Here is a 144,179-nt window from a genome sequence, read left to right on the forward strand (position 1 = left end):
GAAGTGGGTAGGAGTGAGGTGGGATCTGGGATGGAGGTCTAGAAGTAATCTGACTAGCTTGTTCTGGGATGTTTGGAGTCTAGATTTGAGGTTTTTGGAGGTGCTAGGGTACCAGGAGGTGCGTAATCGAAAAAGGGTTGAATGAGAGTTCCCGCCAGAATCCTCAAGGTGCTTTTGTTGACCAGAGAGGAGATTCTATAGAGAAATCTCGTTCGTTGGTTGACATTTTTTATTACCTTGGTTGCCATTTTATCACAGGAAAGATTAGCCTCTAGAATGGAACCTAGGTAGGTGACCTCATCTTTCCTGGTGATAACAATGTCACCCACTTTAATAGTGAAGTCACTGACTTTCTTAAGGTTGATGTGGGACCCAAATAGGATGGATTTCGTTTTACCCAAGTGTATGGATAGCTTGTTGTCAGCGAGCCAGGTGCAAATTCTACAGAGTTCAGCAATGAGGATTTTCTCCACCTGTGACTTGTCCTTGCCGGATACCAGCAGGGCCGAGTCATCTGCAAACAAGAACAATTCACAGTCGCATGCTGATGACATGTCGTTTATGTATATTAGGAACAGTAAAGGCCCTAATATACTGCCTTGGGGGACTCCATAGCTTACTAAGAGGGGGGGACACGGTGCCGTTCACCTGTACCACCTGTTTCCTCCCCTCCAAGTAAGATTGCATCCAGCTCGATGAGGTTTTATCTAATCCGATTGCTCTGAGCTTATCCAACAGTATAGCGTGGTTAACGATGTCAAAGGCCTTCTGAGATGTCCTTATTTACTATATCATGTTTGGCATATTTATGAAAGATATCGATCTAGAAATTACTATCAATATTATTATGTTGCAAGCAAACATTATTATAAATAAAAGATGATTTCTGAAAGTGAATCCCACATTTTTCCAATTGGATTAATGATTTCAAATTATTAATACAATCTTGGAAAATGGTTAAAAACTAAATAAATAAAATATAATAGAAACGCCATTAAATCAATGTCTTTATTGGGGGAATTTGAGTTGTGTTATATAACCCCATGTGTGTTATTTATTTATTTACTTATTTAGTTGTTTTGTATTTTTTTATATTTTATCTTTTGGTATTGTCTCTTACTTATTCTTTAACAATATTGTTAGTATAAAGATGTAGATCGCCCAACCCTGTGAATGTTTGTAATTTGCGTAGAAAGTGCCTTGATTTGTTTGTACAAACCCCTTTTCCATTTGAGTTGGGAAATTGTTTTAGATGTAAATATAAACGAAATTCAATGATTTGCAAATCCTTTTCAACCCATATTCAATTGAATGCACTACAAAGACAAGATATTTGATATTTAAACTCATAAACTTTATATTTTTTTTGCAAATAATAATTAACTTAGAATTTCATGGCTGCAACACATGCCAAAGTAGTTGGGAAAGGGCATGTTTACCACTGTGTTACATGGCCTTTCCTTTTAACAACACTAAGTAAACGTTTGGGAACTGAGGAGACACATTTTTTAAGCTTCTCAGGTGGAATTCTTTCCCATTCTTGCTTGATGTACAGCTTAAGTTGTTCAACAGTCCGGGGGTCTCCGTTGTGGTATTTTAGGCTTCATAAAGTGCCACACATTTTCAATGGGAGACCGGTCTGGACTACAGGCAGGCCAGTCTAGTACCCGCACTCTTTTACTATGAAGCCACGTTGATGTAACACATGGCTTGGCATTGTCTTGCTGAAATAAGCAGGGGCGTCCATGGTAACGTTGCTTGGATGGCAACATATGTTGCTCCAAAACCTGTATGTACCTTTCAGCATTAATGGCGCCTTCACAGATGTGTAAGTTACCCATGTCTTGGGCACTAATACACCCCCATACCATCACAGATGCTGGCTTTTCAACTTTGCGCCTATAACAATCCGGATGGTTCTTTTCCTCTTTGGTCCGGAGGACACGACGTCCACAGTTTCCAAAAACAATTTGAAATGTGTACTCGTCAGACCACAGAACACTTTTCCACTTTGTATCAGTCCATCTTAGATGAGCTCAGGCCCAGCGAAACCGACGGCATTTCTGTGTGTTGTTGATCAACGGTTTTCGCCTTGCATAGGAGAGTTTTAACTTGCACTTACAGATGTAGCAACCAACTGTAGTTACTGACAGTGGGTTTCTGAAGTGTTCCTGAGCCCATGTGGTGATATCCTTTACACACTGATGTCGCTTGTTGATGCAGTACAGCCTGAGGGATCGAAGGTCACAGGCTTAGCTGCTTACGTGCAGTGATTTCTCCAGATTCTCTGAACCCTTTGATGATATTACGGACCGTAGATGGTGAAATCCCTAAATTCCTTGCAACAGCTGGTTGAGAAAGGTTTTTCTTAAACTGTTCAACAATTTGCTCACGCATTTGTTGACAAAGTAGTGACCCTCGCCCAATCCTTGTTTGTGAATGACTGAGCATTTCATGGAATCTTCTTTTATACCCAATCATGTCACCCACCTGTTCCCAATTTGCCTGTTCACCTGTGGGATGTTCCAAATAAGTGTTTGATGAGCATTCCTCATCTTTATCAGTATTTATTGCCACCTTACCCAACTTTTTTGTCACGTGTTGCTGGCATCAAATTCTAAAGTTAATGATTATTTGCACAAAAAAAAAAAAGTTTATCAGTTTGAACATCAAATATGTTGTCTTTGTAGCATATTCAACTGAATATGGGTTGAAAATGATTTGCAAATCATTGTATTCCGTTTATATTTACATCTAACACAATTTCCCAACTCATATGGAAACGGGGTTTGTATATTGTCAATATATACTGTTTGTGTGTTCAGTTCAATGAAAAAGCATGGTTATAAAGCGGTTTAGCTCAGTTATTTAGGCTAGAATACACTCAAAAATGCATTTCCACCGACAATGTTATCATTAATTATAGTTATACAAGTTTGGATAAAGTTAATTATCTGTCGACAGAATAAATGTACAATTAACCAACATTTATTTATTTTTTAATATTCCATAGTTGTATTGCGTTTTGTTTGTTTGTCTGTTTTTATAAGGGAAATGTAAGCCAAATATACGGTGTTGGCAGCACATGAACGCATCACTCGTGCGTTCAATAAAATGTTGCCTTCCTCGACGATCGGAAATTAGGGAACCAATAGAGGATATATTTGCAACAAACACTTTATAGTTGCACATTTTACGGTAAATTGATCCAAAATATTGAAAATGTAACTATATTCACCCCAAAATGATAGTATTGTTCCACTGTGATTTTTTTGCGTGGTAAAATGTAATCCATATACACGGCGTGATTGAATTGTAGCAGCCTGGTAGCAGTCCTTGAATGCATCACAGTGTAACTCACCCTGACCGTGTTGTCCTCCATTGTTGTCAGCTCCGCGCAGGCCCGAAGCAGCGCAGCCGCTCTGAGGTAAGGACCCTACCGCGCAATCTCCAGCTATTTCAGCCCTGGCGCAGCCGCATCATGCAACCCGGCAGCGTTTGCGACTGAAAAGATGCTCTCGTCTTTGCACGTTGACAGCGAGCCGTGTTGTGAATGCTGCGTTGCTTCCATTGCATTGACGTCTTATTGCAGGACAAACTAGCTGAAAAACGACAAGATAGGCGGCAACAGGGCCGCCAAGCCTGTCCTGGCGGCAGCTTTTATTGCGTTATTATCATCATGTTTTCACGCTTACCTCCCCGGTTACGATAGCATACATTCTCTAACCGTTTAACGTGCGATTATCACAGTGCAATAACAAATGTATTACCGCGTTAAATCCGTGCATTTAATGAAACTTAACGGCTGGAACCGCCAAAAAGGTTAGCAAGTTAGCCGGTAAGCTAAAATGTAAGAAGATGGCTAGCATAATTAGCATAGCCTAGCAGTAAACAGCTAACCGGCGAGTACAGTACGTTACTGCCACCCATTGACGCGCTAAAATGCGACTAAGTTTGAGGGGGAACAAAAACTTTTAAACAAGATTTTAGATTGAGAAAGGCTTTAGTGGTTAATATAGCTAGTTGCTAAAGTAAACACCAATCTATTTATTATCCAAACAACACAACAGCTAGATAGTATATATCTGCATCATGAATCAATTTAAGTGGACCCCGACTTAAACAAGTTGAAAAACTTATTCGGGTGTTACCATTTAGTGGTCAATTGTACGGAATATGTACTTCACTGTGCAATCTACTAATAAAAGTTTCAATCAATCAATCAATCAAAAGCAGCCAGCTTAACTGTCAATGCATGCACTCACATAAATGTCCCTTTGCCTTTAGTGTAGTCCACAACGTTAACAACCATGTTGTTACATTAAAAAACAGGAAAATCTTTTATACCTTGTGTTGGTGAATATTAGTAGCATATTTTTTAATAGTCTGGGAGAAGTTGTAAACAACAATCCTTCATCGGCTTATGTCCCGGTTGTGCCTTCTCCTTCAGCTGTATTATATGTTGGCTTAGGGAACTTTTTTTCCAAAAAAAGCCAAGTCTTAAATTAAATAGTATATATAACATACAAATGTTTGAGCAAAAAATACCTCAATAGCGCAAAATATGTACAAAAATTAATATTCAATCCAATTCAAATCCTTTGCCGTTTTGCCCCCAAAGTCCTTCATTGTCCTATGAGTCAATTATATTTGAACAAAACACACCAATATTCTCATCACACTAGTATAAATCCAATACAGATAAAACCCAAGTATTGATATTTGGATCCATCCACCTGTAAATAGAAACATCTCAATAGCTGCAACGTACATTCCAGCTGTAAAAAGCCTACTTGTGATTGACATGTGTTTTTGGTGTGTTTTTTTCCCCCACTTGTACATGTACACTCCTGAGCAAAATCTTGTGAACAATATTAAGATTATGATGAAAGTTATTGTGTGGGGGGATATTAGACTTAGACAAACTTTAATGATCCACAAGGGAAATTGTTCAACACAGTAGCTCAGTTACAAGGATGGAAAGGACAATGCAGGTATAAATAGACTAATATAGCGATTAAAAAATCTAACATATATACGAATATATACATAATATGTGTACAGAATAATATATCTACAGATATATTATATAGGGGCAATATTAAAAAAAGTACACTTTATTCACTAACCGTATTGCAAAAACAAGTACCGTATTTTTCGGAGTATAAGTCGCACCTGCCGAAAATGCATAATAAAGAAAGAAAAAAAAACTATATAAGTTGCACTGGAGCCCGGCCAAACTATGAAAAAAACTGTGACTTATAGTCCGAAAAATACGGTAACTAAGCATAATGCATGATATCCAGTTACAGAAAACACGACAAAACACAAAATTATTTAAATTCAAATGGTTAATATCATAGTATACTAAGCCAACAACAGGGAACATTCAAATTTCATGTATCTGTATGACATAGGCTCCAGCACCCCCCGCGATCCTGAAAGGGACAAGTGGTAGAAAATGAATGGATGCATGTCTAAAAAAGTACAAATGATGGAACATATTGAGTAATGTACTAACATGAGCATGTTAAAGAAAAAGGTACAGTACAAGCAGTGATGTTTACAAGTAAGCCTGGGGGATATATTGATGTTATCGATCTATTCCAGTTTTTTGTTGCACACTATTTAAAAATGATTCTTTTTCTCCATACTTTTTGCCCCTCAAAAGCTTCCGCAGCTTGCGCCATCAACTTACTTACTTCACGGCACACCTACTGTGGCAAAATATGGCTAAAGCTAACGAGAGCGAGACGTTTGTTCCAAAGAAAAGAAAAATGTTGTCAGTACTTTGGTTTTGCTGCAACTGGTGTGGAAGAAATGACTGCACACTGCAAAATATATTTAAAAAACGTAGCAGCACAACGAACTTATTCCTGCATTAGAAACTGAAGTCTCCAGTCGAGTGCGGGAAATACAACTGTTTACAAGACGGCAAAAACAAACAAACTACGGGCTAAAAATCAGCCTACTGTGTGATCATACCATGTATGATCAGAAAGAAGCACAGTGGAGAACGACCACTAAAGCAGTTGCTCTGCACAAGGCCAAGATGTGTGAATGAAAAAGCCTGCGTTTTTACACTTAAGTCTTCTCAATGTTTTACTTGATTATTTTTTTGCATAGCATGTTCAATACAACATTTTTATTTACAGAAGTATTTTATTCAAGACAGCAGTTTTATGTTTTCACTTTATTAATCTGTTGGAGATAATTATTTATTTGCATGCAATGTGAAATGCTACATTTTTGTGAACAGAAGTATTTTATTCAACACAGAAGTATTGCTTCCCACAGGAAGCTCTTAATTTAGTTCTATTAAAATTATTCAATAAAAAGTAAACATTTTGACTGGTTTAAAAAGAACATCATTATTCAAAATATAATTTTGCTAAAAGTAAGATGCAGTGTTATTTCAATCTACTAGTTTTTGATAAAATAAACAAACAGCTGGTTTTGAATTATTTATGCAATTTGTATTCAATGGTTTATTTAAATGTAAAATTGCAGCTATTGAGATGTTTAAAAAGTAGAGGAAAAAAATCGTAAATTAAATTTTTTGTGAAAAAAATCAGAGATAGAAATTTTAGGCCCAGGCCTATTTACAAGGTACAATAAATCCAATTGTAATGTACAGTGTGAGTCCACTTTATTTGTTGGATTTAAAGTCTCCAGTGATGCCTGCATCTAACTGTACACACATGATCCACACTGTAAGCACATGAAATTGATTTGATCTGTCTCCTTACATTATGACATGCGTCTTATGTTTCGCCAGTCGTTGTATCCAGCCGTCATGGAGGATCACGCTGTTCACCAGGCAGAGCACATGACCACCATTGAGGCCAGCGCCGTCAGCCAACAGGTTTATCTGCAACAAGAATAAAATGACCTATTGAGTCAACTATCTCACTCCTACCTGCTTGTAGGTGCATGTGACCACCTTTGGCGACACATCCATGATGAGCGCAGATGAGGACTCCACTTCCTCGCCTGACGATGACCCCTACGACGACACGGACATCCTCAACTCGGCCGGGAACGATGAGGTGACCGCCCACCTTGCAGCTGCAGGTTAGAATTATATTTTTACTCGGGGTTTCCCGGTCCGATACTGATGTCGGATATCGGCCCGATATCAGCAAAACAACAAGTATGGGATTATATAGTCTTGCATTTAAACTCCATTTAAAGCTAGTGTCGCTTCTGCAAGTGGCCAGAAGATGGAGCTAGTGCATTTATATCAGCCACTCTGCCTCTTTTTTTTTTAAATAAATCATTGTTTACATATTTATTTATTTTTTTACAATTGAAGGGTTAATCGATATAATAAACTCCATTTAGGTCCCGTCGGCATGGCTGCAGCTGCTGCCGTAGCAACTGGCAAGAAAAGGAAGAGGCCTCACATCTTTGAATCCAACCCTTCCATCCGCAAGAGGCAGCAGACACGCCTCCTCAGGTAAGAAGCAAGCACAAAATAATAATTTGCAGTTTAAATTTTAGGAATGAGAATATTTGATGTTTGTTTGAACAGAAAGCTGAGGGCCACACTGGACGAGTACACTACCCGAGTGGGTCAGCAGGCCATCGTGTTGTGCGTCTCGCCATCCAAGCCCAACCCAGTCTTCAAGGTGTTTGGTGCTGCTCCTCTGGAGAATGTGGTGAGTGCCTGACACCTTTTTGAGCCCTCTGAGCTTCTTGTTTTTAAAAAGAAAATAAAAGTGGGGTGTGCTACATACTTCATAGTAATGTAACACTATTGTCATATCTTTTTGTTTGGGTACCCATAAGCGATGGAATGCATTGTGGGGGGAAAAAACAGTTCGATTGACCTGACACGTTACAAAGCATCTGTGTTGCTCGAATTATATGTTTTTTCTGTGTGTTACTTTTTTCTTCCAAAAAGGCTAAATGGCGCCTAGTATCCATTGAGAACAAAGCTAGCTTGACCACCACGCATATTTTATGGACGGAACGTGAGCTGGATTTGATGTTAGTTAAAAATCCAAGCATTATAAACGCAATCTACAAAAAATTACATGAATGTTACGGAAATGTTGTTATCGTGTCTGGGACCGCTCAATTGTCTTTGAAACTTTCAACCTCCCCTCCTTAACTAAACAATGTCGAGACAGCAAGACAAACTGTGAACAAACTACAAAGCTAATGCTAGATCAATGTACAAACAGAAAAACAGTCATAACCTGAGAGGCTACACAGCTTCAAGGCATCTCCACTCAAAAACATAGCAGTCATCAAACGCTCATAAAAACAGAAGCACACTTCTAGTCTTCACAACAGTGCAAAACATCCTGTCCGACTGCTCCAACACAATCAAGGTTTCAAAAAAACTGGTTTACATAAGTACTTTCTACTTAAAGCACTCGTTGGTACATCTATGTTCCAAAATTATTATGCTTTGACTTAAAGGAGACCTATTACGCAAAACCAACTTTTCTTATCTAATGTACCTGTTTTTTGTAATTGGGATTGGCATAAGACTCGAAAATGTGAAATTAAACCATGAAGGCAATGCGGAAATATTTATAAATGATAAATGGGTTATACTTGTATAGCGCTTTTCTACCTTCAAGGTACTCAAAGCGCTTTGACAGTATTTCCACATTTACCCATTCACACACACATTCACACACACATTCACACACTGATTGCGGGAGCTGCCATGCAAGGCGCTAACCAGCAGCCATCAGAGGCAAAGGGTGAAGTGTCTTGCCCAAGGACACAACGGACGTGACTAGGAAGGTAGAAGGTGGGAATTGAACCCCAGTAACCAGCAACACTCCGATTGCTGGCACAGCCACTCTACCAACTTCGCCACGCCGTCCCGCCGTTATGAACAATCCTGCCTTCTTTCATACTTCCTCCAAACGAAGAGAATACTCGAAGAGAACCAATATGGATACAGAGCTAATGTTTCAACTTCAATGGCTTTAATTGAAATTACAGAAGAAATTACCAATGCAATAGATAGTAAAAAATGTGCGGCAGAAGTGTTCATGGATCTAACTAAAGCATTTGACACAATTAATCACAATATTTTAATCAAAAAACTAGAACGATATGGCATCAGAGGGTTAGTCTTAAACTGGATAAGAAGTTATCTAACGAACAGGAAACAATACGTGAAGCTAGGCGAACACACGTCTACAACGTTAAATATATCCTGTGGTGTACCTCAGGGATCAATACTAGGACCTAAATTATTCAATCTCTATATAAATGACATTTGTAAAGTTACAAAAGATTTAAAGTTAGTTTTATTTGCGGATGATACAACAGCGTTTTGTTCAGGAGAGAACACACAGGAGATAATACAAACAATAACAGAAGAAATTAACAAATTAAAAAGATGGTTTGATAAAAACAGACTATCGTTGAATCTCAGTAAAACTAAAATAATGCTATTTGGTAACAGTAGAAGAGAAAGTCAAACACAAATACAAATAGACGGAAAAGTAATTGAAAGAGTAAATGAAACCAAATTTCTAGGTATAATGATTGATGATAAATTGAACTGGAAATCTAATGTAAAAAATATACAACATAAAGTAGCAAGAAACACGTCAATAATGAATAAAGCAAAACATGTTCTAGACAAGAAATCACTTCATATTCTCTACTGCTCACTAGTGTTACCATATCTGAGTTACTGTGTAGAAATATGGGGAAATAATTACAAAAGTACACTTCATTCATTAACTGTGTTACAAAAAAGATCAGTTAGAATAATACATAATGTTGGATATAGAGAACATACAAATCCTTTATTTATTGAGTCAAAGATACTGAAATTCCACGATATAGTGAATTTGCAAACAGCTAAAATTATACACAAAGCAAACTATAACCTGCTACCCAAGAATATACAACAATTCTTCTCAAAAAAAGAGGAGAAATATAACCTTAGAGAAAAATATAATTTAAAACATTTGTACGCACGTACAACACTTAAGACCTTCAGTATATCAGTATGTGGAATTCAATTATGGAATGGATTAAGCAAAGCAATCAAACAATGTACTAATATGATCCACTTCAAGAAACTCTTCAAACTTAAAGTGTTTACAAAGTACAAAGAAGAAGAACCATGATAAACATTCTGAATTTATTTAATTCATCCATTCTTTCACTCTCAAAATAATCTTACTTATCTCATCATATGAAATGTATCTTACTTCACCAATTATTATTTATCTATTTATTTTGATTGTGATTACTTATGGAGTACATTGTGAATAAATTGAGAACAGGAAGTGAACAAAAAAGTTTAGCAACTGTTATGTAAAAGAAAAGGGGTAGGATTAAATAAGCTCTGCTTCTTCCTACTCCTTTTCGAACATGTTGAAAAGAGAAACTGGAAATTGTGATGTATCATGTTGTATGCTTGCATGTTCGAAATAAACTCAAACTCAAACGAGCCGTTTGAAATTTGCACAATTTGTGACGTTTTTCCAATTGCTGACAGCGGATATCTCCATATATGGTAAAGTTTTACCTGGAGAGCTTTGCGCGAGTTCACCATCGTAGTCCAACGTTGTAGTCAATAAGTTCCTTCTTTTTCTCTATCCTCTTGCTGTGGTACAGACTCATACATGCAAATTCATCCTACGCTTGCCACTCTCCTGAAGGAATCAATAAAGTACTATCTATCTATTTCTAATACAAAGTAGCATATAATTATAACTAGAGATGTCCGATAATATCGGGCTGCCGATATTATCGGCCGATAAATGCTATTTACCAAACAAGAATGACAAACACATTTCGGGAGGACATCCGCACCATAACACAACATAAACACAACAGAACAAATACCCAGAACCCCTTGCAGCACTAACTCTTCCGGGACGCTACAATATACACCCCCCGCCACCCCCTACACCCCCTCCTCACCTCAACCCCGCCCACCTCAACCTCCCCATGCTCTCTTAGGGAGAGCATGTCCCAAATTCCACTCTGCTGTTTTGAGGCATGTTAAAAAAAATAATGCACTTTGTGACTTCAATAATAAATATGGCAGTGCCATGTTGGTATTTTTTCCCATAACTTGAGTTGATTTATTTTGGAAAACTTTGTTACATTGTTTAATGCATCCAGCGGGGCATCACAACAAAATTAGGCATAATAATATGTTAATTCCACGACTGTATATATCGGTATCGGTTGATATCGGAATCGGTAATTAAGAGTTGGACAATATCGGATATCGGCAAAAAAGCCATTATCGGACATCTGTAGTTATAACTTACATATACTGTATCTATCAGTGGCGTGCGGCGAGGTTCATGTCTGGTGAGGCACGACTGCATCATCACAGTCAGATTTACAAACATATGAACCTGCAGTGCAGGTATACCTAATGTTGTGTCCCTGCGGTCGTTCGCGGCTCCTGCAGCGCGAGCATTGTTGTTTTTGCACTTTTTGGCTTCTTGTTAAGTGACTTTTTTTGGGTGGATTCGGTCTTGCACGTGGAGGGTTTGGGTGTGGGCTTTGGTTGGTGTGGCCGCGGCGCTCCCGTCGGGCGGTGCATTCTGTGGCGGAGGTGCTTGGCACCAGGAGGCGGGGTTATGAGACGAGCCTCACACAGTGTGTCTTAGTAGCAGTTTTATGAATGCTCAGCACTTTACACACATTCAGTTGTTGACAAAATACATTGTACATTATATACCTCAGCTAACTAAACTATGGAAATGTATAATATAATTCATATAGCAATACAGTCTCACTGCACAGCAGGCCAGCAGTTAGCCGAGTCATTGCGCACAATCCATGTTGAGGCACAACGCAGTGACGTGCCTCAACTGGCTGCTGATCACCGCACCGTCTCTTCTCAGTATTTGAACGGCAAATGTGAAAATAAAAATAAAAATAATCTAAAACTGGTTAAGTTAAATGGAAAATAACTTTAGTATTGTGTGATGTATTATGATGTAAACGTGTTCATGTTCGAAATAAACTAAAAGAAAGAAAGAAAGAAAGTATAATCACTGGATACACATAACAATTTAATTTTTACATTTTTTTTTTTAAACATTTTTTTCTTTCCATGATGGCAGGTAAGGCTGCAGCTAACGATTATTTTTCTATCGATTAATCTATAGATTATTTTTTCGATTAATCGGTTAATCTATAGATTATTTTTTCGATTAATCTATAGATTATTTTTTCCTTTTGCCGATTATTTTTTTATTCAAAATGAAGATGAAAAAATAAATGTAGGCCCGTTTTTTCAAAAGGCATGGCTTTTATTTACAAAAAAAAAAGAAGTATGGCCACTCAGTCAACATTGACAACAACATGACTAAATATTCTGTAACAATGTAAACATTTAAAACTTTTAACATTTAACAAAATTAAAAGTAGCTTATTTGCTTTTTAATGTGCAAATATAAAAGTCAACATCCAGTGCAAATCTTAATATTCTGCAATAGTATAAGCATTTCAAAAGTAAAAGTATTGCTTATTTTGCTTTAAAATGTGCAAAAATAAAGATAAACATCCAATACAAAAAAGTGCAAAACGAAATATTCTGTAACAGTGTAAACATTTCAACAAAAGTTAAAGTATTGCTTATTTGCTAAAATGTGCAAAAATAAAGATAAACATTCAATACAAAAAAGTGCCAATCTAAATATTCTGGAGCACTGTAAACATTAAGTATTGCTTTTAAAATGTGCAAAATAAACATCCAGTCCAACACAGTACACAATAACCAATTCTACTCATTCCAGTGAGTGACTAACAGTTGTAATGAAGAAGGGTTAGCATGTCTACTTGCTTTGGTTCTTTTCTTGTTTACAATATTCCCAGCAGCTGAAAATAGGCGCTCAGAAGGGGTCGATGTGGCTGGAACTGAGAGCTAATTAGCCTTCACCTCAAGCCAGGATTGCGAGCGAGCTGAGCTGCAGTTTAAGTTTCTAGAAGGTCAACGGGCTCATAGTGATGTTACTAGTAGTTGACTGGGAGGTGTTTATTATCATTTGGGGAGAGTCCGCTGCCTGATGCTCACCTGCTAAACACCTATCTGCTCCACGCTGAAGCGCTGACTACATGCGCTCTGAATACGCACTGCTGATTGGCTGATAATGCTTCGTGTGTACCAATCAGATGGTTGTGTGGGCGGGACAATGCTGCGTGTGTACCAATCAGATGGTTGTGTGGGCGGGACAATGCTGCGTGCTGAGACAGAGGCAGACGGAGCAAAGCAGCTTGTTAAGACTTTAGCTTTATCTTAGAAACTCGTTCGGTACACCCCCGTACCGAACCGAAAGCCCCGTACCGAAACGGTTCAATACAAAACACGTACCGTTACACCACTAGCAGATACAAATGACACATTCATGTTTTTGTGTAATGATGACAACGTATGCTCGCGCGGACGATTGACTAGTTGATGGTTTTCTTTTCAAATGTTCGTTCATAGCCGTTGTGCTGCTGTGATAGGCCATTTCCGCTCGACACAGTGTGCATACAACAACATTATTAGGCCGTTTATTGAAATACTCCCACACTTTTGACCACTTTTGGCATGCTTTTCCCCCCTCACTCGCACTGCTCGCATCGTCTTCTTTGATCGTGTGCTTTGCGCTTCGCCATGACGGTAGTGTGACGTCATTATGCGACGCGTCGACGCACAAAAACGGCGTCGACGTATTTACGTAACCGATGACGTCGATGACGTCGACTACGTCGACGCGTCGTTTCAGCCTTAATGGCAGGTGAGGCCGTGCCTCCCCTGCCTCTTGTGACTGCACGCCACTGGTATCTATAGACCCGATATAGAAAATGACAAAGAGAAGACGCTGTCAAAGTGGAGCCACGTAAATAAGACCACCCACAAAACGGCGCATTCTGAAGAGACTGTAAGAAAGCAGGTTGAAGATGGTCTGTAAAATATAATATAAGCAACATTTTGACCAAATAATCACCATTACGTGTTATGTAGACCACAAGGAAGTGTTTTAAATGTAGCAAATTATCATAATATGAGCCCTTTAAAATACTGCTCAAAATTGTTCAATGATGTATTGCACCAATTAATGTAAGGATTTTTGCATTTAAAGGCCTACTGAAACCCACTACTACCAACCACGCAGTCTGATAGTTTATATATCAATGATGAAATCTTAACATTGCAACAAATGCCAATACGGCCGGGTTAACTTATAAAGTGCAATTTTAAATTTCCCGGGAAACTTCCGGTTGAAAACGTCTATGTATGATGACGTTTGCGCGTGACGTCGATGGTTGAAGCGGAAGTATTCGGACACATTGTATCACAATACAAACAGCTCTGTTTTCATCGCAAAATTCCACAGTATTCTGGACATCTGTGTTGGTGAATCTTTTGCAATTAGTTTAATGAACAATGGAGACTGCAAAGAAGAAAGCTGTAGGTGGGATCGGTGTATTAGCGGCTGGCTGCAGCAACACAACCAGGAGGACTTTGACTTGGATAGCAGACGCGCTATCCGACGCTAGCCGCCGACCGCATCGATGATCGGGTGAAGTCCTTCGTCGCGCCGTCGATCGCTGGAACGCAGGTGAGCACGGGTGTTGATGAGCAGATGACGGCTGACGTAGGTGGAGCGCTAATGTTTTTATCATAGCTCTGACGAGGTCCCGTAGCTAAGTTAGCTTCAATGGCGTCGTTAGCAACAGCATTGCTAGGCTTCGACAGGCGGCACAGACCGTGTGGTTACAGGTCCAGTGTTTGGTTCGGTGTCTCCTGATAGTAGTATTGTTGATCTTCTGTCTATCCTTCCAGTCAGGGGCTTATTTCTTTTGTTTCTATCTGCATTTAAGCACGATGCTATCACGTTAGCTCCGTAGCTAAAGTGCTTCACCGATGTATTGTCGTGGAGATAAAAGTCACTGTGAATGTCCATTTCGCGTTCTCGACTTTCATTTTCAAGAGGATATAGTATCCGAGGTGGTTTAAAATACAAATCTGTGATCCACAATAGAAAAAGGAGAAAGTGTGGAATCCAATGAGCCCTTTTACCTAAGTTACGGTCAAAGCGAAAAAAGATACGCCCTGCACTGCACTCTAGTCCTTCACTCTCACGTACCTCATCCACAAATCTTTCATCCTCGCTCAAATTAATGGGGTAATCGTCGCTTTCTCTGTCCGAATCGCTCTCGCTGCTGGTGTAAACAATGGGGAAATGTGAGGAGCCCTTCAACCTGCGACGTCACGCTACTTCCGGTACAGGCAAGGCTTTTTTTATCAGCGACCAAAAGTTGCGAACTTTATTGTCGATGTTCTCTACTAAATCCTTTCAGCAAAAATATGGCAATATCACGATATGATCAAGTATGACACATAGAATGGATCTGCTATCCCCGTTTAAATAAATACAAATTCATTTCAGTAGGCCTTTAATTAACATACTTTTACGTTGTGATTTTAACAAAGAAAAGTATTGCTGATAAAGTTTGGGCTTCACTTTATGTTGATGGCATAATGTCTTATAAAGATTGTACTCTTAAATTTTTTGTTGACACTAAATCAGGGGTCGGAGCTTGAAGATCCATTTTTTGGTTTTATTTTTAAGATATTTTTGTTAGAACCACAACTGATTTGGTATACTTAAAAACAACAACAATTTATACTAAATTGAAAACAATGTCACAAAACCGTAATAAGATCCCACTGTTGGATTTTGTGAAGTGTTCCATCCCTAGCACTCCTACGTTATACAGCGCTACATGTGATTTTAATTTCTTTTTGGTGATTTTCCTCCAGGTGAGGAAGTACAAAGGCATGATGCTGGAGGACCTGGAGAACGCCCTGGCGGAGCATGCCCCCCCCGGGGGAGATTTGGCCTCCGAGCTGCCCCCCCTCACCATTGATGGCATCCCTGTCTCTGTGGACAAGATGACACAGGTGAGCCTCACACAGACTTTCAAGCGCATGCTTGATTTAGACCGTTAAGTCGCTGGCACATGTAGTAAGATATCTTAACCAGCAGAGGGCGCCAGGTGACATCCAAGCATTGCGCATTCTTCAGTTCAGAGGTTTTTCTCTTAACTTGTTAATACGGTAAACACATGACCTCTGAGATAAAGCGCTACATAGCAGGTCGCTTTCTCGCCACACGCTCCCACGGGATGCTAGCTTGTTTACTGCCGTCAGCGTGGCGTGTTCGCCGGGGGACCAGGCTTGTTTTTCTGTGAGACTGTGTTGGCTCACAGAGGGGAAGGGCTAGTATGTGGAGCATCTGCAGCAGGTGAGCCTATAATTGCCATCACACACAACTACAGCCATGTTAGGTAGGGCCAACATCAGCGAAGCTCCGCTAAACGCTGAGGATTAGGCTGGGTGGGGTTGCTGGGAAGGACGTGCCACTTAACTCGCTGCAACTGTAATTAGGCCATCTGGCTCTTAACAAAAGTATCGGGACAGCTAATGGAAGAACATGTGGCAGGAGGGTGCGATGATGCCATATGCTAAGCACCGCCCCCAACCCAGTCTGGCAGGAAGTGATGACATGACAGCTAACGGCTTACCAGGGCCCCGAAACTGTGCATTTGTACGCTCAGCAATGTCCACACAAGCCATATTGGCGTAATGGAGAGAAGCCATGTTACAAAAAGTGCTTTACATTGTACCAAAAATGTGTATTAGTTACTTACATCCTGCCAGGAAGTGATGACAATGATGGTCATGTGAGGCTTAAATTGATGAACCCCTTTATGTAAAAATGTAGCAGATTGTGCATATCTTCATACAAAAAATAACTCAACATTAGAGTAATTAAGAAAAGCAATGCTTTGAAAAAATAAGTAAGAACCTGATATTATGGGCGAGTCCTTATTAAAGTGGTCATATTATGAGTTATTCTACATGTAAAACACTTCCTTGTGGTCAACATAACATGTAGTTATGTAGACCACACTTACCAAAGAACAGGTGGTTCTTTGGTAAAAATGTTGCATAGATTATGTTTACAGACCATCTTCAAGCCGCTTTCTGACAGTCTCCTCGGGATGCGCAGTTTTGTTGGTTGTCTTATTTAGTGCATCCACTTCGACTGCAATTTCTTCCCATCAGCCATGTTGTGGTTTTTAACGCTTCCATATGCAGTCTACTGTCATATACAAATTCAACTTTGAATTAAAAATGGCAACAGTGGCGGATGCATGTGGATGTGCAAGCCAGTCTGCCCCACAACAAGAGGATAGAGAAAAAAAGGAACTTATTGACTACAATGGCAGACTGGCACTAAGCTCTTTGGGTAAACCTCTACTATACAGTATATTGATAATCCGCTGATGTCGCACCTGGTAAAAACGTCACAAATAGGGCAAATTCCAAGCGGCTCGTTTGGAGGACGTATAAAGGAAGGCAAGATTGCTTTATAAATATCCCCGCAATGCCTCAATGGTTTGATTTCAGCTACCTATAGGTAGGAAAATTTGTGTTTTTCTTTTGCATAACAGGTTGGCCCCTCCACTCCCCAAGCAACGAAACAAGAGGCGACGATAATTAGTGTTTGAGTGCTCGTCTCTTCGCTGCAAAGCATAGCAATCAGCGTCTATATTTTGTCAGGGTTTTTTGTTGTTGTTTGCGTTAACAAGCTCCAATAAAGAGGCTTGAAGTTTTCCCGCACTTTAAAAGCTTTACACTTGGCCGCCAAGGTCTGTCTGACATGTTGGTCTGGTGCCACGCTCATAGATCAGGCTCTTTTTAGAGCTGCTATTTGAAGGCTCTGACTGCTTTAGCAGCACGTTCACGATCAATACGCACTTCAAGGGCGTCATCCTCATCTTCTTACGCTCCAAGGGCGTCATCCTCATCTTCTTACGCTCCATCACAGGCCCAGCTCAGAGCCTTTATCCCGGAGATGCTGAAATACTCGACGGGCCGGGGCAAGCCCGGCTGGGGCAAGGAGAGCTGCAAGCCCATGTGGTGGCCCGAAGATATCCCCTGGGCCAACGTGCGCAGTGACGTGCGCTCCGAGGAGCAGAAACAGAGGGTGAGGTCATGTGACAGCAACAACTCTGTGTCCCATCACTTTTACACAAAAGAATGAAACGCCACAATAATGGCATACGAATTTGAATTTAAAAAAACAAAACATGGTTGGTTATCATTTAAAAATATTAGCCATTAAATCTATTTTATTTTGACTACAAAAAGAGAAACTTTTTACTTGTATTTTATACACAAAGGAAAACAATAAAATCAATCGAAATACTATGAAACTATTAATAAAATTTAATTTAAAAAATATAATGACCAATATGTTTATATGATAACAGGACACATTTTTTTAAAAGGTTTTTATTTGTATTATTTTTTTATATCGACTTTTGATTTTTTTAATCAATTAAGAATCGTTACAAAAAAATAAATTCATTAATGCTTATATAAATTGGAAGCAAAATATATAAATTGGTCACAATACAATCGGTAGAAAATGGATGGTTGGATAAATTTATGTCATACCAACTTTATTTTGGTCAAATACATTTAAATTACGAAAATAAAATACGTTTATTTGTTGAATAAAAATGTCATAAAATCAGTCAAAATACCCTAAAATATTTTTAAAAGATCAGCAAAATAAATTGTACTTATATAAATTGATCATAATAACAATATTTGGCCACAAAATAGCATTTATTTTTCATTATTATATAAACCTTGGAGAAACATACTGAAATCATTAGAAATAGCAGGAAACATAAATATTGTTTTTTATATAAATATATTGGTCATTAAATACATTTTATTTTTAAAATACCTGTGAATGTGAGTGTGAACGTTGTCTGTCTATCTGTGTTGACCCTGCGATGAGGTGGCGACTTGTCCAGGGTGTACCCTGCCTTCCGCCCGAATGCAGCTGAGATAGGCTCCAGCACCTCCTGCTGCCCTGAAAGGGACAAGCGGTAGAAAATGGATGGATAAAATGTTTTAAAAAATCAGCTAATACTAAAATTGTTCACAAAATATATAAATCGGTTATATTATAAATATATGTCATTAAGTACATTTATTTTTTATTTTATGATTACTAAGGAAAATGCCATAAATAATTAAAAAACAGGAGGAAATATTTAAATTGCTCATTAGATATGTACATGTTATACAAATGCCATTAAATCAATAAAAATATCACCAATTATTTAAACCGATGAAAAGAAGCTTTAGTATTATCTTTTTATTCCAATTTGATACTACCCCATTTTCCGGACTACAGAGCGCACCGGATTATAAGGCGAACTGCCGATGAGCGGCTCTATTTAGGCAATTTAATACACTTCCTTGTGGTCTACATAACATGTAATGGTGGTTCTTTAGTCAAAATGTTGCATAGATTATGTTTTACAGACCATCTCCAAGTCGCTTTCTGACCTTTGTTTCAGGATGCGCCATTTTGTAGCCGGTCTTATTTACGTGGCACCACTTCGACAGCGTCTTCTTCTTGTCATCTTTGTTGCACCGGTGTAGCATGCAAGGACCCACTATGCCGGTAGTTTTTAGCGCTTCCATAGCGAGATATAAATTAGAACTTTACGCTACTTTATATTAGAAATGGCAACAGGGGATAATGAATGCCCCATAACAAGAAGGTTAAGAAAAATAAGAAGCTTATCGACTACGGTATCGGCACAGACTACAATGGCGGACTTACGCAAATTTTCTGGACTTACGCAGACCCCAAATACACATTTGCAGGCACCAGAAGGTAAGAAAAGTTGGTTTTGCATAATATTGCGAAACAAAACGCCAGACAATATGTCTGCTAATAGGTGCAATTTTGCAGTCCTATACACACACCATAATAATACTTGTATGTTGAAGCACAGTACGTCTGACTATGGTAGCTGTATTGCTCCAAGAATTCCAGCGATGTGGCTTCATAGCTTACCAAAGTCGTACTAAAAAAATTTTGACAGATTTTTCAGCGCTGTGTGTAATGTTCTATATTCTCAATGGAACATTTAATTTGTCTACAGGTATCTCTTATGTGTGACTGCCATCTACTGGTCACACTTATCATTACACCATGTACCAAATAAAATAGCTTCAGGGTCGGTAAGCACAACCACAATTATTCCGTACATTAGGCGTACCGGGTTATAAGGCGCACTGTTGATTTTTGAAAAAAATTATAGTATTTTAGGTGCGCCTTATAGTCCCAAAATACAGTAATAAGCGTCACAGCATTAGTAGGATATACCTTTCTGTGTACCTAATAAAGTGATCAATGGAATGTATTTGCTGTTCCCCTCAAGGTGTCTTGGACGCAAGCGCTGCGGACCATCGTAAAAAATTGCTACAAGCAGCACGGTCGTGAGGATCTGTTATACGCCTTTGAGGACCAGCAGATCACCACCACAACCACCCAGCACCACCTAACCACCGCGCAGAGCATCGCCCACCTGGTGCCGACACAGACGGTGGTGCAGACCATCAACAACCCCGACGGCACAGTCTCGCTCATCCAAGTCGGTACGGGCCACACGGTCGCAACGTTGGCCGACGCCTCGGAGCTGCACGTCAACTATTCCACGGTGGCGGACGGCGAGGTAACAACACGGCAGTCGCATTGTAAGGACTCTTGGAGACAGGTTCCGATAAAAAGCGCCTACCGTCTCTTCGAGGTGGAGTCGAACTGGGCCACCCTGCAAGGCGGCGAGATGACTATCCAAACCACGCATGCCTCAGAGGCCACGCAGGCGGTGGCGTCGCTGGCTGAGGCCGCCGTCGCCGCCAGCCACGAAATTCCAACAGGAGCCACCGTCACGATGGCGCTCAACAGGTCAGTTGGTATAACATAATTTGTCGTGAAAGTCGGATGTCGTCTTATATTTATTATAAATCTAATCCATTGTTATTATGTGGTGATAATACAAATTTGAGGTTAAAATGTAGTTTGCAGTGTCCATGTTACCGTATTTTTCGGACTATAAGTCGCAGTTTTTTTCATAGTTTGGCCGGGGGTGCGACTTATACTCAGGAGCGACTTATGTGTGAAATTATTAACACATTACCGTAAAATATCAAATAATATTATTTAGCTCATTCATGTAAGAGACTAGACGTATAAGATTTCATCGGATTTAACGATTAGGAGTGACAGATTGTTTGGTAAACGTATAGCATGTTCTATGTTATAGTTATTTGAATGACTCTTACCATAATATGTTACGTTAACATACCAGGCACCAATGTTCGCTCTAATTGTTCATGTGTCTGAGCAAACACAAAAACTCCCTGAGCATTCAGTGGAGCACATGTGAGCAACATCACACGTGGCAATACCAGCAGCACACCTTTCTCAAACCAATCTTTTATAATAACACTCAAATGAGAGGAGTCATTTTCATGAGATTATTTTGTAATATTAGTGATTTGGCCCACTTGTAATGAAAATAAAAGAAATCTTGTTTTTCATAAGCTATGGGTCCTGCCTTGGAAATCATTTGTACCCCTTTCAGAGATCACATTTAGTTCCCCTTAAACATCCTCATGTTGCACAATGAAATGTAAGCATAGGATGAAGTGTGCATTCCTGTAACTTTCACTAGTAACAGCATTCCATGATTAATATAAATAAATTAACATTAATAATAAATGACAGTAGAATAAGCACACGTATGACTGAGGAGTCATAGTGTAACTTTGTGTGGTGTTTGAGTTGTCCGACTTTTTGTGTGGCCATAAACGCACCAGTGGGTTAGTGGTGTGCGTGTTGGTGACAGATGACAAGTTGGTTTTGGCCTGGTTTGTATGGCAGAAAATGACTAGTTTTTCGAGATAGAAGTTTTTTACTCATCTTTTTGGTGTGGTTATGGCCGAATATAAACAGTTTTGCTCAATAAAGTGATCGATATAATTCCTGTCCTCGAAGCATCTCGATAGACCTTACAATAATTGAACGGTGTTGACGAACACCGTTCGGGCCGCTTGTTGTCACTCAGAGTTGCATTGCAAAATTACACAGAATAAATGTGTTTATTTTGTTGAGAATTCAGATGGGATTTGATTTGGTGCGCGGCATATATTTGCTGTACGCAGAGGACGCTTGAGCAGTGCGCAATTGCGCAGGCGCGCACCTTAGAGGGAACGTTGCCAGGCACGTTCTCAGTTGGTTATTTATGCGTCATATAACGTGCACTTATTCAGCCTGTTGTTCACTATTCTTTATTTATTTTAAATTGCCCTTCAAATGTCTATTCTTGGTGTTGGGTTTTATCAAAAAATTGCCCCAAAAAATGCGACTTATACTCCAGTGCGACTCATATAGGTTTTTTTCCTTCTTTATTATGCATTTTCGGCCGGTGCGACCTATAGTCCGAAAAATACGGTAATTGGTTCAGGACATGACCACAATAAATTAATTTCTGCAAAGTAGGAATCGTTAATTATAAATCAAATATTTTAATATCTAGAGCATACGCACGATTACGACCTTCTTAATACATTTTTTAATTTTTTAGTGCCCTTCAGATATGAAATAACACTCATAGTCACCTTTACTCTCCTTTAATTCAATATAGTAATGCTGTCTGAGTCTGAGCCAATCAGTAGCCACAATACACAACACAGTGCGCTGTGATTGGTTTGGTCTCCTCTAGTGGCCAATACTACTGTAGTATTGATATTTTTACTTCTTTTAGACATTTTTATGCTTGAAAATGTCTTAAATGCTCTAATTGGGCCTTACTTTCACATTATGCTAAAATGTAATCAATATACGGTGAAGTACGGGTAACTTTTGGACAGCAAGACTGTTTTTTTGCGTTGCTAGGCTAACAAGCTGACATGTCAGCTGCGTTCTTGGCGTCATAGCGACATCTCACCTGTGGCTTTATCCCAGCGGGGCTTGTTACCTGCACCCACCTGAGTCCTTACTCCCCCACCCATCCTCGCCTGACTTTGCCGGAACATTCTCCATTCAGTCTCCCATTAGTTCATAGCTGTAGCCGGCGTGCTAAGAGGCTCCAGCTAATTCGGTCGGCCATGATCTGGTTAATAAAAGTGCTTTGTTAGACCCCGCAGCACCTGCCACCTTCAGAAGTCCAGACTGGAAAAGCCTCTTAAGACTTTTACCAACCCCCCCCAAACACACACATCCTAATAACTTGGCGCATAAACAGTGTCTACAATTCTGCACACGTAAGCCTTACAAGGGCTGACACTTGAAATGTCTACTACGGGTTTTGACATATTGTGCTCTATTTGTCGCTAACAGTGAGGCGGCGGCCCATGCGGTAGCAACGCTGGCCGAGGCCACCCTCCAAGGCGGGGGTCAGATCGTCCTGGCCGAGACGGCGGCAGCTGTCGGTGCGCTAGCGGGCGTTCAGGATGCAACAGGTACACTTTTATGTTCATCACTGCAATGTTATCATTTGTGCTCTTTATGTGTCTTCCACAAGACAGGGTGGCAGTACATTTGTGACAGTGACATTTTAACGATGGCCACTAACCCAATTACACTCCTAAGCAGCGTGACAAAAGTTTAAGCTAGCATCCTCGAGGCTAATCTACTCTGTGCTGATGCAACAGATGGCGAGGTTTTTGGGTACGCAACTTGTGGCGTCACATCTTCTCCTTATGCTATGCTGGCACCGTGACCGTAATGATGACCTCCTTCATGCAGGGCATTCCTGTTATGACTTATTTCGAGTAATAGATCTATTACTAATAATAATAATAATAACACACAGTGTATTACTTGAAGTATATGGTTTAATATTGACAGTACTTTGTTTCACACTCATTTATTTTAATGTATTTTTGATGACTTGGCAGTTGAAGAACATGATTCCACAATTTATTTATTATTGTGTTCTTATTTGTAAACGTCAACGCGTCCAATCGATCAATGCAACAAATGAGCTCTCAGCGCCAAGTCAATCAATCCGAGTAAAGCCGTCGCCGGTTCCCCGGGGGTTGAAGAGCTTTGATCCACTCAATTACGAGCGCATGTTTCATCACGACGGGGTCCAGCTGTCGCTAGACGTACCTTCATGTTTTCAAGGTTCAACACATGCACTTTGATCTTGTTTTTTACAAAAATAAGAGCTTGCTTTAGTTTAAGTTTAAAAGTCGAAAACTGTTTGACGACAAAGACGAGAAGGGCAATTGACCTTAGCTAATCACTGGAGTGGAGAGCAGGGTTTTGAAGTGATTGGACGCACACACACACACTTCCAGCCTCTTAGCAACCATGTTGTGGAGTGGCCTATAAGCCCTCCTCCACACTGTCACTAATCAATCACAATTAGCCATTCAAAAGCAAAGACTTTTTCTACTTTACATTTATGACATGCCTGCTTGTGACACTGACAGCTTGCAGGGTGGAGCCCCCGCCACCCCACGACAGCAGGGGTAATCCCCTCCAGGCACACCCAGCTGTGGGGTGGCCATTTTCATGCCCAAACATAAAAGTAACCCTGGGAATGTTCTTCCAGGTCTGGTCCAGATCCCCGTTAGCATGTACCAGACAGTGGTGACCAGCCTGGCGCAAGGCAACCGGCCCGTGCAGGTTGCCATGGCGCCGGTGGCGACGCGCATCGACAGCACGGTGACGCTCAACGGCCAGGCGGTGGAGGTTGTGACCCTGGAGCAGTGATGCACCCCTCTTACTGTGTACAAATCGCTTTTCAATTCCAGCCATCATCCTGGGGTTTAGGTATTTATTTCCTCTTTAACTTTGAACCAACCAAAACTGCTGAACCTGCACTCCTTTCCTTTGTGCTTGTAATCATCATCACCATGACGACAAATTACAGCTCTTTGATGTGTGCTCAGGAAGTACAGCAAGTCTTTATTTTTATGTCGATGAATTGCTTATTTGCAGTAAAGGCGGGCTTACTATGACTCCAAAATACAAAATATTTTCACGTTTTAGCCTTTCTATCCATAATGTATTTTGAGCATTCTTATTGTTACCAATCCACTTGTCTGAGTGTTGTACAGATTGTAATTCCCTGTGTGGAATACTTGTCATGTTTTGTTTACATGTAACATTAAAGTTATAATAAAATGAAAAAAACTAAGATAATTCATCTAAGTCACATTGGGTAACAACAGCTATTCCAACAAATTGATGTCATTTGCTTGCATCATTCATATATAATAATAAATAATAAAATACATCAGCCAACGTAAGATACGTGCCTACATGGCAGCCATCTTAGAGGGGGCCCATGTTCCGATTTAAGGCAATACAATATTATCCATGTGTCATAACTTTCTTAATTCTCAGTTATTTTTAATGCAATTTACTTTATTAACAAAAAATGTGCTGTTAATAGACATATGAACTATTTTCAGTAGGGATGTCCGATAATGGCTTTATTACGATATTGTCCAACTCTTAATTACCGATACCGATATCAACCGATACCGATATCGACCGATACCGCTATATATACAGTTGTGAAATTAACACATTATTACGCCTAATTTGGACAACCAGGTATGGTGAAGATAAGGTCCTTTTTTTAAAAAATAATAAAATAAAATAAGATAAATAAATTTAAAAAAAATTATTGAATAAAAAAGAAAGTAAAACAATATAAAAACAGTTACATAGAAACTAGTAATTAATGAAAATGAGTCAAATTAACTGTTAAAGGTTAGTACTATTAGTGGACCAGCAGCACGCATAATCATGTGTGCTTACGGACTGTATCCCTTGCAGACTGTATTGTTATATATTGATATATAATGTAGGAACAAGAATATTAATAACAGAACAAAACAACCCTTTTGTGTGAATGAGTGTAAATGGGGGAGTGAGGTTTTTTGGGTTGGTGTACTAATTGTAAGTGTATCTTGTGTTTTTTATGTTGATTTAATAAAAAAATTAAAAAAAACGTTACCGATAATAAAAAAAAACCGGCAGGCTGGCATTATCGGACATCTCTAATTGTCAGTGTCCTTGTCTCAACCGTATGGCGTATTTTGTAAGCATATGCAGCACAACATCTCAGCATTCTGAATGTCAGCATTGGGGCGGCATGGGGTAGTGGGTAGAGCGCCCGTGTCAGAAACCTGAGGGTTGCAGGTTCGCTCCCCGCCTCTTACCAAAAAAAAAAAATCGCTGCCGTTGTGTCCTTGGGCAGGACACTTCACCCTTGCCCCCGGTGCCGCTCACACCGGTGAATGAATGTTGAATGAATGATAGGTGGTGGTCGGAGGGGCCGTAGGCGCAAATTGGCAGCCACGCTTCCGTCAGTCTACCCCAGGGCAGCTGTGGCTACGAAAGTAGCTTACCACCACCAGGTGTGAATGAATGACGGGTTTTTAAACATGTAAAGCGACTTTGGGTACTTAGAAAAGCGCTATATAAATCCCAGGTATTATTATTATTATTATTCTCGCTGTCATCGCGCCCGCATCATCGACAGCAGTGATTCTCAAACTATGGTACGCGTACCAATTACTTGATTAAATATTTAAACAAAGTGTTATTGTTCAAACTGTGTGTAATGTTACATTTCCCGAAAATATTACCTGATAAATCAAACCTCTGCCTTGTTTTTAATGAATATATAGGCCTACTACGCTACTGAATTTTTAATGTTGCTCATTATGGTGGTAGTTGGAGAGCAAAGTATTTTCTGAGGTGGTACTTGGTGAAATAAGTTTGAAAACCACTGATCTATAACAATGAAATACCCTGTTGGCACTTAGCTCCTACTAGCTTAGACTTGCCGTAGGCACGCAACTAAAAGGGGCTTATGTACTTATATCTATGGTTGAAACTCTCAAAACAAACTTTTGTCTTTTACCTCTAAATCAGATAATACACACATTAAACTACTCAGAATATGTTGTGGCCCATTAAAGACTACACAGTTCCTAAGATAAAGATGAGTAACATTATTGGCATAGAATGAGCAAATACATGAAATGTAACATTAACGCTAATAGCATGTTGACAATAAGCACAATTAAGTGATTCAACAACAAAAAAGATCAAACATACAAACAAATAATTTCATTAACAGGACTGTGCTGAGATTTGAGCCCCCAAGTCATAGTTGAAATATCAAATATGCAGAAAAATGTGTTACTTTTGTTCTTCCCATGGCCTGCGGACGACGTAAATGATGCAACTTCCTGAGGACCATGTTACTTAATACTTCACATTTTTCAGTGTGAATGTCAACTTGTTAGTTTTTTGTAAAGTAGTAAACTTCAATTAGGCTTTATAGTGGAACCTCAATTTACAAACGCCTCCATTTGCGATCTTTCCGGTTTACGAACCTCTCCATCGCACAAAATATGCCTGTGTGCAAACCATGTCTCAGCGTACGAACGCTTCATTCATTATGCTTGCTGCTTGAAGCCATCGGAGGCTGCCATATTGATGACATCACTTCCTGTACAAGCGGACACGGCCAATTTGAAGAGGCCGGGCCCCCTACGTCACATCCTGTAAACATCCTGTACAACCGGAGACCTTCGACAACGAGCGGCACTTCTAACTTGTTTGCACAATCATCGGTCAGAACTGTCAGCTTGTCCCAGAGATCACTTTGTGTGATCAGTAACGCTTTAAATGTGTCCAAACTCTCAGTCTCGCTTTGAGTTTGTCTTTTAGCTAGTAAGCCTCCGGCTGGCTTCTTCATTTGACTTGAAGAAACAAGTCCACAATTGCAACCATTATTTAAAAAAAGGATGTTTATATTGTTGCTGACTTTGCCAAAGAGTTATATATCTTCGCAAGCGTAAGAAAGTGCAAGACCAGGTCCAAAAACTGTTGCTCATATGGATAGATGAAAAGCAGCTAGCAGGTGACAGCATTTGTGAGATCCCTCTCCATTTATATGGCGACTTGGTGACCATGCTGCAACCACAATGAAAAAACTATTTAAGGTGAGCCATGTGTGGCTCGAAAGTTTAAAAAGGTGACAGTATTCACTTGGGCTGTGAATCTTTGGGCACCACACGATTCGATTCAGTTCTTGGGGGGTAATGATTCGTTTCAGATTCGATTCTCGATTCAAAATCTATACTTTTTAATAATGTTGTGTGCCAGTTCTATGATGAACTACATTCCTCTATAAAATAGATAAACAGCTGTGATAACTTTCTATATTACTTAAAAGAAAACTGGTTTTGTCTGATACAATTCTACCCAAACATTTAATAAGGTCAAATACAAATAAAGCAACAAGAAAAGTATCCCACACTTCTCTTTTCTAAAGTAAATCAGCAGATATGGACATCTACATCAACTATATTATTTGCCTGAGTGACTGGAAAGGACAGATTTATTTTTATAAATATATTATTTTTTTAACGACTTTTGATTATTTTATTTTATTCTTTTAATCGACTAAGAATCGCAATTAATTTGAAAATCTATTTATATGACACTCCTAGTATTTGTTCCTCAGCAAGTCTTTAATAATGATGAGACCGGAAATGATGCCACAGCACATCTTCATACCAGCGAAGGAGAAGGCACTACCGGGCCAAAGCCAATTAAGGATCACCTCACACTGCTCGTTTGTGCTAACTAGCGCTGAATGTAAGGTGATCCCAGAGCGTTCAAAAGATGTCCCAAATATTTGCAGACACAAAGGTCATATTATTTCCCTTTTTTGTTTTTTATTGTAGCAACATGGTTGTTAACGTTTTGGAGCGCATCAACAAGGCTTTTTGTGTGTCTGCGTGCGTGATGACATTTAAGCTTGGTGTAATGTTTTGTTTCGATACAAGAGAGTTGTGCTATTATTAGGCCTGGGGCAATAACTAATTTTGCTTGACGATATATTGACCTACAAATGATTGCCGCTCAACGATATTATTGATATAATTTTTTGGAGACCACATTTACCACTGATAATATATAATAATTATAATAATGCTTGTATATCCTTTAAAATGCAATAAACTTGTATTTATCATATATTTTAACATTAGAATTGGAATGACAAAAAGTTAAATAAAACACAAATAATAAAATGTACTTAGTCTGTAAGCAAAATGTTTGCATAAATATCACAACTAATAATGGTAAAGAGGAGGTGGGGGCCCTCAAATATACACAAGCAAAACAATAACTAAAATGTCTGAAAAATGTTTCACTTCAATATTGAACATGTAGGCAGAGGTAGAGTGGTACATTTCTTAACTAACAATCAAGTTAGGACATTTTGAAACAAAAATTCAGAGTAACAATATAAACACTACAGTATAAGCAGATGTATTATCAGTTCACATGCAAAAAAAAATCCAAAGTCTGGCAGATTCCGAGTGAGGAAACACTGGCATTACATGATACGTTTTTAGAGATGCTAGTTTTATAACAGATTAAATGACAGTGTCTTTGGTGACGTATTTAACCACACTTTCTGTGAACGCACACTATTTTGCACCCTTTTATTTGCACTCTCGTGGCTTCTTTACAAAGGCTTCAGAGTGTGGACTGTCAGGTGGGCGTGCGGGTTTATTGAAGTCACAAACTCCTCGGTGTTGAAAGGCTCATCTTGTTCCAAAGGTTTAAACTGATATTACCACACTGATGCGATGGCATTTGGTTTATGATCATTTTGTCCATGTTCACTGCTAATTGCTAACTAGTTGCACTGTGTGATGCTAGCTTGCTGGTCAACGTCTTAATCTTTTTCATTTTAATTTATAGTCAGTTAATTGACGAATCGAATATCGGCCCAGGCCGAGCCTCTATCCCCTTATGTTGCTTTGATATATACAGACATGATAGTTTCTTCAAAGTGTGCATAAAATGGGGTTTAGGGTCGTACCGGTGTCGTGCGAAATTCTGTATCCCTTAAATATTTTGGGTGGGAGAGCTCTGTGCCTTGCTTAGACAGCGGCAGCACTTCCGTGTTATTAGCAATGTCAATAATTATAAATAATATGTATCATAACATTTTTTGTGATTAATAACATGAGACCAAATTCACAAGTTTTGTTGTTGATGATGCCAAGTATCTACAGAATAAAACACATGATGTTAGTACATCAATTGAGGAAAATAGAGGGGGGGGACAAATATATTGAAATATGATGTATTTCCTACTACCGGTAACTTTTTTGATAATTAATAAAATAAGTCCAAATTCACAAGTTTTGTACAATGTCTGTACATATAATCCACGTTAGTACGTACGTGGGACACATTTTCTGGCATAAAATACTCGTTTTGTTTTTGTTTTTTTTTAATATGGAATTGAGTCTACTCTAGTGTTTATTCACATTATATTGGAGTTATTTTATCATCTATCAGAAGATGAAATAAATAAATAAACCAAATTACAGGATGTTATTCATGTAATTTGCAGAAAATAGCAGGCTGACCAACCGCTCTGCAGCGTGACACCGTATACAATAAAGAAGCTTGTGCAGCGATGTGAGTATTAGTACAACACGTCATGTACAGATGATCGAAAGCATTTATTCAGGTAGGAATGTCACATGTTACACCATCAACATTTTTCACAATCAAAGCATGATTGTAGTAATCCACATTTTGTATAATTGACACCGCTAATAACACGGAAGTGCTGCCACTGTCTGAATAAGGCACAGAGCACCGCCCCCGTGCGCGTTCCCACGGTAGGGGCTACTAAATATTTCAGGGATACAGAATTTCACACGACACCGGTACCAAACCATATTTTGCTGATTTTCTAAATAAAGGGGACCACAAAAAATATTATTGGCTTTATTTTAACGGAAAATCTTATAATACATTACAAATATGTTTCTTGTTGCAATAAATTAAGATAGTGAACATTCTAGACAACCACTTTTTTAGTAGTAATCAAACAAAGGCTGCTAACATGGCTGCTGGCGTATGCAGTAACATATTGTGTCATTTCCCATTCTATTGTTTTGTCAAAATTATGAGGAACAAGCAGTATGAAGCGGATTATTAATCTACTTGTTATTATCTGCTTACTTTCTGTTTTAACATGTTCCATCTGCACTTCTGTTAAAATGTAATAAGCACTCATTCCTATGTTGTTTGGATACTTTACATTAGTTTTAGGTGTAGATCATGCAGGGATGATACTTGTAAAAAAAAATGTACTTTGTCACCATGGAGGCGAGGATTAGTGATTTAGAAGTAGCTAAAACAATGCCGTCTGCAGATGGACGTTAAAGAAGCTCTAGTACAGCAACGCTTCAGTGTTTATAGCGTTATATATATCGTTTGTTTTTAAGCCAAAATGCGTCCATTCTGCCTCTTATGTCTTCACACCGTGTCTGCTTGTAAGTACTTCGTACGTGTGCATTGCCGAACATGCGCCTCTGCTCCAGCACGTCGTGACGACGGCGTGCCGTGATGTCCTTAAAAGAAAAATTGCACCGGTATTTTTTAGAGGCAGTATAGTACCGTTTTTAATTCATTAGTACCGCAGTACCGTATTAGGACAACCCTAATAGGGACTTTTGTCGAGGCTAGAACCAATTATTAATGTTCATATTGATTCTTACAGAGCACTGTTTTTCAACCTTTTTTGAGCCAAGGCACTTTTTTTTTTCATTGAAAAAATCCGGAGGCACACCACTAGCAGAAAACATTAAAAAATGAAACTCAGCAGCCGATATTGACAGTAAAAAATTGTTCTCGCAATTGTTGGATATCAATTCAAACATTAACCAACCATGCATCACTATAGCTCTTGTCTCAAAGTCGGTGTACTGTCACAACCTGTCACATCAACCCGTGACTTATTTTGAGTTTTTTGGTGTTTTCCTCTGTGTAGTGTTTTAGTTCTTGTCTGGCGCTCCTATTTTGTTGTTGATTGTCATGTCCGGATGTACTTTGTGGACGCCGTCTGCTGCTCCACACGCTGTAAGTCTTTGCTGTCGTCCAGCATTCTGTTTTTATTTACTTTGCAGCCAGTTCAGTTTTAGTTTCGTTTTGCATAGCTTCAATGCCTTTTCTTAGCGACACTCGCCTTTTATTTATTTTTGGTTTAAGCATTACCGTAGATACCTTTTTACCTGCACGCTGCCTCCCGCTGTCGTCTGCATATTGGGATCACAACAAACCATGTTCCCGACATCCACAAAGCAATTAGCTACCAGCTGCCACCTACTGATATGGAAGAGTATTACACGGTTACTCTGCCGCGCTCTAGACAGTACAGACACTCAACAACGGCACATTATTTGCGGATTATAAATACTGGTTTGCAAAACATATTTTTAACCCAATTAGGTGAAATGACATCATCTCCCACGGCACACCAGACTGTATCTCACGGTACACTAGTGTGCCGCGGCACAGTGGTTGAAAAACACTGTTATAGAGAACTATGCTTCACTATATGAACTTTTTGGTTTACAAAGCATGTTCAAAAACCAATTAAGTTCTTAATTTGAGGTTCCAATGTAGTTGGGTTGAAATATGTAATTTATAAAGGATTTAAATTATTGTATTTCATGGTAGGATTTTAGGAAGCGGGGGTGGTCCACAAATGGTGTTTTTACCGTGTTCAAGGTGGTTGAAATTCATCCGGTGTTTATTAAATATGCAATCAATTTACAGGGCATTTATTTCCCGGACACACAAATGGCAGCAATTGGGTGTAATGGTCTTATAATTATCAACTTGACAGTTTTTTGGGGGGTTTTTTTATCTCTCGTTTGCTGGCTACAAAAACGGCGTAACCTCCACGTTCTCCTCCCTGCCGTGCCAGTCAGATTACATCATAAGCCGCCACAACCTCCTCGGCTTTAAAGCCCGGGATTTGCTGGCCGGCAGGGGCCCTTCTGTTCCACACACACACACACTCACGAGGACAGAGGCGCTCGGACCTTAATCTATCAGGCATCATCCTACATCCCGCTTCCTCCAGATTAAAACTCTCAGGCACTGATGAAACCGCTCATATTCAGACAGAATATGTTGCAGGGACATCCATTGCAAAAACGGCCATTTTTAAGCAACACTTAACACAAAGCACTCAGGAACATTTCCTGCATTAAACGTCACTTGTTGGAAAAAAATCTTCCTTTTTTTCCCCCCCCCGATGAAGTTCTTCATTAGTTTTGTTCTTCACAGGATGGGTTGCCTGCATGTCATTAAAGAGCATCCAATCTGCAGTGAAGGTGCTGGAGGATTACTGCATGCCTATTGATTGTTGGGGGCGGGGTCAGTGGGGGGAGGCGGGTGTGCTGGTGGGAGTCGTGCATGCGGGCGAGTAGAGCTTTAATCTCCACTAATCGTTTCTTAATACGCGCATCCCGGGCCCAGCACGCATGCAGGGACACAAGCTGGTGCTGATCTGAACACCATAGTGAAGACAACGCTGTCCTCTAACTTCTATAGTCCACAAAACGACGTCTTAGGACGTCCGAATGGCCCACGGTCCACAGCTTTCACTCCTATATTTCATTAGTTTTAATGCATTCTTTACTTAAAGTGACTTTTTAACTTGTTTGGAGCTGCACTTTCTGTATATGAATATGTAGCATATGGGCAGAAGTATTGGGACACCTCGCCATGACACATACAGGAAGTAAACAAGGAGTTAGTCCCACTTTTTTTTTTTTTTTTTTTCAGCTTTAGCATACTCTACTTTTTTTTTTTTTTTTATAGGAAGACTTAGAGCAGGGGTGTCCAAACTTTTTCCACTGAGGGCCGCACATGGAAAAATTAAAGCATGTGGGGGCCATTTTGATATTTTTCATTTTCAAACCATAACAAAATATATGCATTTTTTATTTATTTTACCTTTAGGACCATAAAGGGTCTCAGTCATTAAAATGTTAAAAATAAGTCAGATTATTATTTTTTTTTTTAATTATTTAACGCTTACAGTAAATCTCTATATCAACTTCAAGTGGATATGAAGTAATACAAATTTAAAAAAATGTTTAATGGCTTTTCTGTCAAAAACAACTAAGTTTTTTTTATAGTAAAACTGAAATATGCAGTATTTAGTAATTAGAGCCCTAAATGATCAATAATGCAGGACACCATTGATTTTAATTATTTCATATTTTTGAGTAATCACAGTGAAAAGATAAATAAAAAATCACTAAATATATTTGAGATCCAAAAGGTGCCCCACTCATAAAGTGATACATTTTTATTAGGTTTTTCTTTTACTTTCAACACTTAAGTTACGAGATCAACTTCAGATATATCTGTCGATTTTATGCTGGAACTATTTTGGTTTTTTTGTGCGCTTTTGTCAAAGAAAACTTTGATGTTTTTATATGGCTACTACACAATATATGCAATATTTACCACATAAAACATATTAAAGTGAAATATTTGAAGTAATTGGAGCCCTGAAAATAATTCATTATAACATGGATTTTTTTTCATTAATTTTTTGTTTTTTGAGCAATGGCAAAAAAAGAAAAATGAAGAAAGACAAAAGAAAAAAAAAACAGCCTGCATGGCAGCTTTTGTGGCAATATTGCAACTTTTTCTCATTAGATTTCACCTCATTCCACTTTTTTTAATGTTCTTTTTTATTTTTACAATAGTATTTCCAGAATGTGTGGCGGGCCGGTAAACAATTAGCTGCTGATCGCAAATGGCCCCCGGGCCGCACTTTGGACACCCCTGACTTAGCGGGTCAGAGGTCACCACTGATGTCGGGCCAAGAAAGTTCTTCCACACCAAACTCATCCATGCAAAGTGCTTGTATTGTGCAACAGGTGCACATTTTTCAATAAATCTTCTGGTATGTTGTTTAGCTGGAAATGTAAAAAAAAAAAATGTGTTGAATAAATATATGAAGGGGGTGTGGCCTGATTATTTTTACAATAACATTTGAATTAAAATTGCATTGAAACTGTTTCCACTTTGTTATCGACCCAAGGCTATTCAACTAAATTGCTTTTGTGTCTTATTTTGTATAACCAGTGTCCTCTAAAGTGGACATTGGATTTTGGTCTATTCATTTTGTCAACGTTTCAGGAGCATTTTGCTGTTTTTTAAAGACCTTAAGCAAAAGAACTGGTCAATGATCATCTCTATGACAGCCCTCTAGGGTTTTTAAGAAGTTTTTCAACTTGACTTAAAGGCCACCAGTTGAATAGAAGAAATGAGGAAAAAGTGAGGACCTATAATGGAACCTTGAGGAACACCACTACTATGATTAAAGAAGTTGAACAAATGACTGACTGTATCTGAAGTAGAAAAATGCTCCAGCAACACTTCGGTTACATCAATCACATAATGAAAAAATGTGTAACTGTCAAAATGGAGAGGACTTAAAGGGGACCCTTGAGGAACACCTCAGTTATGTAAATCACACGTTTGGACCCCAGTGTTCCAGGTTTGCTAGCAAGGTAAACATGTCAACGTGAGGATCAGCCAATGTGTTTAGAGTGGTCCAAGTTATTTTGTACAACAGGAGCGTTTTTAGGAATTTGCTGCGAAAATATTTGTCTTATGGTGTCATTCGCCGGCCAGATTTGGCCCCGGGCCGCCAGTTGAATAGCCCTTTTATGGACTAACCTTAAAAAAGCTATTTTATTTCCATCAACTCTCCGAAATTCTTGTGAATTTTTTTTTAACTGATTTAGTCATGAATACTACTTCTATCCAATTATTTCACTGAACAACAAACAGGTATAAAAGATGAAAGGGTTGTGGCCTCAATAAACCCTGTATGCTGGTATTTTTTTTAATTAGATAAGTGCTTGATACACATATCAAAGTTTATTTTTACAGCCCTCAATCATAAGTGTCTCAAAAGGCTGCACAAACCACAACGACATCTCCACTCAGATCCCACATCAGGGCAAGAAAAAAACTCAACCCAATGGGACTAAAGGATGCACTATGATTACAATTAAGAAAATTGTGCATAAAATCTAATTCCCTAAAATTCCAAATCCAATTCTACCAAAAAAAAGGTTTTGAATGAAATAAAACATGCTTCTCAATTATTTTCTGTTACGCCCTACCCCCAGGAAGAAGAAAATATTCCAAGCCCCGCTGTCTGCCGCGACTGTAATAGTGTCATTTGTCTGTAAAATTGTTATAAGTACACCTCTGCATACCATTGCATCCTTAATAATGTGATAGGGTAAAAAAGAAAGACATACAGATCAACTTACATCAAAGAAAAATAACTTTATTAACATTGTAACAGAAAAGATTTAAAGTGCATCAATTTGCCTGACATTTTAAAAAAAATCTGTCCTTTAAACTATAAACATCTTTTGACCGACTTGGACCGTTTAATACTGAAAAATAGAATTAAATAAACTCAAATAATAACAAATTAAAATTGATGAGCAACATTAACTCAGGAGCACAATATATAAAACATTTTAACCTATAAAACATTTGTTTTTTTTCATCAAAATGAGGAAGCCAGAGTTAATGGCTACAATGAGCACGTTTTGAAGTGCACAGCTTTTCAAAGCAGGGTTTGAAGCATGATGCTGATGAAGCTAAGTCCCGCCCCCCTATTTGACAAAAACTGCATTAAGGAAGTAATGTAATAATAATGGATTAGATTTTATATTGCGCTTTTCTATTATTAGATACTCCGCTTTAATAAACACTGTATTTATTAGTGTGTTCATTTTTTTATACATAAAAGTGAGTGCCTTCTATTAGCACTTTGGTGCATGCATGTGACAGAGATGCACTATGATTAGAACAGATTCCTCTAGACCAGAGGTGTCAAAAGTACGGCCCGCGGGCCTGATCCGGACCGCAAACAGGTTTTATCCGGCCAGCGGGATGAGTTTGCTAAGTATAAAAATGAGCCGAAATTTTTGAATGAAAGAAACAGTTGTTCTAAATGTGTCCACTAGATGTCACAATAGCAATTATTTGTATCTTTGTAGAGCAGTGGTTCTTAACCTTGTTGGAGGTACCGAACCCCACCAGTTTCATATGCGCATTCACCGAACCCTTCTTTAGTGAAAAATAAAATGGTTTTTGTTTTAATTCAAGACAAAGTTATATGTTTTTGGTAGTATGGGGAACATATTCTAAGTTCTGAACTGGCTGTGGATTTGGACAATAATTTAAGAGTTATTTGGACACCAGGGGAACATATTCTAAGTAATAAAGACTTAACTTGGAGTTATTTGGTTAGGGTTAGGGCCAGGCTTAGAGGGTTAGGGTTATAATAAGGCCATGTTGAATAAGGCATTAATAAGTACTTAATAATGACTAGTTACGAGCCAATATGTTACTAATTTCCATGTTAATAAGCAACTAATTAATGGTGACTATGTTCCCCATACTAAAGTGTTACCATGTTTTTTTTACTGGTGCATAAAATGAACCGTGCATGAACATCACCTTGTTCAAACAATAAAACCAACAGTGCATAAACTCACAACAAATTACACACCTGCAAACCAGTCAGCTGTTGCCGTATCCGTAATACGCAGATAGGGAGAAGTTTGTATTCACACGATGAGTCAGGTGTGTTTTGATCTCCACCGAACCCCTGAGGCCGACTCACCGAACCCCTAGGGTTCGATCGAACCAAGGTTAAGAACCACTGTTGTAGATGATGCTACATATGTTTAAAAAAAACACATGATGTTAGTGCACCAGTCGAGGAAAATGAGCAAACTACATAAATAACATACTATAATTTGATTTTAATATTATTTTTATATCTTGATAGATTGTAAATTAACACCAATGAGTTGACTGATGAACATTATGACTTAATTTGTTCAGGAAGTATAAATAACGACAAATAAAGATAGAATACTATTAACCGCAGCATGTAAGTGTAAAAAAACAAAAAAACATGATTTGTACATTTTCAGAATGTGCTTGTTCTATCTTTAAACAAAGAAAACAATCTAAAGTTGTCTTTTTTTAAGTTATCGTGCCGTGATTTTACCAGTCCGGCCCACTTGGGAGTATATTTTTCTCCATGTGGTCCCCGATCTAAAATGAGTTTGACACCCCTGCTCTAGACTCCCTTGCGAACACCCCCCAAAATAAACTTTATTTTTGTACTTTTTTTTTGGCACCCAACAACAGAACTATTGCATAAAATAAACATGACATAATTTTTATTTTGCGTCCGTCTACTTAGCTTCATATTTTAGCGTGATTGTTAACAGTTCGATATAATATTTCAATCCTCAAAAAAACAAAACAACGGTGCCAACACTAAAATGACAGCGCAACAAACACACATTGGGCAACACAAAGAGCAACCTGCTGTAAGCAAGCGGAAGCGCCTCTGACCATTTTTCTGGTGAATTCAGTGTGAAAGTACAGTGCCCTGTACTTTGCAGTGGTGTGCTGGGGGAGCAGCACCAGCAAAAAGGACTTAAACCGGATTGACAAACTGATTGGCGCGCTCCTTCAGCTTCGTTCCCACAGTGTTCGATTCAAGAACTCCTTCATTCCGCACTCCATCCGGCTGTATAATCACTCGCCATACAGAAATAGATGATATCTGTCTATTACCTGACCACTTCTATGTTAGCTACATCTTTTTGTTTATAATGTATATTTTCTGCTAGATCTACTCTCTATTTTATGCTGCAGCTGTTACATATACTGTAATATTCTACATGGCAATTAGGATTTGTTATATATTGTGTATATTAAATAAAAATATAATATAATAATAATATATCAGTATATATTATATACCGTATATATAATATGAAAATATTACATATACCGTTATTAGTAGCCAGAGGAGCCTGTTCAATGCTAGACTGCTTCGTCCCAAGTACAGGACTAATAGACTAAAAAAACTCCTTTGTCCCACACGCCATCACACTGTACAATTCATCTCTGGAGGGGAGGGGGAGGGGGGGGGACTAGGATGACAGGGTATGCAAAACAATAACAATACTGAAATAAACTGCAACAAAAACACAGCGCAATACATTTTCATAACATGGTCACTACTGCCTAGTTTCTCTTGTTATATTCTTATTTTTACTGTTATATTTTAATTCTTTCTTTTTCATTTTTTATCGTAATATTTTCTATTTTATTTCCCCATTATTTACTTTGTACTTTTAAATTTGATTTCAATTCTGTACACTGCTGCTGGGATTTTAATTTTCCTGAGGGAGCTCTCCTGAAGGAATCAATAAAGTACTATCTATATATGTTATATTGCTAGTATGTTATATTGCTACTATGGTACATTTTTAGTCTACTTAATACCTGCATTATCCTTTCCATCCTTACCCTTTCCATCCTTTGAAACTGAGCTACTGTGTGGAACAATTTCCCTTGTGGATCAATAAAGTTTGTCTAAAATAGACCTTTTTTTTGAACGTTATAGTTTACATTTTGAATGACTCGAGGCCTACAGTAGCTCAGCGTCACGACACGGCTGCTGGTAGAATACTTTGGTGCACCCTTTCCATCCTCACCAAAGTCATCCTCACCTTCTTCCCATCCCAACTGTCCAGACAGTCCTGATAATCTCATTTCGCTAATGCTGCGAGCACAGGCGGCGCTCTGTCTCCAAGTGTGTGAGCGATATGGAGGGTGGGGGGGGTGCCAGGGGGAGGTTAGGTAGCCCGGGTGCTGAAAAATGTGGCGTAACCCGAGCTGCTCGGCCCATCTGGAGTAATGGCCCACAATGCACTTCGATGCAGGGAGGCGATATGTGTCTTTTGCAAGCGTTTATTGGCGATGCGAGCGCACGCGGCCACCACAGCGCCTGAAGGCCCCGCTGCTAACAATACAAATCATATTAGCTACATCTCATAAAGCTGTGGATTTATGGCAGGCAGATGAAGAGGTTTTTAATCCCGCTGTCACCTACATTAGCAGACCCTGACCCACATGTAAGCAGCAGAACATCATCGGCCCAAACACAGGGAGGTCTTTTCTTTAGGGAAGAGGAGGGTGGGGAAGGTTGCACTGAAAGGAGACGGTAAGAAGACACCGAACGCTTTGCCAATTGCACCACCGAGCTAAGAGCTGAACAAGCGGGCCAGTCTGCTGCTTTTGTTTTTTTTAACCAGGAAAATAGTTTTTCATAATGGTGCCTACTCATACCCTTGTCACCATGGTAACCATACACATATTATTATTACATCTCGCTACAAAACTCTTCAAATCTCAGTTCAAAACTGACAATAATAGCAATACATTTTCAAAAGAACAAAAAAAAGGTACTTTTTTTTTTTTACTTGAAATATTGCAGGACATTTTATTAGGTACACCTTCACATTGTAAAGCCATTCACAACACAAGCTGCATTCAGAATTCACCTTATTTACCAACATGAGCAAGCCAAAATACAAAAATAGCCTTTTAATTTAAATAAACATTTTTTGTTATTTTATTATTAATAATCCTTTATTTCCGCACCCCCCAAAAAAAAGAAAATGGTTGGTTGGTTACCTGATTTAGTAGCCCGAGAAGGCCAAACTAGTCTAAAAAAATATATTTTATACTCTATTTGTATTGTGTTTTTTATTTACCATTTTATTTTATTATGATGTATTACATTTGTAATAATATAAATGTTTTTTCTTTAAAAATCCATGGTTTATTACCTTATTTAGCAGCATGAACGAGAAAAAATATTATTAATACAACATTTTTTATTAGGATTAATTATAGTATTTTTTTATTCCATGATTTAGCTGCATGGGAGGGCCAAAAATTATTGTATTTTTATTTTTGTTTTAATTTTTTTTAATAATACTATCTATATTGTATTCATACTATTTTATTTTAGAATGATTAATTATAATTTCTCTAATATAGTTTTTTTCAAAATGTCTTGGTTGGTAAGCTTATTTAGCAATGTGAGAGGAACAAGTTTCTCTAAAATAAATGTTATATTTTGTACATTTTGATATTTAGATTCTATATTGTATTACCAATAAGTAGTAGAGCTTCCAATTAATTTGTGATTTTAATTTTTTATTCCATCCGGGTTGCGGGGGCAGCAGCCTAAGCAGAGAAGCCCAGACTTCCCTCTCCCCAGCTACTTGGTCCAACTCTTCCCGGGTGATCCCGAGGCGTTCCAGGCCAGCTGGGGGACATAGTATCTCCAACATGTCCTGGGTCTTCCCCGTGGTGTCCTATCATTTGGATGCACCCTAAACACCTCCCTAGGGAGGCGTTCGGGGGGCATTCTGACCAGATGTCCGAACTACCTCATCTGGCTCCTCTCAATGTGGATCTATTTTTTTATTTTAAATTCCAAAATGTGGTTGATTATATTATCTAGTGGCATGGAATGTCAGCCTAAAATTAATGTTACATTTTGTGTATTTTGATATTATTTATATATATTTAAGTTAAGTTAAAGTACCAATGATTGTCACACACACACTAGGTGTGGCGAAATTATTCTCTGCATTTGACCCATCACCCTTGATCACCCCCTGGGAGGTGAGGGGAGCAGTGGGCAGCAGCGGTGGCCGCGCCCGGGAATCATTTTTGGTGATCTAACAATATTATTTGCAATTTTTTTTTTTTTTTTTTTTTTTCTCCGTAAAACAAGTTGACCTACCTGAATTAGCAAATATTCATTATATTTTAGTATTGATATTATTTGTACAATTAAGTTTACTATCATTATTAAATATTTAAAATGGTGATCTATTTTTAGTCATTTAAAAAAAATGTTGAAAGTTCACCAAAAAAAATGGTATTGTTTTTTTTTTACCTGTTTTAACTGGCCTCATCCTGTTGTTTGTGCCGTGTTGCATTCACTGTCACCTGGTCCAAAGGCGTTGACTGGAGCTTTGAGACTGCGGTGTGCAGGGGAGGAACATAGCGTGGTCTCACCCTTCAACACCAGCAGCCACTCACTCTTCCATCGTCTTCCACTTGGGGACTGCAGGAGGGTCGGCTTCTTTGCTCCTCCATGTTGGTGCGGGTGGAGGCTCTCAAGCGGTAGTTGGCAAGTCTAGAACCACCGGATCCTCGTAGCTCACCAGTGTGAGTTCTACCATTGCCAAACACCACCAGAGAGCGGCCTGAAGAGGGAATCGTCCGGATGAGAACACCAATGGACACAAGTGGAGACACAAAAGCGATGCAAGTCTGTCTTCTCCCATATTGGCACTACACATAATTGCTCAAAGCGTATATACAAAAGCAAAAATGTGCTAGTGCCAAAATGGGCACAAGAAGAAGAAAAAAAAGGGATGTACTGAAGAAAAAGAAGAAGGGACAGACTGCTGCATCCAACCCTAAAAAAAAAAAAAAAAAAAAAAAAGAGTGCGGTTCTTTCTCTGCTCTGTTTATGGCCCTATGGTAATTCACTGATAGCAAGCTGTCACAGTGAATTCTACCAGTGCCATACACAGAACAGGAGGCAGTGTCAACATGCTGGAGACAACCTGGAGACGACAGACAGTAAGTGACACAAGTGAGGAAGAACGTGAAGGACACTCTTTGCTATGCAGGTGTTGCATAATGTAGGACAACTTGTTGGCCTCCCAAGTCCAAAATGGCACATTTTCTGACATACCTCATCCCTTAAAATAGCAACAAAAACCAAATGTTCATGGGAAATTGACATTATTCTAAGATATAGTAGCAAATATTGACATTTGTGTTTTGTTTTGTTTTACATGTTTGCACCTTAAAGTCAGAATCGAACTCAAAATGTCCTCTGAAAATGCTAAGAAAACACAGAAAGGCTAAAGAGTCGAAGCGAAAAAAGGAGACGAGTCCCTACATCGATTCCCTCTAAAAGAAGCATAGGAGGATGCAACTTGAGACACAGAGCACTGATGGTCCTTGGTCGTCAAGCAGCCTCCAAAACTGCCAAGAAAGAGCAGAAGTGCTAAAAAATTACGAGAATGAAGGAGACAGGTCATAGCAGATCAAATTTGTCCAGATAGTACGCAAATATGCCACCAAAAAGAAATTCAGGTGGGCGTAACCTGACTGACCAAGCTCGAATTGTCCTTGGTCTCACAGTAGTCATCTAAACTGGCAGGAAAAAGCAGAAGTGCTGAAAAAACGAACAAATGAAGGAGACAGGTCATAACAGATTAAAACAATTGTCCAGATAGTACGTAAATATGCCCCCAAAAAGAAGCGCAAGGGGGCGCAATCTGATTGGACGAGCAGCTAGTATGAACATCTCTGGTCTTCTAGCAGCTTGCAAAACTGGCAAAGGCAGAAACGCTTAAAGAACAAAGCAAGTGAAGGAGACAGGTTCACCGTACATCAGAGCAATTGTCCACATCTTTCAAATATGCCCTCTGGTGGCTAAAAGAAGTGGTAAAAAGCTCAAACCGCCAAGAAACAGCAGAAATGGGAAAAAACTAAGTGAGTCAAAGAGACAGGTTACAGCACTTCGTACCCAATGTCCTAATTATTTTCAAATATGCCCTCTAGTGGCGCAGACATGCTAATGCACTTAAAAATACTCAAAATGGCCTCTGAAACGGCTAAAAAGTCAAAGTGAATCAAGGAGACAGGTCACAGAACATCAAAGCATTGGTTTAGAAATACACAAATATGTCCTCTAATAGCTTGAAGAGGTGAAAAATATTTAACTTTACCATAATTGACACCAAAACTACTATCATTTAAAACGCGAGTCGAGAGTCAAAGTGAATCAAGGACAAAGGTCACAGCACATTGCGGCAATTGAATGCAAATATGCCAACTATAGCCAAGTGAAGCATAGCGGGTGCAATCTGTTTGGATGTGGATTTGATCATCCAACATATTTTTGTGGAAAATAGGAACATAACACACAAAACTGCTTTGAGAGGACGAATGGAAGAGAACGAAGGAGACAGGTCACTGGACATCAAAGCAATGATGTAGACACTACGCAAATGTGGCTTGAAGAATAAAATACTCAACTATACTTGTAATTGATTCCAAAACTACGCGTTGACGGAAATGCGAGTCAATAGTGGAAGTGATTCAAGGAAACAGGTCACAGAACATCAAATGTGTCCTGTAGTATGTAGTTTAAAAAAGCTACATACTAGGGGGTAGGGCTGCACTCGGGCGGTAGGCAGGGAACACCCTGGACACGTCGCCACCTTATCACATAATTGATGCCAAGACTACGAGTTGCTGGACTTGAGAGTCGAAGCGAATCAAGGAGACAGGCCATTTTATGCAAAAATGCCCTCTATTGGCTAAGAGATGCATAGTGGATAACATCTGATTGGACACAGCAAAAAATACTCTAAATGCCCATGAGATGACGAGTGGAATAGAACTAAGGAGACAGGTTAAAGTAATTGTCCAGATAGTACGTAAATATGTCCTTAAATGGCTGATCGGATGCAGCTATGATGAAAACATCCCATACTTTTAGAAAGTACTGTACAGTCGAGAGGGACCATTTTTTAGCAAGAGTGATGCTAACTTGTAAAGACGAATAGAAAAAAGAATTTCGGACGAAAAGGACCCGTGTTAAAACGACCACATTTCCGCGTTCACGTTCGACAATGAGTCAGCAACTCATCCGAGTCACAAAATGGCCGCCGCCAACCCCACGGGGTCAAACAGGGACACTGCGGCAAGTCGGGCAACAAAAATTCGGATTTTTTTGGGGGGGGGGGGCCGACAAGATCGTCCAACGAGCGAAGACGTAACATTACCTCGTAGCGATCAGCTGACATCGGACACTACGCCATCGCACCCACCCTCAGACGCCCCACCCTTTGGCCCATTAGCACGCTGGCCCCGGGCGGTGCTCATTGATCCAGAAAACGACGACTAAGTGATTCCTCAGACGGGCCAAATGGCTCCTTTGCCATTTCCTGCACTGATCAATAATCAGCACTAAAAAACTACTTTGATGTTTGTTTTGATATAATCTTCCTAGTGCAGCTCATTATGTCTCAGAAATGATGACTTTTTATTATTTATTTTCTTACAGGTTTGTTTTCCTCCTCCTGAACTAATTGGAAATGGCCTTCAAACGCACCACAATAAAGACTCACATTTACCATAAAATGGGTGTTCTCTGCAACAATTACATTTTTAATACTGAAAAAAATTTTGATCTAATGAAGCCGGGGGTAATTTTTTTTATGTTTAAAAAAATATATTTATTTATTGCCGTTTAGTCTGCGCCATCGTTAAGCCTCCTGTAGCTTTAATCCTCAACTTCTGAAGGATTTATCCTCCACGTCATGCAACATTATTTACATCATGTATACTTTTTTTAAATGAGGCCGTTCATTCATTTTATTATATTAAATGCTGCAAGATTTTAAACAATATTTCTATATTTTCTCTTGTTTATATTAAATATTAAAAAATTCAATCCAAATTAAAAAAAATGCTCCTGTATTTTTTTGCTATTTGGAAATGTATACGTATTTTAAAAAAATATTAAAGGAGAATTGTTATCCTTGTATGATAATAGAGCAGGTGCACAGGCAGGTGCAGTGTGATTCACACGCTGGAAGACATTGTTTCAATCAAAATAAAAATTATTATTAACGTTTTTAGGCACAATTTGTGCATTTCTGTGACAATTTAGCCATCAATTTCTATCTAATTGGTGCATTTTTGCACAATTTAATTATTCTGCGTGTTTTGGCCTGTTTTAAAATAAAATGATTAAAACAGCATATATAAGAGTGAATAATAAAAAAAGTGTCATACCTTATTGAGGGTCCGCCGTCGTGCGTCATTAGTGAAGCTGCGAAGTGTTTGCAAGCAAAATGATCGATGAATTAAAACAACAACAACGAAAAAATTATTATTTTTGGGAGGGACAGGGGGGGTTTGGTAAAGTGTGGAAAAGTTGTCGCAGTGCAGTTTTCGCAGCAGCATCTCGGAGGAGCACAATTCCAATGAAACAAAAGAAGAATCCGAGCAGCGTCTTCAACTTCCTGAGTATCAAATATCAATTTGGAATCCTCTCTCTCTCTCTTTTGCTTGCGACTCCTCCCCCTTCAGGCTCCGCCCCCTTTTTACCTGGCCTGCAGAAGGGAGCGCTCCAGCAGGTGGCTCTTCATAGCTTTATATCAATATACATTTATATATATTTATTTAAATGTGCTTTTTAATCTAACATTTTTTTAATCTTTTTTTTAAAGACACACTTTTTTTGTGTTGGTTCATCAGAGAGCTCGTTCTTTTTTTTATGTATTTTATTTTACATTTGACTTCATCAGGATGAATGTTATCAAATACATAGGTCGGAATTTATGATAATGTGTGACTTCTTCTTCTTTTTATATACATTTTTGCTAAGCTATTTTACTATATAATATATCGTTGAATAAATGCATGCATATTCAATACTTCTTATTTTGATAATACAATAAAAATACTGTCAATATTTCCACATTTAAATTTTGAATTTTGCAGTGTATTTCAATAATAAACACTGTTTTTGTACTTGTTTTATGTTTTCATTTCATCTATAGTTATTGCACACTTTAAAAAAACGAAAACGAAAAAGTAATAACAAATTATGTGTTTCGTATAAATTTACATATGGGTTTTATGTATTATATATATGTATATATTGTTATGCATTCTGTAATAATATGTGCCCTTATAAAGCTAATTAGGCTCATTTAAAAAATATTTAGAAATACAAAATAATATTTGTTATCTATCCTTAGTATTTTAAGGTATTTTAATACATATTTTCTTTGTAGTTCTTATTTTAATAGCGATATGAATCACTGTTTTAACACATATTTAATATATATTTGCATTTGCCATATCACAGCCATTGTTCTGCAGCTTTATTAATATTAAAACACAAAAAATGGGAACTGCATAACAATTTTATATACAGTATTTGTGAATATTCTAATATATCAATATGCATGTTTTATTTATTTTTTTAACGCACACATGCACGTCTTCTTATATTTAAAAGGAATTATGCCTTTATAAATCTAATCATTCTCATTTTGATGAATAAATTAAAAGTACATATAGTAATGTACAGTTTATATTTATAATCTTAATATTCTAATTTATTGAACAACATATTTTGTATATTTTTAATATTTTATATAAATATTAAACACTGTTTTAATACATGTATCAGATATTTCAGCCTTTATAGATTAAATTAAAAATGATAAAACTGTACTTGAATGTTATACAGTATATTTTTGAATATTTTTAAACATTTATGTATATATTTTTTAATTCCTAGGGTAATATTTTAGATCAGCTAACAAAATGTTTACATTTAAGTCAGAAACCCTTTTGATGAAGTCATTTAGTAAATGCAGTGCATCTATTGTATCATTTGTTGCATGCTCGTAAAGAAAAATAATTATGATACAATAAATGTAAATATAAATGGAGGTACTTCTACTGTGGCTCACATATTCAACAGAGGCCTAACAGTGGGTGAGGCCTGCCTGCAGGCCCTTGTGTACAGCTAAGCAGAAGATTGGCAATAACTCTCCATGATTTATGACAAAATGATGTCAAATGAGCTTCTTTCATGCTAAAGCTGGCGTCCTCCTCCTCGCCTTCTGTCAGGACGAGGACACAGTGGAGGCTTGTGGGTCCTCGCATGCACACATAGATCAAATGACAGCGTCCATATGGCAAGTGATGACCTCCACAGGACAACAGAGAAAACATACAACCTGCTTGATGATGATGAGGATGATGATGATGATGATGAGGATGATAATGATGATGGCGATGAGGAGGAGAATGATCTCCTGTGGAATGACAGTGAAGATGCAGAGACGCTGCATTTATACATCAGCACCTCCCTCCTTTCTGCATTCACCTGCTGTCCCTAATAATTAGATACCTGCACAGGGGTGGGCGGGGGGTCGTGTAATATTAAAAAGGTGCTGGTTTACCAAAATGAGTGACGAGCGACACCTGAGCCTCAGATCACCTGTTGGATCATACATATTTAAAATGTGTGAGGATCGGATGATGCCAGACATGAAATAATTATGACGCTATCAAATGTAATCAGGACTGGACACTTCATTAGGTACACTTAATTCAATACAAAAAATCTGCATATTTTTATTGATCACCAAATATTCTTTAAAATATTATCAATGCTAAATATCATGTCTGTGTAGGTGTCCAAACTGTAACATTATATATATATCCATCCATCCAGTATATATATATATATATATATATATATATATATATATATATATATATATATATATATATATATATATATATATATATATATATATATATATATATGTGTGTGTGTGTGTGTGTATGTATTAAGAAAAGTCTAAAATAATTGCAAAACTATTTAAAAAATAACCTATTATATATTCATTAAACAATAAACAATAATAATACTACAGTTAGTTAAAAATGTCAATATGAAAAATAAAATAAAAACAAACATAACATATTATGATAATTAAAATCTAAACTGATTATATAACGTGTTTATAATAATTGATTATATTTTATTATCAAACGATTAAATAATAATATAGAAATATAAAGTCTGGGCTTCCCTGCTTAGGCTGCTGCCCCCGCGACCCGACCTCGGATAACCGGAAGAAGATGGATGGATGGATGGATAAATAATATTACTAATAACGATACATTTAATTACAGATGGGTCAGTTTAAAAATGCAATGAAAAAAATTGGAAAAAAGTTTAGTGTATAAAAAGTAGCACTGAAATAAATGTTAAAAAAATCTTCAGTGAATATTATTGTGTATTAAGATTTGTGTATTAATTCTGTGTTGAAGAAAATCATTAAACAATGCATTACAATATCAATTCATTCAAATGACAAGTGGACCGTAATAAATACAGAAATTAAATGGAATAATAGTATTAAAAAGTATTATAAAATAGCATGTAAAATAAAACTAATAACTCTGCTAGAATTTATTTAAAAAAACTATTCTAAAAGATGAGCACTATGGAGGCAGAAAAAATAAAGAGCAACAATTAGATAATACTAATAATGACAATGCAGAAAAATTCATTTAAATTTAAAAAAAATAATGGTTTCAGCATCATAAAATTAGAAATTAGGAAGATTAGTGAAACTCTAAAAACAAAAATTACATTTTAATAATATATCACTCTACTATACTACAGTACTACTACAACTACTTTTATTTTTATAGAAATATGTATTAAACTGCTTTGCATGTGATGAATTTATATTGGTTTTAACATGTTGACTTAAAAAAAGTAAAAACATATAAGTACAAAAAACCCGTATTAGCATTTTTTTTTTACTGCATGCTTATCAATATGTGCAATTCTAGACTAGAAAGTCAATTGATAATACCATGTGACCAAAGAGGACAGTTATCCAATAAAAAAAACATTTTGGAATGTTTCTGAACTATATTTCAATGTGTTTTACAAGCCCAATGCTCCCGTGTCCGTCAGTGAGTCATCCAAAGACCAAAGTCTCGACCTCCACGACCTGAAACCGAGCTGATGAAGTCGACAAAGCCTGCAACCAACTTGATACTCTTTTATGAAGATGCATTAAAAATGTACATCATTGCGACAGAGCGATTGATTGCATGGCGGCTCGCACCATAAAAGGAAGCAACGGCAGCGTGGGTCACATGACCAGCTGTAGGCTCCAAGAGGACCAGTCCGGGTGTGGCATGACGTCATGGAGGGCCTGCACTGCGGATAAAAATGGAGGCTTTAAATATTTCATTGAGTGTCTCGTGTTGCTGGACCTCTGGAGGTCAGCGCTGCCTCGTCAGCATCCTCATCCTCAGCCTCATGCAGACGAACAAGGCCTTGTCCTACATGTTGAATTAAAAAAAGAGATCATTTAATGTAAAAAATGTGGCCAAAGAGAGGAGGAATCACTAAGAAGTGGCGTTCCTCAGGGCTCTATTGCAGATACCTTGCATTTTATATTAAGTACACCTCATAATATAAACTACTGCATTGCAATAAGACTTCGAATAATTCACAGTAAAATAAGGTTGCTATGAAGTTCTACAAATCTCTCTAACAATAGCAAACCGCAGAAAGGAACCCGACAGTATCAATTAAATGTAAATAACACAACGTACTAACCTGCTAGTCCTTGCAGTCTCTCTTTGTATTTTGTAATGTCAGTAATTTAGGGCAGCACAAGCAGATTTGGACAACAACAAAAAAACATACAAAACATCAGCAGTGACGTCACGTGCCGGAAGCAACAGCAGATTAATGCGTGACAGAATACATTTTTTCTTTTAGAAGGGAAGGGATTAAAATACCTTATGTCACATTTCAATCATTGGTGCCGTGCTGCCTGTTGCAAGGCCCCAAGGCGCCACCCTCTGGCTTAAGGCCAGAACTACAGCTACAAAGGGGTGGCATGTAGAGCTGGGGTTAATCAGAGGGGAAATACTAATTATCCATCCATTTGCGACCGCTTGTCCCTTTCGGAGTCGCGGGGGGTGAAATATTAATTAAACAAAAAAATAATAATAGCAGCTTTAATATTATTATGTAGTATTAAATATAATAATTCAACTTTCAAACCTAATATGGTCGTGAAGGCACTATTAAAGTAAATGGAGAAACACTGACATCCAGTGGCCAAACATGGAAGGTCAAGGCAGCTTTGTAAAAACGGAACACTTTTTTTCATTAGCTGCTTAACTGTGCACAAAACCATAAAGAGGCTTTAAGAACGAGACAGACGCCGGTTTATACACATTGAATGTTTTATTAAAAAAAGAGAAGTTATAACAGTATTTTTTTTACACCACTATTTATGAGGTTATAAGCCTATTCCATGGAGAGCATTTGTCCTTTTTTGTTTGACAAAGCATGCCCACTTTACAATGCAAAGAAAAAAAATATAGAACAGGGGTGAGTATGAATAAAACCAAGGGTGCATGTCTTTGTCAGAAAATATCTAAAAATGAAAAAGAACATGCTGCGGTGTGTGATAATTGGGCACAATAACGGGGAGCAAAAAACATTGGACGGTCCCTGAATGCATCATCCTTCACTTTTGAACCAAGGGCAGTTAAGAGGTTTTGTTAAATAAAAGCATTTTAAGTTGCTCTTTAGTTTGAAGGATTATATGTGAAGGTAAGAGTTTAAATTAGCTTTCCACAGCAAACGGAGTATACCATCACTTGATTGTGCACGCTTTGTTTAAAAACAAAACCTACACGCGTGAACATAAAGAGAGCAGTTTGCGGACACAGATCAGCATTTGTTTAGCCTTTAGAAGAACTTTCCATGTGGGATTACAGGAGTCCAGTACAATACTGCACTGTGGTAAAAAAGAAAAAGCAAGAATTCCAATCTGGATTACTTTTTGTTTTTAAAACAAAAAACTCCTTTCTAATTTATGAAACAGTGGCGGCTGCAAAGGTAAGATTTCTTGCGTGTCCTTGCGAACATAAGGTAACACTGGAGATGCAGGACCCTTTGTAGGAAGTGAAAGTAGGCTAAGAAACACCTGTACAAACGTAGCATCTTTTACATTTCATCACACCACAGACGCTAACTAACTACGTAGCCGTGAGCGCTAGTATCTATTTGTCGGATGTGCGCTAGCTTGCTTCCCAAAGTCTTTTGAAGATTGTCCAGGGGTCACATGACAGGAAGTGGAGTTAAGAAATGTGCTCTTGTCCTCCGTCGTCGAGGAGAAAAGGAAAAGTCCACAAACCAACTACTGCATCCTCAGGTCCTTTAGTATGCTTGGACTGACATGTTTGTATCGGAGGGAGCGAAGACACTGAATCCCGAGCCAAGGAAGCCATGTTGTTCGTTCAGGTGCTTCACGCTTTGTTGAAAAAAAAAAAAAGGGGGAAAGAAGGTTTGTGTTGTCCTGCTTGGTACCCTGTGTGTGATTGTGCGTCTCAAATACTGTCTTTGCCTCGTCCCGAGGCGATTGACGCACACAGGGAGCGTGAAGAAAATGCAGGGATGACAGGAGGGGGCGCTACAGGCTAGATCATTCATAAAAATCCTTGTTTAGTATTAATAATAATAATAAAAATCAAAAGTGTTTAAATATGAATATTATAAGTCTGCTTTGTCATGGTTAGGAAATCAAATATAGTCTCTGTGGGGAGTAAAGGAGGAGGAGGCGGGGCTTATCAAGAGGCGGGACAAAGGGGGTGGGGGGGTCCACTACAACTCCATGTCCTGGGCCTCGTCCTCTGAGAAGTCGGACATGGAGCTTTCGGACGAGGAGTCGCCGGCACCCTCCTCCTGCTCCTTGAGCGCCTCCTCTGTTGCATATTTCTGGATGTACTCTGCAGGGACACAAGATATTTCATGGAGGGCAGCAACAATGGCCGACTCTTTGGTCCGCTTTGATCATACCTTTGATTTTCTGCTTGTACTCCTCTGGCCTGTGCAGGTACATGGCGGCGGCGTCTCCGTTCAGAGGGTCGATGGGGTTGGGGTAGGCCAGCAGCTGCGGCAGGAACGACTCAAAGATATTGGTCAGGTCTAAAAAAAACCAAAAAAAGTCATGACACAAAGCAGGCTTCACTACACACCTTCCACACACATCTGTCATTCAATCAGCTACAGACGTGGGAGCTGTAACAACTGGTAGCATTCACGTCGTTAGGGAAAATCCTCCTTCCTTATGGACAGAGTGAAGTGAATTATATTTATATAGCGCTTTTCTCTAGTGACTCAAAGCGCTTTACATAGTGAAACCCAATATCTAAGTTACATTTAAACCAGTGTGGGTGGCACTGGGAGCAGGTGGGTAAAGTGTCTTGCCCAAGGACACAACGGCAGTGATTAGGGTGGCGGAAGCGGGGATCAAACCTGGAACCCTCAAGTTGCTGGCACTGCCACTCTACCAGCGGAGCTATACCGCCCCATAATACCACCTGACTTAAAAAAAGAGGCCGGGAATTTAGTCATCCGCAGACGTGGCACCTATAAGTTTGATCATTTGGATGTTCATTAGCGTTGCTGCTGGTAAAATAAGACTGTAATGTTAGCACTGTAGCGCACATAGCTGTGCTAACGTCGTCAACGTCTGTGCCCTCCTGTCCATCTCCTTAATGTGACGTAGTTGTATGTAATGTGTGACAACTATTACGTTGGACAAGCGCTCCATATGTGAGTTCAAAACCCTGGCCGAGTCATACCAAAGACTATAAAAAAATGGGACCCATTACCTCCCTGCTTGGCACTCAGCATCAAGGGTTGGAATTGGGGGTTAAATCACCAAAAATGATTCCCGGGCGCGGCCACTGCTGCTGCTCACTGCTCCCCTCACCTCCCCTCCCAGGGGGTGATCAAGGGTGATGGGTCAAATGCAGAGAATAATTTCGCCACACCTAGTGTGTGTGTGACAATCATTGGTACTTTAACTTTAATATGTCTACACCCACCGTTTCAGAGGACAGCTTTCGGGAGGGATGTAGAAGGCTTCGCTACACGTCTTAAAATAAAGCCAGGGTTTAGTCTGCTCCAGATGTGTGATATATGACGTCTATTAGGTTTACACAAGTACAGATTATTAATTTTAAAAAAGTGGATGAAAGGGCAAAAGTGCTTCTTAGAGACACACACTTGGTGTGGACAAACAGCTCATTAGCATTAAAGCTACAGACACACTTTTCACTGGTCTAAAATTCTGGCATCCAGGCTAGATTGTGAACAGCATACTTCCAATACACAATTTTTGGACTTCCTTTTTAACATTGTTGATCAAAATAACATGGGACCTTGAAAAAAGTCTGGAAGTAAAAGGATGGGTCTCTCTTGGAGCGGACTACACCTAATCATCCCCAACAAAGGCCTCTGACCTTTCTAAGCGAGGGCGTTGCCTCATTAGCAATCACCTCTGCCCTCCGTAAGAAGATTAACCGCACACACACACACACACACACACACACACACACACACACACACACACACACACACACACACACACACACACACACACACACACACACACACACACACACGCACACGCACACGCACACGCACACGCACACGCACACGCACACACGTACTGTATGTGTACTCACCATAAAGAGCTGTCCACGTCTGGTTGATGACATCTAAACAAACAGTTCCTGACCTGGAGCACAGTAGCCAAGTGTTAATACATGTGCTTATTGCTGTAGTTTGCCAAGATGAGAAGAATCAACATTAATGTCTTTCGTCCTTATTTTGACAGGGGGGTCGTAATGAAGACCTGCCGTCTTCCTCACAGATCCCTCTAGTCTAGGCTCTGAATGAATGGGCAGGGAACAACAAAGAGCTTGACCGACTTTTGTCATTTGGGTAAAAAACGTGCATATTTGTGTCCAAGTGCATTATTTTACATGTCAGAAGTACCTTTACACTTAAAACTACTTTCAATAATGGTTCACTAGATTCTAATGATATCATTTTTGTCAATGTACTGGCAGCTACAACTCCTATAATGTCAGGTGGCCCACATGATGACTTAATATCTGCTTACTGTTTGCTGTAACGCTTCCAGCTTCTTAAACTTCACTTAGCACTTATTGTGTATGTTGCTTAGCGATTAGCATGCCATCTTATCGGATCCTGCTTGTTCTTGCAGAGTGTGTAACATGTTTATTATATTATATGAATAATTTAAGGGAGCGGCTCCACACCGTGTATAACATACAAAGTTAACTGGTAGCTGCCTGTGTAAGCCGAGGGACAAAAAATAAATATCAACAAGAGATTGGCGTTTGTGATCGGCATTGAAATACATTAACCGATATTGGTGGATCATGTACTTTTTCATGGAATTCAGACGATACTACAGGACCCCAAAATACCTTTTTAGCAGAGTAAAAATATTGGATAGATTGTTCAAGAACATATTTTGCTTCATCCATTATTGAAATATTTACCACCTTATGTTATATATTTTCATATTAGCTTTTTAGTTCATTTTATTGTCTATTAATACACCCAAAATGTTTATTTTACTCTTTCAATGTCCGTCTATTTTTGTTTGACTTTCTCTTCTGTTACCCAAAAGCATTATCTTAGTTTTACTGAGATTCAAATAGTCTGTATTTATGAAACCATCTCAATCAATCAATAAATTAATCAAAGTTTACTTATATAGCCCTGAATCACAAATGTCTCAAAGGCCTGCTCTCTTTATTTGGTTCATTTCTTCCGTTATCATTTATATTAGCATGTGTGTGTGTTCTCCCGAACAAAATGTAGTCGTGTTGTCTGCAAATAATACTAACTTTTGGTCTTTTGTAACTTTACAAATGTTGTTTATATACAAATTGAACAATTTTGGTCACAAGATACATTTAGCTCTATAGACGTTTGTTCTCTTAGCTTCACATATTGCTTTCTATTGGTTAAGTAGCTTTTTACCTAGTTCAAGACCAACCCTCTGATGCCATACCGTTCTAATTTGTTAATTAAGATATTATGATTAATTGTGTCAAATACTTTAGTTAGATGATGAAATGTTAGCTCTGTATACGTAATGGTTCTCCGTGAGTGTTCCGCTTTTATTAATGAATGTGTCCAATCTGCGGTTGAATAATTTTTGTAAAATTTTAGAAAATTGTAGAAGTAAAAATACAGGTCTGTAATTTGTAAACTGCATTCTTATAAATCGGTACAACTTTTGTTATTTACATTTTGTTTGGGAATGTGCCTGTTTGATAAGAGATTGCAGTATTCATTAAAGGTTCTGAAATGTCTTAAATAACTGTTTTTATCACTTTTTAATATATTTTGTCAGTTGAGGTTTTGCCTTTCCATTTCTTGACAATTAATTTTCTTTTTGTCACCTTTTTGAGGAACATAGAGTTTTCTATCTACAATGTCATTCAAGTCCTCCACTGACACGGTTTCTGGAATTTTTTGCTCTAAATTGGTTCCAATATTGACAAAAGTAGTTTATGAAATTTCTTTAAAGCTGCACATACATTGGTACACTTCTTGTGTTAGGTGCTACAACTAGTTTTAAACCATTAAAAAGGTTATTTTATTCTATTTAAAAGTAACACGCATGAAGTGGTTAGCAAAAGCAAAGCTAATACAACCCCTGGAAAAAATTATGGATTTAGCAGACTTAGAATATGTTCAGTTTCTTTCATTTTGTAGAAAAAAGCAGCTAAAAGACATGACACAAAATTATAAGTAATTTTAAATGCCCACTAACAGGCTTCAAGAAACTAATCAAAAAAAATAAATTGCGGTAGTCACTAAGTTTATTTTTTTAATCAGAAAATTATGTAATCATTCAATTTTAAGGAAACAATTATGGATTCATGAAAACCAAACATTACAACACACCACTATCACTAGTACTTTGTTGCACCATATCTGGCTTTTGTAACAGCCAACAGAGTGACAAAAAGTACTCTTCATCAATATTGCTCCAACTTTCTGTGATTGCTGTTGTCAGATCAGCTGTTCAAGTTGGAGTCTTATCATGGACCATTTTTCTTCAACTTCCACCACAGATTTTTAATTGATTGAGAGCCGGACTATTTGCAGGCCATGACATTGTCCTTATGTATCTTTCCTAAAGGAGTTTTTGCTGTGTGGCAAGATGCATTTTCCTCCTGAAAAATCATCACCCCCAAACATCAATTGATGGAATAGGAAGTGTCCAAAAAGCCAATGTAAATGTGTGCATTTATTGAAGATATAATGACAGCCATCTCCCCCAGAGCCATTATCTGATATGCAACCCCATATCATCAATGTGTAAATGTGCTTGCTTTCTTCTGGCAGTCGTCTTTATAAATCTCACTGGATTGCCACCTAACAAATGTTCCAGCATCATTACCTTGCCCAATGCAAAATGGCAATTCATCACTGAAAGTAGTTTTCATCCAGTCATCCATATCACATGATTGCTTCTCTTTAGCTCATTGGATCCAAGTGTTTTTCTGTTTAGGTGTTATAGACAGCTTTCGTTAAGCTTTTCTCTATTTAAATCCCATTTCCTTTGGGCGCTTTTTTACAATTTGGTCACAGACAGTGCCTCTAGTTTCCGCCTGTTTGTTCTTCATTTGTTTAGCTTTGCATTTTTTGTTTTCAAGACGTATTGCTTGAAGTTTTCAGTCTTGATGCTTTGATGTTTTCTTTGGACTACCATTATGATTGCCTTTTACAAGCTTTTACACACAGTTGACTGTAAGCAAACATTCTCAGGACATTCAAACGATTGCAACTGGACTGTTTGGTCATTCTTAGGAAACGTTTCGCCTCTCATCCAAATAGGCTTCATTAGTCCATACTTCGAACCGTCTTCTAAGACAAACCAAACTGTCCAATTGCGATCGACTGAATGCCCTGAGAATACAATGACCTGGATGAATGAGAACATTCATAGATAACAACTAACATCTTTTGCAACATTGCGTGATGATTGACCTTCTTTAGAGAAGTTTGATAATTTTTTGTTTCAATTGACATCTTTCATGTTGAAACCATGATTCATGTAAATCCACCTGGTGCAAAAGCTCTACAAGGTGTGAAGACTCCTTTTTAAATGCAGACTAATGAACACATTTAATCTGACGTAGGTGTTATCTTTGTAAATGATTGATTAGAGTGATTCAATCTTTATTTTTTACCTCAGAATTAAGTGATTGTGTAATTTCCCTCTGCTTCATCTAAAAAATAAATTGTTCCTGACTACCACCATTTATTTCATTGATTTCTTTTAGTGTTTCTTGAAGACAGTACGTTTTAAATTTGAAATGATAATAGTTTTGTGTCATGTCTGTTGTCTGCTTTTCTCTACAAAATGAATCAATTGAATGAATATCCTCCAAGTCTGCTGGTTGCATAATTTTTTTCTCAGGGAAATTGTGAAATTGCAATTTCAGTAGGTTAGAAATTTTGCTGCATTCTTTGAATGGGGAAAAAAGGAAACACCATCTTGTGGAAAAATAAAAAAAATTTGGAAGAGCAACACAGCAAATTGAACTGCTTACACGAATGCTAGTTAATGGTACGATAGAAGTGGGCTCAAAATGGCATTTTCACTTGGACATTTTAATAGAAACCATTCTGGATAATAATAAACAGAATGGTAGAAAATGTCGCCCAACAGTGTAAACTTACGCTTCATCAATGTTGGGATGGAAAATCTTGTTCATGAATCCTGAAAAAGCAGAGAGCAGCATTAAAATATATTTTTACATGCTAGTGAGTGTGTGTGTGTGTGTGTGTGTGAGTGAGAGAGAGAGAAAAGGTGTACCTATTGACGGTGATTTGAAAGGATATTTATCAGGGAGGTCCACTCGCACCTTCCACACGCCACCCTCGTACGGCGCTGAATGGAAGACACAAATTGTAAGATGACATCACAGTACTTCCTGTATGGGCTTTGCTTGCACACTAAATAGTAAAGTGACTTTTTTTTGTGTGGTTTGAAGGGTGGCAAATTATTTTGTGTTTTTTCTCAAGCAAACTAAAGTATTAAAGCCTGGTGTACTTACTTTATACTGTACACAATAAATGCAGTTAAATTTTAACTCAAATTAAGCTCCAATTAAGCTTCGAGTTTGTTGATGCACGTTAGAGGGCTTTTTCTAACAACCTATGTAAAAATGATGCACTTCATGGGGACATTTTACTGAATTAGTGCCATTTGTGTCTTTAGGAAATACAATGTAAAATACAATTAACTGTTAAAAATGTTTTTGTATTCAACAATTAGTATGATTGCATGTATTAATACAGTTTTATGAATTTTGAACATTGGAAAAATAGCTTTTATGGCCTTGCTCTGCTTCCTAAAATTACACTTTAGCATGAACTATCATCATTTAAATCATTCAAAAATTTTATATTTTGTCCATGTTTGTGTTATTCCTTGTCCCAAATATACTTTAATTTTCTTTAAAAACAAAAACAATTTATTTTACAAATTCACACTTAAGCATTTTTACTCTGAACAAGTTAGAATATTCCACAGGAAGGGGCATCATTCAGGTTCTCTGGAAGCCACGGCAGGGCTAAAAATATTTTCATTAATTTATTTATAGGTTTATTCGATATTTAAAAGGTTTGGTACTTAAATTTTTTTTTTGATGTTATGTTTCAAAATACATGTTTTTGGTTGAATCATTGTAATATGCATAGTGTCAACATGCTATTAGCATGAATGCCATGTGGTTATAAGTTTATGTAGTTGCCAGATCTCACTCCTGTTCCTTAAAAGGGTCATCTTCGCCATAGCAACATTGTACAGAGAAAATGCTGCCTGAGATGGGCCCATTTCCATTTTGAGTAGTTTAACATGTGTATTATCATATTTACAGTTACGATTTAATGATTTTTGAGAGAGTATTTTTTTGGTTCATAGATAATGTCAACTTCTACTTACTTCCCTGTGGTCCAAAAAACTTCACTACAAATTCGTTGAGTCCGCTGAGAATGGTGACTTCATGTTTGCTCTCAATGCTGGACAGGCGGTCAAGAACAACACAAAAACACAACCTGCACAGATTACAATTTCTTGTTTTGTGTGTATGATCAAGTGTGGTGCTTTGGATTTTTTTTCTATTTTAGGTGACGTGTGAAAAGAACAACAGCAACACTTCCCTGAGATGTGTGCTGACTGAGCTGCACACAGTAGCAGCTGGCTTGTCAGTCCTCGTCCAGCGTGTATCTCATTAGTTATAGGCGCTGAACCCCGCCTCCAAACCCCATCCCGAAGGGTTAAAGCAAACTGAGCAGGGGGTTTATTTTAAGCTCTGGCAAAAGCGAGGAGAGGTGTCCCTGTCTGGACTTTCTAAAGGACTGATTGCAGGCGGTAGTTTACACGGAGCAAACAGTTATTACGCTTCGCTAATAGCATCTTCCCAGTAAGATCGTGCAGTTTGACGTCTACTTCTAAACGTGTTTCCTGCTTGTTCAGGTACATAGGTGTTACAGTGCGCAAGCAAACCTGGTGTATAGAGACCGACTTTGCAGTGAAACCAGACTTGCATACACTGTACACACCCTCCATTTACCTTGGATTAGTATAGATAAGTCATAATCTGTGGCGAGCAGCGAGTGTCATTATCTTTTCATGCACACACACGGTCGAATACGCTACACAGAATCAATATACTCCTATCTCTTCACATATGAAGCACCTACAAATAGGTGTCTCAATACAACTTTTCCACTTCCGGTACGATGCCGATACTTGAGCCTTGAGTATTGACCGATATTGATCCGATACAATACCGGCAGGAACTATGCATACTTTTAGCATTTTGTAGTGTGGAATGTTAGAAAAGGTTTGAGCAAGTAAAATGAGTCAAACAGAGAACAATAATAGGTATGACCTCATGACACAGTAAGTGATGCTGACAAATTTGTTACAGGATACTTTCCAATACACTTCTGTCATAGAGACTTTATATGTGTAAGTAATATTCAACTATAATTATTTGAATTTGGTTTTATAATGACAAATGGGCTGTTTTAGACTGCAATATTGTACAATGAAGGAAACGTATTACGTATGTCTATGCTATTGTGTGCTTAGCAGTTGTATACAGTAGCTGCTAGCTCTTAGTAACCTATAACCTACCATGTTTACATTTTACATAAAATACATAGGCTCATACAACTTCTTTGTGTGTCTTGTCTTTATTGCACAAGATGCGATTCAGCCAAACAACTCCAATGTGCGTCTTCCCTCTTTTCCCGGCAGAACTCGAACCCCTCGACACCCTCGATAACGGTTATCATCATCGCACTATTGTTACAATGTTCAAAATGTTCAAAAAGTATATACACTAGAGATCGACCGATTATCAGCGCCAATATTTGCCATTTTGCGTGTATCCGTATCACCCTCTCTATGGGTATCTGTCTCTCTACAACAGAACTACATCGGCAGACACAATATATACACACATATGTACCAGTATTCAGTATATTGAAAAAAAAATACATTTTGAAAAAAATAATAATTAGTAAAGTAGATAGTTATAAACCCCAACCCATTTGCCCTTCTTGTGAAGATTTATATATTTTTTTTTTACACCAGCACTTACGCGTTAAAAAGATGTTTCTTATGCTTCACTGATAGTGTTTTAGTCTTAGTCTTTGATGTTTTAATGGCTAGGCTTCTAATTGTTTTAAATATTGGTTTGTACTGTAGCACTATAAGATTTCTTTAAATGAAAAGTGCCTAACAAATAAATCTCTTACGTATTATTTCTAGCGAGCGTGTGGCGTACTACTCTGTACAGCAGTCCTTAAACACTCTGTAAAAACACCTCTGTTTCGTATTCCTTCGAGCATAGAACAATCACTCTGTAGCTTCGATGTGCACAACTGAATAACATGGTTGCTCAAACAGTAATGTGTTTATTTGTGAATTGGGTTATGTTGTTTCTTAATGGGGAAAAAACGTTAATGCCTTTTGTTTTCATGTTAGCATACAAGCAAGCGAGCTGGCGCCAGTCAGTCCATGAGTTTATCAAATTGCAGTTATTACTACGTTTCTGTCATAATTTTTATTTAAAAAAGTGTTACTAACCATCGGGAGTTGTTTTTCATAATTTTAATTTACAAAAGTATTACTAATAGTTTTACTGCGGTTATCATTACTACCGTTTGTAGTTACATCCCAAGTACAGCCACGCCAAATAATTAGGACACCATGGGTTGCTCGCTGTAAATGATAATTGTGGCACATCCTATGGATGGTGGTCAAAATGTTAAAGAAGCATGCATGTAACACACATATCTTGAATATTTTATAATATATAAAACTTATGTTCAGTGACTTACGGTTAAATACATGCCAAGTCCTGTTCAGTGACCCCGCACAAACATTTAATGGTGGCGATGTTTTTCAACCAATCTTGATCAAATTGTGCTGGTCAGTCCCCCAAATGTTTGTAAAAAATGCCGTGGTGATTAAGCTTAACACCCTCAAGCTGCAGCGGTTATTATGTACGGTAGATCACAATAAGCTGAAAATAAATTTCAAGGCAACTCAACCTATGGGGTTCAATAACAGTGCCACGTATTTGTCTGAAAACTGATTGCAACACTGTTGAGGTGCATGTTTTGCACATTTTCACTCCTTAGTGAGCAGCGGTTCAGCAGGAGACCCACACCAAATTACCACCATTTTTCACAGCGCTGTCCTTGCTAGTCACCAACATTTGTCTCTTATTCTGACCTTACGAACAGGCTCTGGTGTATAAATATGCAACAAATTGTGGTGCAGACATATTTTCATTCCAGTCCGTTGCTCTTTAAATATATCTCCAACCTCACCCCAAGTGTGGAAAACAAACATGTCCAATCATCACCACAGCAACATTGTATTACAGTTTGTAGGGAAAGCCAATCTAAATCAACAGCTACTTGCATCATTGCCTTGTCATAACATTGACACAGCACATTTTTAACATAACTGCACACAATTAATACATACTGTACCACTTGCGCCATTGGCCTATTCAAAAATAAATAAGGTTGCAAGGACATGTGGAAAAGTCACTTCTTAATCAAATCTTTGATTACCAGCTGACATTCTTTCAAAATGGAAGCTGTTAGTAAGCTCCTTCGACAGGGAAAAAAGGCAGCAAATGTGTTAGTGAATAACATAAAAGAACACAGAAGAAGCTAATAAAACTGCAGCCCTCAGGAAGCCAGCAGGAACAACAAAATAGAAAGGCATTGGGTAGAATAAGGTCAGCCAACAAAAGCAGAAGCTGAGGGCATGATGAGCTGTTAAAGAACGTAAGTAGTGACGAAAAGATGTATCGCTTTGCAATGCGGGCCTGGTTATGACTAGTTAAACATTCCAACACACACATCAGAAATAAAACACAGAGAGATTCCCCATTGCAAAGTAAAGCATTATTATAGTAGAACGTGAACGGCGTGGCGAAGTTGGTAGAGTGGCCGTGTCAGCAATCGGAGGGTTGCTGGTTACTGGGGTTCAATCCCCACCTTCTACCATCCAGTCACGTACGTTGTGTCCTTGGGCAAGACACTTCACCCTTGTTCCTGATGGTTGCTGGTTTGCGCCTTGCATGGCAGCTCCCGCCATCAGTCTGTGAATGTGTGTGTGAATGTGGAAATACTGTCAAAGCGCTTTGAGTACCTTGAAGGTAGAAAAGCGCTATACAAGTATAACCCATTATGACTGGCGGCGGCTGTCCATACTTAGGCCTTGTTCACACTGCATGTCAGTTCCGATTTTCTTGCCCGTAAATGACCTATGTCGGATTTTTTCATGTCAATATGAACAGTACAATTCCAATTTTTTTCAAATCAGACCCATGCCTCTTTTGTATGTGAATATAAATGAGATATGCATCTATGTAACTGCAGTCTGAACGCTGCTCACTCGCGTTCTTTCGACAAATACGTCATCAAACAGCGATGAGCGTCATACTTCTGCGATGAAATTGACGGTTGCAAAATAGTTGACAAAAGAGCCGAAAACAGTCTCCGACTGCTTGCCCACACGCTCTTCGGAGCAGACGTCAAAGCAAAAAAACTGCGAGAGCCAAAATAGTTACCCTCTCCCTTTTTTCATTTTCTACACGCAACAATTTGGTTCAGAGAATATTGACTTTGATTGCACAAAATGGGGCGGTATAGTTCTGTTGGTAGAGCGGCCGTGCCAGCAACTTGAGGGTTGCAGGTCAGCTTCCGCCATCCTACTCACTGCCGTTGTGTCCTTGGGCAAGACACTTTACCCACCTGCTCTCAGTGCCACCCACACTGGTTTAAATGTAACTTAGATATTGGGTTTCACTATGTAAAGCGCTTTGAGTCACTAGAGAAAAGCGCTATATAAAATATAACTGATTGATGATTGATTGAAAATACTTGACAATGCCACAAATGCGCCAGGATTCAGACCTACTAGAATTGAAGCCATGATTACTTTCGTAAATACTGCAGCACGTATGACGTCATGTCTGTATCCGGGTCAGATTGCGTTCACATCAATCATACTTAATGTAAACGACTAACTAAAAAGATCGGATTTGACAAAAAAAAATCCAAATTGTACATCCTACCCTGCAGTGTGAACATAGCCTTAGGAGTAAATGACAGATCATCATTATGAAAACTAATGTATAAGTGGGTGAGCAAGCGTGCCGTGTGTTTTGACTTCTGTATTATTTTTAGTGTTTTCAATTAAACATGTCGATTATCATTAGAACATGTGAGAAGTGTACGACGTGCTTTATCCTCATGTAAAATCTAAATAAAGTAAATGTCCATTCTACTGAGTTGTGAATATACTTTCTGTATGATTCCAATAGTTTTTAACATTTTCTGCAGTAAAAAAGTGGAATTTGCACATCTCCTGATTCAATACAGAGCAGTGCATGTAGGTGTGACATCATCAATGTTGCTAATCGGACAATAAACTTCAAGGGTGTTTTATGAGAGCTGGCAGGTGCTTGTCACTACCTCCTTTCTTCGGAGAGGAAAAGTGCAACTAAAAACAAATATGGAGGTCTTCTACAACAAAGTAACAATAGTGCCGACCTACTAATATGATGTGTGAGTCCAACTGTCTTTATTCCACAACATGCCTGTCTCCCTCCTCTCTACCCGAAAATCATTACACCGCAGATATGCGCATGGACTTCTTACAAACAAGAAGGTAAGAAAGACCACAAATTGTGAACAAATAACCATACAAGTATTTGAAAACAATATTACATAAGTGAAATATTTTCCTTTTTTCGTGGTATTCTCTTACTAACCAAACTGGCCTGGCCGTGCTGTAGGTATGCAATGGGCACAAGCACAATACAATTGACTTAACGGTGTGGGTATAAGCAGTGCTAACCAGGCAAAAGGGGACAGACGTATGAATGTTTCTACAACAGCAAGCCTTTCCCAGCGACAGAAACTAAGCACACTTTTTGTACAGACGATGGAAGACAGTCAATGTCGGCCTTGCAGACGAAAGACAGGAAGTCTCGTAACCTGCCGTCCACCAGCATGCAATAAGTTTCCTCTTTCAAGCAAAGAAACATGTAAGCTAACATGGCAATGAAGTCTCAGTTGAAGTCAATTTACTGCAAAATTGTCCCCCCCCCCGCCCACCTGAGTAGAATTCAATGTCCTCACATGCAAACACATGCAGTGCAGCTACGGAATGCTACTTTATGCGAGCTAAAAAGATTACTTCTTTGCGCCCTGAGCTGCCCCCTCACAGCGCTTTAAAAAACAGGCTTCTGGGGGGGGGGGTGAAGAACGGCGAGCGCTGCTGCAATGAGAGTTAGATTTTTAATCCGCTTGATACCAAACAAACGAAACTCTCCCCCGCCATCCGTCGTCGACAAACCCCAGTCGTACAGTTTGGTTTGAACAGAATTGTAATGCTCATCGCCGTCAGTCTTCTAAGCTCATAGCTCTTTCTGACTAAATAAACTGATACCGGCATGTGCGACCCATGCAAAACAACCTCGCCGTGAGGTTTTACATATCAATGGAAGTCCTCAAACCCACATTGATGTTTTCCAGCGGTTCAGTCTGGGAAGACATAAACTGCTATTAAATTTTGAGTCAGTCTGCACATAAAAAAGGCTAAAGAGTGCACTGCTAACTGTACTTCTGCACAAAAACAACAACTCCCAACCCAATTAACCCAAATAATAGCATCATCATGCAAATTGCGTCTCGCTGATCCTCCTCCTGTATGTGAACTGCAGTGCCGCACAGGCCGAACGTTGTCTTTTGTCTTTGTCGGGGATGTCAAATAAGAGCCCACCCACTGCAATCAAAAAGGTAGCCGGCTCCTCCCCTCGAATTTCCACTAAATCAACAGTCTATTGAAAAGGAATTGGCAAAGACTGCATAAGTGCACATACATACAGTGCAAGCGTAACAAAACGGACGTTAGTTATGGAGGTTTGGAACACATTACTGTTTAAATCTGAGGACCTACTAAAAAAAATATTAATCCACATAAGAGCGCTCTGCTATTTTTAGGACACTACTGAAAATACGCTAGTCAAAGTTGATGTATTTGACACGGGTACTCTGCTGTTTTTAGGTATATTATGGTTTTTTAAAGGACCTATTAAAAAAAATACTGATCAAAGATCCTCCTAATCTAAGGGAGTTTGGGGGTTTTAAGGATCTAGTCCTTTGACAGAAGCTCTCTGCTGTTTTTAAGGATCTGATGCAAAATATGTCTGTCAAATATGCTCGTAATGCTGGGAGTGCTGAGCTGTTTTTAATGACTTTCTGAAAATAAACACTGAGAAGTAGATTAAGATCAACATTGAAGAATCTACTGAAAAAAGGGAGAGTCAAACATGCTCTATATGACAGTAGTACTGTGCTGTTTTTAGGGATCTAATGTAAAAAACTGCTGGTCAAAGATGCTCCTAATAGATAAAATACACAACAAAAATCAACCCTAGTCGAAGAGATTTTACACAGAAGCGCTCTGCTGTTTTAAATAACCTGTTTAAAAAGCGCCAGTCTTATATTGTCTAAGATTACGCAAATGCTTTGTTTTATGGATCTACTAAAATCAATACTAGATTATGTACACTACAAAAGGGACTGTGCTGTTTTTAAGGACCTAAAATCCATATACCGTAATTTCCAGGTTATACAGTGCGGCAGTATTTAAGCTGCAGCCATCAAATTTGAGAAAAAATCAAACATTTTACATATGTAAGCTGCACTGGACCATAAGCCGCAGATATATACCAGTACATAATAATTTGTAAATGTTTATTTACATAACTTAATTGTTTCCAAACGATGCCTGTCACACACACAAAACAGAAGTCATGGACCCATTAGCCACGGAAGCTAGCTCTCCAATCCACAGTGACGTTTTGGGGAATTTACGAAACTGAAAAATTACAAAGAGAATGCAATTGTAAATTAATAATACTAACACAGACCGATGTAAAAGCGTTAGCATATTTGCTAATGCTAACAACGCTGGCTTGATTACATTACGATAGCACATACAAATATGCATGAAAACACTCTTACAGTCATCACACAAGGGAGGGTTTGGTAAGTATGAATTGTTCCAGGTATATTGTAAAATTTACAAACGACAAATTTACTTTCCAGCAGAAACGCTTTAGACAAATAGTAGACTAAACGGGATGTACTTCCGATTCAAGGCGCGAAACAAGAAGTACATTTTCAACCAGCAGCACCTGCAGTGAGCTAACTCGCACAAACAAGAACACACCTTATCAGTGTCTTTCTCTTTGTGTTTTAAGAAAACTATTTGTTTAATACAAAACATTATGGCCGTTAGCCGCACCGTTTTAAAAGTTGCAGAATGCAAAGCGTAGGAAAAAAGAAGCGGCTTGTAGTACGGAAAATACCGTAAATATACAGAAGCTGCATAACAAATCAATACTACCATTATATTTATGATTATGTTACGGATAGTTGCAGTTTAAATCAGTGTTGACACTCTTAAGCAGAATTTCCATACAGACATGGTGATGAAAGTGCTGACACGGCTGAAATGTGAGGCGATTAGATAAGACAGTAGGTTGATGAGGCTGTTGTAATGATCCACTGTGTATGAATGGAAGGAGCATGTGAAAAGCAACATGGGGGGTATTAAAGTTGTACAAAAAAAACAAAAAGGAGGACTTTTCAGTCCATCTGGGTTTCTAAGAGAACTTAACCAAGCGTGTGGCGAGCGTCAACATTTGGGCTGTGCGATTAACAAGGGCCTCAAACCTCCTACTGTCTGGAGGTGACATAGCCCTGAACCTCCAGTGCAGATCTGTCAATCAAGACCACCATCACCCTCTTTCTCAGACATGCCAATTAATGAACAATTAGCTATGAGGGGCGGGGTCTAATCCCCAGCTAGGACGTCTAGTCCAGCGCAGCCTTAATTGTCCTAGGGGACAGTAGGCCTTGGCCACAAAACAACAAAAGGCTGCTGATGCTATCCGGATGTCATGTGTCGAGTGTAACAATGAAGTGGAGAGTGGATGAATCTCATTCAACCAATGGAGAGTGGGAGGAGCGAGAAACAAACTGAAATATCCCTAAAAATCGGTCCTGTCCAGCCACTTTTGTAAATGGTTGGGTAGAATTTTATCAAACAAAACCTGTTTTCTTTTAAGTAATATAGAAATTTATCAGAACTATTAAACTATTTTATGGAGCAATGTAGTTAATCATAGAACTGGCGCCCAATGTTATTAAAAAAGTATTGATTTTTAATCGAGAAGTGGTTTGAATCGAGAATCGGTTCAGAATCAAATAGTTACCCCCAAGAATCTAATCAAATTGTGTGTCGCCCAAAGACTTACATCCCTAATATTCATAGCTGCATTGAGACAATAATATCAGAACGATATCACCCAGGTTAGCACCTCTTTGACCTGCTGCCCTCAGGCAGGAAGTACACAGCAGCAAAAGCTGTTCTTCCCAACAACCTTACGTGTCCTCAACTGTCACGGACACATTCATAAAATCTCCAAATAACTGCAGCTTATTCACGTATGTTATTTATTTTGTATGTATTGGGGTCAATGATGCCAACAGAATGTTGGAAAATTAGTTTGTAATGTCTTCTTTACAATGACAATAAATATATTAATAAGGTCTATGACAGGAATCCAATTTAAATTATTGCTACATAAAAGCTCCTCCTCAGGACAGGTGCGTTTGCAAAATATAGTATATGACAGGAGTGCACTGCTGTTTTTGAGGAAATATTGGTAAAAATGCTTATCCAGGATGCTCTTTATGACAGAAGTCCTATGCCATTTTTAGTGATTTACTTAAAAAGCACTAGTCAATGATGCTCGATAAAAGCTGGCTCTTTTTAAGAAACTATAGAAAATACTGATCTAGGATACTCTATAGGACAGTGCTTTTTGTATTTTACTGCAAAAAGGTACTAAAAGATACTCATTTGGACAAGAGTACAGTGCCGTTTTTAGAAATGTACTCCAAAAGTCTACTCAAAGATCTTCCTAAGGACAGGAGAACTGAGCTAGGTTTTAGAAATCTATTGCAAAAAGCTATTCAAAGACCCTTCATTGTCACTCTTTGTCCAAAATTAGGACAAAGTTAGACAAGCTTCCTTCTGATTTCCCCAAAGGAGTCAGGGAAAAACAATCACTTGTGCAGTACATTTCAGAAAATGTAACTATCACCAAGAGTTAAAATGTTCATCCACTTATTTTCCAGCACATAATTCCACAGTCAGGGCGCCACAAGAGCTCACATTGACAAAAGGCTTAAAAGTCCTTTGTGGACAACCTGTGCTGGTTCCAGCAGCTCCCGGTTAGACTGTGTAGAGGAGGACCCTGGCAATGTTGCGTCTTGTTAGCAAAAGTTCACCACGCGTCTGCCTTTTGATAGCTACACATACACTGTAAAGTCAGCTGAACAATGCTAATGTCAAAACCATCTTATTTCAACAGTAGAAAGATGTCATGGGACTGGAACGTCTACAGTATCACTGGCCGGGTTTAGGACAAAGCCTGATGCTTAAATATGGGGGCCGTACGACGTGCTGAGGTCATTTGTTTGCAGGAATTCCCTCACCGTCCACACTCCAGATTCCCAGCTCTCCGGTGGCTTTGGCAGAGGCAAATTAAAGCTCGACGATGAGCTTAGATGAGGGAAGGGGGGTAAGAGTTTTTGGTTTTGGTTACACAGAAAAGGGGGGCACCCATGGTCAAGCAAGAGCCCCTCCACATGCTAGCTAACAGAAGTAAGCAGGTGGCGGCCATAGTGAAAGCTGTCTTTTCTATTACAGAGGAGCGGGGCTGTAATTTTATATATCTAAAAATGTCCAACGTAGTCATGACATAAATAATGTTTTCAAAACATTGTTGTAAACAAAGAACTACTGCAAAAACATCAAAGATCTAGATGATAAAAGCCATTTTTAAGGATCAGCTCCAAAATGCAAAAAATCCTTAAATAAAGAGCTTTGCTGTTTTTAAAGATTGAATGCAAAAATGCTAGTCAAATACCTAAATGTTTGGAGCACTGTCGTTTAAGGATCTACTGCAAAATATGTGAGTGAAAGATCATTATGAAAAACTGGAGCACTTACTGCAAAAAACAATCACCTGCTAAACATCATCAATATGACAGGAGTATGCTGCTGCTGTTGTTAAAGATCAAATTCCAAAATGCAAACAAAAAATCATCAATATGACAGGAGTGCATGGATGCAAAAATGCTTCTCAAATACCTAAATGTTTGGCGTACTCTTCTTTTTTTAAGGATCTTCAAAATAAATTGAGCACTCTGCTGATTTTAAGGATCAACTGAAAAAAGAACATTTAAGGAGCCTGACTTTGACAGGAATGCTTTGCTACATTGAGGGATTTAAAGCAAAAACATGAACGATCTCTATGACAGACATGAGGAGTCTACTGTTTTTATGAATTACCGGCTGCAAGAAACAGTTAAATATATTTAATATAACATTTGCATGATTGTTTTACGGACTTACAGCAAAAACAATCTGAAAAAAATGTATGTGACCTTAGCCGTTTTTCAGGATCTACTACTTAATGCTACACATCCTCAATACGACAGGAGTGCTCTGCTGTTTTTAAGGATCCAATTCAAAAACACTTGTCAAAGATCTTTATGATAGAAGCACTCTGATGTTTTTAAGAATCAACTCCAAAATACTAAAGATCCTCAATATGACAGGACAGTCAACTTTTTTTTCTTTGGATCAACTGCAGAAAACAGTCAAAGATCTTTAATATGACATGAGCATGCATGATCCTGAAAAACTGCTATATATATTACATGGCAGTTTTTCAGGATTAAAGAAATGAAATACAATTTGTCTTTGATCCTGAAAACCTGTCATATAGCAGTTTTTCAGGATCAGAGAATAAACCCTAATGATTATCAATATGAAAGGAACAATATGTTGTTTTTAAGGATCGCCTGCAAAAAAGCAGTTAAATCTTCTCAAAATGACAGGAACACTTGCTAATTTTAGGGATGGGATGCTCACAAAACTACGTATTCTGAAAAGACGGAAGACTGTTGGTAAAACAATCTAGTAAGTAAGTAAGTTTTATTTATAAAGCGCTTTTCACAGATAAAATCACAAAGCGCTGTACAAAACATAGATGAAGTAAAAAAACAATTCAATTTAAAACAACAGGGGCAACATCATCAAAACGATACAAAGTGGATTAAAAATGATAGTTAAAAGGTGGATTAACTAAAAGCTTTACTAAAAAGAGAAGTTTTCAAATGTTTCTTATAAGTTTCAACACAGTCAAGATCAAGGAGGGACTGGCACAATTTTTTCCAGAGTCTGGGAGCTATATAGTCTGGAATGCCAGGTCTCCACAGGTTTTAAAACGAGTTTTCGGGATCTTTAGAAGACCCTGGCCTGAAGACCGCAGGCTGCGCCCTGAAGAGTAGGGGCATAACAAGTCAGTGATGTACTGAGGGGCCCAATCTATGCAAAATTTGACCAAAGAACCAGCATTACATAGTATGTAGACCACAAGGAAGTGTTTTCAATGTAGAAAAAAATCATAATATGACCCATTTAAGTGTTTTTTTTTACTGTTAGGACAACTTACTTCCCTTTTATTTAGCAAAGCTTTAATGCTATCTCACCAGCTGTTCTAAGCACCTCCCTCCTGAGCTTTCTGGCTAGTAAAACAAAAGTACTGTGCTTTTCTAGAACACTGCAATAGCTACATTGTTTTCGGCAACATTTCTCAGTTGTCACATGAAATCAGTAGCTCGCTATGTTACCAAGTTGGCCTTGCCTCACCTGCCGTGCGCACTCACCTTCCTCCGTAGTTTTCAAAAACGATTCCACGCAATCCATACGTTCCCCCCCCCCCCCCTCGACTTGTTTTGTTTGCGGAGAGGCCACACGAGCAAGAGTGGGGCGATCCCCTGGTGATCAGGTGGCCATTTTGATGTTGAAAATCAACCAACAAGACTTGTCGCTCGCACGCTAAACCAGCACAAGCGACTACAGTTGCTAGCACGTCACAAGTGACAACTGCTCGAAAAGCGACACGTTAGAAAACCCCAGTGGGTGGCGTTGAGGACAAGAGGAATTTCTCGAAGTGTTTTGAGGCAAAATACAACAGCAGCAGCAGGAGTCTCAGCTGACGTCCGCTGTGCATTATGTAAACAAGCTGGTGTGCCAACGTGTACAAAGAAGGGCCAAATTTGACACAAATCCCGTTGACAACAAGCAAGGCAAACACGTAGCCATTGTGTTGTTGTTCTAGTCAAACAACAACATCAAAGAAAACCGCTTCCAAAAAAAGAGGACAACAACGCTAGCATCTACTCGGTCTTGTTGCAGGTTAGCCAAACAAACCGCGTCATGTTAGCGCTATTTGCTGGTAATAAAACCAACAATCTGGGTGTTTTTAGCTCGTTGGCGTGTCTTTAAAATCCAGCAAATGCTTTTACAGGCAAGCCGAGGCTTTGCTAGCAAAATGTTGTTTACACAAACACTGGTCACTGACAATGGAGGCTCTATGTAGTGTGTGTGTGAGGACAATACAGCGTCATAAATACAGAAATAGGACAAAAAGTGTTCTAAAAAGCCGTAGAGTTGTTGTGCTGTGTTTGGAAAAAAAAGGATACAGTTTCACCACGTCGGTGTCCATTCGTCTCTTGCCCGGACTTGGAGACGACATTTTTTGGCTATTTCCACCGCAGGAACACAGGCAGGTCAACAGAAAGCTAGCCCCCTCCCGGACACGCTAGAAGAGTCTAGCAAAAGTGTCCTATCCGAAAGTTAACATTGGCTTGGTCGCAAACAATGTCGATCTTCCCGTCTGGACTGTCTCGGTCTTCCTCGATCGCCAAACTGAACGTTTTTTAGACGAGACGACTGACTGGCGTTCTCTGCCTCTCTCTCGACGCTCTGGCCATGGTTCTGACAAGCTAGGATCCCTCCGCGCTGACGTCATATATGCGCGACCGAGCGTCATTGCCGACGGACATGTTTGTAGTTTTTTCATGCTCGGGCCAGAAGACAACGTTATACAGCAACATGAGAGACGTTACTTTGTTGCATTCCGTCAGATAACTTTCTTAAGTATCGTTTGACTCATCATAACTGGAATTCGACAGGTAAATTAAGTATAAAGGTGTATTCTTAAAAGAAAGCTTTGGATTGTCTGTCTATGTAAATATAGCATTTGCAGACTGACTCTGTGTGATTGCAGCACTTTAATCTCATGATTAGTTACAAAATCTTAAAAATAAGCGCTCTTACGGCCTTAGCGTAAGACTCTTGAACGCATCATAAATAAATTATCCCCTCAACTCCCCCAAAAATGGATTAACTCGCTGGAATAAAAAAAAAAAGACAATATAACATACATCCATAAACGTGGACGCATGTGAAAATGTGCAATATATTTATCTGTACAGTAACAATATTTATTTATTGATGCACTTTATTGCTTTTTTATCCTGCACTACCATGAGCTTATGTAACGAAATGTTCTTATCTGTACTGTAAAGTTTCAAATTTGAATGACAATAAAAAGGAAGTCTAAGTCTTATCTATTACAAAAAAGATCAATTAGAATAATACATAATGTTGGATATAGAGAACATACAAATCCATTTTTTATTAAATCCCAATTATTGAAATTCAACGATTTGGTGCATTGATGCACTACATTGTATCGTATGCATGTTCGAAATAAACTGAAACTGAACTGAACTGAAGTTTTATTGACCCGTGGCAGAATAAAAAACTCAAGTCAAAACATAAATAAATGTGTATGGAAAGAGGAAAAAGTTATATTTTGATAAATAATAGTGGATTAGGTCTATATAGCGTTCTTCTAGACTCTCAAAGCGCTTTACAGAGAGGACTGAGAACCCATCATTCTTACTTTGATGGGGTTAAACTACATTTGTAACCACAACTAATACCCGGAAGCTCTCTTATGGCCAATAAGGCCAGATTAAAACATAAAATATGCATATGTAATGAGGAAAAATTTATATTTTGATAAATATTAGTGGATTAGAACTCAAAGCTGACTTGCATTGCTGTTTCTTCCCCTTTGTAAGTGTATCACTTCTCCACATCATTGTGCCATTTTAAAAATAAAATGTTAATAGTATATGTTTGGACACACCTCTTGAAAGCGCAGAATCAAAACGGTAAAAAGAAGAAATGGGAAAAGACAACAAAAATAGTATGGTATGATTTATTTGATCAGGACATGCTGGTCAAAGTCACATGGCTAAATTTACCCTATTCAACATGTCCGAAAACAAACTACAAGAAGCAAAAACAAAAAAAGGTTGAAGGATCTTTTAAGAAATGTGAAATCCCTATCTTACTGCATAAATCAATGTTCCTCTTTTTGCTATTGCCAACAGGAACCACCAAAAAAAATGACATGAAACACAGACTTGGACTTAAAAGCTATGATCTTAAACTTTTGATCACCTGATGAACAGCCTGTTTGAGTTTTAAATTCAGTTTTCAATATACTTGAAAATTCTTGGGTTTACAGTATTGCTTATGTGTCATTTTACATTTCGATGCTCTTCTTAAAATCTGGTTACACTCCACCAATCTTTTAATTTCTCCCCGTCAATATTTGTTTGGCTATTTTCTTTCACCCAATCATCAAAAAAGTTCCTTGTACATTTGACTTCTATCACTGTTTCAGAAGAACACACGCTGGACTACAAAAGCAATGAGTTGTCACAACAAAAAAAAAGTCCATCCATTTCCTACCGCGTTTCCCTTTTGCTGTCGCGGTGGGTGCTGGAGCCTATCTCAGCTGTCTTAAGCTATTATGTTTCAATGCTGATGGCACATCAGTTATTTTCCTGTAATAATCAGGAACTTATCTCACACACACACACACACACACACTACATTCTCACACTAATTAAGGTGATATTCTAACACTGTCATTACATGATTCCACATGTTGAAGGTAAACATTGCCTATCCAGTGTCGAGCCTGGTGGGCTGGTTCTCATTGTCAGGGATTTCTCGTCTTCCACACCATCAACATGGAGGATTATTAACGTAAACGTGAGACGCTTGGCTCCCATCATTCATGTACTTGTTCGATGTCCTCCAGAGAACCATGACATACTTTGATAGGATTTGATGCGCTTGCTCGGCTTGTCAACCTGCTGGTGAGCAGACATTCTACTGAGATGGAGAAGATACCTGCCACTGCTGGAATATAGCAAACACTCTTTTAGATTGATCAGGTGGACCCTGGCAGGAAAGACAGAAGAAAGCATTATAGAAATTGTGTCAACGTTCCAATTATATACATTTATGATATATATATAAATACACACACACACATACATATATATATATACACACACACACATAATACATATATATACACATATATAATACATATATATAGTCATGGCCAAAAATATTGGCACCCCTGCATTTCTGTCAGATAATGCACCACTCCTCCAGAAAATTGTCATAGTTCATGTATAATTTGCCAAGAATGTTGAAAATAAACCAACCATCTGGCTTACCTGTGCTGGACTGCCAGCCACTGTGTTCTTCGCGGGCACAAGGAGGTCAAGGGCAGCCTTCCATCCTTGCTGATGAGGCGCTGGCACGGCGTCGGAAAGGGGCTTGGCCTGAGGATCCACGTTCTCTTTTCCGGCCGACAGCCAGGGGCACCAGTCTCTGTGCTGAGCCAGCGGGTCGAATGCGTTCTTGTGCACAATGTCATCCTGCAGACGGCAAGTAACTAAACAAATGCAGTTTGGCTGATTCATGGAGGTTAAAATGTGGATGTCAGCACTTACGGTTGATGACAGGCGCAGGCGTTTTGACGCCAGGGGAAGGCAGGAGGTCCCGTCGGCACTGGCACCCTCCCCTGGCCCCTGGCTACGTGTTGCAGGCCTCTTGCCCCTCGTCAAGGGACTTGGGAGCTCCTCAACAGGACTGGGCGAGTCTCTGCTTTTGGCTCTCATAGCTACAGGTATACCCTCACCCTGTAGGACATGTCAGATCCATAAAGTAGACTGCAGGGCACAAAGTAAGGTCATCCAGACTAAAGAGGTGTGTTCACTTATGGCGGGTTTGCTGAAAAGCACAAGCAACAAACAAAGCCACAAGTGTGAACGCATCTTAAAAAAGGGACCTATTATGCAAAACCAACCTTTCACACCTATTGGTATCGTTTTTTGTTTATTTGGGATCGGCATAAGTCCCAACATTTTTTAATCAAACCATGTTTATAAAACAATCTTGCCTTCCTTCAAAACACGTCGACTTGTGATGTTTTTACAACATGTGACTTCAGCAGCTATCTCAATATATGGTAAAGGTTTACCCAAGGAGCTTTGTGCAAGTCCACCATTGTAGTCAATAAGCGCCTTCTTTTTCTCTATCCTCTTGTTGTGGGGCAGACTGGCTCATACATGTACATGCACCCGCCGTTGCTGCCTTTTTTAATACAAAGTAGTGTATAGTTCTAACTTATATCGGTCAGTAGATCGGATACACATGCGCTAATAACTACAACACGGCTGACGGGGAGAAGACGCAGTCAAAGTGGAGGCACGTAAAGAAGGCCACCCACAAAACGATGCATCCTGAAGAAGGGGTCAGAAAGCGGCTTCAAGGTGGTCTGTAAAACAATCTATGCAAAATTTGGACCAAGGAACCACCAATAGATGCATGTGGCGCAGAAGAAAGTGTTAAAGTGGAAGAAAAAAATCATAATATGACCCCTTTAAATCATAACTTGCCTGATCAGAGCGAGACGAGTCCTGGCTCCTCAGCTTCATGCGGGACGGAGTGGTAGGAGGCGTGGGCGAGGTTGACTGGTCCCCTTGGCACTCCAGTATGGGAGCTGAAGCAGCGGAGTGGTGGGGAGGGGAAGCGGCGCTTGCGGTGTTTGCAGTGGGATCAACATCTTCTCCCACGTGCTCCATTTGGTGGAAATTCCACAGGCCAACTTTGCGCATACAGTACGAGCAGGTGAGGATGGGCAGCATTGTAGTGTGTGCGCACATGCTAGGAAAAGACAATGGCGATCAATCCAGGCATTGTAAGCAAGCATTAGAACTTGGGATGGAACAGTTCACAAAATGCACAGCTCAGATCATATCAGTTTTCGGTTTAGTGTACATTGTTGTTTTTAACAACCAGAATACCATACATCCCAATAATACACCGTTATCGTGTGGTTCTAACAAAAATATAAAATAAAAGACAAAAATGGCTCTAAAAGCTCTGACAATTGAATTAATATAAACAAAAAATATAAGCAACCATTTTTAACACATTATATGCCATCAACATAAAGTGAAGTACAAGCTTTATCAGCACTACGTTTTGTTTGTTTAAGTCAAAACAAAAATATCAGGTAATTAAATGCAAAAAGATTTACATTTATTGGTGCAATAGATCAATTAACAACTTTTAGCAGTATTTTTAATCAAAGCATAGGAATTTTGCAAAATAAATGTGACAGTGGGTGCTTTAGGTACAAAGTGATGACGTAAGCTACTTTTTTTAAACTTTATTTTGTTAACGCAGGATGTTGCGAACAGCACTTTTATTGTGAAGGCTGGAAGTTTGCTGCTGTTCTTAAAAAAAGGCACATGACGTAGGGTTTCCCATTAATGTAAGTAAATGTGGCACACTGCCACTGCAAAATCACAGCCGCCACACCTTCAAAATAAGGTTGTTTTTTTACATCAAATTTCATTTTTTAAAGTGTTACAATGTAGTGTAGCCTCCAGAAGAAGTCACACAAAGTCCAACACTATTTTAACTTTTATTGCGAATTTTATCAACTCCGGCCCAATTCCAACAAGTTTTACCTCCCGTGCAAACACTTTCGTCTCCATGCTTCCCTGAACACATAACACCACTTCCACATTTTCCACCAATCCACTTTCAGGCACGGACGGTGTTTTGGATCATGGGAAAAATAAACTTCAAATCAAAACCACACAATCATAAAACATTACCACCAGCAAGTCGTTACAGTACAAATGGATAGCCTATTTTTCTGACACCATTGACTAGTGATACATGTCAAATTTGGCAATAAAAAAAAGCCTTTGATCACCAAAAATAGTGCTCCCAAAACCGGATATTGTGATGAAGTAAACACGTTATTTTCTGGAGCATAGTCAGTATGTCTGCTATGTGGACGTAACTTTAATGTATCCCAGATATACCTGCGGACAGCGATCTACAAAATGTACAAATATTAAGAGGACAGTTTTAAAAAGCAAAAAAACGAGTACATTCTATAACAACACCAGAAAAAGATGCTAGATTTGATGCTAGTCGTTTCTTTTATAAAAAAAAAAGTCTCTAGACACTTGAAAAATTCTCATCAAATTACACTGTACAATAAGCAGCAACAACTGAAAATAAAGGAAATAGCACATATAAAAATATGTTAATAATAACAGATTTAATTTTAAATGTATGTACACATTTTTTGAGCCTTTTAAAGAAAATCATATCATCTTAGCAAATTATACGATGACATCAATATGACCACTCCCCCACCACCACAGGTATCCTGGCAATCTAGGAGAAACCCTATTGACGTCTCCTATATTTTTGAGTGGAGACGACTTCAAGCGGTGTAGAAGGAAAAAAAAGCATCTCAAGTTACGGCCGCCGTCCTTTCTGTACATTGATCCTACATCGATCTTGCATCGAGCTTAGGTCGGTGGTGTCGTCCACAACAACACAAGCAGAAGGGAGGTGTTGCAGGTATTACTGTTGTCCTGGCTAGTATTAGCTTCGTAGTTAGTTTGCGGACTTAGTCGGTGTTTCAAGTGGTTTTTCGACATTGTTTAGTTCAGGAGTGAGTGTTTGAGTGTTTAAAGAACGAACAAATATGCAGTCCCTAACATAATTTTATCAAACATCTATTCCTTCTCATCGCAATGACATTTCACTCACATTTATGTCAGTTTCTGTGATATTCCACATCTAACTGTATTTTTTATTATTGGCCAATTCCGTGATTTCATCCGTTAAAGCAAGTCATAGGGTCTTACTTCACCTCATTATGCACATAATCAGAACAACACTACACGCTCCAAACTGATCAGTAACACAAAGAAAGAACTCATTTCAAGCAACAAATGCGCTTTCAACCGTGTCAGATCAACTGGACAGTTCTGTTTTTTTTCACAAACCGTTCCATCCCTAGTTACAACATCAACTCACTTTGCAGCCCAGCCACAGAGAGAAACAATGCATGCAGCCACTTGGACTGCAAACGGTTCAGAGCATGTGGTTCCCTTTCTTTTTTGTTCAGTGTCTATCAACTGCAGGATAGCACTGACAACATCCTCGGTCAAAGACTGCAAAAAAGCACAAAAATCAAGACATTTCAGCAACATAAACAAGTTAGAAGACTGTTAATGGTGATAATGGCAATGGTACTTGTGCTTTGTCACCATTGATTTGAGCAGCTCAGGCTTCATAGATGGTAGCTGCTGCCCAAGCATCAACGCGCTCTGATAACGCTCGATTAGGGCAGTCAAAAGTGCTGATGGCTCCCCGGCTGTCACCATCCACAACCGCTCTGAAGTCAGGACAACATTCCCCATCAAGAATGGCTACTAATGACACGTTTGAATAAAAGTGAGCGTTCTTACCCGGACATGGAAAGTCCGGCCATGGACAAAACTTCTCATGTTTGGTCTGAAGCTGCCTGGATAGCTCTGCAATACGGGTTTCATCTAAGTGAAGGGAGGAAAGCGTCATGTGGAACGATATAAAGAGGAAGACTGGGCAGCTGGAGCATTTGGGCAAGTTGAGTTGAGTTTTGAGTTTATTTCGAACATGCATGCATACAACATGATACATCACAATTTCCAGTTTCTCTATTCAACATGTTCGAAAAGGAGTAGGAAGAAGCAGAGCTTATTTAATCCTACCCCTTTTCCTTTACATAGCAGTTGCTAAAACTTTTGTTCACTTCCTGTTCTCAATTTATTCACAATATACTCCATAAGTAATAACAATAAAAATAAATAAATAATACTGGGTGAAGTAAGTTATATTTCATATGGTGAGATGAGTAAGATTATCTTGAAAACGAATGGATGGATGAGGTAAATTCAGAATGTTTATCATGGTTCTTCTCAGTCGCGGGAGATAAATGTTTTTCCAAAGTCCAACGTCTGTTGGAGCAATGCACAGAAAAAGGGCTTACATTTCTCAAAGTCTAATGTCTGTTGGAGCAATCCACAGAACAAGGGCTTACATTTCTCAAAGTCTAATGTCTGTTGGAGCCATGCACAGAAAAAGGGCTTACATTTCTCAAAGTCTAAGGTCAGTTGCAGCGATGCACAGAGGAAGGCCTGGCAGCTGGAGCACTTGAGCGTGTCGTGGGAGACGTTGATCCAGCCATAGCGGGCACACATGAGAGGTGAGAGCGCACGGGGCTTCCCGGCCCATTTCAAGCAGTGCAGGGCTAAGGAAAACCAGTGAAAACACTGCAGGATGAAGGACAATATATCATTTGCAACAAAAAGGATATTGAGTAGGACTGCACTCTGCTGAAAAAGGCTTCTTTGTTGGTTGCCTCACAAGGTGCTTGAGTGCTGCTCTTGACATCAGGGACTTTTGACTCTCCTTGTCCACTGTAGTTTACGAATAACACAAAATGCACAGAGTGCAATGCATTTAGTTTTATCAGCAAAAAGAAAAGTGCTGCTGTATAGGGCCACCCCCTGCTTCTAATCTTAGCTCTAACAGTCCATCTATCAGTCAGTCCCTCGACATTTCTGACAGCAGGGACAAGAAATGAGACAACTTCATTATTTCACCTACACAAACACTTTTTGAAATAATGCATGTTAAAAATCTATACTGTAGGAGAAAGTCAGCCCAGGCGTGAACTTGAACGCATTTCTTTTTGCTGCTTGAGTTTCATTGCAGCCCGCCTACCAGCTAATTAGCCACATTAGCTTCTAGGATGAACAAATATGTCGCATCAAACCCTTTTGTGATGTTCTTCTGGCTCACCCGTTAGTGACGCTGCCTGACGGTGAGACGCCCTCGTTGAGAAGCTCTCGGATTTTCTCCGGCGACGTAAAGGAAATTTTGTTTTGACTAGCGTTGCTGAGGCGCTCCACACTACCGTTGCCGATGGCCGCCATGTTTAGTATTTTCTTCTTCGCCTTTAATGCCGGTCTACAAAATATGGCGCACTACCGCCATCTACCAACCGCCAACGACACCTACTGGACATGACACCCTTTATTTTTTTTAGCATTATTGATTTTTGTTTTTGTTTTTATATTTTAATTAAAAAATACTAGTTATAGGTTTTCAATTTGACACTTGTGTTCTGTTGTTTTTAAGCACCCAAAGCAAAACACTTTTTTTTTTCAAGCTGAGAGGAGTGCTCTTCTGTTTTTTAATGTCCACTGCAAATACAGTATGTAAGCATTGTGAATATAACAGGAGTGCTCTGCTGTCTTTAGGGTTTTTTTGTTTTATTTTTTTATAGCAAAAATTATGTTCAAAGAACCGCTTTAGGAAAAAGACGTATTGTTGTTTTATAAATAAATAATAAATGATAAATGGGTTATACTTGTATAGCGCTTTTCTACCTTCAAGGTACTCAAAGCGCTTTGACAGTATTTCCACATTCACCCATTCACACACACATTCACACACAGATGGCGGGAGCTGCCATGCAAGGCACTAACCAGCAGCCATCAGGAGCAAGGGTGAAGTGTCTTGCCCAAGGACACAACGGACGTGACTAGGATGGTAGAAGGTGGGGATTGAACCCCAGTAACCAGCAACCCTCCGATTGCTGACCCGGCCACTCTACCAACTTCGCCACGCCGTCCTATTAAAAAAAAAAACACGACTTAAGAATCCTCTATGACAGGAGCATGCTGTTGTTTTTAAGCACTTAATGCCATAAACGCTATAATTGAAGATTTTCAATACGACAGGAGTGTCGTGCTGTTTTTAAACACTTTGATTGATTGATTGAAACTTTTATTAGTAGATTTACATATTCCGTACAATTGACAACTAGATGGTAACACCCGAATAAGTTTTTCAACTTGTTTAAGTCGGGGTCCACGTTAATCAATTCATGGTGCCTGCAAAACAGTAGTTTAAGATTTTCAATCTGACAGGAGCGCTCAGCTGTTTTTAAACATCTTCTGCAAAAACACTAGTTCAACATTGTGAATAGTACAGGAATGTTTTTAGGAATATTCTGCAAAAATGCTGTTTAAAGATCCTCTGCTGGACTGGGGTGTGCTGCTGTTTTTAAGGAACCAACTGCAAAAACACAAGTTAAACATTCTTAGTCTGGCAGAGTTGCTTTGCATTTTAACATTGTGAATCCGACAAGAGTGCTCTGCTGTTTTTAAATATCTACTGCAAAAGCACTAGTTTAAGATTTTCAATCTGACAGGAGTGCTTTGCTGTTTTTAGGAATTTTCTGCAAAAATGCTGTTTTAAGATCCTCTAGGACAGGAGTGTGTGGCTGTTTTTAAGCACTCACTGCAAAAACGCTATGGTGAAAGACTTTCAGTATGACAGGAATGCCTTGCTGTTTTTAAGCACCTACTGCAAAAACACTATTTTAAGATTCCCAATCAGACAGGAGTGATGGTTCTAAGAATTTTCATAAAAAATGCCGTTTAAAGATCCTTTTTAAGGACCGAGTGCAAAAAATGCTATTTAAACATCCTCTATGACAGGGGCGCTCTGCTGTTTTTAAGCAATTACTGCAAAAACGCTACAGTTAAAGATTTTTAATATGACAGGAGTGCCTTGCTGTTATTGTGCCTATTGCAAAAACATTAGTTTAAGATTTTCAATCTGACAGGAGTGCTTTGTTGTTTTTAGGAATTGTCTGCAAAAATGCTGTTTTAAGACCCTCTATTGGACAGGAGTTAAAGTTAAAGTGCCAATGATTGTCACACACACACACTAGGTGTGGCGAAATAATTCTCTGCATTTGACCCATTACCCTTGATCACCCCCTGGGAGGTGAGGGGAGCAGTGAGCAGCAGCGATGGCCGCGCCCGGGAATAATTTTCGTGATTTAACCCCCAATTTTAACCCTTGATGCTGAGTGCCAAGCAGGGAGGTAATGGGTCCCATTTTTATAGTCTTTGGTATGACTCGGTCAGGGTTTGAACTCACGACCTACCGATCTCAGGGCGGACACTCTAACCACTAGGCCACTGAGTGCCATGCTGTTATTGTGCCTATTGTAAAAACCCATCCATACATTTTTCTACCGCTTGTCCCTTCCGGGGTCGCGGGGGGTGCTGCATGGAGCCTATCTCAGCTGCATTCGGCCGGAAGACGGGGTCCACCCTGGACAAGTCGCCACCTCATCGCAGGGTCAACACAGATAGACAGACAACATTTACACTCACATTCACACACTAGGGCCAATTTATAGTGTTGCCAATCAACCTACACTACATTAAATTTCTCAATCTGGCAGGAGTGTTCTGCTGTTTTTAAATGTCTATTGCAAAAACGCTAGTTTAACATTGTGAATCTGACAGTGGTGCGCTGCTGTTTTTATGAATTTTCTGCAAAAATGCTGTTTACAAATCCTCTATAGGAAAGGAGGATTACTTTAAGGCACTCGCTGTAGAAACGCTGTAATTAAAGATTTTCAACATGACAGGAGTGTCTTGCTCTTTTTAGGAATCTTCTGCATAAATGCTATTTTAAAGATTCTCAAACTGACAAAGGCACTCTGCTGTTTTTAGGAATATAGTGCAAACGTGCAGTTTAAAGATGCTCGATATGATGTGGCTAATGTTGTAAACGCTTCTGCAAAACGCCAGTTAAAGGCCTACTGAAACCCACTACTACCGACCACGCAGTCTGATAGTTTATATATCAATGATGAAATCTTAACATTATAACACATGCCAATACGGCCGGGTTAACTTATAAAGTGACATTTTAAATTTGCCGCTAAACTTCCGGTTCGAAACGCCTCTGAGGATGACGTATGCGCGTGACGTAGACCGGGGAACACGGGTATGCCTTCCACATTGAAGCCAATACGAAAAAGCTCTGTTTTCATTTCATAATTCCACAGTATTCTGGACATCTGTGTTCGTGAATCTGTTTCAATCATGTTCATTGCATTATGGAGAAGGAAGCTAAGCAAGCAAAGAAGAAAGTTGTCGGTGCGAAATGGACGTATTTTTCGAACGTAGTCAGCCACAACAGTGCACAGCCGGCGCTTCTTTGTTTACATTCCCGAAAGATGCAGTCAAGATGGAAGAACTCGGATAACAGAGACTCTAACCAGGAGGACTTTTGACTTCGATACACAGACGCCTGTAGAGAACTGGGACAACACAGACTCTTACCAGGATTACTTTGATTTGGATGACAAAGACGCAGACGTGCTACTGTGAGTATGCAGCTTTGGCTTCTAAACATTTGATCGCTTGACCGTATGCGCGCAACTTTTTTTTGCGTATGTACGTAACTTTTTTAAAATATATAAGCTTTATGAACCTTGGGTTAGGTGAACGGTCTTTTGGGCTGAGTGATTGTGTGTGTTGATCAGGTGTTTGAATTGTATTGGCGTGTTCTATGGAGCTAGGAGCTAGCATAGGAGCTAGGAGCTAGCATAACACGTACCGTACCGTACGTGCGCGTCACGTACGTAACTTTTTAAAAATATATAAGCTTTATGAACCTTGGGTTAGGTGAACGGTCTTTTGGGCTGAGTGATTGTGTGTGTTGATCAGGTGTTTGAATTGTATTGGCGTGTTCTATGGAGCTAGGAGCTAGCAGAGGAGCTAGGAGCTAGCATAACACGTACCGTACCGTACGTGCGTGTCACGTACGTAACTTTTTAAAAATATATAAGCTTTATGAACCTTGGGTTAGGTGAACGGTCTTTTGGGCTGAGTGATTGTGTGTGTTGATCAGGTGTTTGAATTGTATTGGCGTGTTCTATGGAGCTAGGAGCTAGCAGAGGAGCTAGGAGCTAGCATAACACGTACCGTACCGTACGTGCGCGTCACGTACGTAACTTTTTAAAAATATATAAGCTTTATGAACCTTGGGTTAGGTGAACGGTCTTTTGGGCTGAGTGATTGTGTGTGTTGATCAGGTGTTTGAATTGTATTGGCGTGTTCTATGGAGCTAGGAGCTAGCAGAGGAGCTAGGAGCTAGCATAACACGTACCGTACCGTACGTGCGCGTCACGTACGTAACTTTTTAAAAATATATAAGCTTTATGAACCTTGGGTTAGGTGAACGGTCTTTTGGGCTGAGTGATTGTGTGTGTTGATCAGGTGTTTGAATTGTATTGGCGTGTTCTATGGAGCTAGGAGCTAGCAGAGGAGCTAGGAGCTAGCATAACAAACACGCAGGTGTTTTTATGCAGGATTAATTTGTGGCATATTAAATATAAGCCTGGTTGTGTTGTGGCTATTAGAGTATATATATGTCTTGTGTTTATTTACTGTTGTAGTCATTCCCAGCTGAATATCAGGTCACCCCCGGCTCTCACAGCATCTTCCCTATCTGAATAGCTTCAACTCCCCACTAGTCCTTCACTTGCACTTTACTCATCCACAAATCTTTCATCCTCGCTCAAATTAATGGGGAAATTGTCACTTTCTCGGTCCGAATCTCTCTCACTTCATGCGGCCATCATTGTAACCAATAGGGAACTTTGCGTATATGTTCAACTGTCACGCTACTTCCGGTAGGGGCAAGCCTTTTTTTTATCAGATACCAAAAGTTGCAATCTTTATCGTCGTTGTTCTATACTAAATCCTTTCAGCAAAAATATGGCAATATCGCGAAATGATCAAGTATGACACATAGAATAGATCTGCTATCCCCGTTTAAATAAAAAAAAAACATTTCAGTAGGCCTTTAAGGCACTCGCTGTAGAAACGCTGTAATTAAAGATTTTCAACATGACAGGAGTGTCTTGCTCTTTTTAGGAATCTTCTGCATAAATGCTATTTTAAAGATTCTCAAACTGACAAAGGCACTCTGCTGTTTTTAGGAATATAGTGCAAACGTGCAGTTTAAAGATGCTCGATATGATGTGGCTAATGTTGTAAACGCTTCTGCAAAACGCCAGTTAATGATCTTCTATTTGACAGGAGGCTTGAAATATTTTAGGACTCTTCTGTAAAAACCCAGTGCCGCCAGTTGCACGGAGAAACTTGTTTTGAAGGCATTTGGCCCCGCCCACCTCTAATGAGGCAGCATTCAACAACAACCCTCCTGATTGGCCGAGGCCCTGGTGTAAAATGAGTGCATGTAGCTTCTTTCAATCTGACGGGGGGCTGTCATGGCTGCCGAGCACTTAGGAAGCAGCTTTATGAACTCAATGTGATGTTCTGAGGGAGACTTGGATCAAAACTGGGGAAACATGACGGACGCCCGCGGTGCTCGCAGTCTGGACCAGTTGAATACATTCGAGCGGCTGTCAGGCAGGCCGCAGCACGGCGACACGCTAGCAGGTCAGTCAGCAACATTAGCTTTTAGCACACATGCTAATCATGGCTGTGTTTCCTTTCCCCCCCAAATCAGCGCCAGCAGTGATTAATAGCGAATTAAGCTCTCTTTTGTCGAGTAAGAAATAAACCAGTAGCTTTTTTTAAGCAATTGTTAAATGCTACTGTTGTGACTATCAGAAACAAATTAGTCACTGAGAGTAGTAAGCAGGGCTCTGTCTGACACGCTGGGTCATGAAGTCATTACTGCAGTTTTGAGGGTGATTTATTTTACCTTGGAGTAAAAAAAAAACAATGCATTACACGCAGATGGATGTGCAGGACTATATGGACCAGTCTATGATGGAAAAAGATAGCCTTTTGCGGTCAACAGAAGTAACAGCACCCTACCTCACTCTTTATACAAGACAAAAAGGATTCACACTCAGGTGTTATTCATTCAGCACCACACACACACACATGTAGCCCACACACACTATCCCAGGTGACAAGTGAGAAACAAATCCCTGCCTCTACATTCCGGCCACTAATTATTACAACATCCATCCATCCATTTTCTACCGTTTATTCCCTTCGGGGTCGCGGGGGGCGCTGGAGCCTATCTCAGCTACAATCGGGCGGAAGGCGGGGTACACCCTGGACAAGTCGCCACCTCATCGCAGGGCCAACACAGATAGACAGACAACACTCACATTCACACACTAGGGCCAATTTAGTGTTGCCAATCAACTAGTGATGGGTTGATGAGGCCTCATGAAGCGTTTCGACACATTGCAAAACTGTATTGATACTGTGTCGATACTGTGTCACTAAATACTGACATCTGCTGGACATTAAAAATCCCTACAGGCAACCTATGGACCGACTCAACTGACACTGATTTTATGACCTAGTATATACAATAATATAAACCAAGTCATTGTATTTCATTTAGGATTATTTCATATCTTCATTTAAATAAAAATATATTTTTATCTTTTTTAGATACAGTCAAATAATGTGAACATGTATCGTGACTAGGATGGTAGAAGGTGGGGATTGAACCCCAGTAACCAGCAACCCTCCGATTGCTGGCACGGCCACTCTACCAACTTCGCCACGCCGTCATTCCTGTACCTTCTCTAGTAACAGTAGTGATGGGTCCTGGAACACAGATGCATCGGCGCATGCGTCGAGCTCATAGAGCGAAACCCTGTGTCGGTGCGCGTACCGCTTTTAGAAAGTCACGTGACGGATCATGAGCTGCTTTGGTCACGTGACCGATACGCGAACTGTATCGCACTGACGCCTCCTCTGTGCCCTGTGAGCAACGTTCCCTCTAAGGTGCGCGCCTGCGCAATTGCGCAGTGCTCAAGCGTCCTCCGCGCACACCGTGCGCCGCACAGCCAATACATGCCGCGCACCAAATCAAACCCATCTGAATTCTAAACAAAATAAACACATTTATTCTGTGTAATTTTGAAATGCAACTTTGAGTGACAGTGACAACAAGCGGCCCTAACGGTGTTCGTCAACAACACGCATTGCGCCGCTTCCTAATAAACACAGTTTGGCGCGCAGGCGTCAGTGCGATACAGTTCATGAGCGGTCACGTGACTAGAACAGCTCGTGTTCGGTCACGTTACTTTCTAAAAGCGATACGCGCACCGACACGGGTTATGGCTCTATGAGCTCGACGCATGCGCCGATGCATCTGTGTTGCCGGACCCATCACTACAATCGACCTATCCCCAGGTGCATGACTTTGGAGGTGGGAGGAAGCCGGAGTACCCGGAGGGAACCCACGCAGTCACGGGGAGAACATGCAAACTCCACACAGAAAGATCCTGAGGCCAGGATTGACATAATAATTACTAAACAATAGTAGCAGCACGGAAATATTCAATGTAAAATACATCGAATCAAACAAGAACATTAGATTTTCTTTTTTTTTGCAGATATAAGAATAGTTCATTTTCAATGTCCTTGAACGGGCAGGTTCTTCACATATAGGTGAATGTCACTAGGCCAGAGGTTCCAGAACTTTCAGAGCCTAGGCCAGTGGTTCTTAACCTGGGTTCGATCGAGCCCTAGGGGTTCGGTGAGTCGGGCTCAGGGGTTCGGCGGAGGTCAAGACACACCCGACTCATCGTGTAAATAAAAACTTCTCCCTATCGGCGTATTACGGATACGGCAACAGCAGAAGTCACACTGATTTGCAGGTGTGTAATTTGTTGTGAGTTTATGCACTGTGTTGGTTTTGTTGTTTGAACAAGGTAATGTTCATGCACGGTTCATTTTGTGCACCAGTAATAAGACATGGTAACACTTTAGTCACACATTAAGAGTGTTACTAAAACGGCATTCTTTCATCTCCGTAATATCGCTAAAATTCGTTCCATTTTGTCCACAAGCGACGCTGAGATCATTATCCATGCGTTCGTTACATCTCGTCTCGATTACTGTAACGTATTATTTTCGGGCCTCCCTATGTCTAGCATTAAAAGATTACAGATGGTACAAAATGCGGCTGCTAGACTTTTGACAAAAACAAGAAAGTTTGATCATATTACGCCTATACTGGCTCACTTGCACTGGCTTCCTGTGCACTTAAGGTGCGACTTTAAGGTTTTACTACTTACGTATAAAATACTACACGGTCAAGCTCCTGCCTATCTTGCCGATTGTATTGTACCATATGTCCCGACAAGAAATCTGCGTTCAAAGAACTCCGGCTTATTAGTGATTCCCAGAGCCCAAAAAAAGTCTGCAGGCTATAGAGCGTTTTCTATTCGGGCTCCAATACTATGGAATGCCCTCCCGGTAAAAGTTAGAGATGCTACCTCAGTAGAAGCATTTAAGTCCCATCATAAAACTCATTTGTATACTCTAGCCTTTAAATAGACTCCCTTTTTAGACCAGTTGATCTGCCGTTTCTTTTCTTTTCTTTTCTCCTCTGCTCCCCTCTCCCTTATGGAGGGGGAGTTGCACAGGTCTGGTGGCCACGGATGAAGTGCTGGTTGTCCAGAGTCGGGGCCCGGGATGGACCGCTAGCCTGTGCATCGGTTGGGGACATCTCTACGCTGCTGACCCGTCTCCGCTCGGGATGGTTCCTGCTGGCCCCACTATGGACTGGACTTTCGCTGATGTGTTGGATCCGCTGTTGACTGGACTTTCACAATATTATGTCAGACCCACTCGACATCCATTGCTTTCGGTCTCGCCTAGAGGCGGGGGGTTACCCACATATGCGGTCCTCTCCAAGGTTTCTCAGTCATTCACATTGACGTCCCACTGGGGTGAGTTTTCCTTGCCCGTATGTGGGCTCTGTACCGAGGATGTCGTTGTGGCTTGTACAACCCTTTGAGACACTTGTGATTTAGGGCTATATAAATAAACATTGATTGATTGATTGATAGTATGGGGAACATATACACCATTAATTAGTTGCTTAATTACACAGCAAATTAGTAACATATTGGCTCTTAACTAGTCATTATTAAGTACTTAGTAATGCCTTATTCGGCATGGCCTTATTATAACCCTAACCCTCTAACCCTGGCTCTAACCCTAACCAAATAACTCTAAATTAAGTCTTTGTTACTTAGAATATGTTCCCCTAGTGTCCAAAACACTCTAAATTAAGTCTTTGTTACTTAGAATATGTTCCCCATACTAAAGTGTTACCAAAAACATATAACTTTGTCTTGAATTTGAAAAAAAAAAAAGTTTTATTTTTCACTAAAGAAGGGTTCGGTGAATGCGCATATGAAACTGGTGGGGTTCGGTACCTCCAACAAGGTTAAGAACCACCGGCTTAGACAGAGTGTGGTCTGTGTCACAAGTCATATTCAAAGTCAAGTCATGTCAACAAGATGTCCTCGGCTTCCTGAAGCAGACATATCTTAGTGACAGGCCTGTCCAGAAAGCTTGCACTGAAATGTGTTGACACTCTGGGGAGGATACCTGACTTACAATCTTTTTGGGTTTTAGTTAGCTCTAAAAAAGACAACAACTTTAGGCTGCCTGCTGTGTCTGAATTCCAATGCACTCCTGGATTACTAAATTACAGGTAGGTTCTTTACTTGGAGCCACATGAGGCAACCAGAATAGTACAAGAGCACTCGGCTGTTTTAGGAATCACCTGCAAAAACCTTTCAATAACAGGCTGCTCTGCTGTTTTGGGTGATCTACGGCAAAAGTGCATAGAATGAATACCTCAGACTAGTGTTTTTTAACCACTGTGCCGTGAGATACAGTCTGGTGTGCCGTGGGAGATTATCTAATTTCACCTATTTGGGTTAAAAATATTTTTTGCAAACCAGTAATTATAGTCTGCAAATTATCTGTTGTTGAGTGGTCGGTGCTGTCTAGAGCTCGGCAGAGTAACCATGTAATACTCTTCCATATCAGTATCAATCAATCAATCAATGTTTATCAGTAGGTGGCAGGTTTTGGAATTAGATTGCATTATTGTGGTATTGTTGTGTATTGTTTTGTTGATTGATTTATAAATTCATTAAAAAAAATAAAATTAAAAAAAAGTAGGTGGCAGCCGGTAGCTAATTGCTTTGTAGATGTCGGAAACAGCGTGCAGGTAGAAAGGTGTCTATTGCTTAAACCAAAAATAATCAAAAGGTGAGTGCACCTAAGAAAAGGCATTGAGGCTTAGGGAAGGCTATGCAGAACGAAACTAAAACTGAACTGGCTACAAAGTAAAGAAAAACAGAATGCTGGACGACAGCAAAGACTTACTGTGGAGCAAAGACGGCGTCCACAATGTACATCTGAACATGACAATCAATGTCCCCACAAAGAAGGATAAAAACAACTGAAATATCCTTGATTGCTAAAACAAAGTAGATGCGGGAAATATCGCTCAAAAGGAAGACATTAAGCTGCTACAGGAAAATACCAAAAAAAGAGAGAAAGTCACCAAAATAGGAGCGCAAGAACTAAAACACTACACACGGGAAAACAGCAAAAAACTCTAAGTAAGTCACGGCGTAATGTGACGGTACACCTACTTCAAGACAAGAGCTATATTAATGCATGGTTGGTTTAAAGTCATATTCAACAATTGCGACAACGACTTTTTACTGTCAACTGAGTTTAGTTTTTTAATGATTTCTGCTGGTGGTGTGCCTCCGGATTTTGTCAACGCAAAAAATGTGCCTTGGCTCAAAAAAGGTTGAAAAAGACTTACCTCAGACAATGTCAATCCAAACTGTTATGCTATTTTCTTCATACAGGCTGAAATTTAAATTTTTGGTCTCCAGGTCGTCGTTCACCCCCGGCCCGCAGTGGCCATCGCTGCGTTGCCGACAGCACCAACCTTTACGTGTTTGGGGGCTACAACCCTGACTATGCCGATCCGCTGTTCAGGGAGCTTTGGAGGTACCACTTTGCCACGGGTCGCTGGCAGCAAATTCAAACACAGGGCTTCATGCCCACGGAGCTTGCTTCCATGTCAGGTATGCTTCATATTAGGAAAGATGAAGGACATTTCCTTTAGAAAATGTAATGTGCACAAGCTCGGGGGTCACATATCCCCACCGATTGAGTTAAGCCCAGCAGTGCTAGTCCTAGTCAATGAGCTGAAAGTCACAGGCTGTCAGCCCATTGTCTGGCACAGCTCTTAAGATATTGGGAAGTGAGGTTTGCACACGGTATTCGCACTACCAAACCAGCTATCCTCCGTTACACTGACTTTGTGATTATAGAATGGTGAAAAGAACAATGCATCTGTAACCGCTTCACAATAGTCCTGCTCAGTTAGATCTAGGGTCTCCTGATTAATGCCCAAGATGACAGCTCATTGTCCGACGCAGACGTTTAAGGTGCCAGGGAGTTAGGTCTACACACGAACCGCCGCACTTTTTGACACTCTAAACTGGCCCTATGGGCGGTACCTAGAGTACCCAAGGATACCATTACTTTAGAGTAATATAACTAATGTAAGAAGTAGTTGTACAAATAATTACCATGTCAATAACAATTAGCTTGTAATTACTAAAATAATTTATCTGTAGCTTGTGGCCAAAGATCCTTTATATGACAGGAGTGTTTTTGCTGATATAACGTTGTTATTGTCTCTGTCTTGTGCCCACAGTTTCTCCCTTGCTTTTTTTTTCTTCTTCTTTCTATCCCCTCCTGCTCTGCTCCAGCTGCACCAAACACTAAATACATACTGGGCAACAAGAGAAATATTCCACACTTCTCTTTATAAATCATAACTTTACAGCAGAAATGGGCATCTACATCAACAATATGATGTGGCTGGACAGGACATATTTAGAAGAAGAAAAAAATAATTTTAGAATCGGCTGTAGAAATGTCCCCAAAATAGTGTTGACGTGAACCTGGAGGCTAACTAACATTATGATCCGCATTTGGCATCACCTTTTATCGTAGCGCTGCCTACACTATAATTTATTTAAACAAAAATCTTCCCCAAAATGGCCACTAAGCTTTGCTTCCTATTGCAGCGGTTTTGCACGGCAACAATCTCCTGGTGTTCGGCGGCACAGGGATCCCATTTGGTGAGAACAGCGGCAACGACGTCCATGTGTGCAACGTGAAGTACAAGCGATGGTCGCTGCTCAACTGTCGAGGGAAGAAGCCCAACAGAATCTATGGCCAGGTACTGGAACTGCTCATCGTGTGTGAATATTCTCATTCATCAGCTCATCGTACAAGACGCCTCGCCTCTCAACTGAGCAGACTTCATCCTCTCAGACTTAGGACAGCTCTAGTCTGAGAGGATGGTGCTGGATCCAACGTATTTATCCTCTAAGGTGGGGACATGCCCCCACAAAAATGGGTTTAGTTTATTTTGGTGCAAAACGACTCCTTGCTTTCTCTTTTTTTGTACCAGCTAATGTAACGACTTCCCTCACGCAGGCCATGGTCATCATAAATGGTTTCCTTTACGTCTTCGGTGGGACGACAGGGTACATATACAGCACTGATCTGCACAGGCTGGACCTGACAAGCAGGGAGTGGATCCACCTCAAGCCCAACAACCGCCCTGATGACCTCCCAGAGGAACGGTATGCTGTCAAATCTCCTCCGGACTTAGAATCCGGTTCTAAAACAGGCCAACATCTCTGCACAGGTATAGACATGAGATAGCACATGATGGACAGAGGATTTACATCTTGGGAGGCGGGACTTCCTTGACGTCTTACCCACTGGACAAGGTAGACGTTCAAATTGTTGTACAGCTCCCCTTGATGCTAATATAAATATTTTGCATGTGCTAGATTCATGCATACAATCTGGAGACCAATTCCTGGGAGGAGATTGCAACAAAACCTCACGACAAAATAGGTTTGTATCTCACGTATGGACACCTTTCACATCAGACATGTTTTTCACCACCGTTCATTGAAACAGGGTTTCCTGCTCCTAGGAGATGTCATAGTTGTGTGCAAATAAGAAACGGTAAGCCCTTTTAAAACTTTTTTTTTTTTAATCCTGTTTTATGACATGGTGTTAAATCCCGTCCATTTCTATTCCAGATGTATTTATATGCGGAGGCTACAACGACGAAGTGATACTGGCTGACCTGTGGAAGCTCAATCTGCACACGTTCCAATGGAGCAGGCTGCCCGCTGTGATGCCTGAGCCCGCCTACTTTCACTGCGCCGCCGTTACGCCGGTATGTGTAACACCTCTGACCCACTAGTGGCCAGATGATCCTGCCTTATGTACGTCTGGTTAATTTTCCTGAGGGAACTCTTTTGAAGGAATCAATAAAGTACTATCTATCTAGGTGTGTCCAAATCTGATACTGATATCGGTGCGGTATTGGCAAAAAAAAAAAAGTGTGATATGTGCTTGCATGTAAAATGTGTGATTACATGTCAATCAATCAAAGTTTATTTATATAGCCCTTTATCACAAATGCCTCAAAGGGTTGAACAAACCATGACATCATCTCAGGCTTTATTTGTGCAAGGATGGCCAGCCAGTTAACATCTAAATGTCCTCCAATTAGCACACAAGGTTGGACTTTTCTTCTATTTTAGTCAAGTTATTTAGAAAAGGTTAACATGCTAGGCTTTAGGCTACTACTGTAGGAGCCAGCAGCTACACAACAGCCAAGCACGCAAGTTAGGCATACGTAATAATTGAACAATATTGCAGTCTAAAACATCTCGTTCGTCAATACAAACAAATATTTACAGCTGCAAATTACATACAAAGTCTCCCAGGCAAAGCGTATTACAAAGTATCCAGTAACTAACATGTCTGTATCATTCAGTTTACTGCGCCATGAGCTTAACTTCATGAATTGTGGCCAGTAGTCAAAAAAGACAATTACCACTTCACTTCAACTTAAAGACAGTATAAGTCCATTCCAGACAGTTGATAAAATGTTTTTATACTTAACCATTGTTCTCTATTTGACTCATTTCACTAGATCAAATATTTTCCAACATTCCACACTACAAAATGATACATGTATGATTCTTGTTGATATTGTATCAACCCATACTCAAGGCTCTGATATCAGTCTCGTATCGGAAGTGAAAAAGGGATGACATGAGGCATGTGAATCTTACATAAACTCACAATTTTAGGGTTGATGATTTCATTCAGAATCGATTCAAACCAATTTGATCCAAACAAATTCTTGACCATAAAACCTCTTCCAAAACAGGTTACAAAAGATCCTCTTTTGGCTGACGTATGACGATTGTGCGCAGCAAGCAAGTGCAGAGGTGGCTTTTAAGGGAAAAAAAAGGAAGTCTTGAAAAATGTTAATCGATTCAAAATTGTAATAAGAATCACGATTCGGATGTAAATCTATTTTTACCCGTGCACCCCTATAAACGTCCACTGGGTTTCCCACAGTACTGCAGTGTGGCCCGTTTAATCCTTCTGTACACAAAAGGCTGGGCACGCATAGGATGTGCGAGTATGGACATGAAAAATTAAAGCGAATCAAAGCCCAACATTTCAGTCGGACTGTGCGGAAGTGCTTTTAGGTTTAACTTGTAATTGTGACAAATAGACACTTATCAATTAAATCTGTTGTGTTAAACCACTAGTGATAACATAAGCTAGCCAGTAGTGTTCTTATATTTTTTTGGTTTCAAAAATGGACGGTAACTTAAAAAAAGTTGCAAACCCCCCCTTTAAGCAGTTACAGTGCTCACGTTTCTAGTCTTCCATATACTGTACATCTACATTGTGTGCACTTACATCCAAAAACCGTAAATTATGCAATACTGCATACATACCAGGAGCCTTGTAGACAAATGCAATGCAATACATTTAAAATATAATATACAACGTAATTATAGATGTATAAATAATTTGTAATCGACTCGTGAGTTGCCCAAAGATTCCCACCTCTAATAAGTACCTTTCTTTCTCTCTGTAGACGGGCTGTATGTACATCCATGGCGGCGTGGTCAACATCCATGAGAACAAGAGGACCGGCTCTCTCTTCAAGATCTGGCTGGCAGTGCCTAGCCTGCTGGAGCTCTGCTGGGAAAAACTCCACCGCTCTTTCCCACATCTGGCCACCTTGCCCGCCCTGCAGCTGCTTAACCTGGGCCTCACGCAGGAACTCATCGAGCGCTTAAAGTAATACTTTTGGGGAGAAAAAAAAAAAAAAGGATCCTCCGTGGACGGATGCCCTTAAAGCCAAAAACTATGGGATGCCTTCTTCTTTGCTGGGTCGACCCCCCCACCACCCACCAATGCCTTTTTTTTTTTTTGCTGCTGATTCGGATCACTTTGCCAAATCAAAAAAAGATTTCCCAGATAAAAGAAAAATAGGACATGAACTATTTTAGAGACTGGAGCATGTGTATTTATTACAGAAAGGACTCATCCAGTTTGTCCACTCGCTAATATGTCAGGATTTTGATTTTTGAAATGGACTATTGGAATTTTTTTTTCTTTTCTTTTTTTTACTTTAACTGACTCACTCACATCAAAACAGCAGAATGTTGCTCCCTCATTGGTGATTATTTTTAAGTATAAAGAGGAAAAAAAAGGCAAACACCTTACTGTGAATTTGGTGCTCTTTACAACTCCTTTTTAATGTTAAGTTGAGGAAGTTGCACTTGTAGCACACAGAAACTGCAGTGCCTTAAAATAAGTGATTAATGTCAATGGGGTTGCGGCAAAGTAACAATAGGACACTTCTACTCGCTTATAAATAGGTTTTAAAAATGCTGTACTTCAAATAAACTGCTTCGAATGACGATAAGCTCATGATGTTGGTGTTCCACTTTGTATGCATGTGTTTACTTTTCCTGCTTTTATTTTCATTCCTGCAAAAAAATTAAGATTTTCTTCAGTAAGTGCTGAGAAATTATGTACTGTATATGTGTGACTATTGTGTTGACTCGATAAATAAAATTTGGGTGTACACCTTTATTATAAATTGATGCATTTATTGAGCACAGTTGACAGTGATTCTGAACCGGCAAAAAATAGCAAAAACCTTCTTTTAAATGCGACATAATATAAATCTTATTTTCCAGCAACATTTTTAGTTTATTTTTTTGTGTCTTTTAAGCAGGAGTGTGGGGAAGGAGCAAAAAAATAAAGCGCCAGAAGGATGAGGTAGACCACCACCAGAGCAGTGCCTATTAAAAAATACACAACAATAAGCATTTGCACAAATATTGCTGCACAAAGATAGGTCAAAAAAATGCACACACCCTGAAAGTAGTCACACTTTCCATCCATGAATATGTAGTTGACCAGGATGACGCTGAAGATGCTTGCCCACAGATGGATGTCACTGAAGAGCAGCACGAAGCCCACATCCTGCTCAAGGAAAATAACGTCAGTAACCACCACAACAAAGCGCCCTCCCATTGATCTGATGGTTTACCCAATGACCACTTACGTAGAATGCATTGAAGAGGATGAGCAGAGGGATTTGAATCATGCACACCTGCACCGCAATACAACTTCCTACTTCCAGACTAGGGGAGGAAACAGACAATGCACACCTGTGGAAACCTAACCTCATCTGGAAATGACTTAACTGACAATAACCGTGGAAGGAAATGTATTGTTTAGCCTTAAAGTCTGTTGAAATAATTGAACATGAACTGATTGTACAACAGGACACATGCATTCACCATATTTATGGAAACCAGGCCAGTGAGGGTCTGAGCTATGTGTGACGCAAATAATCATCTTGTGAACAAAATGTGCTGTTGGTGGTACTAAGGTGTCCTCTCTTTGATACACCAAAACACAATTGTATTAATAAACTTGTACTCCTTGTACAATTATTTGTGTTCTTAACTTAATGTAAAAAATAAAGTTATGGTGTGAATTAACTATCGGTAAAAGACATGGAGATGTGGTCAGATTAAATATAAGCTTTGCTTCTTCTTCCTACTCCTTTTCAGATTTGTTGAAGTATGCAAATGTAACCACATGATGTTTCTTAATGTAACTTGGTAAACATGTCTGAAACAAATCGTAACATAACTATATCTGTCAACATCTGGGTTTTAAAATAAGTCAGATTTCCCAGAAATAAGGGGGGAAAAGAAAGGTGTACGAAAAAGGAAAAATAAAGTTAGAAGATAGGAGAAATAAGAGAAATTAAAAGAAAATAAGGGTACAAAAGGGAAAATAGGGGAGAAAATGGAAAAGAGGGGTCGTTCAGGGTGTAAAAGGGAAAATAGGGGATAAGGAGGAAAAGGAAAACAGTTAAAAGAGTTAAAAAAGGGAAAATAAAAGGAAGAAAGATTGGATATTAGGAGGAAATAAGAGAAAATAAGGTGTAAAAAGGGAAAATGGGGGAAAATGAAAAGATGAGGTCGATGGGGGTTTAAAAGGGAAAATACGGGACATAAGTACAAAAATAAAAGGGAAAAGAAAAAGAGGATAAGGAGAAATAAGGCTCTGAGGGAAAAATAAAAAAGGAGTAAAAAGGAAAATAAGCAAGAAAAAGGAAAGGGGTGAGGTGTAAAGCAGTAAAAAAAATTGGAAAAAATATTAAAAAAGGGGGGAAAGGAAAGAAAAAATTTGAAAAAGGGTAAAAAAGGAAACATTGGGGGAAAATAAAGGTGGAAAAAAAGGGTAAAACGGGAAAATAATATGAAATCTTTCCACCAGAAATGGGATCTGCTGGAAAGATCTGACTGCCTTCTATGGTGCAAACTGTGTTAATATTTTTTAAATGTGTTTATTAACTAGAATGTTGTCATTTTCACTTTACCGAGCACGGGATGTGTTACTGATGTTGCCTGAGTGTTGCCGAGCGGACTGGAAGCTGTGCTGCTTCATCAGGACTAGACTATCTATTTCTTTTCATGGAAAAAAATATAGATAACTTATCAATACAAGATGGCAGAAGGGGAAATAAAAGCAAATGATGCGAGTTCCCAGGAGGGTTGACAGGTATTCAAATATTAGCTACATTTTGTTCTTTGGTTACCTCAAGCTGATGTTATTCTGCAGCGCAAACTGGATCCCGTTGACGATCTCAGGGAGCTCAGGCACCATTGCCAACACCGTCACCCCGATAAAATACTGACGGAAAAGCACAGACATTAAAATCTAAAAGCTTCTTGTTTCTAAAAATAAAAAAAAACAACCAGTGAGATGGAGGAGTTGGTCAGCATGGGCTCAATGTTCTCCGTGCTGAGGTCAGCGCAACACGCCATCAGCACGGTGGCGACAATGAGCACGGCCAGCGCCCTCCATCTTGACCAGTGGACCACGTGATGACCTGCAGGGCGTAGAATATCCAGCTCACTAATCAGATCCTAGCATGCTTAAAAGGCGGGAAACACACCTGTGGCAACGTGGCTGGTGGTGGCGACAACGCTGGCGTTGATGCAGGAGTTAGCGGCGAGGAGTGGGGGGGCCGTGGCGCGCTCACCAGCACCCTCCATGTGCTGGCTGCTGGGGAGGCCCCCTTGGATGTCGTAGATGTGCGAGTGCGTCTTCAGCGTGAACACCAGGCCGATCAGGTAGGCGGTGGGCAGCAGCACGGAGATGGTGTACACCAAAGGCCTGCACACATCTCACGGTCATGTCCGACAACTTTCTTGGAAAATTAGCAGCACAGCACGGGACTTACTCAATGTGCGACATGATCAACTGCGGGTCGCTTTTACTCTGCAATCAACACAAAAAGTGAGTCAATCCAAGGGGCGACGTCAACGTTGCGAGCAATGACGCGCTCACCATGTCGTAGTGGCAGTCCTTGCACATGAAGGACATGCTGGCATTGCCGGGAACGTTGGAGCAACTCTCACACACCATGTTGCCAAAGGTCTTGGAGAAGAGTGTGGGAGCGAACACGCCTGCAATTTGAAAAAAAACATAGCTGGACACAAGTAAGAATGGACACTGGTTCCCACAGACGCAATCCAAAACCATACAAGTGAAATGAGTCAAACAGAGAACGATGGTAGGTATGAAAAACACTTAACATATTTATTATTAACTGTCTGGAATGGACTTATGTCTGTAAGTTGAAGTGGAATGGTAATATTTTTTGCAACACGTAGTGGCCACAATAATTTATGAAGTTAAGGTCATGACACAGTAAGTCGAATGATGCGGACACGTTTTTTACTGTATATTTTTTAATACACTTATTTCTTGGAGACTTTGAATTTGTGAGTAATGTGCAACTATAATTAGTTGATACTTGTTTATATTGACAAATGTGCTGTTTTAGACTGCAATATTGTTTAATTACAGTTGTCTAGCTTGTGTGCTTAGCTGTTGTGTAGCTGCTAGTAGCCTATATAATGCCATACTTGTTTTTTTGCCGATATCTGATATCCAGTATCACTATCAGATCGGAAAATCCCTAGTTCTATACTCTCACCTCTATAGTACAGTGAACCTGGGTTTTTGTAAGAAATCTGGTCCAAAAGGTCGCTGTACTTTTACCTCCTATGGATATGAAGAGCAAAGCTGAGCTGACGCCGGCTGATCGGCTGTTAAATCGCTGCTCCTGGTGTTTGATACCACCAATGATCATACATATGCCCTGTGTTGAGTGGACAAAAAGGTCACATGATGCACCAGTGCTCATGAATATTCATGCGCTCACAGGAATGAAGAGGATGCACCCCAGCAGGGTGCCAGTCAGGGCGGCCTTGACGATCTCCTCGTAGCACTTGGAGGCGGCGCGCTGACCCTGCAGCAGCGCCGTGATGTAGAAGGTCATCTCTGTGATGGAGCCAAAGGTGGCGTTGACCACCGCGCCCACCGCAAAGTTACTTTGGGCGGAGATGCTGCAACAACAACAACACACGTCATACACTTCACGTGTTTTGTTATTAGACAGCCATTACAAGTAATATAAGTATATTTGACTTTAATTGAGTTAAACATTCGCAAATTAATTATACTTTTGAACTTGAGTATATTTAGTGCTCTTTGCGTAAATAGGCACACTATTCAGCCAAGCACAATAGAAATGCATGAGTAGACAACCATAATGTACATCCTAAGACATCTTCAGACCTTTAAATCCACTGGTCCAGTCACAAAAATAGGTTTATAATATTCAAATGTGCTTCTGAACCACTTGTCTTACTACATTCAACAAATTACAAGAAAAAAGAAAAAATATAAAAAATTTAAACACATTTTCTCTGCTGTTAAATGTTTTTTTTTTTTTTACATATTTTAATTTTAAAAATGCATTGTTTTATTTATTCATTGTATATATTTGTGGATACAAATTGCAAATCATTAAATTCACTGTACAAAAAAAGGAAAAACAAGACACTCAAATTATATATTTAAAACAATATTAATGTTACTAATTTGAATTTAATAAATTACATTTATTTATTTAATGTATTTATCATGCACAAAAATGGCCCTTAAGAACATTAATCCCACATGACAAAAAGTTCAAACTAATTATGAGAGACAAAATCTATTATTTTTTCTCTGATCAAATGTTTTCATTATAAAGCACACATGGCAGTGGTTAATAAAACAAAAAAATATATATTAAAAAAACTATTAATGGAAATAAAATATATACACACGCACACATATACCATATAATTTTATATATATATATATATACAAATAAAATGATATGGTATATATATATGTGTGTGTATATATTTTATTTCCATTAAATCTATATACCGTAATTTCCGGACTATAAGCCGCTACTTTTTCCCCTCGTTCTGGTCCCTGCGGCTTATACAAGGGTGCGGCTTATTTACGGCCTGTTCTTCTCCGACACCGACGAAGAGGATTTCGGTGGTTTTAGTACGCAGGAGGAAGACGATGACACAATGATTAAAGACTGACTTTTCATATACCGGTAGGCTGGTTATTTTGATAACGTACAGGTGAGCACTTTGTATTACTTTGCACCGTTGTATTATTTGTACTCTGCACGAATGCTGTTCGCCATGTCAAAGATGTGAAAGTTTGATTGAATGATTGAAAGATTTATTGTTAATAAATGGGACGCTTTGCGTTCCCAAACAGTCATCTCTGTCCCGACAATCCCCTCCGTGGTAGCCGGAACCCCTATATACTACGGTAATTACACATCAAAACCCTGCGGCTTATAGTCGGGTGCGGCTTATATATGGAGCAATCTGTATGTTCCCCTAAATTTAGCTGGTGCGGCTTATAGTCAGGTGCGGCTTATAGTCCGGAAATTACGGTATATAATTTTTTTTTTATTTGTTGAAAGGACTAGTTGGTACAATCCCTGGGGACTCTGCATGGCAGGGGCGTCCTCCTCCCTGAGCCAGGCTTGCACCTGACCGCATACCTAAGTGAGGCTAGGTGACACTGCTGGGAGGCTTTTCCACCATTGGGACACATCTTCAGTTGTGTGCCCCAGCGTCACGGGGTGTTTCGGCCCGGCTTACCACAAGACACCCTCTGCTGAGGAAGGGCCCACCCCAGGGTGATCAAATCCCTGGGTGTGTGTGTCCCATTAGGTGTTAGCCTTAGCAGCCCAGCTGGTGTCACTCCTCCTCAACCACAACCAATGGCTCGTCCTCTCTGTTGTGTTGGCCAGCTCTTTAATGGCCTGTCTGTGAGCCTGCCCCCTGACTCCAACCTCCCTAAGGAGCTTTGCTGTTGTGCTAGCTACAAAGCCCCTACAGCCCACCTCCACTGGGCGCACCCTTACCCTCCAGCCTCTGTCCTGTGCCTCAGCTGCAAGATTGGAGTACCGCAGCTTCTTGCGTTCATACGCTTCTTCGATGGCATCCTCCCACGAAACTGTCAGTTCAATGATATAGACAATATGGCAGGTTTCAGACCATAGGACGAGGTCTGGACGCAGGGTGGTCGTTGCGATCGCCGGGGGGAAAATTAGCCTCTGATCTAAGTCGACTCGCATCTGCCAGTCCCTGGCTGCATTCAATGGGCTTAGATCAGGATTTGAAGGTCTTGTCTTCAGCTTTTCCCCCTCCCGAACAAACGCTGGTAGGTGTCGGCACACATCCTGGTTGTTGATGGGTTGGGCGTTGATGGATATCCTCCTGCACTCAAGTTTGTCAGCTAGACATCTGAGGACCTGGTTATGTCTCCACGTATATCTGCCTTGAGTGAGGCTGGTTCTACAGCCAACCATTATGTGCTTGAGTGTTGCTGGGGTTGTACACAGGGGACAGGATGGGTCCTTTCCAAACCATTGTTGCAGGTTTATGGGAGATGGTAGCGCATCATATATACATATATATATATATATATATATATATATATATATATATATATATATATATATATATATATATATATATATATATATATATATATATATATATATATATATATATATATATATATATATACATACATATATATATATATATATATATATATATATATATATACATACATATATATATATATATATATATATATATATATATATACACATACATACATACATATATATATATACATACATACATACATACATACATACATATATATATATATATATATATATACATACATACATACATACATACATATATATATATATATATATATATATATATATATATATATATATATATATATATATATATATATATATATATATACATACATACATACATACATACATACATATATATATATATATATACATACATACATACATACATACATACATACATACATACATACATACATATATATATATATATATATATATATATATATACGTGCAGTTCTCGCAGTTCATCGACAACCTCAAGCAGATCTACAAGGGTTATATATATATCACTGTTATGCTGATGATACTCAACTCTACATGCCCCTAAAGCTGACCAACACGCCGGATTGTAGTCAGCTGGAGGCATGTCTTAATGAAATTAAACAATGGATGTCCGCTAACTTTTTGCAACTCAACGCTAAGAAAACGGAAATGCTGATTATCGGTCCTGCTAGACACCAACATCTATTTAATAATACCACCTTAACATTTGACAACCAAACAATTACACAAGGCGACTCGGTAAAGAATCTGGGTATTATCTTCGACCCAACTCTCTCGTTTGAGTCACACATTAAGAGTGTTACTAAAACGGCCTTCTTTCATCTCCGTAATATCGCTAAAATTCGTTCCATCTTGTCCACTAGCGACGCTGAGATCATTATTCATGCGTTCGTTACGTCTCGTCTCGATTACTGTAACGTATTATTTTCGGGTCTCCCTATGTCTAGCATTAAAAGATTACAGTTGGTTCAAAATGCGGCTGCAAGGCTTTTGACAAAAACAAGAAAGTTTGATCATATTACGCCTATACTGGCTCACCTGCACTGGCTTCCTGTGCACTTAAGATGCGACTTTAAGGTTTTACTACTTACGTATAAAATACTACACGGTTTAGCTCCAGCCTATCTCGCCGATTCTATTGTACCATATGTCCCGACAAGAAATCTGCGTTCAAAGAACTCCGGCTTATTAGTGATTCCCAGAGCCAAAAAAAAAAGTCTGCGGGCTATAGAGCGTTTTCTATTAGGGCTCCAGTACTCTGGAATGCCCTCCCGGTAACAGTTAGAGATGCTACCTCAGTAGAAGCATTTAAGTCCCATCTTAAAACTCATTTTTATAATCTAGCCTTTAAATAGACCCCCCTTTTTTTTAGACCAGTTGATCTGCCGTTTCTTTTCTTCTCTCCTCTTCTCCCCTGTCCCTTGCGAGGGGGAGTTGCACAGGTCCGGTGGCCATGGATGAAGTGCTGGCTGTCCAGAGTCGGGACCCCGGGTGGACCACTAGCCTGTGCATCGGTTGGGGACATCTCTGCGCTGCTGACCCGTCTCCGCTCGGGATGGTTTCCTGTTGGCCCCGCTGTGGACTGGACTCCCGCTGATGTGTTGGATCCACTGTGGACTGGACTTTCACAATGTTATGTCAGACCCACTCGACATCCATTGCTTTCGGTCTCCCCTAGAGGGGGGGGGGGTTACCCACATATGCGGTCCTCTCCAAGGTTTCTCATAGTCATTCACCGACGTCCCACTGGGGTGAGTTTTTCCTTGCCCGTATGTGGGCTCTGTACCGAGGATGTCGTTGTGGCTTGTACAGCCCTTTGAGACACTTGTGATTTAGGGCTATATAAATAAACATTGATTGATTGATTGATTAATATATATATATAAAAAATACAAAAAATAGGTCAAATATTGTGGAAACTAATTTCTGGGAAGATGGACTTCTTCTGTCCTTCACAAACTAGTTTTCAAAGCACATTACAGCCCCCTCATGTAGTGTCATAACCGTCAAAATGGATTATTAATAAGACATTTCTGGCCTGTATATACGCAGATGTGTGTGTTATTACCTGGCGATACCCATGCCGATGTAGTAAGACAGAGGAATGATGGACGTGATGGCGCTGGCAAACTTTGTCTGCGAGCTGAAGTACTTGTGGTTCTTGTCAGCGTACCCAATAGCCAAAGTCATGATGACCAAGGGGAGAAGATCTGTGAGGAAGTGAGGATGTAAGGAAATGAAAAAAAGATTAAATATGCTGCATTCAGCCAAGTAAATCAATTGCGTTCATCTTATCTTCTCAAATGAGGTAAAATTATTTTGCACTATGGCTGCATTCGGGTTTGTAGGAAGGATACTGAGGGCGAAGATGTTGATGCCGTGCACGGTGTATTTGTAGTAGTACATGTTGACGGCGCGGTAGCAGCACAGTATCACTCTGGTCTCGCATCGAAATGTCTGCAAAGAAAAAAAACCTTCTAGTCCTATGACACCACTTCGAGTCGTAAGACAACTTCTAGTTCTACGACAGGTTCCGGAAAGTTTCCAGGTACCTTTTCTGGGGTGTGGATGTGGATGTCCTCAGGCGCCATGAGTAGGATGACGGCAAACGTTCGGGCGTTCATCTTGAAGACAGGGATGGTGAAGACCAGCAGCCAGGAGAGGACACAGGCTACAGCGTGGACCACAACCAGGATGGGGTAGCCAAGGAGGAGCCAAATGTACGTACTGACACGACACTACAGGAAAAAAAAAACATGTCACGTGTGCTTGTAGACCACCACAAAGTATACCACTAGTAATCACATATGTGTGCTTGTAGACCACCAAAATGTATACCACTAGTAATCACATATGTGCTTGTAGACCACCACAATGTACAGCAATATAAGGCTTTCTGATAATGAAATAATTACATTTGTTTACCACATTAAAAATATTTATTTGATTTACAGTTTTTAACACAGATTAAACTCTGCCAAGAAAAAGTTAAAATTAGGGCTGTCAAATGATTAAAACATTTAACTGCATAATTTCCAAGTTTGTTATACTATCAACATGAAACTGGACAATTTGTTTGATTTATGCAAATGTTTGTTGGATACTATAAATGGGGGAAAAATGAATGCCTATAGCAAAACACTATAGCACATTTGTCAAAGTCAAGGCCCGGGGTCCACATGTGGCACGCCACTTCATTTTATGTGTCCCGTGAAAGCCAGGAAATAACATGCGTTATAATAATATGGGACAGAGCTGCAAAGTTTTATTAAAATAAAATCAACTTTGGTACCGTTTTTCCTTTTACAGTAATAATGAATAAAAACAACAACCATGGATTTCACGGTAAAACAAAATGGCAGCTCGGTTGCCAGAATTTTACTGTTAAAAAAAAAATAAAAATAAAAAAAAAAAAAAAAAAAGTGGTACACTTTTCACCATTCTATTCACAGTAATATGCTGTAAAAAAGACCACCACAATGTGTGTCAGTGGGCATCACCTTGAAGGTAAATATGTTTTCTGGGATATTCTACCAACACGTTTAAACCAAAAAAACACAAAAAAAATCAAATAATTCGATTTTTTTTTTACTTTTTACAATTCATTATTTTAAGGAAAATGTTTAAACACAAATGCAAACCTGCAAACTATTACAGTAGAGAAGGTATTCATATGGCACAATTCCTGCGTGGAACTCGCATAAGAGTAAGGTGGGGGGTTCATCATTTTGCAACGTGATGGAACCCGCCACTTGACATAGCAACTGACGTTTGAAGATACTCAACACTCAAAGTGGATAGTGCGCCACCCCAATTCGTCATGTTTCACGTGTCAGGTAAACCACAACGAATTGGGCCATATGAATCTTCTTCTTAAGCCCATTGAAAAAAATATCTGACATGAAATAACTCAATTAAAAAAAAATATTTTCGACCGTGTTATGCCTAATACATGTTTTTTAAAATTTAAGTAATTTAAATTTAATGCATAAACTTGTTTCAAATGTCACTCAAGCATATAAATCATTCAATTTAAGTACAAATCATAAAATGAACAACAACAAGTAAACATAATCCTTCTGTTGACTATATCATATATTACTTATTACAATTTTGAAGATTTAGGTTAGGTTACTTTATTAGTACCTGAAGGTAAATTTGTTTTGCAGCCAGCAAGATCAGGACATCCATTTAAAACATACAGAGAAAGTAACATCTTAGATATGCAATACCAAGACCTACCACATAACAAGCATCACAAACATTGCCAACATCACAAAATAATACATGTACTCAAAGTTCCACATAAAAAGGATACAAATTATAAAAACCCAATCAGATAAGATTTGGGATAGGCCAGAATAAAACACCATAATAGAAGAATAGATTGTACTAAAATAAATATAGGCAATAACTTGAAGAAGCCAAATGCAAGTGCTCTTAGGAACAACAACAACAACAAAAACAATGAAGTTACCCCATCATATACCACTGGGCATCACCAGGCATACAAAAATGTTTTCCGCACAAACACTTTTGAGGTGAAAGTGTCCTCACCCAATGTTTAGATCTACTCCTCACTGATAGTTCTGGCACTGGAATCTCAATTGGTAAAGGGGAGGACATCAGAAGAGGCCCCGAATCCTTTTCATCGATGACGTCCCTGTTGTCTTCAGAGTCCCTCTCTTCAGGAATGACCTCACATCTCGGCGGCTTCATTGTGGATCGTCTTGACAAGTCCCCAGCCTAAGAAAAAACAAGTGTTCTAAAACTATTAATTGTATAAATGTGAGCATCTTACCTTCTCCACTGACTTCCCAAAGGGCCAAATGAAGTACCAGGCAAGTTTGAAACACAGTTTTCCTTAAAAAAGAAAAAGCAGTGACAGGATTGATGTGCCTCGAGTACCCAAAATGGCCGAGAGTGGCCAATACTAACCATAGGGTGCGCCGATGATGGTGAGAAACATGACAGGACAGATGAGGACATAAGTCAAAGACATCCACCAGCCGAATAAAAGGACGTAAACAATGTTGCCAAAAGACAGCATGGAACCTGCTTTTACACATAAACATAGTTAATACACGTCATTGTTTACTCAGCTACTTAGAATTCTTTATGTTCATTATTTAATCAAGTTATCAATTATTATGGTTACTTTACGTTTTTGTCAATTCTACACCTTTTTGGGATTGCGCAGGTGTAAAATAAACAAAAAAATAAAACATGACAATAACCCAATTAAGTCAGCCGATATATTAGGAACGCCCTCAAGAATGATGCAGAGAAGTTTTACATCGCTCCCAACAACAACCTAAAAACTGGGCATTGTATTGTCTAAAAACGACACATTTTTAAATGGCGTTTTGGTTTGGGCTGTCAATATTGACCTTCTTGGGGCTTAACAATGCTCAGGTCCGAGTAGAGCTCTTTGACGACGTCTGATTGGTCTTCAATCGGTCTTTCCGTCACGTTGCCTTTCCATTTCCGGAAGCCAAACTACCAAAAGAAAAAAGCATATTAGGGTTTTCAAAAAGTATCTGCAAGTAAAAATGAGCTGTAAAAAGGCCACCTTGTAGTTATTGGCCTCCCTGTGGGCCTCCACCTCGTTGTCAGCCCTGATTGTTGTCCTGCAGGTGCTGTCATGCCAGCCATCTTCCCCGTAGCGTGACGGAGTGGATCCATGGCCTCCTGTGCACGCTGACACACACAAAAACACGATGAGCAAGTCTACGTTTGCATCCACGTGCACAACTCATCACCTCGCTGCACGGCCAGGAAGCACTTAGGTGTGTAGTGACACAGGTGGTGGGTGCATGCGTCAGGTGAGGGCGTCTCTGCAGGGGTGACGGCAATGTCAGGATGATGCAGCCCGATGCAGAGGCGCTCGGGTTGGGATGGTCGCCGTGGAAACCGTAGATTCAGCTCAGGGTCATCTGGACAAATCATGCAAAGAAAGTCAGATTATTAGCTCCAAGAAACCACTCTTTTTGAGGATCTTTGACTCTTGTTATTGAAGTAGCTTCTTAAAAACAGCTGAGTCTTATTGTCATAAAGACTGTCTTTGACTGGCATTTTTTGTTGTGGGCTCTTTAAAACAGCAGAGTGGTTACAGTGGATCTGTCATATAGAACCTCTTTGACTGTCAGTCAGTCCTGTCATAATAAACAGCAGTGCATTCCTGTCATATTGAGGATATATGACGAACGTATTTGTAGTAAGTCCTAAATATAACAGACCATTCCCTTCATATAGATGATCTTTGACTAGCTTTTCTGTAGTAAATCCTCAAAAACCGCAGAGCGCTTCTGTCAAATAGAGGCTCTTTGACTTGTGCTTTTACAGCTACTCCTCAATAACAATCTTTGACTAGCATTTTCTAAAAGTCCTTAAAACAGCAGAGTGGTCCTTCATATAGAAAGTATTTGACTAGCTTTTCTGCAGTAGATCCTCAAAAACAGCAGAGCGCTCCTATATTAGAGGATCTTTTACTCACATTTTTTCAGTTGCTCCCTCAAATAGAGGCTCGTTGGTTGTAATACACTTTTTCACCACTTGGCACTGTCATTTAGGAAATCTTTGACTAGTAGTCATTCCTTAAAAACAGCACAGCATTCCTGTCATATTGAGGATCTTTGACTAGCTTTTCTGCTGTAGATCCTCCAAAATAGCAGCGATCTTCTGTCATAGAGGATGTGTCACTAGCATATTTGTAGTATTTCATTAAAAAATAGCGAGCGCTACTGTCAATTCAAATCAAGAGTAAGATTACGAACTCAGTGATACTATTTTATTGGGCCTTGGGCCTCTGTGTACTGAAAAAGTTGGGCCTCAAGGCCAAAAAGGATGAGAACCCCTAATATAGAGGATCTTTGACTAGCAGTTTTTTTATCGGTCCTTAAAAACAGCAGAGTGGTCCTGTCAAATATAGCAGTGGTCCCCAACCACCGGCCCGGTACCGGTCCGTGGATGCGGCGGTGGCCGTGCTCGAGAATCAAAGTAGGTGAGATATAATTATTGAAGACAATTCAAATCAAGAGTATGATTACGAATTCAGTGTTAACATTTGAGTGGGCCAAGCGGTAGAAAATGGATGGATGGATGGATGGGCCCTGGGCCTGTGTGTACTAAAAAAGCTGGGCCTCGAGGCCAAAAAGGATAAAAACCCCTAATATAGAGGATCTTTGACGAGCAGTTTTTTTATCCGTCCTTAAAAACAGCAGAGTGGTCCTGTCATATATAGAACATCTTTGTTGAGCGTTTTTCGCAGCAAGTTCTTCAAAACAAAAGAGCGCTGTCATATAGGAAATGTTTGACTAGCAGTCATTCCTTAAAAACAGCACAGCATTCCTGTCGTATTGAGAATCTTTGACTAGCTTTTCTGCTGTAGATCCTCCAAAATAGCAGCGATCATCTGTCATAGAGGATCTTTCACTAGCATATTTGTAGTATTTCATTAAAAAAAAGCGAGCGCTACTGTCAATTCAAATCAAGAGTAAGATTACGAACTCAGTGATACTATTTTATTGGGCCCTGGGCCTCTGTGTACTGAAAAAGTTGGGCCTCGAGGCCAAAAAGGATAAGAACTCCTAATATAGAGGATCTGTGACTAGCAGTTTTTTTATCGGTCATTAAAAACAGCAGAGTGGTCCTGTCATATATAGCAGTGGTCCCCAACCACCGGTCCGTGGATCGATTGGTACCGGGCCGCACAAGAAATAATTAATTAATTAATTTAATTTGAATTAAATCAACATAAAAAACACAAGATACACTTACAATTAGTGCACCAACCCAAAAAACCTCCCTCCCCCCTTTACACACAAAAGGGTTGCTTCTTTCTGTTATTAATATTTCTGGTTCCTACATTATATATCAATATTCAGTGGCCTAGTGGTTAGAGTGTCCGCCCTGAGATCGGTAGGTTGGAGTTCAAATCCCAGCCGAGTCATACCAAAGACTATAAAAATGGGACCCGTTTCCCTCCCTGCTTGGCACTCAGCATCAAGGGTTGGAGTTGGGGGTTAAATCACCAAAATGATTCCCGGGCGCGGCGCCGCTGCTGCCCACTGCTCCCCAAGGGGATGGGTCAAATGCAGAGGACAAATTTCACCACTTCTAGTGTGTGTGTGACAATCATTGGTACTTTAATCTTAATCTTAATATTATAGATCAATACAGTCTGCAGGGATACAGTCCATAAGCACACATGATTGTATTTTTTTATGACCAAAAAAAAAAGGATAACAACCCCTAATATTGAGGATCTTAGACTAGCAGTTCTTTTTTATCGGTCCTTAAAAACAGCAGAGTGGTCCTGTCATATATAGAACATCTTTGTTGAGCGTTTTTCGCAACAAGTTCTTCAAAACCAAAGAGCGCTGTTGTCAAATCAATAAGGTTTTGATTTCAGAGGTAAAAATGTGGCGATATGTCAGAACCCATGTAAACATTTTACATTAAATAATAATATTAAAAGGAAAATGTTTGGCCACATCCACTGTGATTTAGTTGAACAATCGTGGTTAAGAAAGTTAAAATAAATACTTGTTTAGCCATGTCATATAAGTAAATGTGTGTGACTAACCACTAACTCCTGAGAGTCATGCATGACAACACAGTAACTGATGCTATTATCAACGCATTGTTGAAGAATATTCAAAGAAAATGAATAACAAAGTGCTAAAATGTAAAAATTGTTAGACATTGGAAGCTTCTAAAACATTACTGTGTGACAATCAACGTTTGTGGTCACGTTTAAACACATCATGCTGCCATTTTGGATCAGAAAACCGGAACACCTCGCAGGTGAGTTTGATTACTAACGAGCCGGAAGTGTTCAACAAACCCACAAAAACACGCTAAATTAAAGTTAGTCCAGACAAATGAGTCAGGTGTGCTCTCACCTGTCGAGTCCACCGTGGATCTCCTCCTCAAGTTCTCCCCCGCCGGGTCTCCTCCTGGCACCAGCGTGGACTTTCTGTGGGACATTTGTGGTCCACTTTCAGCTGCTGGACATCCGTGCTGCTGTCAAATGGTGTCTTGACCACAACACCGCACAACAACACTCAAACAACGGAACGGAAAGGAGGAAGAGGAGGAGGAAGAAGAGGAGGAGTTAAATGTGCGCTTAACTTAAACAAAATACAAACAATTACCGTCATTTTTAAAAATTGTTCTTAAAAATGTGTTTGAAATTTGTTTTAACGACAAATACTTTACTGAAGCAATGATTTACAATAATGTATATAAATAAATAAAGTGTTGTGACATAAAATAAATTACATTTTTTTTCCTAATAAGATAAGATTCCAAACTAGTAAGTTAATACATTTGTATTTTTAAAAATAGTAATTTCAAATATTCTCATTTTATCATGGTAGAGCTTTTGTTGATTTTGTCGTCCCCCAGTGGAGGAGCCAATATAAATATCTGCTCTTCTACTGTAACTGCAGGTACAACTAGGGTGCATTAAATTGTCAAAATGTATCCCCAATTATTAAATCATTAATTTCATAAATTTAAGAATATTATATTAAAAAAATTACAAGTACGTACAGGGGCGCCTAAAAGGGGGGGGGGGGGGCAAAGGAGACAGATTCTAGGGGCCCATGATGGAGGGGGGCCCAGAGAGGCCCCTAATGATGATGAAATTATAATGTTGATTTTGTCGTCCCCTGGTGGAGGAGCCAATATAAATATATTCTCTTCTCCTACTGTAACTGCAGGTACAACTAGGGTGCATGAAATTGGCAAAATGTATACCCAATTATTAAATCCTTTATTTCATAAATTTAAGACTTTAAGATCCTGTCCCAACGACTTACCGAGTTCCTCTTGAAGAACGCCTACATAGACACCTCTGTCCAGAAGGGGGGAGTACCTGGAGTGCCTGGGTGCCTGGAGCATACAGGAGTGGTGACACAGTTGATCCGGGAGGCAAGGGAGAACAAAGGAGATTTGGCAACTCTCTGGCTTGACTTAACCAACGCCTACGGATCTATCCCGCACAAACTTGTTGAAATAGCACTGACAAGACACCATGTTCCTGGGAAAATCTGTAACCTCATCATGGACTACTACAACAACTTCAAAGCAAGAGTCTCCTCAAGCCAAGTAACATCTGCCTGGCACCGCCTAGAGAAGGGCATAATCACTGGTTGTACAATCTCAGTGTCACTCTTCTCCTTGGCAATGAACATGATTGTCAAGTCTGCGGAGGTTGAATGCAGAGGGCCAAAATCAAGATCTGGGACCCGGCAGCCCCCCATAAGAGCTTTTATGGATGACTTGACAGTGATGACCACATCTGTGCCTGGGTGCAGGTGGCTCCTCCAGGGGCTTGAACGGCTCATCACATGGGCAAAGATGAGCTTCAAGCCAGCAAAGTCCAGGTCTCTGGTCCTAAAGAAAGGTAAAGTGGCCGACCATTTCCGCTTTACAGTTGGAGGGTACTTGATTCCAACGGTGACCGAAAGACCTGTTAAGAGCCTGGGCAAGATCTTTGATAGCTCCCTGAAGGACGCAGTGGCCTTGCAGCAGACAAAGAGCGACCTGACCTCATGGCTCACAGCCATCGACAAATCTGGTCTCCCAGGAAAGTTTAAAGCCTGGATGTACCAACACGGAGTCTTGCCTAGAATACTCTGGCCTCTGTTAATCTACGAGGTACCAATGACAACGGTTGAGGTACTAGAGAAGACCATCAGCCAGTTCCTGAGGAGATGGCTGGGGCTCCCTCGGTCCTTAAGCAGCATTGCTCTTTATGGCCATTCCACCAAGCTGCAGCTCCCTCTCAGGGGACTGTTGGAGGAATTCAAAGTCACCCGCTCCAGAGAAGTAATGATGTACAGAGACTCCGCAGATGTCAAGGTCGCCTCGGCAGGAATCGTTGTTAAGACCGGGAGGAAGTGGCAGGCACAAGAAGCCGTAAGCAGAGCAGAGGCGCGGCTGAGGCACAAAACCTTGTTGGGTACTGTGGCAAGGGGAAGGGCAGGCCTCGGCAGCTTTCCAAAGCCACGTTGGGACCGGGCCCGTGGCAAGGAGAAGCGCCAACTGGTCCAAGAGGAGATCCGTGCAGAGGTGGAGGAAGAACGTTGCTGCCGGATGGTCAGCATGTCCAAACAAGGGGCGTGGACAAGGTGGGAGCATGCAGAACCTCGAAAACTCACCTGGGCAGAGCTCTGGAGAGCTGAACCTCTGCGCACAAAATTCCTCATACAGTCTGTGTACGATGTCCTCCCATGCCCCGCCAACCTGCACATCTGGGGCCTAGCAGACACTCCGGAGTGTAAACTGTGCCAGAGGAGGGGCACCTTGGAGCACATCCTGAGCTGTTGCCCAAAGGCACTAGGGGAGGGGCGGTATCGCTGGCGCCACGACCAAGTTTTAAAAGCCCTGGCGGATTCTATCTGCGCAGCGATACAAAACAGCAAGTCCCAGGCCGCCCCGAAGCAGTCAATCACCTTCATCAGAGCAGGACAGAAGGCAAGCCGCCAGCCCAACTTCTCAGGAGGGCTCCTGGCCACCGCTCGTGACTGGCAGCTCCATGTTGACCTGGGAAGGCAACTCAAGTTCCCGGCCAATATCGCTTCCACGTCACTCCGCCCAGACATGGTGTTAACATCGGAGTCAACCAAGCAAGTGGTGCTACTGGAGCTGACTGTTCCCTGGGAGGAGCGAATTGACGAAGCAAATGAGCGAAAGAGGGCCAAATACGCTGAGCTCACTGTAGAGTGTCGGAGTAACGGCTGGAGAGCCCGCTGTGAACCAGTCGAGATTGGGTGCAGAGGTTTTGCTGGTCACTCACTACAGCGTGTGTTCAGAATCCTTGGCATTAGAGGACTGCAGTCGAGAAAAGCCACCAAGAACATCCTAGAGGCCGCAGAAAAGGCCTCCCGGTGGCTGTGGATCCGTAGGGGGGATCCGTGGTGCGCTACTTGGACACAGGCCGGGGTCTGATCACCCCCGGCTGGGTCGCCCGGGCGAGGGTGTCTGATGATTAAAGACCCGAAACACCCTATGACCCCGGGTTTATCACTGATGACGTGTCCAAGCATCACCGTGAGGTGTATTCAAGTCCTATTATATTTAAACCCCCCCTTCCAAAAAATTTGAAAGGCAATTTAAAATAAATAAAGAATAGTGAACAACAGGCTGAATAAGTGTACGTTATATGACGCATAAATAACCAACTGAGAACGTGCCTGGTATGTTAACGTAACATATTATGGTAAGAGTCATTCAAATAACAATAACATATAGAACATGCTATACGTTTACCAAACAATCTGTCACTCCTAATCGCTAAATCCGATGAAATCTTATACGTCTAGTCTCTTACGTGAATGAACTAAATAATATTTGATATTTTACGGTAATGTGTTAATAATTTTACACATAAGTCGCTCCTGAGTATAAGTCGCACCCCCAGCCAAACTATGAAAAAAACTGCGACTTATAGTCCGAAAAAAACGGTATTTGCTTCCTTTTGTAATTCAAGTATTCATTACATTTATTTATTGTTGCATTTTAAGTGATGTAATGTTGATAATAGAGGTAATTGATCTTAATTATTATTATTATTTCATTGGTATTTTTATTGCTCCAATTTCCCCCTCTGTCATATTTTTTTTCCTTCTTTCTATCCCCTCCTGCTCCTGTTCGGCTATGCCAAACACAACATATATCCAGACCTTTAATAAGGTCAAGTACAAATATAGAAGGAATCCCACACTTCTCTTTTGTAAAACAATTCTGTATACAGGAGATATGGGCATCAACATCAACATCAACAATATGAATTGCCTGAGTAGCTGGACAGGATATGTTAATGAAAAACAAACAAACATATGTATTGAAAATATAAAAAATAGATGTTAAATACTAAAAAAAACAATTGCAAGATTAATTGAATACATTTTGTACAAAAATATGGGACAAAAAATTAAAAAATTTACCTTTTAAAACCAGTCAAAAGCACACAAAGTGTCCAAAGACCGCTTTTTGTTAATTTTGTCGAACCCTCATTGTAGAATCATAAATCCTGTGATCTATGCTAATGAGCTTATCACTTTGGTGTACAGTAGGACTGTTAGAGCACAATTAGCACAAAAAAGAGTAGCAACTTAAATATTAGAAATACATTTTTAAATGTAAATATCCATATATAAATGCAAAAATGTATACATTAAATATATACAGCCCCCAAACGTTTTGACTTGGGGGCCGCATTGGGCTAAAAAAGCTTGGCTGGGGGCCGAAAGCCAACTGCATGGAAAATAACTATATATATATATCTCTATATCTCTATATACATACGTATATGTACATTATTTTAATATGATGGATATATAATGAATATAATATTAATATAATTGGATATTGAGAGTATGTGAAAGTTTGACTCCTACCTTCTGGTTTACTTCCCTGACTTAGTTTTGTAATCAATCAAAAATGTCAAGCAGCTAAAATGCGACAAACATGGATAAGTGTGGAGTGAGTGTTTTACATATTTCCCATTATGCACTGGAATGGATTTAAATCGGTGTAAATTATTGTTTATAGTGTTTGGACATTTTTCATAATTTCCACAATGTTCAGGTTGCAGGTTGTGTTATGTATGACCAAGAGTGTTTGGCATCATGACTAGGGAAGGTTGTTTGGATTGTATCATATGAGTAAATGCTGTCCAATTATTTCAAATTACTCATTGATCTGATTTACTCACATTGTCCACAAGATGGCTGAAATTGTGTAGCATTCAGAGACTACCTGGTATTTAAGATTAATTTGGAAGCACACCGCTATGCTATTTCAAATTAATTTGATGCTTCGAACTCATGACGTCTCGAGGGACAAATTGAGGAAGCTGGTGGGACGCACTTGGCCCGCGGGCTGTAGTTTGGACACTCCTGATATACAGTATAAGTAAAGAAAATATTTAGTTTGAATGCAATTTAAAACAATATAATGCCACAAACCAGTAAAATAATGTGGAGTAATATTAATTTAGATTTAAAAAAAAAAACGCGCACAATAATAAGTGACATATTTCGTTTTCACCCCCAAAAAAGTATAGAAAATGACCGTTAGAAAAGTATTCTTCACTTTATTTTGTCTTTTACATCCATTTCAGACAGCACAGCTATTATCGTATAAATATATCTGTAATAACTACAAAAGAGTGAGCTATGTCTGTCTTATTTCCGCATTATTGCTCACAGTAACGTGAATGAAAAGGACATTTTGGTTACAGCGTACAGTCAAAACATTGCATTTCCTCTTCCCTTTTAAAAAAAACATCTCACTAGTCATGGTTTCATATATAAATCTGTACAAATAATACCCTTGTTGTCATGTCTATTAACAGCTTATATACAGTAAACATTGTTCAATATGGGCTTGGACAGGAAGTAGCAATATTTTTTAAAATCATGTTTGCTTGCAAAAGAAAAGTTCATCTAAATATTTAATTTTAAAAGTGGCAAAAAGTGAAAGAAAAGAGCATAATTGTGTAAATAAGGTTGTGTAAAAGTGTACTTTAATGGTAACCTGCCATATTATTATTCACCTACAGTTTCATATTTCAAGCTTTTTTTTTTAGCTGCCTCCTTTGAGTTGCCAATGGAAACGTTTCCTTAAAAAAGACTAATTTAAAAAACACTTAAACAAAGTTTCCAGCACTTTTTCTTTAGCTTAAAGTCAGCGGACTACTTAGAAGTCCGATTCAGCGTCCATGAGCTCCGCCTCCATGAGGTTAGTCCGCGAGTGGAGCGGACCGTAGCCGACTCTCCGGCCCACGGGCACCCTCGCCAGGTGTGCCATCCTCTCCGACAGCCCCTCCTGCTGGGCAGGGCAGCGTGGTACCAGGCTCGGGTCATCCGGCGGGTTTGAGAGCGAGCCGCGTCCGTAGCCTCTGCTGTGATAGGTGGGTAAGACGCACCTGTCCTCGGGGTAGCACCTGTCCTCGGGGTAGCACCCGGGCAATATGTCATCCTCCAGCATCTGCTGACGCCTCTGCTGCTCCCGCAGGTTGGCCACCATGCTGGGGTGGCAGGGCAGCTTGGGGAGGCGGGGCACGGAGCTGCGGCCAAACTCACGCTGGGGGAAGGCGGCCTGGTGGTGCTCCGCCTCCATCGCCGCCTCCTCCGCTGCTGCACGAACCTCCTTCTTCTTCCTCTTCTTCTTCTTCTTCCGCTTTATCATCTCTGGGGAGATTTCAGCCTCCACCATCCACAGCCTGTTCCTCTCCTCGGGGGGCGGGACTGTGGACAAGGAACACGAAGTGAAGGGAAAAGTCAGGAAAAGGGGAGGAAACATCCTTATGTTAAAACTTTTTTTTCTTCCTCACCCGGCGTTCCTGTGGGAGTAACGGAGATGTCCTGAGGCAGGATGGCACCTCGTCGGGCCACCATCTTGGTCACATGCTGCGCCCAGGCCGAGGACACGTCGTTGGACGGCTCATTGAGATCAAAGTTAATGCCGGCTGTTGATGAAACAAAACATACATTTCTATTGATATTGTTCCACTTATCTAGACTTAGACAAACTTTAATGATCCACATGGGAAATTGTTCAAATTAGGCACTGATGTGTGGTAAGGTTCAGGGCAGGTGAGGCACTTTAGAGGGATTTTTTTTCCCAATTGAATAAGCTCTCATCAATGTTAATTACAGGTCATTAAGAGGATTTCGAGAATACACTTTTAGAAAAATATACGGCCCGTCAGCATCCAAAATCCGCCCCGCGGGAAGTCCCAAGTTAAAAAAAAAAAATTGTTTTTTCTTTTTTTTTTTAAATTATTACTTTTTTTTTATCTGTCCTTTCTAATATGTATACGCTAGCCTTTAAATAGACCCCCTTTTTAGACTAGTTGATCTGCCGTTTCTTTTCTTTTCTCCTCTGCCCCCCTCTCCCTTGTGGAGGGGGAGTTACACAGGTCCGGTGGCCATGGATGAAGTGCTGGCTGTCCAGAGTCGGGACCCGGGGTGGACCGCTCGTCTGTGCATCGGTTGGAGACATCTCTGCGCTGCTGACCCGTCTCCGCTCGGGATGGTTTCCTGCTGGCCCGATAATGGACTGGACTCTCACTATTGTGTTAGATCTACTATGGACTGGACTTTCGCTGATATGTTGGATCCACTATGGACTGGACTTTCACAATATTATGTCAGACCCACTGGACATCCATTGCTTTCGATCTCCCCTAAAGGGGGGGGGTTACCCACATATGCGGTCCTCTCCAAGGTTTCTCATAGTCATTCACATCGACATCCCACTGGGGTGAGTTTTTCCTTGCCCTTATGTGGGCTCTGTACCAAGGATGTCGTTGTGGCTTGTGCAGCCCTTTGAGACACTTGTGATTTAGGGCTATATAAATAAACATTGATTGATTGAGTAGTCTTGGGTTCAGTCCCGGGCTCGGGATCTTTCTGTGTGGAGTTTGCATGTCCTCCCCGTGACTGCGTGGGTTCCCTCTGTGTACTCCGGCTTCCTCCCACTTCCAAAGACATGCACCTGGGGATAGGTTGATTGGCAACACTAAATTGGCCCTAGTGTGTGAATGTGAGTGTGAATGTTGTCTGTCTATCTGTGTTGGCCCTGTGATGAGGTGGCGACTTGTCCAGGGTGTACGCCGCCTTCCGCCCGATTGTAGCTGAGATAGGCTCCAGCGCCCCCCGCGACCCCGAAGGGAATAAGCGGTAGAAAATGGATGGATGGATGATTGATAATCCATTTTCTACCGCCTGTTACTCTCTGTGTCTCCTAGCCGCTCAGACAAATCATATTGTCTAAAAATGTATTTTCCCATCGATAACGTGACATCATCGCACACTGTGGCGCGAGCGGCAAGTGCGCTCTCTTTCAGTCAGTTAGTGCGCGAGGCCCGGCCCTTGGCCGAATTGTTTTAACGCAATGCGGCCCCCGAGTCAAAAAGTTTGGGGACCCCTGCTCTAAACCTTTCAAAATCCGCCTAAATCTGCACTGATTCAGGTAAAACAGTAGCCTAACGGGGCTTAGACCATCGCCTGAAACCCGGAAGCGCACAGATGTGCCTCTAGGTCACTTGATTGCAGCCCACCTATTGTACTTATTATGCGCCAGCTGTTTGATTGTAACGTGCATCTTAGTTGCAGTTTTCATTAACAAATTTGGAGGTATTGAAATCGCCATGTAAAACCGTTAATGCTAATCAGTAGAATATCAATAGCAAAGCCAATGTAATTATATTAACATCAAGCTAGCGCATTTTTTGAAAAGTGGAGCCATACGTTACAATGGAGCGTTTTTTTTAATCAATTTATTTGTTGGCATTGAAAATTGCAACATTATCTAGAGTTAGTTTGGTCGCTCTCAGTGCTGCTGGAGTCATCGCCAAGTGGCGAAGTGTGAAGAGGCGTGACGTCACACGCAACCCAGGCAGTGTAACATGGGACCATTGGATTTTACATGAATCGGTTGTGCCCAGTAGGACCGGCGTGATTTGGTCAGTGCCAAAAATGCACTGGATTCTGTATGCATCCTTAACTGCAGCGCCTCTCAGTATCATTGTTTGGTATTCATAGTCCTATTATCAAGAATAATAATGTCACACATTAAACACAGCCTCATATCAGTTTCCTACTCTATATCTGTATATGATGAGAAAATTTACAAATTGAGAGATTGTTAAAAAGATAATTATTTAGAAAACTGTTTACCGTATTTTTCGGACTATAAGTCGCAGTTTTTTCTCATAGTTTGGCCGGGGGTGCAACTTATACTCAGGAGCGACTTATGTGTGAAATTATTAACACATTACCGTAAAATATCAAATAATAGTATTTAGCTCATTCACGTAAGAGACTAGACGTATAAGATTTCATGGGATTTAGTGATTAGGAATGACAGATTGTTTGGTAAACGTATAGCATGTTCTATACGTTATAGTTATTTGAATATGTTACGTTAACATTAGGGATGATGTTTGATAAGGAATTATCGAGTTCGAGCCTATTATCGAATCCTCTTATCGAACCGATTCGTTATCGATTCTCTTATCGAGTCCAGATAGGTTGTTGTATATGGAAAAAAAACCACAATATTTGGTTTAACAAAAGCTCACTTTTATTATATAATAAAAAAATAAAATCTAATAAATAAAAAAATATTGACTGTTACCCACCTAAAAAAATAAATAAATAAATAAATAAATATTGACTGTTGTTACCCAAAGTATATTAACTGGGATTTTTCAGAGAAACAAATATATACAGTAACACAAAAACAACCTGTCTCTGTGATCACTACAGGTGTATAAATAATAATATAGTGTTAAATAAAATCAGTCCCTTGGGCACAAAACTGAAAATAATACAGCTCTCCAAAAAGTGCACTTCTGCTGCTATTTGACATAACTGTTTGTTATGATGCTTTGACATTTTTGCACTTTATTTCTTTATTGAAAGAAAAGTCTATGAAGAGAAAAGTTCTTTGCAAATGTGGTTACAATGCTAAAAAAATGAAAAGTAAAAGCTAAAAAAAGAAATACACTTTATTGAGTTAACATTATTTCTTTATAGGAAAATGTTATGAGCGAGAGAATATAACAACTACACTACCCAGCATGCAACGGGAGTTACGAGCATGCGCGGTAGCCCCGAAAAGTGTTGCATGTTGCCACGCTGTGAAAGTAAACGTCAAGAACTCAGCCAACACGCCTCGTCTGCATTATTTATAATTAGACAGACAACACATCTACAGTGTGATTTTGTTTTGTTTACAAGGAAAGAAAAACAAAAGTTAAAAAAGGGAGATATGTTGTATATATATGTATGTGCTGCGGTTGTTTTAAGAATGTTGCGACAGCTGCCGTAAAGGAGGTGCATTGCTAGCCTGGTTGCTATGTTTCCGGTTGGTCGTAAAAGTCTCCGTCATGTGTTTTACCCTGCTAAAATCTCTCAGTAAATTTATTCGATGGACGATAGCTTTTGTTTTGAACTTTATTACACCTTGGAGCGCTTTTTCCCGTCCATTGTTTTCCTGCTCTCGCTATCTGCGCCTAATGACTGAGCTACATGACGTCAATTCTTGTGATGTCCCACGGAGCATTTCTGGTCGGGACGGGATTCGAATAAAGAATCAACTCTTTTCCTTTACTATAGTGGTCTCGATAACGGGTACCGGTTCTCAAAAAGGGATTCGAGTCCGAGGACTCGGTTCTTTTCTTATCAAACAACCGGGAAAACCGGTTTCGAGTATCATCCCTAGTTAACATACCAGGCACGTTCTCAGTTGGTTATTTATACGTCATATGGCGTACACTTATTCAGCCTGTTATTTACTATTCTTTATTTATTTTAAACTGCCTTTCAAATGTCTATTCCTGGTGTTGGGTTTTATCAAATAAATTTCCCCAAAAAATGCGACTTATACTCCAGTGCGACTTATATATGTTTTTTTCCTTCTTTATTATGCATTTTCGGCCGGTGCGACTTATACTCCGGAGCGATTTATACTCCAAAAAATACGGTAAATAATAAATATGAATATATAAAAAATTTTTTTTATTTTTTTTAAAGAAGTAAGGCTCTACCTGCCACGAGGCGACACAAGTTTGACATTTTTACATACCAACAGGGCCATCATGTGACAAGGTGTGCATGCTGAAGGACAGCTCCTTCTCCGGATCCTTGTGGAGCTCCTTCCTCAGGGCGAAGGCCTTGGCGATCATCTTGCTCTTCTTGATCCTCTTGGGCTCGTTGTCACCGCGCCCGATGATCCTGCCGACAGATAAAGACATAGATGACGCACGAAGGCGAGAGGAGGATCTCTAATGTATTGTTTCACGTAGCCTCGGCGTACTTGCACCAGGTGCGCTTCCAAATGAGGATGGTAGCTTTGGTCCACACCCACGTGCTCATGGCGATACCCGTGCCAAACATGGAGAACAGGTTGATCTTCTCCACCATCAAACTGGGACGGTTCTTGATGGTGCACTCTGGGATCGGCTTGTTGGTCTGGGAGGCGATGGTGACGTTGGCTTCGCAGCTGTCGGGTATATCGAAGTTTGCATAACCGTTTGTTTTTGTTGTTCATGCAAAATGCAAATGTCCACTGTGGAGGACGTTTCTCAGAAGGTGAAGACAAAGACAACACGATGGAGGACAAATACAAACGTACAGAACGTATTCCCGGAAGCTTCTTTCCCATTCCGCCTGGTTGAAGAAGTCGTAAAAGTGGCAGCCAAAGGTGATGAAAACGAATCCGAATGCCAGGAATCCGAATATTCCTGACAGGAGAACAAACTCAAGTTAGTTTTTAGGTGTCGGCCTGCAGATATATATATATTTTTTAATTTTTTTAATTTTCGGCACTTGACATTTCCAAATAAAACACAGTGGTACCGCTGCTAATACCATGCAATTTTTCCCATAAGAAATAATAATAATACATAATGAATGCGAACAAGATACCCAACAATGTGAGCACAAAACACATTTTATAGAGAATCATTTGTGTTTCATATGTAGAAAATATAAAATACATATGAATGACAAATATAATAAATAAATCTACATTATTTAACATCAGTTTTGTCTTTATTGAAAACTTTCGTTGGCAAAGCCACCCCCTACCTACTTTGCTACGAGCTCTTTCTTGAATTCAATGGTGTTCCTCACATTCTTCATCAAAGTGCTGGCATTTGCAACTTTCTTTGGCCCCATCTTGGATTATTATGTGGTCATACTCAATTATAAAAAAGCCTACTTGCCTAACACTTAGGGCTAAGCTGATCAACGAAACATGTGCAAAGTGGATGGCGTCTGTTAAGTGAGCAGAATAAAGCGTGCAATCCATTTTGTTTCTCCGTCTTCATTAATACGCAGAATATATGCTGATCATCTAAACACCCACAATACTTGGAAAAGAACATGCAAAAAAAAAAAACTGCTCATCGCCATCACCAATTAAACTGTCATTAGTTCACTTTAGTTGATCAAAGACAGATACTAAACTGATGGGCGATGATAAATTGCAAATCAATTTTGCCAACCATCAAACCGCCATTGCTTCACTTTAAATGATCAGCTCTCCTTCCAAACTGATATGAGGCTTTAAGTTTGAGGTCTGATAATTAATATATATCGACACCAATATACCCTTGTGGTCGTAAAATTATGCCAGTATTAACTTCCATTCACAAGCGCCGATCTTTCTGAGAATTTTGATTAGGGTCTTGGCATTGGAAAAGACAAGACTGCATGTGTCATGCGTGCCCGCCAACAACTCGCGTGAACCCTGAGTGGCACGGGGATGCGAGGGGCCGTTCAATGCTGCTTGCAACATTAATTGTTTATTTTATATATATATATATATATATATATATATATATATATATATATATATATATATATATATATATATATATATATATATATATATATATATATATATACACATACATACACATATATATACGTATACATACACATATATATACGTATATATATATATATATATATATATATATATATATATATATATATATATATATATATATATATATATATATATATATATATATATATATATATATATATAATGATAATATATATATATAAATAAATGTTTTATTGTGTTATTTTGTATTTTATTTATTGCTATCGTACTATTATTTTCTCAATGTTATGTTTTTATTCATTAATTAATTTTATTTTTACATATATTTTATAATACGTCTTATACAATTTCTTTTAGATGGTGTTAATCGAAGTTAACCTCCAGTGTGGATGCCTCAAAGGTGGCGTTTTTCCTCAATTCTCAGTGCCATGCCATGTTTTGTTTTTGACAACAGTTCTGTGTTTTTTTGTGTTTTCATCTCCTCTTTTTTCTTTCTTTCTGTAAAGCACTTTGTATCTTGCCTCTGCATAAAAAGCGCTATAAAAATAAAGTTTGATTGATTGACTGACTTTATCGTGGTAGAGGAAACATACCAAGTCTTAGCATTGTCTCGTTGATTTTGCTGGCTGCCTTCTCGCTCAGTAGTCCTGGATGGTTGCTTTTGATGGAGAAGAGTGTCATGACCCCTGAAAACAAAAAGACATATCACCAAAAAATCAGTTTTTCAGAAATCTGTTGCGACTCACCTCGGATGAGAAAGTAGCCTCCGACGACCAGCACCACCCCGATGGGTGCTAGCACAAATCCAGCACGGTATCTGTAGTTTTTGTAGCCCACAAAGCAAATCCCGCTCACAGAATCGCCGTCCACCTAAATGTAGAATATTTACCATCAAAAATGAAACAATCTTTCGAAGAACAAAAATTGCGATGGACGTACTTCTGCAATGGCCAAAATGGCCACGGTGAGGACGAACGGGATGGACCATGTGACCATGTGGAAGTAGGAAGTGCGTCCGGTGAGAGGCTGCTGCGTGGTGCCGAGCGCCTTGAAGGAGGTGTGCCAGGCGTAGGTCAGCACCACAAACCAGATCACGCCCGACATGAGCGAGTAGTACACGATGATGAAGATGGTCACGCACGACAGCGTCTCCGACGAACTGCCACGACACAAAAGCCATCATTCTCTGTGCGTTAACACATCCGACTGTCCGGTGCGAACTTACGAGGGCTCGCCGAGTCTCATGGTGTTGTCGCTCTTGCACACAATCTCGTCGCGAGCCCCGTCCAGGAACTGCGCCAGCCAGCCGATGCTGCCAACAAAGAAGCAGGCGTTGATGTAGAAGAGGATGACGGCCGGGTAGCGGTTGGAGTTCTTCCAGTCGGCCAAGAATGTAGCCTGAAAAAAAAGGGGAACATTTGTCTGCCTTTGCCTTTCACACAGAACGTTTGCAGGCTGCCTGCTATTACAGTATGAAACAATAGTCCGACTGTCGCAATTGCATTTGACACAATTATACCACAAAAGAGCCGTAAAATCTTTTTCAGAACGATATTTCACACAGCAAGACAGCGTCCGAAAATGTGTTAATTAGACAGATGACGACATAAAAGACTTCAAACACAACAAATGCGGGATTCCCTAACACACGAGTGACATCCCGCCTCTGTTACAGCTCCGATGCTACTGCTGGAGCTGGAAAATTGGAGGCTCAAGTTCTTGCCTTCCATTTTATGATGATGCTGTTTATACAGAATGGTGACAAAGGCAGAAAAAAGGCGGAAACTGGCGATGAGAAAGGGGTAATTGTGAAGAATGGTGCTGTTTTTACAGAACAGTGACAAAAGGTGGAAAAAAGGCAGAGACCAGCTGTGTGAAAGGGGGAGTAACCACAATAAATCAATCTTAAAATCGTTAACAATCAAATGTATGTTTATACAGTAAATGCTGGTGCTGTTTTTAGAGAAGAGTGATAAAAGTAAAATACTGGCAAACAACAGGCTGTGTGAAAGGGTAACCGCCATGAATTGAACTTAGGCTATTTCAAAATAAAATGTATATTTTCAAATGTTGGTGCTGTTTTTAGAGAACAATGATAAAGGTAGAAAAGGGCAGACACCAACTGTGGTTCAGGGGTAACTGCAATTAATTCATCCTAGGCTGTGTCATAATCAAAGGTATGTTCCCAAATGTTGGCGCCGCTCTTACAGAACAACAAATACATCTGGGAAATCGGCGGAAACAGGCTGTGTGAAAGGGGAACTGCCATAACTTAAACTTAAGCTCTTTAAAAATAAAATGTATGTCTCCAATTGTTGGTTTCCAAAATGTGTAGTGACAAAGGCAGAAAAAAGGCAGAGACCGGCTGTGTGATGGAGGTAACCGCAATGAATTCATGTTAGAATCTTTCATAAGAAAATGTATGTTTGCAAATGTTGGTGCCGCTCATACAGAACAGCAAATACATCTGTAGGAGGGTTGCTGGTTACTGGGGTTCAATCCCCACCTTCTACCATCCTAGTCACGTCCGTTGTGTCCTTGGGCAAGACACTTCACCCTTGCTCCTGATGGCTGCTGGTTAGAGCCTTGCATGGCAGCTCCCGCCATCAGTGTGTGAATGTGTGTGTGAATGGGTGATTGTGGAAATACTGTCAAAGCGCTTTAAGTACCTTGAAGGTAGAAAAGCGCTATACAAGTATAACCCATTTATCATTTATTTAAAAGACGCGGAAACAGGCTGTGTGAAAAGGTAAGGTTAGTTTTAAATTATGTGGAAGGTTGTTGCAGCAGCAAAGTTTACCAGCGTGAAGAAGGTGCAGAGCAGCGTGATGGTGCCAAAGTAGGCGATGTAGGCGTGCATGTCGTCGTGTTCCTCCTCTGTGAACAAAGGGTTGTCACACTGGATGCCGCAGCCTTCTACGTCCTTGTACCAGCTGGACTGAATGTCCGTCTTCACCAGCGGGGCCTCGCACTGACCCGACATGTTGAACTTCAGCTTCTGCACCTCGTTCTGAAAACAAAGGCTCCGGTCAAAGTTGACAATGACGACACAAGAGGTCATCCGGTGGTGTCCATTACCGGGCAGCCCGCTGGGAATTTCTCGCATTTGAGGAAGTTGGGCCAACCGCGCTCCTGGTCCACGATGCTGCAAGGACGCCGTGTGGACAAACACAAACTCTGACTGGGAAGCTCAACACGGCCGTTCTCACATTTTGGCATGTAGACGGCGCAAAGAAGAGGCTGGATGACGGACCAGCAGCGAGGAGCGTTACGCAGACCTGGGATGCAAATTGTCACATCGTTAGCAAACACTCTCGTAGGTCAAAACTTTTTTTAATCAGAATCACACTACAGGACTTCTTTGTTGACGTCATGACACCTAAAGATGACATCCTTTATTTCATCCTTTTCCTTTCATGACACTTATTCCTGCTCTTTAGGGGACAATTTATGCTAAAAGCTGACTGTAGCGCTTTACAGCATTGACATTTCTCAACAGATTCTAACTGTATTTGAATGGTTTTAGATATGATAAATATATAAATGTTTATATCCTGCCTACTTCAAACAGAAATACCTAAATTATTAAAACATTTGACCTATGCTGCTTAGCAACTATAAATAGTATATATACATATATATTAGGCAATGAGTACATATATCTATAGTTAATAAAACAAATATCAAAACACATAAATATATATTTTGCATAAATATATTTTTTCTTCTACTTAACATATTTTACCTATGCTGACCACAGCCACTGTACTGTAGGTACAGTATATGCATAAACATGAAAAATATTTACATATATAAAATTAGATATATGCATACAATAAATAACGTAAAAAATACAAATATCTATTTTGGTGAGTTATTTAATTCTGTCGACTTCAAGGAAAACAATCTAAAACACAAAAAGCATATTTTACCTCTGCTGTTCACAGTCACTACATGTACTACATATACATTAAAAATATTGAAATGTATGAAATTAAATATAAACACAAAATAAATAATGTTTAACTACAAACCCCAAAACCAGTGCAGTTTGCACATTGTGTAAATGGTAAATAAAAACAAAATACAATGATTTGCAAATCCTTTTCAACCTATATTCAATTGAATAGACTGCAAAGACGATATACTTAACGGTCGAACTGGAAAACGTTGTTATTTTTTGCAAATATTAGCTCATTTTGAATTTGATGCCTGCAACATGTTTCAAAAAAGCTCGCACAAGTGGCAAAAAAGACTGAGTAAGTTGAGGAATGCTCATCAAACACTTATTTGGAACATCCCACAGCTAAACAGGCTAATTGGGAACAGGTGGGTGCCATGATTGGGTATAAAAGCATCTTCCATGAAATGCTCAGTCATTCACAAACAAGGATGGGGCGAAAGTCACCACAGTTTAAGAACAACATTTCTCAACGAGCTATTGCAAGGAATTTAGGGATTTCACCATCTATGGTTCGTAATATCATCAAAAGGTTGAGAGAATCTGGAGAAATCACTGCACGTAACATTGAATGCCCGTGACCTTGGATCCCTAAGGCGGTACTGCATCAAAAACCGACATCAGTGTGTAAACGATATCACCACATGGGCTCAGGAACACTTCAGAAAACCACTGTCAGTAACTACAGTTGGTTGCTACATCTGTAAGTGCAAGTTAAAACTCTACTATGCAAAGCGAAAGCCATTTTTCAACAACACCCAGAAACGCTGCCGGCTTTGCTGGGCCCGAGCTCATCTAAGATGGACTGAGTCCACATTTCAAATGTTTTTTGGAAACTGTGGACGTCGTGTCCTCTGGCACAAAGAGGAAAAGAACCACCCGGATTGTTCTAGGCGCAAAGTTGAAAAGCCAGCATCTGTGATGGTATGGGGGTGTATTAGTGCCCAAGACATGGGTAACTTACACATCTGTGAAGGCAACATATGCTGCCATCCAAGCAACGTTATCATGAACGCCCCTGCTTATTTCAGCAAGACAATGCCAAGCCACGTGTTACAACAGCGTGTATTTCGCATATCCTGTTCACAGCCACTATATATACACTGTATATAACTATACATAAAGACAAGTATGCATTAAATAAACTATATGTATAAAATGTATCAAAAATGCATATAAATATGTATTTTTCAGATTTTTTATTGCATTCGCTGAAAGGGAAAAAAAATAAAACACAAAACATACTACACCTATGTTGCACACAGCCACTGTAATGTAGGCCATATAGCTATACAGTACATGAAAATAGAACTTGCTAACAGTTTTATCAGGCTGTATTTTGGAGTGAAATTTGCCAGCGAGCACACCAGTCGGAGTCTCCTCAATTGACGTAAGCATTGATCTGATCACTGAGTGTATAACGATTAAGGTAAACGAGCCCTTTTACAGTCAAAATAAATTGCAAGATTAATCTAAGTGTGCACATGATTAATGTCATCATTTTTTGTGATTAATCACATGAGTTAAGTTGTTCATTTTAGCACAGCCCTAATAGATAGACATAAACTGATTTATGCTATAAAAACATGAATATCGATGTTTGTTTTTGTTCCATCCACTCAAAGGTGTTTGGGTCTGTGGGACCCGTTTTCATTTTTTATTAAAAGAAAAATGATACAATTAATACATTTTTTAAGCTGAGACTCACTGACTTTGGCTCATTTTCTGTGGAGAACATATATCAGAATACATATTTAATGATCACACACCATACACCCCCCCTACACATTTCTATTACATATAAGATGTCCGGGGCTAATAGAAGTGTGGAAATTGATGTTCTGTGTAACACACGCACGCACGCACGCACGCGCGCACGCACGCACGCACACGCACACGCACACGCACACACACACACACAGCAGGCCTAGACAGGGGGAGGACAGAGTGTAGGTACACAGAACATCAGAGGGTCAAATCTGCGAGAAAATGAGAGCACACAGTGTTGACAAACAATGTTGCAACCTTGTGTGGGAACCGCAGGTGCAGAAACACTAAAGAAGAATCCCTGTGGGATGCAGAAACTGGCAGAGAAATTTTCCGTGCAACGTTCATATTGTTGTTACTCAGCGAGCTTTTGTGGGTCTGATGGACCCACAAACCTTATCCCAATAAACATCAGTTCAGTATTTTAACATAAAACTGTTTGATTGTGAGGCATTAAAAGTAGAGATGTCCGATAATATCGGCCTGCCGATATAATTGGCCGATAAATTCTTTAAAATGTAATATCGGAAATCATCGGTATCGGATTTTTTATTATTGGTATCGTTTTGGGTTTTTTTTAAAAGTTTTTTTTATTAAATCAACATAAAAAACACAAGATACACTTACAATTAGTGCTCCAACCCAAAAAACCTCCCTCCCCATTTACACTCATTCACACAAAAGGGTTGTTTCTTTCTGTTATTAATATTCCGGTCCCTACATTATATATCAATATATATTAATACAGTCTGCAAGGGATACAGTCCGTAAGCACACATGATTGTGCGTGCTGCTGGTCCACTAATAGTACTAACCTTTAACAGTTAATTTTACTCATTTTCAATATTTACTAGTTTTATGTAACTGTTTTTTATATTGTTTTACTTTCTTTTTTATTCAAGAATTTTTTTTAAATTAATTTATCTTATTTTATTTTATTAATTTAAAAAAAAAAGGACCTTATCTTCACCATACCTGGTTGTCCAAATTAGGCATAATAATGTGTTAATTCCACGACTGTATATATCGGTATCGGTTGATATCGGTATCGGTAATTAAAGAATTGGACAATATCGGAATATCGGATTTTGGCAAAAAGCCATTATCGGACATCCCTAATTAAAAGCCACAAAATGCAACGGGTCCATTAGACCCACAAACGCTGGCTGAGTAACAACAATATGAACATTTACCATGAATTGATGGACCCCGACTTAAACAAGTTGAAAAACTTATTCGGGTGTTACCATTTAGTGGTCCATTGTACGGAATATGTACTGTACTGTGCAATCTACTAATAAAAGACTCAATCAATCAAAAAAACACACAAGGGTTAAGCAATGCTGCTTACAGCCACACGGCGGCATATGTACACGACATCTTGGGCTTGTTATGATATGCGGTGATGTCACATTACAAGTCCTCAATGCATTTGTGTTGTTTTTTTGTTGTTGTTTTTTACATTTTTGGGCATGATTTCTTCCGGTAATGTGGAGATTTGCGGGTGAATGTGTGGTTCCGACTCACCGGACCACATGGTCAGCTTCTCGAAGGCGTCCTCCTGCGTGCCGGAGTCCTCCGCCAGCAGGAGAGAAGTGTGCGTGTAAGGTAAAGGTGAGCCCAGGCAGGTGTTGTACTTCAGAGCCTCGCACGTCGTCGTCTTCTTGCATTGGTCCTCCAACACGCTCCCGTTCGGAGGCAAGACGGCGCTGCTGCACGCCAGCACGCAACACATCCCAACAAAGGAGCTCCAAACTCGGGAGGACATCTTGGGAAGGACCGCGGGAGAGGAAAGTCGCAATGGTGAAAATAATAACTCAAAAAAAAAAAGAACGACAAAGTTCACTTTGTGCAAAGAATAAACGACATGTTGGTGAAAAGTTGGCCACTTTTCTTCTTAACCTCCTCGACGTCCCGAGTTCGAATCCTCCAAGATGACACGTAGTGACGTCATGGCGGCTAAAACTTCCCCCTAATGACTTTTAGGATGAAGAAAACAAGTGAAATATTGCAAGATGATGATGAGAAAGGTTGAATTTGGAGGAAAGAAAAAGTTTCACATTCTTCCTCCCCCTCCCCCACAAATCAGTGGATGGAAGAAGAGCTCCTCCTCCTCATGGACCTCCTTCTCCCTTTTCCCTCGACTTCTTCGCCTCTTTTAGACAAAAACACTCATATCTCGGTTATATTTGGATAGGATCGCCACACAAGAACACGTTTCCAACAAGACAACTTCTCCCGGTTGTTGTTGTCACTTAATTTGTTTTGCTTAGCTCAGGAATGTTGTGGAAACATCAACCCCTCCCCCACACCCCTGCTCTCTGCCAGCCTAACTTCCCCCTGGCACAAATCCCTCAAAACATCTTTATAAATACTATTTCTAACTCCATAGTAACTACTATTAACAATAATCATAATAATATTAGTACTAAAGTAGTGGTAACTTCTAAAAAGGTCACAACCCTTCCCTCCTTAGGACACACATTTTTTTTAATGTCTCACTCTTTTTCAAATTCATTATCAATATTTACTTAAATCAGAGGTGTCAAAGTCGTTTTCACTGAGGGCCACATCGTAGTTATGTTTGGCCCCAGGGGGCCGCTTGTAACAGTGAATACTATTATTACACCATTTTTTAAATGCATTTTATAAATAGATATTTTTTTTTACTAAAATGTAAAAAAAAAAGTGGTAAATTGCAATAATTTCACCTCAAAATGTAGTGTTTTTTTTAAATTTTTTTTACTGTAAATGGAAAAACAGTATTGCTGTTTTTATGGTAAAAAAAGAAAGAAAGAAAAGGCAGCTCAATTGCCAAAATTTTACTGTAAAATTTACATTTGGTTTTTTACTGTAAATAAAAAAACCTGCAATTTTACATTAACATTAACTTTTATTTTTTTATTTTTTACTGCAAATCGACAACTGTAGATTTTCAGTGTATTACTGTAAATGCCAAAATGACATCACAGTTTATTACAGTAAAACAAAGTTCATTTTTTTTCATTTAGAGAAAAATGCTGTAAAAACCACAGTAAATTTCACAATTTTACCATGAAATCTACTGCTCATTGCACAATTTGATGGATAACTAAAATAATCATTATTATTAGTATTTATTCCTATTTAAAAAATGATTTGAATGCTGGATAATATATTTTTGCATAGTTAGACAATATTTAAGGTGACATAATTTGCGATGACATGGAGTACATACAGTATTTTTTTTCTCTCTCCCAAAATAGAAAGAAAGAATACATTTAGTAAGAAAACTTACAGTACTTTATTGATACATATTATTTCCAGGCTTTCGAGGGCCAAATAAAATGAAGTGGCAGGTCACATCTGGCCCCTGGGCCGTGTTTGACACCTGTGACTTAAATGATTCATATAAAAATACAACAATAAAGTTGAGTTTTTGAGTTACATTATACTGTAAATCTATACACATATACGTACACTACCGTTCAAAAGTTTGGGGTCACATTGAAATGTCCTTATTTTTGAAGGAAAAACACTGTACTTTTCAATGAAGATAACTTTAAACTAGTCTTAACTTTAAAGAAATACACTCTATACATTGCTAATGTGGTAAATGACTATTCTAGCTGCAAATGTCTGGTTTTTGGTGCCATATCTACATAGGTGTATAGAGGCCCATTTCCAGCAACTATCACTCCAGTGTTCTAATGGTACAATGTGTTTGCTCATTGGCTCAGAAGGCTAATTGATGATTAGAAAACCCTTGTGCAATCATGTTCACACATCTGAAAACAGTTTAGCTCGTTACAGAAGCTACAAAACTGACCTTCCTTTGAGCAGATTGAGTTTCTGGAGCATCACATTTGTGGGGTCAATTAAACGCTCAAAATGGCCAGAAAAAGAGAACTTTCATCTGGAACTCGACAGTCTATTCTTGTTCTTAGAAATGAAGGCTATTCCACAAAATTGTTTGGGTGACCCCAAACTTTTGAACGGTAGTGTAGGTATAGCTAGATTTAGATATACTGTATGTGTATATATATAACTATCTTTACAGATATATATACTGTATGTACATATATATGTATATATACACACACACACACACATATATATATATATATATATATATATATATATATATATATATATATATATATATATATATATATATATATATATATATATATATATATATATATATATATATATATATATATATATATATATATATATATATATATATTAATTGTGTGTATGTATGAGATACAGATTTACAGATGGCTAAAGACATACAGTATATACAGTACAGGCCAAAAGTTTGGACACACCTTCTCATTCAATATGTTTTCTTTATTTTCATGACTATTTACATTGTAGATTGTCACTGAAGGCATCAAAACTATGACATTTGTGAAGTGAAAACCCTTTCAGGTGACTACCTCTTCAAGCTCATCGAGAGAATGCAGAGAGTGTGCAAAGCAGTAATCAGAGCAAAGGGTGGCTATTTTGAAGAAACTAGAATATAAAACATGTTTTCAGTTATTTCACCTTTTTTTGTTAAGTACATAACTCCACATGTGTTCATTCATAGTTTTGATGTATTCAGTGACAATCTACAATGTATATAAATAAATAAAGAAAACGCATTGAATGAGAAGGTGTGTCCAAACTTTTGGCCTGTACTGTACATATACATTTATATCTATATACACACACACACACACACACACACACACATGCAAACACACTCACGTGTGTGTGTGTCTCCACCTCCTGCTTGAGTCATGATGAAGAAAAGGAAAAAAGAAAAAAAAGAAAGGACCACACAGAATGTGAAGGCCGGGCCAAATGTGTCTTTGTGAGCGTAGGCGGTAGAAGATGAACTCAAAGAACATTTGAGTTTACGTTGCGTGTTGAAAATGTGTTTTTATTCACCCAGAAAAGTCTGAATGAAGCAGCAAGATGCTTAAAACGGCTTTTTTGGAGAAAATATTCACTTCAAACCCATTTAAAACGTGAATAAGTATTTGTAATTTACTGTCAATGTCCAATAAAGACAGTGCTGTACACAAAAATGTGTAACATAATTTGTAACACAAAAAGTGCATATCTGAACAACTCAAAATGGAAGAAATAAAACAGCCACGAGTTTAGCCAAACTCTCATTTAATACAATTGGAAATTGCGTCCAAACGTATGACTGGCTTTGTTTTCAATGTCAAATAAAGATAAACAAGCACGTAAAACCTGACAATTTGTTGTAAAAAGTATGTAAGAGTAATTATTAGGGATGTCCGATAATGGCTATTTGCCGATATCCGATATTCCGATATTGACCAAACCCTTAATTACCGATACCGATATCAACCGATACTGATATATACAGTCGTGGAATTAACACATTATTATGCCTAATTTGGACAACCAGGTATGGTGACGATAAGATAAATACATTAAAAACATTTTCTTGAATAAAAAAGAAAGTAAAACAATATAAAAACAGTTACATAGAAACTAGTAATTAATGAAAATGAGTAAAATTAACTGTTAAAGGTTAGTACTATTAGTGGACCAGCAGCACGCACAATCATGTGTGCTTACGGACTGTATCCCTTGCAGACTGTATTGATATATATATATTGATATATAATGTAGGAACCAGAATATTAATAACAGAAAGAAACAACCCTTTTGTGTGATTGAGTGTGAATGAGTGTAAATGGGGGAGGGAGTTTTTTTGGGTTAGTGTACTAATTGTAAGTGTATCTTGTATTTTTTATGTTGATTTAATAAAAAAAACAAAAAAAACAAAAAACGATACCGATAATAAAAAAAACGATACCGATAATTTCCGATATTACATTTTAAAGCATTTATCGGCCGATAATATCGGCAGGCCGATATTATCGGACATCTCTAGTAATTCTTAATATCTCTCAAAGCAACCAGAACGGGTATTTCCACCATATTCAGCAGATAGTGGTGTAGTGGGAAAAAAAACAATTAGAAACTGCATGTGAATGTTAAAATGCTGAAGCTGAACTGAATTGCTGATGGAACTGCAAAGCTGGTGGAATGTAAATTGATTTGAACTTATTCCAAATATGGAAATGACAATTGTGTGCTGTAATAGTATGAATGAACATACAATATAAATCAGAGGTGTATAATTAGCTAGAAAAAAGTTTAGCATGCTTACATTAAAAAAGTTGACAAACTTCCAAGAGAGTCACAAGTAATTAAATTGGACATTTTTAGCTGTAAACATAAAAAGTTTGCTAAATTACTAGCATAAAACATTAACATGCCGACTTTAGCATGCTAACAGGGTAAGTTATAAAACATACAAACATAATTAGCTAAAATGCAAACATATAGCGCTAGAATGCTAACGTTAACATGATATGGTTAGCATGCTAACATAAGAACATATGCATACTTTCAAGATGGCGCCAAGTAACATACTCCATGATTACTAAGTCAAAACGTATTTAGGAAAAAATTCTGGCGTAAAAAGTTTAGCATGTTAAGGTTAGCATGTGTCTAATATCAGGTTTCATGGCTTTGAGGTATACGGCTGCACAATTGGCTAAAAAGGTTAGCATGCTAATGTTAACGTGTGTCAAGTACCAGGTTATATGACTCTGAGGTGTACGGCTGCACAATTAGCTGAACAAGTTAGCATGTCTCAAGTACTAAGTATTATGACTGAGACGTACGGCTGCAAAATCAGCTAAAAAAGTTACTATGCTAGCATGCTAATAGTAAGCATGTGTCACAGGAAAACAATCCCATTCATTTCAATGGGAATTTCCTTGAGATTTGGGACTGTTGGGAAAACCGGAGACATACACTATATTGCCAAAAGTATTGGGCCACCTGCCTTGACTCACATATGAACTTGAAGTGCCATCCCATTCCTAACCCATAGGGTTCAATATGATGTCGGTCCACCTTTTGCAGCTATTACAGCTTCAACTCTTCTGGGAAGGCTGTCCACAAGGTTGCGGAGTGTGTTTTTAGGGATTTTTGACAATTCTTCCAAAAGCGCATTGGTGAGGTCACACACTGATGTTGGTCGAGAAGGCCTGGCTCTCAGTTTCTGTTCTAATTCATCCCAAATGTGTTCTATCGGGTTCAGCTCAGTCAAGTTCATCCACACCAGACTCTGTCATGTTGGAAGAGGAAGGGGCCTGCTCCAAACTGTTTCCACAAGGTTGGGAGCGTGGAATTGTCCAAAGTGTTTTGGTATCCTGGAGCATTCAAAGTTCCTTTCACTGGAACTAAGGGGCCAAGCCCAACTCCTGAAAAACAACCCCACACCATAACTCCTACCACTTTGTGGCTGAGTTGCTGTTGTTCCTAAATTCTTCCATTTTCTTATAATAAAGCCGACAGTTGACTTTGGAATATTTAGGAGCGAGGAAATTTCACGACTGGATTTGTTGCACAGGTGGCATCCTATGACAGTTCCACGCTGGAAATCACTGAGAGCGGCCCATTCTTTCACAAATGTTTGTAGAAACAGTCTCCATGCCTAAGTGCTTGATTTTATACACCTTTGACCGGGCCAAGTGATTTAGACACCTGATTCTGATCATTTGGATGGGTGGCCAAATACTTTTGGCAATATAGTGTATTTGGAATTTGGGACATAGCACAAATGTCCTTTGCAAACAGGATGGGTTGGTGTTGGAATTTTCTTAATCGGTCGAGAAATTCTTAAGAGAGAATAAGTGTTTAGAAAATAATTACCATTGCTGTCCTAACTAAGAGGAATGTTTTGATGGTGGAACAGTTGAAATCCATTGAAAAATGTGGGAGGAGTCATCGAAAGCAAAAAAAGGTAAAAACGGTGGCATTTTAAAGTGGGGATTCCGGTAAAAACCGGGGAATTTGTAGAAGGATTTGTTGGTTTAAATGTCCAGGCTGAGTGGAGTGTGGATCGGTTTGAGTCAGTTGGGAAATGTGGGAATTGTGCAAGTTTGAAAAATGGCCCATTCACTTTGAATTGGAAAAAGGCCTCTGAAAACTTGGACTTCTGGGAATTTGAGGAAATTGCGTTTAAGAAGCCTGCGTGTCCTGAATGGGCCGAACATTTGAGACGTTGGAACAGGATAAATTAAATGAAAAATGTGGTCGGTACAGAGGACGAAAAACAAAATGGAAGAATAATAATACATCAGTGAAAACAACAAAAATACATTTTTGCAATCATTTCATCAACTATCTGACTTCCTGTTTCAGGCCGACTCGCCTTGTCCTTTCTGTGCCGTGTGGGGCAGAGGTTGCAGTTGTCGAGTGACCACTTTGTTTCCTGATTGCATCCAACTAATCCCGCCGAGCAACAAGTGGCATCACCTGGGAAATGGAACAAATAACATGACCCTGCAGGATGAATCCAAGCGGTTAGCTAACGCTAACGCTAATGCTAATGCTAATGAAGCAAACTACTGTTTATAAAGTTAACAAATGATAAAACCACATCAGACTATGGATACTGCGGTTTTCATGTGCCCTGACTTGGACACACAAAGGTGTGTGTACCTGCTGGTGTGCGCCATGCTTTCAGCGCCACGGGTCCGTGCTGTGCTGGAACTTGTAGTTCTGCAGCTCAATCTGGTCTTTAATCTGATTAATGAGAATCTGAGACAGGACGATGCCCACGAGCTGGAAAAAAGAAGCCCCTGTAAGCTAGTTCACTCCCTGTGTTTGTGTGTTCTTGTATTTCTACCCTTCTTGAGACATCAACAAGGAAATGTTCCTTCCATATGTGAACAAGTTAGGACTGAAATCATGGTCCCAATACGGAAAACCATCGCATCTAATAGAAAGCCAAATACTAGAGTCCGTGAACATGGCTCCAAAGTCAGGATTTTTTGTTGATTTAGTGTGCATAAAAAAGTAAACATTGACCGGTGCAAAGGCAGCAATATATGATAAAACAAGACGGCAGCTAAAGAAGGACTTCCCTATTCATCCCCGAAAAAAACCACCAGGTGAACAGCTGATTTTACGACTTACGTGCTGACGTAAGACAACCCGTGTCCCATATGCGACCATAGGATGAACAAATACACTACAGTACTAAGACTATAGTGGCCATTAACAGTTAGCTGCTACAGCTGGGTTGCCCAAAGTGCGGCACATGGGGCCCTCTGTGGTCCGTGACTTGTTTGTCATCGGCCTAAGCACATTACAAAAAACAAAACAATAGAGATCTCATTTGCACCCCTGGTGGTGAAATCTATCAAAACTCGGATGGTCCCAAAAAGGAAGGATTTTTCAAATGGACTGTGTGTCGGTTTTAAAAGTGCTCCCTTTTGGCCAACATATGAAATAACAAGTGTATGTAAAGAATTGAAATGCGCCCCCTTTGGCCAAAATTCGTAAAAAAATAAAAATAAATATCTATATAGAGACATACTGTAATAACGAAGTAAATAATTAAAAGTAAACCAATTACAAACAAAAACAATTTTTTTATTTATTTACTAAAAGCAGTCTTTTTCTCACTATCTATCAACTTTTTTCTTATAAAATTGGGAACAATTTCTCATATTCTTTCTGTTTCTGTAATATTGCAATATTTTCTCGTAAAATTATTACCTTTTTATGTAAAATTATTACTTTTCAATACAAAATGGTGACATTTGTCATATAACATTCTGACTTTTATCACAATATTTTGTTGTTGTTCTTATAAAATTGTGACTTTTGTCGAGTAAAATTAAAATGTTATCATAATATTGCACAAATGTTCAGTTTTTCTTGTAAAATTTTGACTTGCGTATATAAAACTGCCCAAATTTGAAGCTTTTCTTGTAAATTTGCGACCGTTATTGAGTAAAATTCCAACTTTTACCATAATATTGCACAAATGTTCAGTTTTTCTTGTAAAATTTTGACTTGCGTCGAGTAAAATTACGACTTTTAATATAATACTGCCAAAACTAAGTTTTTTTTGTGAAATTCCAAATCATTTTTCACAACAAGCGTTTTTATATTTGCATAGTATGTATATATTATTAATGTTAGTTAATACAAATGTTTATATATTTAGAAAAGGTGGTCTTAAAGAGGTAGGCATTTTTCTCAGGTCTCAAGAAGGTAACAAATACAAGAATGTTTGTGTGTGTGTGTGTGTGTGTGTGTGTGTGTGAGACCTGAGGGATAGCCAGTCCCAGGGCGATGCCGCCAAGGAGGAAAAGGTTGCTGTGGATCCAGTCCACCAGTTTGTCTATGCAGCCGTTGGTGTAGATGTGGTCACCTGCTTTAATGTATTCCATCTCCTGCATGCCCTGACCGCACATGGTGTTGATCACCTGCAAACACACACACACACACACACACACACACACACACACACTTAGCAAGCACGATGACCTAATAACACAAGTACCATGGATGATGGCGGACCTTGTCTTTGGTGATGATGCAACAGGAGAAGGGCACAGAGCAGCGTTCCCGACTGGGATTGCTCGTAGTGCAGTTGAAGTACATATTTTTGGACCAGTCGCCGTACGACACAGCACCACAGCAGCCAAACTACAAACATGTTATTGTTCATAAAAAGGCATATAAAAAAACCCCATTAAAACATGAAGACCGACCTCTTTCTGGCCAAAGTCGATGAGGTTCTGCAGGTCGATGTCGTCTCTGTAGTGCACGATGGCGTTGGTCACCATTTTGGTGACTTTGTTTCGCGCCTGAGGAGGAGAAAATATTACGATAACACATAATAAAATGGTACTTTATTAATAATACAATATTATAATAACACAAAGAATCTGCGTCTTCATAGACAGTCACTGTTGATGAATTGTACTGCAGTTATATTAATGTATTAATATTAATTGGAAAATCAATAAAATGTTAACAAAAGTAAAAAATTAAAAAAAAAAGTTTTCTATTTTGTCCGGCTTTTTCAACTTATCTACAAAAAATTTAGGAAAGTACTTTTATTGTAAGAGAAACGACGACTATAATGCTTTTTTCCACCACAGCAGCTGTGCTGACACACAACAGCCAACAGAGGGAGAATTTTTAAAATATCCTCCCAATTGCAAGCTACTTTAGTAAACTAACAGTAATAATAAGAACAACAAAACAACAACAGTGTTATAATTATAATTAAATTAATACAATACAGCATGTATTTATTAAGAATGGAAAAGTATGATTATATAATATATTGCAGGGGCCCAATCAAATATCAACACTGAATTAGTCATCTTACTCTTTATTGTACTTGTAATTATATTTAATCTCCTTGCAATTTGACATGATACAACTTGTGAAATGACATGAAAGCATGTATTATTCACAAATTATTATGAAGATTAGGTCAAGCTGATTACAAAAATAAATACTAGTCAAATATACTGCAAAAGGAAAACAAAATTACATACAATTATGCAATACTAAAATAAATAAATTCTAACTAAATTAATAGTAAATTTTTCCCAACTAATCCGCCGATAAAATTAAAGAGAAAATGAAAATACAGCTTCATCACATTAGTTATAATGTTTTCGCGCTTAAGAAACTTCTCTATGATTTTAGCTCCAGACTTCATCTGTTTGTTTGAGGTTGTAATTGCTGCCACAAGTGGTGAAAAAGTGTATTACAATTAAATACAGCAGCCAAGAAACATATTTTGCATCCCAACAGTAGGCCCCAGCCCTATGGTTAAGACACACTGATATATTCTATACAGATGTACATTTCTGTGACTAAATTAAATAAATACAAACCCCATTAGATATGAAATAATGAATTATGAAATATGTGTATCCTATTTATTTAATTATTGCATTAAAAAAACATCAAGTGTAACTGAACTAAAAGGGCCAAAACACAAACAAAAACAAAAACATAAACAACACAAAAAACGAACAAAAACAACAACCTAAAACTAAAAAACAAAAACCCAAAAAAACCCAAACCAAAACAACCAACATGAGAAAAGGTGGTATAGTGGACCTTATCTGAGAAGACAAATCCCAGCACACCAGCAACCAGTTGGAGCAAGAAGATGACGGTCAGACTGATGCAGAACTAAGTGAAGTAGAAAAGGGATTTTCAACATTTGAACACTTTTTTTCTTCTCTCCAACAACGCAAAAGTAAAAAAAGGCTCACAAACTGCAGCAAACAAATGTTTTCCCTCAGTGAGCCCACACAGCCACAGAATGTGATGATGAACATGAGGACGCCAATGACCAGCAGCATCAAGGCGGGGTCCACCGAGAGACACGCCAAGGCCGTCTCTGCACAGCAACACAACATCCACATAATAATCATTTGAGAATATAATAACCATCCATCTGTTCATTTGATTAGATCATGTAAACATGCAACAAAAAAAGAATATATATAAAAACACATCCATACCCGCATGCTTTTCCACGCGGGCGTAAACGCCAATAGCGATCATTGTCATGGCGATGAGCTGTGAACAAGGAGAGAAATATGTGAAATATGATGTTCATACTTGTCTTGTTAAGTTGGGAACGGCTCCATTTAGAAACACAGAAGAAATATGAACAAATATTCTATTGTAAAAATTAGGCCTGAGATGTTCTGATGTACAATTGTGGATCTTAAAATGCAACAAAAATGTTGCTTGGTATATTACTGCATATCATAGCCTAAATACATAGCATGCCCTCTAGTGGCTGCCAGCAGAATACAGAAAGTCATCAACGTTTTTTTTTTATTGGATCCTAGCTTTTAAAAAAATATTAAATAATATTACTACCTTTTTAATTATTTGATATTTGAAATGTAATTCATTAATTCTAAATTTTAAAATTGTACTTTTTAATGATTATACGATAATATTGTATATAATTATTTCTATAGTATTATACTTTTGTTTTACCTCTGGTGAAAAAAAGCACTATTACTATTGATATATATTTTGTTTTACTACACTGTTATAATCATATTGTTTGTTGTTATTTATTTTATCTAATAAAAATAACAATATAGTCTTAAATAGATCCATCCATTTTGTACCGCTTGTCCCTTTTGGGGCGCGGGGGGTGCTGGAGCCTATGATGATGATAATATAATCCCATTACTACTATCATTTAAAAATAGTATATTAGTATTGACAACTGAAAGTATTTTATTTACAGTATTTGATTTTAATTTGAATGATAATAGTTTTAATTATGTTTTTTATTTATTTTATTTTATTTGAATAATAATTATTTTTATGATTATTTTATTTTGCCATTTAATTTTCTGTAAAGCACTTAGAATTGCCTTGTGTACGAATTGTGCTCTATGAATAAATGTGCCTTGCCTTGTCAGTATTATATCTAATAATAATGAAAATAAGTACGGTAAAAGTATAGACATTTTAGAAAGTATAACACTTATACATACACAAATGTAAACCCTTATACAACGCATATGGCTACTACTACTAATAATTATATTAACAAAAAAAATTCTTAAATAAACATGTTTGTGCAAATTAATAAAAAGTATGAATGAAGAATAAATATTCTTAGTTATTCAATGTTATGATCATTACATACAAACAAATATTAATGCCAATAGTAACGCATCCATTTTTAATAATTGCCTCATGATCCAATCAGATTGCACAGAGAACATATTAGGGGCGAAAGTGGACACTTTTTTAAGAATGTTATATGTGATGATAATTGTATAATTTATTTATTTTCAGCATGCCTGACAAAATTGTATTATATTACATCATATGCGTGCACTATATATATATATATATATATATATATATATATATATATATATATATATATATATATATATATATATATATATATATATATATATATATATATATATATATATATATATATATTAGGGCTGCGAATCTTGGGTGTCCCACGATTCGATTCAATATCAATTCTTGGGGTCACGATTCGATGATAAATCGATTTTTTTCGATTCAACGCGATTCTCGATTCAAAAACGATATTTTTCCGATTCTAAACAATTCTCTATTCATTCAATACATAGGATTTCAGCAGGATCAACCCCAGTCTGCTGACATGCAAGCAGAGTAGTAGAATTTTGTAAAAAGCTTTTATAATTGTAAAGGACA

The 144,179-nt window shown here is 39.2% G+C and overlaps 7 protein-coding genes and 1 long non-coding RNA gene across 15 annotated transcripts in view; 2 read left to right on the plus strand and 6 right to left on the minus strand.

The window, feature by feature from the left end:
* Nucleotides 1-3,307: 3,307 nt before the first annotated feature.
* nrf1 (nuclear respiratory factor 1) lies at nucleotides 3,308-25,738 on the plus strand. 5 transcript variants are annotated; one of them, XM_062064910.1, is made up of 11 exons: nucleotides 3,310-3,427; nucleotides 6,779-6,865; nucleotides 6,930-7,074; nucleotides 7,345-7,459; nucleotides 7,535-7,661; nucleotides 15,770-15,910; nucleotides 17,844-18,002; nucleotides 20,269-20,562; nucleotides 20,638-20,795; nucleotides 23,232-23,353; nucleotides 24,454-25,735. In XM_062064910.1, exons 1-11 carry the CDS (start codon nucleotides 3,341-3,343, stop codon nucleotides 24,612-24,614), a joined length of 1,596 nt encoding a protein of 531 aa, XP_061920894.1. In that variant the 5' UTR covers nucleotides 3,310-3,340; the 3' UTR covers nucleotides 24,615-25,735. The 5 variants fall into 5 exon arrangements, with proteins under 5 accessions (XP_061920892.1, XP_061920890.1, XP_061920894.1 ...); XM_062064908.1 differs by having other exon boundaries at nucleotides 3,308-3,427; nucleotides 6,779-6,844; nucleotides 20,269-20,795; nucleotides 24,454-25,738; XM_062064906.1 differs by having other exon boundaries at nucleotides 3,309-3,427; nucleotides 20,269-20,795; nucleotides 24,454-25,736.
* Nucleotides 6,409-45,646, minus strand: LOC133661604 (uncharacterized). 2 transcript variants are annotated; one of them, XR_009827968.1, is made up of 4 exons: nucleotides 45,525-45,646; nucleotides 41,593-41,905; nucleotides 6,944-7,068; nucleotides 6,409-6,871 (listed from the first exon to the last, which is right to left on the minus strand). It is a non-coding gene; the product is annotated as an uncharacterized LOC133661604 (long non-coding RNA). The 2 variants fall into 2 exon arrangements; XR_009827967.1 differs by lacking the exon at nucleotides 45,525-45,646 and having other exon boundaries at nucleotides 41,593-42,276.
* Nucleotides 45,647-50,527: 4,881 nt separating this feature from the next.
* ube2h (ubiquitin-conjugating enzyme E2H (UBC8 homolog, yeast)) lies at nucleotides 50,528-72,699 on the minus strand. Its single transcript, XM_062064911.1, has 7 exons — nucleotides 72,391-72,699; nucleotides 59,159-59,235; nucleotides 58,028-58,102; nucleotides 57,892-57,931; nucleotides 53,841-53,893; nucleotides 52,165-52,293; nucleotides 50,528-52,094 (listed from the first exon to the last, which is right to left on the minus strand). Exons 1-7 carry the CDS (start codon nucleotides 72,441-72,443, stop codon nucleotides 51,970-51,972), a joined length of 552 nt encoding a protein of 183 aa, XP_061920895.1. The 5' UTR covers nucleotides 72,444-72,699; the 3' UTR covers nucleotides 50,528-51,969.
* Nucleotides 72,700-73,965: 1,266 nt separating this feature from the next.
* On the minus strand, nucleotides 73,966-80,988 carry zc3hc1 (zinc finger, C3HC-type containing 1). Its single transcript, XM_062066831.1, has 10 exons — nucleotides 80,792-80,988; nucleotides 80,304-80,406; nucleotides 80,079-80,229; nucleotides 79,417-79,500; nucleotides 79,216-79,343; nucleotides 78,983-79,119; nucleotides 76,528-76,795; nucleotides 75,580-75,768; nucleotides 75,301-75,504; nucleotides 73,966-75,016 (listed from the first exon to the last, which is right to left on the minus strand). Exons 1-10 carry the CDS (start codon nucleotides 80,923-80,925, stop codon nucleotides 74,945-74,947), a joined length of 1,470 nt encoding a protein of 489 aa, XP_061922815.1. The 5' UTR covers nucleotides 80,926-80,988; the 3' UTR covers nucleotides 73,966-74,944.
* Nucleotides 80,989-86,011: 5,023 nt separating this feature from the next.
* On the plus strand, nucleotides 86,012-96,646 carry klhdc10 (kelch domain containing 10). 2 transcript variants are annotated; one of them, XM_062064915.1, is made up of 9 exons: nucleotides 86,012-86,271; nucleotides 91,524-91,718; nucleotides 92,733-92,887; nucleotides 93,148-93,296; nucleotides 93,362-93,446; nucleotides 93,510-93,576; nucleotides 93,643-93,690; nucleotides 93,768-93,907; nucleotides 95,639-96,644. In XM_062064915.1, exons 1-9 carry the CDS (start codon nucleotides 86,181-86,183, stop codon nucleotides 95,846-95,848), a joined length of 1,140 nt encoding a protein of 379 aa, XP_061920899.1. In that variant the 5' UTR covers nucleotides 86,012-86,180; the 3' UTR covers nucleotides 95,849-96,644. The 2 variants fall into 2 exon arrangements, with proteins under 2 accessions (XP_061920899.1, XP_061920898.1); XM_062064914.1 differs by lacking the exon at nucleotides 86,012-86,271 and adding an exon at nucleotides 87,969-89,543 and having other exon boundaries at nucleotides 95,639-96,646.
* cax1 (cation/H+ exchanger protein 1) lies at nucleotides 96,636-112,085 on the minus strand. Of its 2 annotated transcripts, XM_062064912.1 has the most exons (20): nucleotides 111,886-112,085; nucleotides 108,742-108,915; nucleotides 108,552-108,679; nucleotides 108,370-108,478; nucleotides 107,918-108,034; nucleotides 107,781-107,842; nucleotides 107,537-107,725; nucleotides 105,532-105,717; nucleotides 105,337-105,436; nucleotides 105,048-105,189; nucleotides 100,310-100,493; nucleotides 100,147-100,246; nucleotides 99,430-99,548; nucleotides 99,323-99,360; nucleotides 99,035-99,255; nucleotides 98,835-98,968; nucleotides 98,675-98,769; nucleotides 97,124-97,202; nucleotides 96,933-97,041; nucleotides 96,636-96,857 (listed from the first exon to the last, which is right to left on the minus strand). In XM_062064912.1, exons 1-20 carry the CDS (start codon nucleotides 111,968-111,970, stop codon nucleotides 96,766-96,768), a joined length of 2,463 nt encoding a protein of 820 aa, XP_061920896.1. In that variant the 5' UTR covers nucleotides 111,971-112,085; the 3' UTR covers nucleotides 96,636-96,765. The 2 variants fall into 2 exon arrangements, with proteins under 2 accessions (XP_061920896.1, XP_061920897.1); XM_062064913.1 differs by lacking the exon at nucleotides 107,918-108,034.
* A 4,988-nt stretch (nucleotides 112,086-117,073) lies between these two features.
* smo (smoothened, frizzled class receptor) lies at nucleotides 117,074-132,329 on the minus strand. The gene is made up of 12 exons (XM_062066832.1): nucleotides 131,619-132,329; nucleotides 127,442-127,641; nucleotides 127,164-127,373; nucleotides 125,589-125,761; nucleotides 125,303-125,522; nucleotides 125,110-125,233; nucleotides 124,957-125,049; nucleotides 123,143-123,251; nucleotides 122,825-123,010; nucleotides 122,594-122,742; nucleotides 118,332-118,466; nucleotides 117,074-118,245 (listed from the first exon to the last, which is right to left on the minus strand). The coding sequence occupies exons 1-12, from the start codon at nucleotides 131,857-131,859 to the stop codon at nucleotides 117,695-117,697; spliced, it is 2,391 nt and encodes a 796-aa protein (XP_061922816.1). The 5' UTR covers nucleotides 131,860-132,329; the 3' UTR covers nucleotides 117,074-117,694.
* A 3,537-nt stretch (nucleotides 132,330-135,866) lies between these two features.
* Nucleotides 135,867-144,179, minus strand: part of tspan33a (tetraspanin 33a) — an 11,642-nt gene continuing 3,329 nt past the window's right edge. The window contains exons 2-9 of the mRNA XM_062064916.1: nucleotides 142,472-142,529; nucleotides 142,220-142,347; nucleotides 142,062-142,136; nucleotides 140,690-140,785; nucleotides 140,496-140,624; nucleotides 140,243-140,401; nucleotides 138,624-138,746; nucleotides 135,867-138,437 (exon numbers count right to left, since the gene is read on the minus strand). Of these exons, the coding sequence (XP_061920900.1) occupies nucleotides 138,645-138,746; nucleotides 140,243-140,401; nucleotides 140,496-140,624; nucleotides 140,690-140,785; nucleotides 142,062-142,136; nucleotides 142,220-142,347; nucleotides 142,472-142,529 (747 nt within the window). The 3' untranslated portion in view covers nucleotides 135,867-138,437; nucleotides 138,624-138,644. The remainder of the gene's footprint in view (nucleotides 138,438-138,623; nucleotides 138,747-140,242; nucleotides 140,402-140,495; nucleotides 140,625-140,689; nucleotides 140,786-142,061; nucleotides 142,137-142,219; nucleotides 142,348-142,471; nucleotides 142,530-144,179) is intronic.

Source organism: Entelurus aequoreus, linkage group LG12 (assembly GCF_033978785.1).
Source record: "Entelurus aequoreus isolate RoL-2023_Sb linkage group LG12, RoL_Eaeq_v1.1, whole genome shotgun sequence".
In the NCBI taxonomy this organism is placed as follows: domain Eukaryota; kingdom Metazoa; phylum Chordata; class Actinopteri; order Syngnathiformes; family Syngnathidae; genus Entelurus; species Entelurus aequoreus.

What these genes read in the sequence shown, in the direction of transcription:
- klhdc10 (XM_062064914.1), top strand. Translation starts at nt 89,351, where the DNA reads ATGGTTCCTGCTGGCCCCACTATGGACTGGACTTTCGCTGATGTGTTG. An exon ending in GGAGCTTGCTTCCATGTCAG is followed by an intron (nt 91,719 to 92,732) that starts GTATGCTTCATA and finishes TTCCTATTGCAG; the next exon opens with CGGTTTTGCACGGCAACAAT. An exon ending in CCAACAGAATCTATGGCCAG is followed by an intron (nt 92,888 to 93,147) that starts GTACTGGAACTG and finishes TCCCTCACGCAG; the next exon opens with GCCATGGTCATCATAAATGG.
- nrf1 (XM_062064906.1), top strand. Translation starts at nt 3,341, where the DNA reads ATGCATCACAGTGTAACTCACCCTGACCGTGTTGTCCTCCATTGTTGT. An exon ending in AGCAGCGCAGCCGCTCTGAG is followed by an intron (nt 3,428 to 6,778) that starts GTAAGGACCCTA and finishes ATGTTTCGCCAG; the next exon opens with TCGTTGTATCCAGCCGTCAT. An exon ending in CGCCCACCTTGCAGCTGCAG is followed by an intron (nt 7,075 to 7,344) that starts GTTAGAATTATA and finishes AACTCCATTTAG; the next exon opens with GTCCCGTCGGCATGGCTGCA.
- cax1 (XM_062064912.1), bottom strand. Translation starts at nt 111,970, where the DNA reads ATGTCCCACAGAAAGTCCACGCTGGTGCCAGGAGGAGACCCGGCGGGG. An exon ending in CATCATCGGCGCACCCTATG is followed by an intron (nt 107,843 to 107,917) that starts GTTAGTATTGGC and finishes TTCTTTTTTAAG; the next exon opens with GAAAACTGTGTTTCAAACTT. An exon ending in GCTCTTCATATCCATAGGAG is followed by an intron (nt 99,549 to 100,146) that starts GTAAAAGTACAG and finishes TTCAAATTGCAG; the next exon opens with GCGTGTTCGCTCCCACACTC.
- ube2h (XM_062064911.1), bottom strand. Translation starts at nt 72,443, where the DNA reads ATGTCGTCTCCAAGTCCGGGCAAGAGACGAATGGACACCGACGTGGTG. An exon ending in TTTCAAATCACCGTCAATAG is followed by an intron (nt 57,932 to 58,027) that starts GTACACCTTTTC and finishes CTGCTTTTTCAG; the next exon opens with GATTCATGAACAAGATTTTC. An exon ending in CATCCCAACATTGATGAAGC is followed by an intron (nt 53,894 to 57,891) that starts GTAAGTTTACAC and finishes ACTGTGCTCCAG; the next exon opens with GTCAGGAACTGTTTGTTTAG.
- smo (XM_062066832.1), bottom strand. Translation starts at nt 131,859, where the DNA reads ATGTCCTCCCGAGTTTGGAGCTCCTTTGTTGGGATGTGTTGCGTGCTG. An exon ending in AATTCCCAGCGGGCTGCCCG is followed by an intron (nt 127,374 to 127,441) that starts GTAATGGACACC and finishes CTTTGTTTTCAG; the next exon opens with AACGAGGTGCAGAAGCTGAA. An exon ending in TGGAAGCGCACCTGGTGCAA is followed by an intron (nt 122,743 to 122,824) that starts GTACGCCGAGGC and finishes ATCTGTCGGCAG; the next exon opens with GATCATCGGGCGCGGTGACA.
- zc3hc1 (XM_062066831.1), bottom strand. Translation starts at nt 80,925, where the DNA reads ATGGCGGCCATCGGCAACGGTAGTGTGGAGCGCCTCAGCAACGCTAGT. An exon ending in GACCTTAGACTTTGAGAAAT is followed by an intron (nt 79,501 to 80,078) that starts GTAAGCCCTTTT and finishes CCCTTCACTTAG; the next exon opens with ATGAAACCCGTATTGCAGAG. An exon ending in GCCGGACTTTCCATGTCCGG is followed by an intron (nt 79,344 to 79,416) that starts GTAAGAACGCTC and finishes TCCTGACTTCAG; the next exon opens with AGCGGTTGTGGATGGTGACA.